Here is a 144,179-nt window from a genome sequence, read left to right on the forward strand (position 1 = left end):
ACTACAGTCCCTGATGAGAAATCAGCAAGCCCTGGTTCTAATTCTGCAGCTGAAAGTGCAACTAAGCCATGCACAGCCAGTGTTTTCCCAGTTGCCATCCTCTGATGATGTGATGTCTGCAAAGACCAGCTGGCAGTAGCACACAGTAAGTGCTCCTGCAGAAAGTTAAAGTGCTGCAAGGACAGGCTACCATTACATCAGACCCCATGCCCCAGAGCAGGGTCTTGAAGAAGTTAAGCTTGCTTCTTTCATAGGAACATGCTACTGTTTGGATTTTACTACTTGAAGCCTAATTTAACCCTTTTCAAAATAAAATAATTGAGATGATTGCTTAAACTAGTTGTCCTATGTAACAGCCCCTGCCTTCCTCTGCTTGTTTACAAGTAGTGTAATAGTCCTGCTCTGGTTTTAGTCTGAAGGAAACAAGTTTTTAATCTCACATTTAAATACATGCTTTTGCCTGGAGCCTGAACTTGTAGCATTTGTGTAATATTCAGAGTGGGGCAAAATACCCTCCCCTTGGAGTGCATTTGGGTAGCACCTAAAGTAGTTCTTGCACTCTACTGAGTTCATGTTAATTTTTAAACAGGTAGAGAACAGAGGCTGTTTGCACTTCAGGAAAAGGTCAGGAGGGATGGAGTTTACATTGCAATAAACCAAATAATGTTAATCAAATGTTCAAAAAAAAAAAAAAAAAGCCCAGCAATCAGAACTGCATTCTGCATTCCCATGTTGAACATCCCAAATGTTAGCTTTGTGTGAGCTGTGCCCACTACCCCATCTGCTGGAGCTGTTCCAGTGAGGAGCCACCCCCAGCTCCTCACTGTGCTGACGTGGTGTAGTCATTGGGGGCATGCAGGAACTAAATGCTTTGCTCTCCGTAGGGCGAGCATTCAGTGCTGTGTGACCTGCACCGACCCAACAGCCAGGCTGCTTCTGAGATCTCAGACTCACACCTGGAAGATGGCACAGCACTCAAGACAGATTTCAAGAAGCACTGGCCAGAGTAGAGAGTAGAGGCTCCCTACAGACAGAGCAGGTATTAAACTCCTGCATCTACAGGTCATTGTGAGAGCTGGGCCCTCACAGGAAAGGCTACCAAGGAAAAGGCTTTCCCTCATCTATGCAAATATGTCTCAACATCAGGATCTGGGTAATTCGAGTAGTGCCTAGAATAAAAATAAAAAGCATCTCATTGCCTTATTAACAGTTTCAGTAGTCCACTCAACAGCCCTCCCCACCCCCAGAAGGAGACTTCCTGCTTAGGGAGAAGAGAGGGTCCCTGGAGCACAGGGAAACATATCCATCCTCACTGCAGCAGGTTTTGGATGAGACTTGCTCAGAAGGGGTCAGCACTGTTGAACACCACTCCCTTTAGACTAGATGCAAGAAGTTTTTAAGCCTTTATTTAGTAGCAATTAAATTATTCAATTAACACTAACCTCCAGACAGCAGTTAAAATATTGTACAAAGAGCAGCTTGTCCTCTAGAAGCTCTGTACACAGTTCAATATAAACAGACTAAGATTGAATGCACCCCACTGAAAAGGGGTAAAGCAGCTGTGCACAGGAGGCCTCACTGAGGTGCTGTACTACCTTTGAAATGCACAAGACTTCCTCCCAGGGAGTTTGCACAGTACAGACACAGTCCTGTCCCCCTGCCGTGTTCCACCAGGTCATTCCTGGACTGATTAGGTTCTTGCAGTGGTGCTGGGCACCAGAACTTCTAGTGCATGAAACAGATTCTTTTAAACCTGTTACTAGTGTGCAGTTCAAATCAAATCCGTAGGTATTTAAATGGCTCTTAATTCCTTAAACCATAAGGTTGGTAGCAAAACAGGAAAGCAAAATTCAAAACACTGCACAAAACATTGAATAAATAACCTCTGAGTAATGTTACCAGCTTAAACAACTGCATTACTGCTCCAGAGATGGGAACGCTTCTGGAATCTCCTGAGCAGAGCTCAGGCTTCAAGGGAATTACTTTAGTAAAAGAGAAGTCACCTTATGAAAAATTACATCTTTACAGAAGTGACACACCCTTTTCTTCATTTAAGAATAGAATATTGCAATTACTTTGTGTGCTTTTTAAACATTCCCATGTCACAATAAATAAAACCAGTTTTACTTGTGCCAATGTTATCTACAAAATAAAGTATTCACAGAACAGCTGAAGGTGTTCTATTCCTCACACACCACAACCTAATATAGGTGTACTCAGGGCAGCTCGAAACCACAGCAACTTTGTCCATGCAGGACCCACCATCAGCCAGAAAAGTTATTCCCCTACCTTTAGGACTGCAGATCATGTACCACCAGATTTATTGCAGAGATGCTTAATATTCTGTTTGATAATATGTCAGTATTTTCAGGAGATAAGTAGAACAAGGGAAAATGTTAAAACAGATTAAGACTTATTTGTATCAGTCAGAGGCTCCTTACTGCATTTTAATAAATATCAGGCAAGTTAAAGTAGTTTCTGTCCCAGTAGTTGCCAGAGTAAAGCCAGTCCTGTGTACCAGTGTGGGGATTGGGGCCTTGGTGGAACCATCTGCAAGGAAACATACAGCATGTTAGTGAGGCTATTGACACACGCAAGTATGAGTTCAGAACTGCTTTGCTGCATCTTCAGCAGTTTATTGCACGAAATTATTATTGTGATTGCAGGAATCCTCTTGGTTTTAAATTCATAAGTGAGTTTAAAGTCATTTTCAGTGACCACATTTCCCCAATTGCTACACTGCTTAAACATCTCTGAGGTGGAATTACCGACGCCAGTGTTTTGCCATTTGAAGCTGCCAAGATGATTGCATAAAAAAGGACAGGTACAGCTTTACTTCAAAGCAGTTGTGAACAACCATTCTGACATGCACAAACAGTAACAGTTTTTGCAAGACATGTAAACACCACAAGCACTGCAGTCCTGGAAACAAAAAGACATTATTTCCCTGGATCTAGATTACCCCTTGTTTTTTAAAGCCTTGCAATGCACTTCCTCATAGAACTGTGGAGTTACCTGGGTTGGAAAGTACCTTAAAAATCATCACCTTCTTTGACCTTTCTTTTCTGGTTAATATGTGTAGGAGCCCTTTGTGTTATTTTTTGCATCCCTTGCCAAGTTCCAGCTTCACCTTGGCCTTCCTTACCCCATCCCTCTACAACTCATCTCTCTACTCTTCACAGGTGACTCATCCTTGGTTCCTGGGCATTTGCTCCCTTCCCTTTAGTTTGACCAGCAGTTAACTCGGAACAAGTGTGCCAGCTATGAAACATCACCCACAGGCTGCAGGAAACGTGGTGGATTATTACAAGTTAACTACATTGTGTTACACTGTTGGCAGCAGGAGACTCATCTGAATGCCCAGAAAGCTGATTCCATCTGCATGGAGCTACTTGCAAGCTTTTACTAAGCTGGTTATTAATACAAACACTGAAGTTGAGCACCTGCTTTCTTTCCTTTCTTCTCCCTTCCTGCCTAATCTGGAGGCACCATATAGCACACAGTGAATGCCACTTTCTGTTTGGCCCAGTTACTCAATCTTCTGCCTCCACAGCACACAGTACCAGACCTCAGGCATTTTAACTTCCTTCTGTATTTTGCCAAGCCACATTTATGGCACAAGCCAGCTTGGTAGAAGCTGCTTCTGTGGTTAATGTGCTCTACAGCTTCCCACCTCCTCAGTGACCACAGAAGCCAGTTGTTTCTTTCTGTGACTCACTGCAGTGACCACACTCAAGTAAATCATCTGTGTGCAAGGCAACCTGTTTAACTCTGCTCTTCCCTTCTCCAGCACCGTAAGGTTTCAGAAGAGAAAAAGCACATTCCAACCAAATATAACTTGATCTCTTTAAAAGGCAGAAGTCTAAAGGCCACCAGTACTGCAGGGTTATGTTACAAAGCAGGGCAGCTCATGGGCAAGTCTTGCTTGCCTGGCTCAAAGGACTCGAGAAAGCTGTGCTGGAAGAAATGCCTTGTGCTGCCTCCATGAGAGTAACTGAACAGGTGAACACTCCAGTGGTTCTCCTGCTGTCCTGGTTAAGTGAACTGAAGTCAACAGAAGTCATTCACCCCTAGTTCTGTAGATAGCTCATTCCTGCTTCTCCTCCCACTGGAGGATTCAGCTATTCCCAAATAAGAGGTGTATGGATGGGCTCAGGCATCCAGTTCACTGGTGACAGCAGCTCATTCCAGAACTGAAGCCAAACATTTGCCATGAGACAGGGCTATAAGCACAGTGACCCCACCTCTCAGATTAAGGAATTCTACCACCCCACAGCTCACTAGTGTGTCCTCAACACTTGTACAGGTCAGGACAGTGTGCCCCTGGCTCCAGTGCCCACCTACTTCAACAGGAAGGGGAAAGGCAATGGGAAGAACTAAGTTTGAGAGACATGTAGGACCTAAACCAGTCAGTGATGGGGAGAAGACAGGACAGCTTTCATCAAAATCAACTGCTGTATTTCAGACCTGAATTAAATATTTTTACTCAAGACTTAACATTACTGGTCAGCATTTAAAATATTAAGTGTTCAACATTAATCACCTCTTGAGAAACACTAAGACCCCACTAGTAAAGGGGATTCCGAATAAATAAGTTTTTTTAAAAATCAGTCAGCACTTTGGAGAATTGTCTTATGAGGGAGGAATTCTACTAGACAAAGGATGAAACCTGTTTTTCTGTGGCAAGGACATGGCAGTAGTTTAGATCTGAGTTCATAATGCACTGCAGAATAAGACCCACAGATGACCGGGGAACAGGTAGGAGAGTTCTTCACAGCAGGCACTTTTTCCCCCATAGCACAACTTTCCCTAACACTTAATGTTCATCCTTTATAGGCAGCCACACCTGGCATTCCTACCAGGAATTTTCTGCCAAAGCTTTAGAAATATCCTGGAAAGCAAAGAGTTCTTAAAGGATATCCCAGACACATGCTGAAGAGGTGTACAGAATCTGCACCACACCAGTTGCAGAACCTTGTGAATGGTGTCTGAACTAATTATATAACCCCAAAACCACAGCTCCATGGAAATTCCCCAACTTCCAATGCCAGCCTTAGGTGCTTTGAGCTGTATTTAAACTACTTCAGGCACCTGGAAGAACACTATGTAACTATCCCAGGCTCTGAAAATGCCTGGTGAGAGCTAGAACCACTCTGAATTCAGGAAATGAAGCGAGAGCTGCAAGGCTGTCCAACAGTTACAAGCTTTACAAAGATGTTATTCCCCAGCAGTCTCTATGCAAACAAACCCAAACACTTCAGGAGAGCAGGCACAGGAAAAAGACAAAGGCAGTAATGTCCAAACCTGGGATTTTGGGATGGTGGGTGACTTCATTTAAAAAAAAAAAAGAAAAATGTGATTTATAGTTACATACATTTTAGAGATATTTAATCCACAGTGTCTGAGTGTATTAATAATAGAGAAGAGAGGAGCCTTGCTTACTTGAAGTTTAGCCCGAGTGATTTTTTTTCCTGAGAACATAATGCCAGTTTGTTACTATGCATTTAAATAGACCTCGTCTGGTCAAACCAGATTCACCTGGTCTGGTTTTCACAGTTGCTTCTTAGCTTGTGTGTAAGAGCACCCAGCTGACTCCTCATAGTTTAAAGAAAACCCCCAAAACATCCCCAGAACATCCTGGCAGGTTCCTTGTATGCTAACTTTTCCCTTAGCTCCTCTTGCTTTTGTAGTTAGGGGCCCCCTCCAACAGAAGGCAGTGTCTTGGATATAGCTGGGTGATAAACTGGGTGAGAACACAGCACTGTCAGCACAGAGCCACTGGGCTGAGAAGTCATGGCTGAGCTCCCAAGGGAGGAGCCTTTCCTCCTCTCTTTGGCCAAGCATGCCAATTTGAGGCAATTATAAATTAACCAGCAGCCACAGTCCTTACAAGCAGCTGCCAGAGGTAACATCTCTGTTGTGTCAGAACCAAGAAGTGCTCACAGAAGACAGCACACTTTGTATTTGCATATGGGTGTGCAAGCAGGGAGGGAAGGAACCGAGAGCAAGGCTGACGCTTCCCTCTGGAAGCGCCACATCCTGCTGGGACCGAGTCTGCAAACACAACAGCGGCACTGCCAGACCTGATACTGTCTGTCTGCTCCTCATGCTGACACAACACTCTCTGCATGTCACCAGTGGAGACTGTCACTTAACCTGAATGCTCAAAGCCTTTACGTAACTACACACACACTGAGGCGAGGGCACCAACCTTGTCTTCCAGTCTTCCTCTGACTTTGAACGATTTTTGCGGGCGGTCCTCTGTTTTTCTTCTAGCCTCTTTTTTTCTTCACTAGCCAGATCTTGAACGAATAAAAATACAGAAGATGTTGAAGCATGATGTATAAGACAGGGATGTTACTTCATCTGCCCCAGAAGATAAATAAGTAGAAGTAAACCAGTAAAAGTTGTCCATTCAAAAAGCCTTCTACATAGCAGTGAAGGTTACTGGTTTACTTTAAGAGCTAAGCCAGGCCAGCTGTGGCACAGGATCAGCCAGTGGCATCCTAGTCTTTAAGACTGCTAAATATATATTTATCCATGGCCTGAGGACCCTGGGAGTGGCTACATGACAGCAAATGTGAGCTAAGGGAGGTGGCATACAAAGAATTTATTTCAGTAGGGTAAGTGAAGATACGGTTAATTTATTTCAGAAGTCTGGCCACCTGCGTCTGGCTGAGTTTTGGGTTAAGTTGCTCCTGGTGCAACTTAGTTCCTCATCACCAGAGTTTTGAAACACTCTTCCAAACCACAAAGAATTGTCTTTCTGCAGCATCCCTTCATTTTTTTTGTTAATGCACTAATGTACTATCCTAAACAAGCAGAACAGTCGCTTCTCTTTGGCAGGAAGGATGATCAGAAGGTCTAAGGAGTAAGTCAGACTCAGAAGCAGATTAGATGAAAGTCAGTCTCATATCTGAATCCTCAAAAAGAATTTCATACACATCTTAAGTCTTCCAAGAATGATTCTCTTAACTACTTTGATCAGCCATTCCCTGTTGGCTACTAACCCATTGTGCATTACTACCTGCTACACAAACTTCATGCCACTAGTATATCATGAAGGAATATGGTCTGCTGCTAACAGCATATTTGCATATTATTTGCACTTTAAATTAAACACACAAATTACTGGGGCTGCTCTGAACCAAATATATCCATCATCCTGGCCACAAAGAGTTGTACAGCCAGGTGAGAGTGGCTGTGGGAATTCAATGATCTGCTTTTTTAAAAGCCTCAAAGACATGGTTAGCAGCTTCTGAGAAAACAGAAACAAAACTGCAAAACTGCACTGTATTATACCATGACACTGGTTTTTATTGCTACATCTCAGACTATTTATCAGAAGTCTCACAGTTGTTGCCCTGTTATACACCTGAAACTGAATCAGGGTTTCATGACTTACCCCAATCAATTAGCAAGCCAGACAAAGCAACAGCCCCCATGCTTAGTCTACAAAGCTGGCCATCCTGCTTTAATATTTTAAAAGCACACTACTTCTACTCACTGGAAGTCTCATTAGGTTATTTCTAATTCACTATTCTAAGACAGCAGAAGTGTTCAACTCCCAGTGAAGTATAATTTTGCATCAAGTGTATTTTTTGGCATTTGCAGCTTCACTTTAATAGTTTTGACTGCATTTCTCAGAACTGGTACATCAAAACACTCCCTCTGCATCAGGCTGATGGAAACAGAAACTGAAAAGTTCACAAATATTTCCTTAACACTGTACAGATATTTTCCTTAACACTGCTTTGGTCACCAATCTGAACCACAGCAGATGTGGGAGACTATGAAGAAGATGAGCTCCATCCCAACCATCCCCTGTACAGGGGGGTGACACCAGGAGCTCAACACAGCCTGCAGAAGGCTGTGTTAAGGAGCTACTGCCTGGCATCATGGAGGAATGCATGGCCAGCTACTTACTCTAGTTGTTCATCTAACAACTTTTTTCCAGTCCCTCAGTTTAAAGAAAAAATAAAACTGCCTTTGCCCATAACTGAAGTTACCTATTTCTCCATTTTCCATAGCTCTGATATCTGGTCGTAGCCGGCAGTCAGTTTTGGGAATGACACTCTCCATTTCTTTGTCCAACTCATTCAAAGCCATAGCAAAGCTTGTAAAATTATACATCTGAAATGCAGAGACAAAGATGAAAGGTGACTTTACAATGCCTCTAGCTGCTGTCTTAGTGCAGAAGAAAAATGCTAAAAACAAATATCCAAGTGCTTTTGTATTATTTAATCACTCAATATAGGATTGCCCAAGATACCAGCAAAAGTGCCCTGTCAGGCAGTGTAGGTGATCCTTGGTGTTTCTGTTTAAGGAGGCCAGCATCCAATTACTCAGTGCACTCTTCCTCCTCTCTTATCTTCTTTTTCCAGCCCTACTGGTATTTTCTCTATCTCTTTAGAGAGATTTCCCCCTTGATTAAGGCAGTGAGGGCATCTTTTCTGTACCAACTCTTTGTCTTCTCAGTTGCACACAATACCTTTGTATTCTGCCTATTGGTCTCCAGCTTCACAGCCCTTCACACACCAACTTGTGCCATGCAGGTCTGTCTTTGGAAGTGTCTGGCCCCTAATGAAGCCCTTCAGTGAGATTTCTTATAAGGCTGGTGCCTCAGTGGGGGAAGCAGGATGGAGAGAAGAAGTGAAGAAAGGCCCCATGCCACTATCTACACAAAGCATTCCATTTTCCAGAGAAATTTCACTAATTCTAGACTGATCTGTGTGGCAGTTATCTTCCAACCCCATGTTAGAAAGTTACAGTTGTGGTGGGGAAATTTGTTGCAATAAACAGGCAAATCCAGACTTGCTAATGACAAAACAAATGGATGTGTTTTGTGTAAACCATACAGAGTAACAGGATAGCACACATTTTCAATAAGAAGCAGCATAGCTGACCTGTGCTGAATTTGGAGGTCTTGGAGTTATCTTCCATAGCAAAACACTTCCAGGAATAACATACACACTCTCAGAGTCTGGCAATGGCATCTCATCTGATTCATCTGTATTGCCCACCTAAAGGCAGCACACAAAGAAAAGAGCAGTTCTTTGAAGTCACAAACCATTTACACCCGATCATTCCAATGCTGGAACTTACAGAAAATTATTTCCTTGTCCAAAGGTGAGTAATTTCAGCAAAGAGACTTTTCTAGATGCTTGTCAAGAAGGATTGAGGCATTAACATAGCACACATACTCCCAATTCCCTCTCAGTGGAACACTACCAACAGTTTCTTGCATCAACATCTTTGTAGATGTAAGCTGGATGTTCAAGTGTTAAGAAATGTCAATTTTTCCACCTCAGAGATGTCCTGTTTCCTCAAGTATAAGTATTTTCATGCCTGATACTTAACTTCATTACTGCTTCACTAAACATGAAGAATAGAAGCCACATTCCTCATCCTTCCACAACAAAGAAATGCTAGCACAAAATGCAGATGCTGTCCAGTTTGTGCACAACAGAAAGCCCTTCTTACTGCTCTGTGCCCAGAGCCTTCCTTTTCATTAATCACTGCACTACTGAAATGGCAAACTGCAAATGTGAAATGAATATCCTAAATTAGCTACATCTTCTGGGAAGGGTATGAAGGCTGACACATATGGCCTGAGGCAGCTGTAGCCACAGGACTGTGAAATGCTTTTCCCAGAAAGGAAAAAACTCCACAGAGGGTTACTGGGGCAGTAGAGAGTAACTGGTGATCACAGTGTAGGTGTGACCTGAACTAGTCCTAAACCATTCCCCGTTTTACACAACAGCTTTCAAGCAGCTGGGCTCTGATGCTGCTGACATTAATTCCACCACAGAAGCGGATGTTGGAATATCAAACTAAAGCCACACTGGACAATGAGTAAGGCTCTCCCAAGAAAACCTGGTGTCACAATCACAGCTAAAAACAGCAGCACGTTTCAGAGATCACTGGAGATTAAAGCCCAACTTAAAGGCAACTAATGCTTTAAATACTTTGGCTGCAGGCCAGCAGCTTTAATCCTGCTGCTAATAAGCTTTGCTCTCCCATGGTTGCATCAGGTAATACTGAAGACATCCAGTACCCAACATGCACTCAGTTGTCCTCTGAGATAATTCATGTGTTCCATTTTCAAGAAAATCAAGACGTTGTAGTAAGGATTTTGCTTCACTGAGGAGACCTTCACTGTGCTTTTAATAATGAACAGTCAGCAGAACAATGCACAGACCAGGTTCAGCTCTCAGGAAGACAAACGGGGCCTTTTAGCTGACTACATCTGAACTGTGCTGGCAACCTGTCATTTTGTTCCTTAAATGATCCCGATCATTCCTTCAGAAATTGGGAATTTGAAGCAGGACACATCAGAAAGATATCCTTGTATCAAAACAAGGACAATTCAATATCAGACTGTCAAACTCCACGCCTTTTATTTAAAGGCTACAGTACACAATGTGATTTCTGCCTTGTTGGATACATGATCTTAAAATAGCATAAGAATTACAAAGAAATAAGTAAAATGTGGATTTTCATATGCTCTTATCACGATGATCCATATTTTATGCTCAGTGCTACTCAACTGTTCAGTATATTGCTGTGAGGATAGTTAACAGACCTGCCAAAGCAAGACCTCTATAAATGAGGTGTCTGTAAATGAGGCACATGTGAGGGCAGTTCTCTTGCCTACATTATTCTCTTCCATGTATTTGCATTGAAAGTTACACACAAAATGCTTCATCTTGATTAAAAAAAGACGTCATTCCAAGCAGAACCATGCATGGATCTACTATAACTCTTTTCATGTTAGTAAAATATCACCTTTGCATACATGAATGCTTGTCTAGTTCCCTGAAAAATTATTTTCCTCTAAGTTTCATTCCTATAAAAATGAAAGGGGTTCAGGCAAAAATCTGGGGTAAGTTGCAAAAGAGCTCTCATTCAAGCAGGTTCCCTCAAGGGAGGCAGAAGCATTTCTTGATTAGTAGCAATGCATCATGAAGTAATAGCCGGAAAACAACTACATAAATCTGAAAATTCTAATAAAAAGTCATGTATTTTTGTGCCTGAATGAATTCTTCAGTACCATGAAGGAAAAACCACATCCAGACATTATATGTGAGACTTGGCTCATCTGAATGCTCCAAAACCATAGGAAATATCAGCTCCTCAGACACAAGGGGCAGTGGGAGTACATATTCAACATAGACTACCTGGTCCATACCTAGCATTACAAAGCCTTCAGTTTTCCACATAGAAAGGGTTCTGTTAATTAAGTAGGAAAAGCATTTTCCTAGAGTCAGAGCAACACTGCAGCTTGAGCTTTATGAAACAGGATGCTCCATTTCAAAGTGAAAAGCAATGATCATCTTGAGCATTGTTGGAAAATGCAAACAGGCAGCTGAACAAAGACACGGAGTGTGTTTTTCTTTGTTCTTCTCCCTAGAGTTCTTCTGGTCAGACTCCCAGAGAAGCAGCAATCCCCAGTGCTTTACCATTCTCCTGAGGACAAGCACTGGAGCAAGCTCAAATACAGCAACAATCTGAACCTGCACAGGCACAATTGCTTTCAGAGTTCTCCATCTCTTTTCTTCATAAGTTTCTGAAGAAACTATCAACACCCAAACGAAAAAAACCTGGCTACAGTCACCAAAGGGGAACAGTCCCTGTCTTAAGCTGCTATGTGAGTGGCTGTTCTTCACCAAGCTGTATGTTGTCACCATCACCATTCATCCTAAACAAGAAGCTTAGTGCTGACCAGAAGTTTGGAAGAATTATGAATGACGTTTTTTCACAAGAGAAAAAAGCAATCAATTGTGAAGAAAAATTAAAAAATACCAGGACTTCTCCAGCTGGGAAAATTTAATAGAAAACAATAAAAAAAAATCCTTGTAATAGCTGGAAAAGATGATCCTCTATCAATTAAGAAACTAATCTGTCCTGCTTCTAAGAATCAAAATCCTCCCACTAGAATATGTTACCATATATGACCAGAAATGGCCCAACTAATGGATATGTTATTTCGTCCATGTAACTTGGGAGGAAGAGGCAGGTAATGAACGAGACAGTATTGAGATCACACCAACTTTTGGGAAGTTTGAATATAAATCCAAGAGAAGAAAGAAAGCAAGCATTTTATCCCTTAATATTGGTACTCATCCAATCTGTTTTGTATCCTACTAGGAAAGAGAAGATAAGTGAAGGAAAACATAATGCTCCTAAATGCTACTAAAATACTTAGCTGTCTTATCATGCTTTTGAGATCCCACCTCTTTATGGGATTAATACCTGTTTACTGCTTTTCTTCTCTTCTGTATTTTTCTTGTCGTTTTTCTTGTAAGCTTCGAATGTAGCTGGGTCAACACTGTACAAACACTCAGTCCACTTCCCATACAATGCACAGAGCTTCTTTTTGCTGTAAAAAAAAAAAGCAGACTAAGTTTACAAAGGAGCTTAAAGAGATTTATTTCCCCATTTCAGACAAAAATATGTGAAAGAAGAACTTTTGAGGGCAACTTTAAAACTCCATTATTGGTATTGCAGAATTCATAACCCTGCTGTTGCAGGTTCGTGCCCTTGACAGACTCTGTTAAAGGCATTCTGTTCTACAGCTCCCCTCAGAAACAAGGGCAGGCATTTGTTTCCCACTTAGAATCAAGCTGTTACCTTTTGTCCTGAATGTAGCCTTCAACTTTGTGCAACTCCTTCCCAAAGAGGCCGCAGGGCTTGAAGCTTAGTACACATTTCTCACCAGTTCTAAAGGCAGAACAAGACAGCACCAATTACTTCCAAATGCTTTTCCTTTTCAAACTTACAGGAAGTGAAAACACTCACACTCTTAACGTACTTATGGTTAGTTATTTCCACGTTTCCATACTGCTCGATCCAAAGTTTGCCCACAATAATGTTATGCACGCAGCACGTAGGATTTGTCCATGTGTAGGCTTCATTGTGCCTAAGGGAAGGGAATAAAAATTAGAACACTGTATTTTTGTACTGGAAGTAAGTCCTTCAATGAGCCATCATCATTCCAAGTCTTGAAATGGGCATGGCAATAAATTAGTAAACCCAGGTAGTTTATCAACCTATTGCTACTGATATTATCAATTCCTTAAAACAGTCACTTTGGTGCAGTCACTGTTAGCATGGAAAGACACAAGGAAAGCCAACAGGACTCAGGCATGCTGCATTTAGCAGAACTGATATCCAGGCACTTGGAGAACATCCAGGCCCAGGTCTCCACTGGTGCTATTAGCAGCATGCAGCATGTATGGGGAAACAATGGCAGTTCCTTTCATCTTCCCATCCCCTCCTCCCCACAAAGTGATCTGCCCTAAGACTTTGGGATGTGGGTGTTGGACACGTCTGTTCCTAAGCCATGAGACTCTAATGCATACTAATCATCAAGGATGAGGCCCTGTGCCCCTTCAATTATTACTGATCCACTTACTCAAGAAGCTCCAAAGTCATTGTGCCTTTTGGTTCCGCTTCCACGCTCTTGCCCCAGAATTTGAGTTTAGGGTAAATTGATCCATGAAACACAAAATCATTATTTAAGCCTTCAGCATAGAAAGCACTGATTGGTGGATGATGGCTCACTTGCTCTGAGAGAAGTCTAAATCCAAGATCATCTCTGTAAAATAAAGATAAGCAGAACTACGTATCAAGTGTAGTGAAGTTGCAGTTGTTTTCCCTGAGGTGAAAGAGGTATTTGGACCCATGCACAGTTGCTGTACTCAGGGCAAGAGTTAGTTAAAAGCCTAGGCTAACTGAAAAGATCAACTAAAACACAGAACCTCCTCATTTTAAATAACTAAGGACTTAATATAAGAAAGAAACTAGAACTACCAGATGTGGTGAGTCTGTATAGCTACTTTTGATACTGATCTCTTTCTTAAAATTTCCACCTAAACACAGGCCAAAATATTAACTGGAAGAAAAATGTGCTTTTGGTGTAGCTAAACATTAGTAGACCCACATTGCTTATTAGGTACTCTGAGCAGTCCCGTATGTCCTCCTTATGTACCACGCACACTTTGCACTCATAACATTTCAGGGAAAAAAACCTCATTTTTGTAGATAAAACTTGCTTTTGAACCTGGCAAATTTCAGTTGCCTGCTCTGAATTGAAAAGTTAAGTAGTTTCTCTTCCCTGAGAGGTGAATCGGTGAACACCAACATGCATTCCATGCACCTGCAGCAGCTGCTAGGAGAATGGCTGGAAGCTTATGAGATGAAGTGCAGTCTGCAAGCCAGCTGACAAATCTCATGAAACATCTCTTACATGGAATACCACCCTCCAGGGCAGGCTCTGTTCATTACCTGATCAATTCATAGGTCTCTCCAAGCAATGGGTTGAAGGGCTTCCCGGTACGTTCCCACTGAGAGGCTACAGCAGACACAGCAAACGCAGCAACACACTGTTCAGAGGGGTAAGAGCACACAGTTCATCAACAGTAGCCATGGTGTTACAGAATACCAGAATATTTTCCTAGACAAGTGTTCTGGTTTCCACTGGGATAGAGGTGATTTTCCCCCCAGTAGCTGGTATAGTGCTGTTTTGGATTTAGAATGAGAATAATGCTGGTAACTCACTGATGTTTTAGTTGTTGCTAAGCGATGTTTAGCAACAAAGCCAAGGACTTTTCAACTTCTTATACCACCCCATCAGGCTGGGGGGAACAAGAAGTTGTGAGAGGACACAGCTGGGAGAGCTGGCACATTGACCAAGGGGATATTCCATGCCATATGACATCATGCTCAGTATATAAACCTAGGGGGAAAAGAAAGCAGGCTGGGGGCTGCTGCTGATTGGAAACTGCCCAGGCATTGGTCTGTAGGCAGTGAGTGACTGCACTGTGCATCTCCTGTTAAGTCTATTCTACTATTATTTCCTTCCCCCCCTGCACAGCTCTATCCCCCATCCCATGGAGGAGGTGAGGGGGATTAGGGTGAGCGAGTGGCTGTCTGGTATTGAAGCTGCCTTGAACCATGACAGTCCTGGTTCTGTACAAACTTCCACCACATGGGTCACATGCACCTGACTTAATGTGCATCTCTGGATAACTGCTTGTCATCCAGGTCATCATAAATCACGCCCAGCAGGCCTACTTCCCTCAGGTACTGATACATTTTCCAAGGTGCTCCACTTGCCTGGGTGACATCTCCCTTGTAGGAATATCTTTCCTTCACACCTCACATGAGTCACCTCCACAGGCTGAGGACGTGCGTCACTTTTCCGATCACTCTGTCACTGCCCCCTTTCCTAGAAAGGGATCCTACCTGCTTGGCTTCCTTACCCTGTAATTCCAGACTACTGGCCCTATTATTACCTCAGCGTTGGAGCAGGCTGGTGACAATGTGTTCACCTGGAGAGCAGCTGAAATCTTTTTGTTTATCTCACAGCTCACTCAGGGATAGGGATTGGGTGGGTACTGCCTCATTCATGAATTCTTCATCTCCTTCCTCCCCAGTCAGCAGCTACCTCTTCCTCCTGGTCTCTCATGACAGCCCTGCTTCAGAGTAGTCTGTCTTGTCTACATCTTTCTCCTGCTCTCTCCTGGAAGAAACTCCTTCCTCCCTTACTACATGAGCTGACTTTTGCTTCCAATACTTCCTCTTGTGTATAGGGGTGACTCACACCAGCACGGGTTGGTTCATTGGTTCAGCAGTGGTGCCAGTCACAGGAGGTGGAGCAGCTCCAGTGCCTTTTGTTTTGTTGTCAGATCCAGGGGCTTTCTCTTCCCTTGAGGGTACTGAATAGTGCTGAACAGAGCTCATTAGGCCTGGGCCAGGCCCCAGCACCTTGCAGTGATTTCTGTCACTCTAGAATTGCCAGTGTGACAGCATACTTTTCCCAAGCATTTTATTAATTTTTCAGGATTCTGTGCTTGCTTAGGAGTGAAATTCCAAAATGTTGGAGATACCCTCTATCCTAGTGCTTGCCTATACTATCCCACACACCCTGCCACTCATATCTACCCAGCCTTGGGGCAGATCTCTGGGTGGTATCCAAAAATAGTTGTTTTACTGTAAACAAGATCTGAAACACAATCAAGAGCTGCAGCAAAGGAACATCCAGATTTGATATCCTGATGATATTTGAAATTCTCAAGAGCTAATTAGCCTGGAGGAGAAGGGATGATGGAAGACGGTATCTATCTCCAACATGGATTTGCTCTCTGACGAGAAAAGGCAAAAGGTGTAACTATGAATAGTTTCCTACAGATGGCTCCCAAAGTGTGGAAATGATGGCAATGCTGAGTACAAATACCAGCTCAGATGCACTACCAGGAATTCTATCATATCATAAGACAGTGTCACAAAGTACAACAAAATGCTAACCTTAACCCAGTCCCCAGAGGTGATAAACAGCACAGCAGGGAACATATACAGCAAGTTAGATGTTGCATAACACAGCTCTGAGAACATTCACAGCAGCTCTGAGAGCAAATAAATCAACATTGTGACCAGAGACTATCAAACTAATATCATAAATGCTTATAATGAATTTCCTTTATTATGCTCTGGTCAGATCTGTTGTTATCTCAACCCTTTATGCTCTGCTGCTTGTGGGGTGCCATAAAGGATTGTTGTGATTTAACCCAGCAGGATAAACACACATCTGCTCACTCACCCCCTCCCCAACCCAAATGAGATGGGGGATAGACTGGGGGGATAAAAAATGTGAAATCGGTGGGTTGAGATAAAGGCAGTTTAATAGGGCAGAAACACAAGGGAAAATAATAATGATAGAAGAATCACAATCATCAAAACAAGTAATGCACAGCACAGTAGCTCACCACCCACTGACTGATGCCCCATCAGTTCCTGAGCAGCAGTCCCCAGACAGCTTTCCCTTGGTTTATGTACTGAGCATGACACTATATGGTATGGAATATCCCTCTGGACAGTTGGGGTCAGCTGTCCCAGCTCTGTTCCCATCCCAGCTTCTTGCGCCACAAGGCACAGAAAGTCTTTAACTTATTGTAAACACAGCTTAGGCACAACTAAAATATCAGTGTGTTACCAACATTATTCTCACTCTAATCCAAAATACAGCACCCTACCAGCTTCTAGGAAGAAAATGAGCTCTATCCCTGTGGAAACCAGGACAATAAACAAAACTGGCCAATGAATAAGAGAACTCAGCAGGCAGCAAATTACAGGAGTTCCTCCTACAATGAGACCATCTATAAGGAAGAAAGACCCCACGACATTCACCAAGAGCTCACAGAAAGTAGCAAAGCCAACGCACCTGCATTCGCTCAGTCGTGCTGGAAAGGGAGCTGGCTTTGTGGATGAGGTACGTGTGCTCCATGTACTCCGTGAGTCGCTGCAGGAAGCTCAGTGGCTCGTTGAATATAACCGGCATTGTGATCTTCGACAACTCCTGATGCACAAATGAAATTCGTGTTAAAAGCTGAATGATTAGATACACTGACCTGCAGTAACCCGAGTGTAATTGGCTTATTACAAAAATAAATGATGCTCTTAGTGCTAATGCAACATGCTCGACCTGGCTCTGCTAATACTGAAAGGACAAAACCCTTATGAGCTCAATAAGCAGAGCTGTGCTGGAATTAAGGCTACTTTTAAAACAAAAAGAAAACCAAACACCAATCTTCCTATCAATAAATGCATTAAGAAGGTGAGATGAAACAATGGAATGAAATATTAAGGACCCTTTTAAAGACTAAGTTATTTACTATTCCATAAATAGATATAGACCATCTAATTACTTAAACGTCTTTTTTTGGAGGCAGGAGGGCAAATATGGGGGGAGGAGAATGAGGAAGGACAGGGAAACATGGCGGTTCAAGAGTAAAACCAGGGATTTTGTATTCTGAAGAAAAAAGAGGACTTGTAACAGGAATAAGAATTTAAAGGAAGGCGTAGAGTTTGGATGCTGTTTGTTCTCTCTTCCCATTTTTAAAAGGCATGCCCTCTGAATGCATAACACACCTGGTTTAACCTACCTGCAGCAGCAAATTGAAGCAGTGTTAAGTGTGACTACTGGCCAAGTGTGTGGCAAACAGCACCATCCTGAGCCAGAACAGCAGCACCTGGCACCAGGAGCCTTGGCAGACGCTTCGGTACAGGCCACTGCAAGTTCTGCTGCCTCCCACAACTACAACCTCTGTGCACCAATGGCTGCAAAGTAGAATTGAGACCCTTTTTCCCTGCACACACCTTATGCAAGGCAGTCTTCCAATCTGTTCTTTGCATTTTATAACACTTTTCCACTAAAGCCACTGTGAGAAGCTTTAGTTTTTCAGACACTTCACATCAACTCGGGAGACTTGGAGCTGCTGATGTAGGCACTCCCCAGCATTTCCACACCTCACTGCTTGGTGCTGCTCCTAACTACACCAAGGAGAGGAGGAGAAAACAACAGCAACTAAAACCACAAACCTTCCCTTCTGTAGACTACTGTTAGAGACTGACAGAAGTTTAGCAGCAACAAGTATTTGCAGCCTATTGTAGGATCTAATGGAGACAAGAACTCTTCTCAATTCACACTTAGCTGGAAGCAGATTAGGTGCCAACCAGCTAACTCTGATCTGGCCACCGTCTGGTCAGTAACACCACGGAAGGGGGAAGACTCAGATGCTAAGGGGAAGGGACAAGAGCAAAATGAAAGTGGTTGTTTTTTCGGTGTTGTTTTGTTTTTTCCACAGTCAAAAAAAAAAAACCAACAAAAAATCCACAAACACAAAACCAAACTGCTACCACAAAGTACTTACAGGGTTAAAGTCAAGAGAAGATGATTTTACTTAAAGAATATTGCTCTGACCAAGTCTTACCTTCTTAAGTTGTGAAAGCGTAAGCAGCAAATTAAAAATAAATCAACTAAAAGAAACAAACCAAACAACCCCATAAACAAACAAACACACACAAAAGACCTCTCCTCCCAAACAAGTTTTCATTTGGGCCTCAAATAAAACAATCACTCCCCATTTTTTATCATAGCTTTCTGATTACTTACCATGCCAATACATTTTCTTAAGATACTCCAGATACTGAAGTCATTTCTGGAAAACATTGGAGATGGCAAGCTTGTTCTGTGGAAAGGAAGAGGGGAAAAAAGCAGAAGAAAAGTTTTCCAATACTAACCATGACAAAGAAATGCAAATGCTCATTTATGAGAGTAACAGTTTCCCAATTTTTAAATTAAAAAGCCAGGGGGAATGACAGTGCTACTTTGAAGCACTTAAATTGTTTTACCTGCACAGAAACATTAATTTCTCCAAAAGCAGAACTATTAATTTTGCATAACACCAGAGGAAGAGAATGTCTACAGCAGTCATCAGAACAGTTTTCACAATAGCACCATTAAGACATTTAATTGTGTCTTTTCTTTGTGAGAAAACTGAAGTTAAATGTGAATAGGCATGTAAGTATGTTCACTATGTCTGAACAGATCTGAGAGTTAAACAGTGGGGTTGTTATGGGGTGTTTTTGCTAGTCACCTTTATACTGACCATGAAGGGCCACAATATTTATGACCTATACTAAAACCAGCCCTGAGGGACAACACAAAAAATCAGCATCATTTAAGAAGAGAAAACAGAGCAGCCTGTTTTACAGGGGGCTGAAATATCCCGAAACAAGTCATAAGCGTACTTCCAAGGACCAACATTTAGGCTGAGAACACAGCATGTATTTCTCAGCCTTATGGGAAATCAAGCACAGAGTCTGTTCAGTTTTCTTACTGCTACTGACCAGCTCAACTGTTAATCCAATTTACTTCTAGAAAGGCATAATTATTAGTCAAAGTCCTTTGTCCATAATACTAAAATTCATTTTTGGATCATGAAGCTATTGCAAATGAGAAAAATTCACAATTTTTCTGTTCATATCAATAGATAAAAATTACCTAGAGCTCACTCAAACTGCATGAACTATTAGTTTCAAAGTTTAATTAACTCTAAATTATCACGTTGCCCTCCTAACCAAGGTTGTTTTGTCTCTGCTCAAGGCAGCTAAAGCAATCTTTTTCAGAGAGTGTGAACAGGCTGTACGTTCCTTCTCCACCTCACTTTTCTAATAAACAGAAACACTGCCAAGAGAAAAAAAATACTCAGGCTAAATTGTTTCAGTAGCTCTGCTTGCTGTGCTACCTCCCCTACTTCTCAGCTGCCACTGAAACACCTTTACCAGGGCTGATGCTTCAGTTTTCAGAAAGAACAAAACCAAAAAAAGTCTCTTAAAATAAAACAAGCCCCATCCCATCAAAAACCCAGTCACATGTCTGAACTCCTCATAGTAGCAAACTATTGTGTTAGCAAGTAGCTACAAGCCCAACACTGACTTGTTCTCCTCAGCTCCCCTGCAGAGGATGAGTGGGTAGGAGGATTTATTTTAACTGACCAATGTACCACCGCTCACTCCCTATTCTGACTTTTCACTGAGAAAAAAAATGTTTCGTCAAACAGATCACCCTGAATAATATGAAATATAAAATACTTCTGTGGATGTTTTGATACAAATGTCCAGGAGAGGACAGTGTCCACCAACTATTCAGTCTTACCTTCACTTGTAATGTTTACTTGTTTTTCCTGTGTATTCTTTAATGCAGGCAGTCAGCAGAGTGAATATTTGTGTTTAAGTAAGCCCTTCTGCATGTTAAACACATTAACCCTTAGTTTGCTGAAGTGTACACAGGAATTGCTTTCCTTACATACCAAAACTTACATTTTCATGCAAGTTAACCTACCCTTTTGTTAAATTTGTTTAATCACTTGAAACTTGGCATTCAGTTTTAGCTACTCATCCATATTTGTTGCCTATATCGGTCAAACCTGCTATGGGAGTCAGTTCTCTCCTCCCTCTACAACACACACATGTACTGAAAAAACAAAGCAGTTTTAAGCCACCAAGGAAGATCCCAGGGACAAGTAAGGACATGTGGAAAAATGACAGGCAGCCAAGACTTGAGGCCTACTAACCTTGACATACTCCCTGTGATTAAACAAAAGGTTTTTGAATGCAGAAACTTCCCTCCAGATGTCAATTTCAAAAACAACTCAGGAAGTTAATTTTAGCTGTAAGTGACAAAAACATCTACTGGAATTTCTGTGCAGTAGAACAGATGAGATGTATTTAGGATCCTTTACTTAAACAAAAACACTTGTCCAAAGCATTAGCTATTACACATCAACTACTACAGGAATCTTGTGGGGAAGGAAACATATGGAGTGAAAAAGGCACTCTTGCTTGCTCTTCATGCCAGCCTGAACAAACAACCTCCAGGCTCCCATGAAGTTAAACACCAGCGTGTTTGCATCCTGAAAGGCCCCCAATGCAGGGACCAAAGGGAAAATTGACTACAAAACTCAGCAATAAGAGGGAAATGGCAGTGGCACGTGGATGTAAAATGTTGGCACTCAATACAGAACATTTTTATGCAACAGAGTTTTTTATTGGTTTGCTTGCTTGCTTGGACTTTTTTGAGGGATGGTTTTTTCTTTTCCTTTTTTTTTTTAAGTTTGACTCAGATTAAAAAATTCTCTTAAAAAGAAGTTATTTGAATGCTTCCAGATTATGTACTGTACTATTCGCTCAAATCCTTTCCCAAGAAGCGTACAAATATTAGGTGCACTCTCAAAACACTCTGTGAACAATCAGTAGGATGCAAACTACATTAAAAAAAAAAAAAAAAACCAGAAAAAACCAGCAGATTATATGTTGTACTGGCTTCATCTATCTATGCATGTACTTCCCAAGATTTTTAATTCCTTGGAACCAACAGATTTATTCCCACATTTCCAAACCCAAAGCATGTATGCTCCCCCTGCCAAGCAAAAACCACCCTCCACTTCTGAGTGGAAAACTCTCAACCACTCAAATAATATTTGAGGTGCAGATTAGAGCTCAGGTTGTCTAGATGAAGACAGGAAATAATCTTATTTAAACTGATGGCTAAACAGTGTTAGGTACTCTCATGTGCAACCTAAAGGCAACCACAAATCCTTTACTCATCGGAAGGTATCAAGATTTTAAGCAAAAGAAATTAATCTGGTCTACTTTCTAAGTGACTTGTTTCCATGTGGTTAATACAAATGGAAGTTAAAAAAAAAAAAGCTATAAGCAAACTCAAGGTTGTAAGGATGGAATTAAGTGATATCAAAACATTCTGAACCCCTCACTTTGCATAGCATCAAGAAGTAATAGTTTTTGCTCTGAAAAGGACACAGGTGCCATCACAGACAGTGCCTATCTGACCACATGCACATAGTTAGAACCAGCCCCCAGACAAAAAGAGGCACAAATTGGAGCCAGCAGCTCCAGGCAGGTAACACAGTTCTGAAGTCACATGAAACAGATGCTGTACCAGGCTAAATATGGCTACTACCAACAGCCTCAGAAAAGAGGCTAAAAATACCACACATCTCCCATCCCCTGAGAAGGTTCTCTTGCAGGTAAAGTTTAAATCACCTGAGCTTCTGGGGAGAAAAAGTTTGCATCAATATATTTGGGGACAAGACCCAGTGTGACACTAAAGTGCCAGGTAAAAAAGCCTAACATGACAGGTCAACCTATAATATATTGTTATAGTCATTTAATTCCATAAAATACAGCCATATATTCTATAGCCACTTAGTCACATAAAATATGGTCATACATTCTGATCTAAATGCAAAACAGATGAAAAAAAAGTTTCCACTTTGCTTTAGCAGCAAATTACTAGCCAATATATGCACTCATTTTACTCTAAAATCCTATGCTCTCTTTATCACTAAAAGGCAGCTCCAAGAAACAAGTGAAGCAGAGGTACTGGTTTGTTACCTCTTTATAAAATCAGGAGATCTGAAATGCTCCTCCAGACACCCGCCCCCTGCAGTTCTGACAGCACAGTGCAGCATTATGAGAACTTGCCCAGTAACTTCTTTTTTTATAGCAAACAGAAGATCAAATCCTCTTAAAACTCCTCAATACAATGCAAGTCAACATGCACCATCATTTTCATGTTGATTATGTTCTGTATCCTTTCTCCTCACTATTTCCAAGGCAGTGAAGGCAACTCAGATGTCCACCTTCACCTACTGCTTCCCCCCCACTCCTGAACTTCCTGCTCTAATTAGGGAAGGCACTTAGCCAAGGCCATAGATACCATCTTGCTAATAGCACAAGAGCAAAGCAACATGCTTAGTCAGCTGCTTTATGTTATCTCCCCAAAACACCCTTTATTCCACCCAAGCCCTCGTTTGCCTTAGTCTTTGCCTAGTATGAGACATCCACAGGTTGACCCTTGAAACATCAGGTCTGATACTACCACGCACTTCAACAGTTACTGCAATTTAACTATTTAAGATACCAAGTAATTAAAAGCTATCTAGCTTCCTTCTGTAAAATTAAATATTATTTTCCTGTTTTTACAGAAATCTGGGGTCCCCATCATCATCCTGTACCTCCAAAACACATCCAGAATAGTCTCTTTGAAACATGCTGAAGTCTGGCTTTATCTGTAGCACAAATGTTATATTGCCCTTTCACTGAAACTGGAGAATAGTGGTGTCTGTTACATCTCATTAACTCCAGACCTATTGTCCTCCTTTATCGGCAAGGAAACAAACAAAAATGGATCATTTGACAACACAAAATAAGCACATAAAACATGGATGAGACTTTTAGAATAAGACTCCCTTTGTTCACATTTGAGTTTCTGATGCCAGGCTAGCAATATTTTTCATTCATTCCTGATACCAACAGAAGGATCAAATGACTCGAAATTAAAGAGGCAATAGGAGGTATAGGTCATCAAAGATACATGAAGGAATTAAAATCCACATAGATTTCAATAAGATCTAATAAAAAACAAGTGTGTCCATTTTTAAACAGCATACGATATTTTGTTTTTCCTTATTTAGATTGGATCATCAAGATGCAAAGGAGCACACCAACCTTGGAAAAACATTCTTAAAAAAATCATAGCACAACCAATTACTTGTCAACCATCCCTAACAAAGTTTTAAAAGTTTTGTTAGCTTTTCAGAGATTCCTGTGGTCTCTCACCATTAATTCATATTATAAAACTTTAAGAATGGACAACATCCTACCTGTGTTTTTTGATTCCGTTTGACAGCGACTCCCCACTGCCACACACCTTTTCTTCAGGCATGCTTGAAGTTATTGTATCTTTTGAATCCATGCTGTCCTCTAGTGAGTAGGCTGCTGTTGTTTCAAACCCACTTAATGATTTTTCAGATTCCGAATCTGCAAAAGAGCAGGTGCATGATAATGAATCTACTGCCTGTGCTAGACTTCAGTCACTGACAGATCTCCCCTCCTCGTACAAAACTGAAACCTAAGTAGCCTACTGTGTCCTGATGACAGCATCCATTTGGTAAGTAACTAGTACTGCCAGAGACTGCTGCAGCCCAGCATCTAGATATAAATAAATTGCACAATAAGCAAGACCACTATACATTAAAAATCCTCTATCGAGCTGAGCCAAAATCTGGCATTTTTAATAAACTGAAGCTACTAGACCTTGCTCAGGACAAGAGCCAGTGCCATAGAGATGCCAGCACCCTCCCGAACAGACAGGTACCTTGAGTAACGACTCCTTCTTCAGATGGCTCTGAGTTCTTAAGACACTCAGGGCTGTTCACCAACCTTCACTTCCTAACTCACTGAACAAGTATCAAAGAACAGGAGGATGTATCATACAGATAACACGAACCACGTAGGTCCCAGAAAAGTCTAGGTGATAAGCTTACCAATCAACAAGATAAGCTTTGTACTGTGGAAGGCAGGTTAATAGTACAATCCACATCACATCTCAAATTAAACCCAACATCAACAAACAACACCTTCCTTCCAACCCGGTCAGGTAGTGTTTGTCCAGTTCTGGAGAAGAGAGAGTCTTGCCCCAAATCAAAAACTACAAATTTCCTGGGAAAGGCTGTATTTTTATGTTAGGTTTTCTTTCAAACCTGGCAAGACTGTCAAAAGATTATCCAATTGCAAGTTCCAGGAAGTGAGGGAACAGCTCAAGATATCAACTTCTATCTCATTTGAAAATTCCTATAGCAGAAACCAGGTACCACATTGAATGCTAAACAGCTTAATGCAAGCCTCACTGCTTCTTGAAAATGTAGACCCAAACTATAGTAGACACTATTTCTGCCATGTACTGCTTCCAGCATATGCTATTGCTCTTGGCTGCAAAACCCCAGAGGAATAATTGCAAAATTAGCCATTCTCTCACACACTCGTTCTCATTCAAACCCAGTAATCAAAACCTGCTGAAGTAGCAGCCCATCCAAAAGAATATCTCACTCACAGCTGTCTACTGCCAGGTGCTTTCTTGTTTTCTCTTTAAAAATCTATGCCAGTAGTTTCTCCAGAACATGTAAATTATATATTGCTTTGCTGGAGGGTGTGTGTGTGTATATATATAGTGATAAGAGGACTTTCTACCACATCCAGATTACATAAGGGTCAGAAACAGGACAAAATCCTGATGAATGGATGAGCTGTGTCACAATGTCTTCATACTTTCTAGAGAGAGATCTAGAAGCATAAAGGAGATCTTTCCTTTCATTTAAAACATCCATGCCTATCCTTGTCAAGACGGTACTGGAATCAAGCCAGTTGCTAGGGAATGAAAAGAACTGCCAGCTGGTGCTAAGGGTATGTTAAAAAAGTGGACTGGCACTCCAGAGAATCTTCTCACAATTTTCCCCAAATTTGTCAGTCTAGTTCTGTGCCAAGTTATGATATAACATATCAAAGCATTGGTTTGGTGGGTACTATATTTAACAAGTAGGGTAAGGAAAACCATTTTTACTTGGGACAAGTCTGTTACATAAAATACAGATTTGCCCAGAGATCCTAAGCACAGGTAGCCAGGAAAACAGTTTTCCTGCATATCCAAATATTGCAGAGGAAGAGACACTCTAGGAGTGTAACACAACTTGGGCCTCAGCTTCCTGACCACATGACAATCTATAAATCCCCTCGAGGTAGGTATTCCACCTCTCTTTTGAAAGAGCTGCTCAACTGTGCCAACAGTTATCATGACAAGAAGAACAAGAAGCCAACCCAGCAATGTAAAGGAAAAGATCTACTCCTGCAGAGTCCTTCTCTTGTACCATCCAGGACTGTGTTGCTTTCAGACAAGAGTCATAACGTGCAAATTCTCTCAATCTGAGTTTCTGAAACAGAGCCAGGACTCCAGAGGCAGAAAGGCAAGAACAGATAAGCTTCACCAGAACTGCCTATCACTCTTCGGTATGCTTCTCAGTGTAACAAGGATTTTTAAATACCACACACATTCAGTTCTCCTCATGCTGGCCTTATAGTGACAAGAGATGATTCTGCTGGACTGAGCTCTGCACCTGCAAACCTCTCCAGAGCTGGAGACACTGACCAGACACCCTTCTCCAGGGCACGTGCCTTACCTAATGCAACAATTCATGCTATACAATAAAGAACAGTAGAAGAATGAAACACAGCTGTAGTAAGAAATTGCTCTCTAAAGAAACCTCACCCATTTTCCTGAGAAATTGGGAAAATCTGTCTACAACAGCTGCTGCCATCAAAGATCTCAGTCTCCAAGCCCTTAACCTCAGCTACCCCCTTTTAACCCAATGAACTCAGCAAGCCTTGAGAGTTTGTTACGGTGTCAGAGTGAACAAGCCTAGTATTGTATTGTGAGCACAGATCAACAGGCAATTCAAACTGAGCTTTTTCCCTGTGCACTTGCAGCGAACTCTTTTCTGAATTAAGATTTGCATACTCCCCCGTCACTGCAAAAAAAGATTTATATTCACAAGTTTCTACAGAGCAGCTGTCAAACAGATGACTAGGAGAAAATGAGGAGTTTTTTTTAATTGAACTTAAGGGGTTGTGGGCTGAGGAGAGGGGAGAAGGAATAGGAGTCCCTGTTCAGAAGCCAAAATTTTAAAGTGATCTCTGAGACAAGACCAGGCTGACTAGGAAGTCCTCCAGCTCATGAAACCTGAAAGAGAAACAGTACCAACACCAGCTACATTTTGCAAGAGTGGGAAAGCAAGGGGAAACAGCAGAAGCAATGACAGAAACTTAACTCAAGGGACCTCATTTCCTATTGCAACAACTGGTAAGTCTTCAGATGCAGATGGAAAAGTTTGGCCAATGTTTTTGATTAATAAACAAACCTGAGAAAGACAGTGTTTAACCATTGGCACTGTTGGGTTTGAATTCTGACCAGGTGTTTCCTACCCCTCTGAGATGCCTGAATTCATTCTTTTAACTCTATTCAAGGCAAGAAGTCACAGGCAGCGGTGGTCTCACAGAGGCTGTGAAGTATTTCTGGTACACATTCAAAAAAAGCCCCTTGACAAACTACTCTAAACATGGAAGGAAAAGCAATAGGTTTCTATGCTTTTTGTGCCATTTTTATTTTTAAGTGATCTGATAACTGGAGACAAACTAGGAAGCAAGCAAAAGCAACGGATGTAGTCTGCTACTTCTTGTACCATTTAGGAACATTATTTATAAACACAGCACCCAGCAGTGGTAGATACCAGCAGAAGCTGTACTATGACAGGTTAGCTTCACTGTATTTAAATATTCCTGTAGCTAAATAGCTGCTTTTATTGCAAGATTCCATCTATGCAAAACCATCAATAACCCTCTCAACGCACACAAAAATCCTGCTTGCAGAAAAACCCCCACCTCTCAGACAAAACCTGTTTAAAAGAGAAAAACGAAGGCAGATCTAAACTATCTAAACTCTTCCCAAACTGGGTGCACAATTTGCATATGACAACAGAACCTTATCTGAAAGGCAAAAATCAAGTACCTTTACCCTTTAATTCTTTACCTGCTCAGCCATTTTTCAGCAATGTGGACAGACTCTGCATTCATACTCCATTTTCATATGCTCATCAGGTCTGTATTAATCCAAGCTAATAACTTCTCCAGCTCTCTAGGAGATGGCATTGGTCTTTTTAATTTTGCTACTTGCTCAGTGCTTCTTCCCCTCCCCAGAGCCCTCCCGTTCCGTCCCACCCTGCTTTAAACATAGAAGAGTTTGACACATGTTAAGCATTCAATCCTGAAAGTGAGAGCTGCAGCACTCTGTGTGGTATTGAGTTTAATTACACATTTCCACCACTCCCATGATGAGCGGATCAGCGCACCGGGAAGCGCTGTTAACTGACCTATGGCTATCAGAGTTCAGATTAATACCACCCTTAACTTTGCTCTTCTTAACACTGGATACCATGCTTTGGTAACAAAACTTTCTTTTTCTGTAGGTTCTTCCTTAAATATCTCTCTTAATGCAGGGATTTAGGAACTACTGCGACTGTCAAAAAGTACTGACAACAGCCTATCACTTAAAAATAAGAGAAGAGACTTTGGGAAATCAACTTCAGTAAGGAATCTTACCACATTGCAAACATTTTCCTTACTCCAGTTTTGGAAAAGAAAGAGGATATTTCTGTAACTCTGGCCACAATTTCTACAAAGAGAACCACATACCCCAGACTTTACAGAGAGCAATTCAATCTATGCCAACACTAGCAGGTAGCATGGCTCGGCTGCAGATTTGCAAGCAGAACAGATGGTGCTGGGGACTTGACAATCGAACCAGATACATGTCTAGTGCTGTTCTCTTCAGATCTGCTCTACTCTACTGCCATGGACTGAGTGTCCAATAGGAACTGGGCTGTATCTTCTGATTCAGCTTCATTCAGGAGCAGTTGGATTGTTCTACAGTGTGAACCAGAGCATGGCAAATGGGGACAAGTAGCTCCTGCAGTGAATACATCCTTTTTGATACACTTCTTCCTCAAAAACCTGCTTGAAAATTGCTCTGAATTGTTCCATTAGTGATACTTCTGTTGAGAGTAAACAAGAAATGTCCTTTATACATGCAAAATTCTTTAAAAAAAAACCAAAACAAAAAGCAGCAGTGGTATCTTCTTCCAACCTGTCACGTCAAAACTAACAATTCTTCAGCTCAAAGTGCAAGCCTACTTATGCAACACTCTCACTTCTAAACTCACTCCTACAGCACGGATTTAAAAATTCATGGAACTGCAAGCAGAAAAAGATGGCATCCTGATAGAAAAAATACTCTAAGTAGTGGCATTTTCCCACTGACAGACATTATAACTTGTTATATCACCCTGTTAAAATATATTGGTGTTTGCTAAATCTCCTATACAACCTAGAAAGATAATTCCTGAATATGGCTATTTGTCCAAAATCAATATAATTTAATGCTATCAGTTTGCAGATCAGATTAAGCAAAAGCTTTGCAGACAGTTGTAGCAATTTAGATTTCCAGAGACAAAAATTTTTAGCTTCTGATGATCAGACCTAGGCACTGCTCTATGAAAACTTTAAGATCACAGCTCCTCTCTCAGAAAGAAGACCCACATTTCCAAACTTTGAGCCAGTATCAAATATCCCCAGATTCTCTGCTCTCACTGTATTCTTGTCATACAGAGACAAGAAGCCTTCTAGTTGAGACTCCCTGGACACAGCAGAAAAGCACGAAGGCTAGAAAGCTTTACCAGGATCCCAGTGATGAGTAAAAAAACCTGCTCCTCAAACCACACCAACAAAAAACTAATTCCTTTTATGCTTAAAGTGAAAGTGATAACATGCATCCAGTAGTCAGGAAAAGATGTCACATTTCCCTTTTTCTCGCCACCTCCCCTTCCCTGCCCCCTTCAGAGACAGAAAGGACCCTAATCTCTGCAAAGCACTAAATGTGAACAACCTAGAGAAGAAAACCTAACACCAGTCTGATTAAATTGACAGACATCCAAGGAACTGAGTCTGTCCCAGAAAATTATTTAAAATGCAATTAAGATAAATTATGTCAAGTAACTTCTCCCAAAGGAGAAAGAAATCACATGTGGTTTTTTTAATGTATGTTTGTATATATATGCACTCAGCAAGTTTCACAGTTTTACACATCCACTTAATGTGATTTGTTTGTAGCTTCCAAGGACAAAACCACCACCTCCGACAACAAGAGAGGTGGCTTTGGACACTTTCATTCAACAGTATTTAGAGATCAGGTCAGTTATGAGATGTATCAACTAGCAGCTCTTTAAAGCTTAATATTCTCTCATATGCACAAAGCAAGCCCAGCTGGAGAGACTGCATTCCAACAGCATCAGATAAAGAACTATTCTCTGCTTTGTTGACAATCAAAAGAGCCTGAGGCCTTTCAGCAGAATTGTTCCTTTGGTTCCAGATGAAGAACCTGTTTTAGTGTTCCTCAGTCTCTTCTCCTCCTTGAAGGCTTGATAAATTTGCTACTGTGCCAAAGAGCAGAGTCTGCTTCACAAAGTTGATTCACTGTGTTCCTGTGCATAGACTTCCTTTGCCTGTTTTTTCACTGCTGAAGTTTCTCACTGCAGAACACCTATCAAGGAGTCTGGGAACACTGCTTTTCTCATCTGCCAGAAGCATCAGACAGTTCAGTTCACAGAAAAAGTAACCCCATACTTGCTAGTGAAATTTGCCATCACAACCTAATTGTCTGCTACAATTAGACTATGTTCACCCTCAAGCTTTTCCAGATGCTTCATAGTTGTAGACAGGTGTGTGCTGCTGAATCACCTGGTTAAAGCGACTACTGAGCTGCACTATGTACAGCCACTCTATACAAATTCATGTTGTAATCATGTCAGGCAGTTCAGAATCTTCCAAAACCACTACTTGCGTGTTCTGCATATGAAATTATGAAAGATACTAAACTGAAGAACAAATAGGAAAAGACATTTAATAAATGCATGCAGGATTTTGATTCATCCTTTTCTTTCACATTTAACACTTCAGGTACACAAAATTGAAATGGAACAAGCCTTTCTTAACATCGTTATCCCTCAAAACTAGGGATTTTTAGTCTGATCTTAACAACGGAACAAAGGAAAAAGCACACGCCATCATGGACAAAGCAAGTCAGAAGGCTACAACATACGGTTACCTCTCCCAAAACAGGAGCCTTATGTTTTGCTATTTAAAAAAAGAGCATAAACACCCAAGCAATGAGACCTTCCGTTACTGCCCTGTGGTTTTGTAACCTTTGGTCATGCTAAGGTGAAGTAATACAATTCTACAGGTGAACTCTGGCAAATTTTTAGAGCCCTGCTCATAAAACACATCACGCATACTCCTAAAATTAGGTCCATGTTAGAAAGGCAGAGATTTCACTTGAATTGAGACTGCTCCCACCTTCTTCCCCCAACCCACCCGCCCCCAATACATTCACCACACACATGCTGTCTACACACTCACATTCTGGACATCATCACTTACCTGAAACAGCATCATAGAATTGCTCTTCACTGAGGATGCTGAGAGGCGGAGATCCCTTAACCAGAGACTGCTCTAGTTCATGGTGTTCGGTAGCAAGTGTCTCTAATGCTTCTGATAAGATCTTGTTTTTCTCCTGCTCATGCTCCAGTTTCAAATTCCTCACCTATAAGTAGATACATGTATGAATAAAATCTAATCTCTCTGAAGAATGCGTAGCTGGAAGCTATTCAGAAAATAGACCCTAATGAATAAATAACTAGCAAACAGCTGGAACTGAAACCACATGGATTAATGAGAGTATTACAGCACTTGTGTGATGACAATAAGGTTGTTAGTCAGCATTTTTAGTAGCTGAAAAATCTGACACATAAGATCTGACAGTATCAATCACAATTCTGTAAGTGAATACAAGCCAGATAACTATTCTTTAAAACTGAGGGGAAATATTTACAGCTCTACTTGGATGACCTTAACTAAGGAGTGTCAGTGATCGGTTTCTACATGCACCAAGCTCCTTCTACTAGTCTGCTCCAATTTAGGCCAAGCAGCATCATCTAAATTGAATTAGAGAGCAAATGTGAATGCCAGCTACAAATAACTGCAACTGAACTATGAGCTGAAAACATTTAACCCTGAAGATTACAGGAGGAGGTTAAAAAAGAGATTCCTCTGGTAACTGACTTAACATCGATATAAACAGGCCTCCCTCCACACTCCCCAGTTTACCAAGGAGCCAGAAGTTAACAAAAAGAGAAGTCCAGCCACCAGATGGTGGATGTTTTTTAAAACCCACACATGCAATGGGCTCCAGAGCAGATGATGTTATCCATGTTTTGAGTTCAGTACCAGTAATGGGAAACCAACATGTCCTTCCTATTTCCTCATTTTTTTTGCTGGTGCTTCCTTGCCTCCTCTGTCTGCCAGCAGAGGGGAGAGGGCTGTAACTGAAGGCTCAGAAATGGTCACTTCTCCCAGCCCAGCAAGGCTTCATTGTGCTACCTCTCCTTCAGTCCCTAAACCATCGAGTCTTTCCCTTTCTCCCTTTTTAAAAGCATCCCCAACCCCTGCCTTGTCCTCCAGTTTACTCTCAAAGGTCAGTTTACAACACTAATTCCCCCTCCACTAAGAACATGCAAGGACATGACAATCTCTTGGAACAGTTACAGGGATAACTTACATATATACCAACATTACCTTTTTGAATCTAATTTAAGAACTGTTTGCATGTCCTATCTGGTTACAGTTTACATTAAAGCTTTACTTTGGAGGCTTCAGCCCCTTCAGTTATAACCACTTCTCAAATAGTGGATTCAGAGGTGGGCACAAAAGAGGCGAGTAAGGAGATATTAAAAGAGATTTGCTACTTCCAGAAAAGAGCTTCTATGCTGGCAGAAACATCTCCTCTAGAGAAAGATTTATAGAAGAAATTTTCACCCCCTCAGTTGTGCCAAATACTAAATCAGCTGGTTTGGCTGCCAGGCTCTGAGTGTAAGCGGGGAATCCAATTAAATGATAATTAAAAGAGTATAAAATTGGGTTGCTAATTGAAAGCAGAAAAACCAGTAAGTCACTTACTGTCTAATAGTTTTATTCTGAACAAAATGAAAAAAATCTGGACTAGTTACTGTCACTTTCATTTAAAGTTCACTCTGACAGTACCAATGAAGCCAATTACTGCAATGTTTCATACAAATCAGACATGCCATGCAAATGATCTGTTATTAGGCAGTTTCTGCTAAATACATTTGGTATGCCATCAAATAGTTAAGGAACCACCCATTTAGAGAAACAGAATCAGTATTTTACTCTTCTGAGACAGGGAGGATAGAAGGCTGAAAATAAAATGGTACTTTTCATTCTTATTAAACACCAAAGTAAAACCAGTTATGAAAACGCTCTTTGCAATAATATTGGTTTTACAGGATTGAATTAGATACCATTGCGCACTAATGCTTTGGTTTGGTAAGTGATTTGAGCAATTTAAATCTTTATCTAAAACTTACAGCAAATAGAAGGAAAATCAAAATAATCTAAAACCCCAGATGGACCTTTTTAGCATCCTTTAGTCACAGTTGTATGACTAAACAAGCAACAACACATACAGGTCTAAGACCACGCCTCCTCCAAAAAAGTATTTTCTTGACTTTAAGGTTCCTCTGTCTTATCATAACATAGAATTCAGAATTGCAGAAGGTGTACTACAAATAAGTTCCTTTTTTGTAAAATAAATTTCCAGCTTTACAGTAAGGTTCACTTTTCTGTGCATTTCCAGACTTCCTAGTTGCCAGACACTTACTAGTACAGGAATTATACACTAGTAGGTAACAAAACCCAAAGCTTTTCATCTCTTCCATAAGGAACACAACGCTAACCAGAAGCTAAGGAAAAAAGAAAACACACTTTTGTTGCTTGCAACCATTGGGATGTTAATTCATAACTGAATAAACTAGTTTTAAAGCAACCTAAATCAATATTTGGGGGCTTGAGATGAAAAGTTATAACATTTTTGTCAACAGTGTGGAGCTTATGGGATGGACACACATTCAGAGAGAGTCCAGAGGTTGCTCTACCAACCTCTACAGCCTGGCACCTCTACACTAGTCATTCCTTGAGGGCTGTTGTCAGTAAACACTGCAACAACACCACATCCTTAAGCACAAAACCATTCCACAGTGTCAACATGAGAATGAAAAAAAAATTTTAAAAATGGTTCTGCTACCTTTATTTGATTGATTTTGCCTGTAGAAAAGCAATGCTGGGAGAGATAAAGCTGATACAACCCTGACGTACTCAACAATACAGGAGAAAGAACCTTGCTTGAAATAAGCAGTTTACTCTTTTTTTTTTTTTAACACAAAGCAGCTTTAAGAGATACCTCAATTTTGTAATAAAAGACAAGGTGATGAGATACACCTCCTAAAAACTCCTTGCAGTAAATTGAATGTAAAGGGAGAATGTTGCTGTTTTGTTTTCTTAGAATCACACATTCTCTTCCCAGCTTAACATGAAGCACTGCAGGCAAATTGGGGCTGCTTCCAAAGCGTAAGTTTATTGAACAATGTAATTGAGTGATAGGTTTTCCCAAAATGTAAGAAGCAGACTGCCATTATGCATGATTTTGCCATGTTTTATTTCTCATTCAAAAGACATGGTCAATGAACAGGATCCAAGCTGAACTTACTACTCCACCACCATTTTTGGAGACGGCATTTCAGCTTTATCCCTTTTGCAAAAGTTGTTTTTTTCCCACTGTGTCTTTCTTCATTGTCCCAACACAAAAACATCTGCAAGATTACAGACGGAACTTCCAGACTAGTTTTAAAAATTGTTATTAACAGAAAAGCTGTAGGATTCATGTAATAGGTAGGAAGACAAGCATAAAACAACAAACTTGAGAAGCTTTTCAGTCTATTAATTTGGATGCAGAGACAGCAGTATTTTTCAGTAAATTATCACCTGATTTTGTGAAGTTGCATTAGCTGAATACTAAATCATTTTATGAACTGACACAAATATTTATGTACTGTAGTAAATATCACAACAAAATGATGCAGACACCTGTGTACACACAGTTCTGGAAATTCAGCCTGAGCATGAGGGATTAATGGAAGAATCATTTTATTGACAGTCTGCATAAGGCACAGCTTGTAATACAGCCATGGTTTCTGTACCTTTCCTGGTGGCGCCCTGAGATGAGAAAGAGACAGATGGCAATTCACATCCTACTGGCTTCAGCTCCTCATCTTCCAGCTACGGAATGGCTGCCACCTTTTTGATCCCTGCCACTGGTGCCCACAATGCCAGTACCACCAGCAGCATTATAAGCTTTCCTCTGAGCTTTACGCAGAAAGTGGCACCAAGTGCTCAAGTGAACCCGGCATGAGACCAGCTGAGTTCCCAACGCTCAACTGGCCAGGCCTCCTACCTTATCCTTGTCAGGAGCTGTTCTGCACAACAGCAGATAGTTATCAATAAAGCTGGCCTTGAGCTCACACTGTTACACAATGACAATTTAGATCAGTCTTGCTTCCAGCTCTAAAGAGAATGGTATTACAGTCAAACTTCAGATTTACTACTTCTGATGGAAACTATCCACCCTTGCCTCAGAGAAGTAAGCAGTCACTCCATCATTATCCTTACAACTATAGACACGGCTATAACCTCATATTGAAGTCTTGGTGGTTCTCTGTCAGTGTATCTAGGTCAGTGCAACAATTGATTTTTAGAAACGTACTCCAGCTGAAGATGTTTGATATCCACGGTCTGGTAACCAGTTTCACTTTTGGTTTTATTGAATGGAAATCTGCTTCCATCAGCTTCCTATAGCATTCTTGTAAATGCTACTGTAATATTTGGTGCTGTGAACACCAAATTGTGAGTTTAAATAGTAGAAGTGAGTTATTTTCGCAATCAAACTTCTCTTTCTTTTGTTAAAGGAAAGTAACAAACTATTTGCAGACACTCCTACTGCCTTTCCATGTTACCTGAAATCCTGCAAAGCACAAGAGCATGGTTTAAAAGTTAGCGTCTTCATTGTGTACTACTGGCAGAAACTTCACATGCCTATTCCAAAATATCAAAAAGCTTATCTGCGTGTAACAAACACCAGTCCCATTCCATTCTGTACCCTCAGTCTTCCTTAGGTAGGTGGGAGACTAGTAACATGCACCAAACCACTCTTTTTTCTCTTTTTTTCCTCCTTTTTTAAAGGCTTAAGTCTTGAACTATATCAGCACAGCCTGTAACCAATGCTTCTCTGTCCATCCTGAAGACATCTTAGTACAATACACAAAATACTTGCTTTGTTTGGTGCTGGATGCTTTTAATTTAAATCAATGCACCGCAACAGTGGCACTTTTGTGGGGTAGGAAAGGATCACACCACTCTATGCCCAGCTAATAAATGGTCATCTCAGCAACATGCTATTGCAGCTGCAAATAAACACTAAATCCAACATATAGCATGCAAGGCATAGAACAAATACAGACACCTCAATAATATGCAGTGCTACATGCTTTCAACATTAGAATTGTAAATTAAAAGACAGCCTTAGATCCTACTTTTCCTGGACTGAGAGAGAGAAAAGACAGACTTCACAACACCGCAGTGTGATTTAGTTGAATTTTATTTTCAAGCACTCAACTCCAGTGTCAGGAACGACTGCCCAAAACACGCAGACTTCAGAGTTGTGCTGAAAGGAAGTACCTCCTCTTTCACAGAGACCACGAGGGGATCTGAAAGCAGACTCTGCTGGAATGTCAGAACACTGCGTACCCACCCTGCTCTGCAGTAAGCTGAGCATGGGAGAGCTGCCTGTGACACCGCCTCACCAACGTCTCGGACAACTCAGAAGGGAGGTTTTGGTTTTCAAAATGAATGGCTTTGTCTAACTGCCACACAGAAACTCCATCCTCCCAAAAGTGTCATTTCTTATGGGGCATTTGCCACAAAGCACACAAACGAGGTGCAAGTTTTCAGTAGGAAGGTAGGGGCTAGTCTAACACCTGGCTGGAAATTATCACATAACCAAGGAATTAGAAAAATTCTGCTATAGTAGAACTGGCATTTTTCTGTGAACATCTCCTGATGCTTTCTGTAATAAAGTAAAGCAAATCAAACCTACCATTTGTTTCACACTACATCTATTCATATGAAACTGATAGTTTCCAGGGTCAGCTACTCCAATCCTGAAAGAACTTACAAAGCACTACATTGTAACACATTACACTACAGAAAACCTGTCACAGAAAGCATTGGGAATCCAAAGCAAGAATTCTGTCCCTTCTTCTGGGATTTTCATACCAAATGACATCTGAGGGTAGCAGTGGAAACACATACCAAAAAATCTGAGGCTAGGAGTGGAAACCACAACCTCAATGCAGAGTTTGATATGTACACAGTTTGTCTGTTCTAACAAGCTCATAGAATTGCAATTTTGCTGTTAGTACAATACAGTCCCTACTGCTAGTGCCTCCTTGCGTAAGCCAGTCCTTTGCAATGTCCAGTTTGAACTAGTGCTGAGTAAACCTCTTATTCTTTTATGTTTAATGTAGAATGAGAACTTTAAAAAGTTTTACAGAGCCAGGCCTGCCTTCATGTCTTGAACAAAGGAAGAAATGTAAAGACTGAGTATTTTCCTCGAGGTACATCTGTTTAGAAATGGAACAGTTCTACATATTTTGTTAGCTAATTTCAAAGCATGCTACTGCAGCACTTGTTCTACAGGACAGACTTCTATGAAAAGAGCAGTTAGACATTCTGCCACCTGGAATAGTTCCGAATAGCTGCTTAAGCTACAACTGAAGTGAAAACTGAAACCAGTTGCTCTCAAAGAGAACTCACTCTGAAAGTTCTCAGTTTTAACCATACTTGAACTTCAACACAGGATGCTTTCCAGAAGGAAAATGGATTTTAGAAAAGGATTGATCTTTTACCTCTACCCATGGGGCTTAACTCCCACTAAGCACATATTAGTATATTATATGAATATGTATAATCCTGCTTTTCTCTTAACTCTCCACCCCCAAAAAGCAGGAACGGTTCTAGTTTCAAAGTGTTTCTTTGCAACTATGCCTCAGGTATTTGAGGCACTAGATAAAGGAATGAGTGATTTATGAATATTCCTATGGCACTTCAAAAAACTGCAAGTGTGACAGCTCACATAAAAGCAACAACAAAGTGGTCCCATACAGATTCCCAAATCGATTTCAGGAACACATCCCCAGATTACTAAAGCATGTAAATATTTTACACAAAGCTTTTGGAGTTCTGATCTGTTTACACATAGGCCCTTCTACAAAGAACCTCTTGCTGACTCACTACTCCCCAGCACCATCAAGCACAAGGGACTTGTGACAAATGTCTGCTATATAAACATATGTTAAAGTCTTGCATCCTAACTCTTCATTTGCTGGAGTAAACTAGCTCCTGTAAACTTCATCTCAGCCGTGGCTCGTCCCAGGGAGCAGAAGACTGATCCAAAATAGGTCATGCTTTACTTCAGCCATTGTTTCTTCCTTAGGTTTTCCCTCTCTCTGTGCCATAAGCTTGTCTGTTACCTGGCTTCAGAGATCTATCAGATCCAAACCCAGCATAGTTAGAAAGTGAAAGTGACTTGAACTACTGCTACTGCAACTACTGAAAAGCAAAACAAGATGTGATCACTTAATCAAGGAGGTAAGCTGAGCTCACTGGTGATAGGCAAAGGGTTATTTACTGTATCACAAGACAGCATCAGTCTTCATCTCCGAAGTCCAGCCAGCTGACTCTACAGCATCAGAGGACCACATCTTACGGAGATCATCATATTCAAAAGAGAAAACACACTTGGAAGGTAAATGTAACAGCTGGCTTTCTTTCAGACCCATATACAGAAAACATCACCAATACAGTTTCCTTTTGTACAAATGCTGAAAGACCCACATACACACAATCAAACCCCATACATACCAATTTGAAGTCCTGGTAATCTCTTCTCTTACATCCCAACCCAAAGTCTATAGAAGAAAGCAAAGACTTTGTAGAACAAGTCATACGACTGCCTCAGTCATTCCCAGATGAACACAAGAGTTCATTGTTAGTATACTATGAACATTCACATCAAAGTTCAAGAGGAGGAGTTTAGCAGGGCTGATTTGGAACAGCTACATTTCATTTTTCTGAGCACAAAGTTGTAGTATTTCCCTATATTTGATTTATTAATATAATCAAATTCTGCTAATGAAGGAAAGGAACAGGTATGATCATAAAACTTAGAAAAATACAGCGGAAGCACTAGTAGAAGCAAGAGCCAAGCTATCATCCACACAGAAGAAACTCATACTTTGGCAGGATCATGTCGACTCAGGCAGACATCTAAGCAGTGAGAGAACTGTTATTCAAGAGAAAAGCTGGAGATGCTGAGAGCACCTTTCTCCCAGCACCATGTCTAATATAAAAATTCATCATTCAAGACTGCCTGGAATAACAGTTTCTGAACTATCCACATGCTAGGGACAGGCCTGTTTGCCTCCCACCTTTCTCTCCTAAGACACTAACACTTCCTCCTCAACACGGACCTTGCTGCCTTCCTTCCCCTCTCCTGTTTCCACATTTGGCTATGTCAAAGTCTGTTTACTGAGAGGCTGCTGAAGCACTGCAGTTTTAACCAGTGGAGAATGTCACAGTTCTCAGCCAGTAACCTAAGAGCACATGAGAAAACTGCAAAGACTCATTTCTGATTGCAGGTTAGAAGGCTGGTTTTAGCTTGAATTCTTGGATTTAAGCTTTTCCGTTAGAGAAACTGCTTTCTTCAAAGTGTTTCTGCACAGTCAAGACTTAAAAAACTCTTCTTGGCTTGTTTCTAAAATGAGACTCAATGGCAATTCCAAATCTTCCTTTCAAAAGTATTTGTTTTTCACATTTTACTTAAACAATTTAACTGTAATCTGATAAATGTCATGAAGTCTGCTTAGGTTTGAGAGCTGCAGAAGTTGCCAGTCTCCAGAGCCCATTCTGTCCCTACTTGTGTTCCAGTACTGTAATACTGATTAGTCAACTATCAGGAGCTCAAAGAAAAAGCCTTCAGATTTTGTCATTTTCTGTGAAGTATTGTTTCTATTCTGAGTAATGCTGAAATTAAATATGGCTGCTATTCACTCTTGCCAACACTAATACCAAAACAAGCTGGGACTCAATGACATCTGCAGTGATGCACATGTTTGGGAAGCGCATTTTGAGTTGCAGAGCTACAAGATTACCAGAGAAAAACCACACCACAAGGGTATTTCACTGCCCCAGTGAGATTAAGCATTTATGTTCTCAGAGCCATATGCCACAAGTAACTCAAACTAAAGGCCTCACTGAAGCTGACCTATTACACTGACGCTAACAGAACCAGACCAACATATTGCTGGATGCTTTCAGATCTGGTAGGGACAATTTTTTGTCTTTTCCCTTTGAGGGACTGGACATCTTTGAAGTTTGCTAGTCTCACAGAGACACCAGACTTTAAGACGTAAGGGTTTTTAAGAATGCATACAGGAAACATTTCCTTTTTATTCTTAAGGACTGTTTTGAAAACAGATCTTGAGGCAGTTTTGATCTAACTACTTCCCTTAAGTATTCTTCCGCATACACCACTGATTACTTTGATCAACCCCTTTGTAATCTCTCCCCCATGCTTCTTCCCAGCTGGATTATGGCAAACGCATGCAATGTTTTCTCTTTTGAAGCAACTGTCATGTTTTTGCCATGTTTTTGTTGGCTCTTACTGGCTTACTAGTGCTGCTGGACTCAGTTGTTGACTCAGAGTGAAAACAGCTTCCTATTAAAAAAAATTAACACTTCTGAAGCTGTCTGCCTGTTCTACAAGCTCCGCACTGGGAATCTTGTTAATTATTCATTATTCATGAAGACTAACTGGCAGGTTTTTTAAAAGCAATTCCAAAACAAACATGCATGCTGTACAGCTGTTCTGCATTTCTGAAAAACTCACGTCTCAATTGCTCGTTTTTATTTCATTTTGGACACTAACCAAATTAAAGTGAAATATGTTACATAGGCCAGAAATCAACAGTGAGTTTTAGAATGCAATGCTGGAGTTCTGATCGCCAAATGAAATCCACCTTGGAAAGCATTCTTTACTGTTTCTGCTAGAGCCCAAAACACCCTCTTCTCACATTTCCAATATTAAAGAATCAGACTTCAAAGACCGATACAAATGCAAAAATCCCACTTCTACTTCAGATTTTAGAAGGACTTGGAGCATTAAGAAGATTGCCCCTTCTTAGGGATGATTGTCCTCTGAGACACTGTTTTTGTCCTTACTCCTAAGCAGGCAACAGCCAGCAGACTTCAGCCAGGCCCTGGGTAGGTTGATAAGACATTTCCTGAAATTAGAGTATGTCACGCAGACATTTGTCCAGCAGTTAGGGCAAACAGACAAATATGCTCTGCAGTACGGAAATTCAATGCAGAACTAGATAATCCCATCCCAATACTCCCATTAAGTGGAACAGATCTTTTCTCCTTATGAATGTTCTCAAATACTTTTGCCCTTCTACAATAGGGACTTTCTATTGTTGTGTTTGTTTGTTGTTTTTTTTTCTTCAAGAACATTGCAGCAAAGCTATTTACTGTTAAGCCTTCTATTTACTCCTCCCCTATATGCAATCTGGTAGCATCTACAGTTCAGAGGAAAAAGAGACCCCAGATTAAATTTCTAAGAAGTTCTTTTACAAACTTCTCCAATAAAACTCACTGGCTGCTAGAAGAAAACTTGTAGATTTGATGAAAGTTCTACGCTCTCCCCACCCCAAGCCGAAACAGAATCCAACAGCCTAGGATGACACATAATTTTTTAGATTCAATAAACTGCATGTGGGAAAAAAGACAATAGTAGAAAAGCACTGACTGTAGATTAACAGCTGATCTTTGGCACATGGTCCCTTGAAATTTTCTAACACTACTGTACTGGACTGCCCCTTAAGTATTATTTGTATGTCTAAGGATTGCTCAAACTAAAGAAGAGAGGGCTCAGGGCAAATTTCATCTACATAAATATCTGAAGGGAAGGTGCAAAGACAACTGGAGCCAGGCTCTTCTCAGTAGTGCCCAGTGGCAGGACAGGAAAGAATGGGCACAAGCTGAAAATCAGGAAATCCCCTCTGATTGTCACTTTTTCACTGTGGTGGTGACAGAGCACTGACACAGGCTGCCCACAGAGGTTATAGTCTTTATCCCTGGAGATACTCAAAAGCCATCTGGACAGGGCCCTGAGCAACCAGCTCCAGGTGGCCCTGACTGAGCAGGAGGGGTGGACCAGAGGACCTCCAGAGGTCCCTTCCAACCTCAACCACTTTCATTTTGCTCTTTTGTGAAATTAGGGTTTAGGCCTTAGCCCAAAATGTTGCTTCAGAGGTAGAGGAGATACAGGTCAGAGGAAGCTGTATTTCTGCTATCCATAGGCACAGATGCCTGCTGTCTAAGGTTTCAAGCTGTCTGAAAGGCTCAGACAGCTCATTTTAACCTCAATTTGATTTGTCTGACCTTGGAGCAAGATGTTTCACTGGAAAAACACACGATCCAATTTGGATGCATAGCACAGGATACATCCACAATTAATAATGTTCTTGGCATTTCCAGAAAGGTATACTACTAATAATACATGGATTACCACATTACCTAGAGGAGGTATACTATTATCTTGACAACTCAAGATTATTCCCTACCACAATGATAAAAACCTTGTTTATGGGTGTCCCATTAGTGCATGTCTATCAGGTCAAACCCACCAAGTTCCTGCAGATGCTTTTCTGCTACTGTAGCACCGCACAAGGCCTGGAGGCTGATGCTCTGACCAATTACACTGAATATTTCCAGACAAGGTAAGAATAGGTTTGTTCTCTCTACCCTTTATCCCACCATAGTTCTTGACTCAAAAAAAGGGATGTGCAATAGTGACACTATTATATTTCAAGATTAACAAGACGCTGTACTTCTATTTAAAGGTCAAACATACTTGAACAAGCTTTTGTTGTGGAAGCAGTTAGCTTTGCAACACAAAACTCTCTGAAGCAGATGAAAAAGTTTACAATCTACTTCTATGTTAAAAAGTACCCCTATGCTATGAATGTACACTGCAGACCCCCTTCAAACAGGCATGCTCTAAAGCCATTCTCAAAGTGACCTAGCATACCTATGGATCCAAGAGTTATTGCATTGATGTCCACGTTTTAACATTAATAATGTAGCACTGACAAGCCTGAGAGGAGGGAAAACATTCCTATTCAAAAACAACTGAGTTCACATTCATCTTACAAATGGCTTAACATGAATCTATGCAAGTAAAGTAAGCACATCACAGGTGTCACTCCCAAAGACAAGATATTCAGATGAGGGCTATGCTAAGAAATCAGATATTCAGATGAGGGCTATGCTGGGCATCTTTTCATACTGGACTCATCAGGATATTCACAACAAATGGATACACTTTATTTGTAAGAGGGCCTCTACCTTACCATTGCTTTGCAGCCACATTCAGTTCACTATAAATGGAGCATAATTTGTTTTGTGTGTGCTAATCAACCAACCTGGACAGCATAGGCCTGTATTTCCCATTTGCACATAACACCGAACACATTTATTGTAAAAGTGCATTATTGCTGCAAGGAGAGTGGTGTTAAGAACAATACAGGCAATATAGAGAAAGAGTTTACTAACATTCCTTTATGAACGGGCATGGCACGTACCTTCAAGAAAAACTACAGCACCAGTGATTTACTTTCAGGGTGTAAATACTTTCTAAACACAGCTCATTTACCAATTCTAGTGATAGTCTCAGTGACTCAGCAGCTAGCATTATGCTAAGGCATTTCATCACTGGACAACAGAGCAAGAAGAGATAACACACTTCTGAATACTAATATTAAAACAGATAAAGCTTTTAAAGTCACTGGTTGTCTGGGGGGCTGGGGAGAGAGAGGCCAACAAGTAAGTACACATTTGGTCACAAGATTAAAAAAATCAGACAAGAGGTCAAATTTCACAGTTGCTTACCTTGACTATAAAAATGGTATCAGCTCAAATGAGTCAGAAAAAAAAGTGCAAAAAGCAGTTTTAGTTGAAATACCATGATTGTGACCTGGTCAAGCTTAGGTTAAAAGCAAAAATCACAATGGACAACAGGCTCTTCCATAAGCACTAATACTGTCTAAACGGGAAATCATCCATTTTGTTCTTCACAGGTAGAAGACCACTATTTCATGGGACCAGAAGTGACTAAAATAAACCAACTAAAAAAAAAAAACCAGAAATAATAGCAGAAAAGTTTAGATTCAGTCAATCTCCTTTATTCAAGAAAAGGCTATACATGGACAGCTTAGTAGCCCGTAAGGCAAAAGACCTGGTATCACTGATGTTTAAGGAAGCCAGCAAAACTAAAATATACTAAAATGCCACCACATGACAAATTTAAGATGATTTGACAACTGTTAAGTGTCACAAAGCTTAAAGTTACTTATGCTGCCCAGAAACACTGCCTTTAAAACAGCTTCGCACAAAATACACACATAATAAAGAGTTAAATATTCTGTCTCCCTCAAAAACATGTGTTAATATCCAGTACTGGATAGGCTACATTAAATTTATATTTCATATGTGTAGAAAATTTTTTTTAATTATTACTCTAAGAAAATAGCTTTTATGAGACTTACACAGGAAAAAAAAGGCCTTATTTTCTTTTATATTAACTTTTCATAAATTAAGTTTCAAGAAAGAGAGGTCAAGAAGAACTGTACATCTCCAGAGAATTAGTAAATGTGCGTGACCACAGTTATCCAGTTCAGTGTTCCGATGTTTTGTGCAGCTGAGACACAAAACCAGACCACTCAGCCAGACGGCGACTGCAGTCAATTATCTTATATACTTGCATGCAAAATCCCAGCAAACAAAGTTAACAGGCATGGTGCTATGCAGAGAGGTTCAGCCTTATATCCTGCTTTTTTGCTGCTTCACTTTTTTCCTGAAGTGCTACCAGTCCTTAGCTGACAATACACTAACTGGCTGGGAGCTAACAAGCTTTAGAACTTTGCTGTTCAACCATTCTTCCAAAACACATCAGGTACAAATTAAGCCAGAACATGGAAAACAAACTGATCAGTTTTACATGCCATGATGACATCACAATGACATCAGAAGAATAAAAGTGTGCACCTTTTCACTCCAGTTTGTTTTTCAAGCATGAGAGGAAAAAAAACAATATTCTCATAGCACTAAGTAGTGAAAACACTTAGAGAAGATATCCATGTTATACATTTCTTTTTCTGTTTGTCTCCATCAGCTTGGAGACAAGAGCATAATTTTGCAAATAAATTCATAGAAAACAGAATTCCTAATTCATATTTGAGAAGTAAGGAATAGTACTCTGTCAAGTACTATTCCATTAAACTTGATTGCTGCTTGGTTTTTTTCTCCCTGCAGCCCCAGCTAAGACTGTTCTCTCAATGTTTTTGCATTAAAAATTAAATACTCAAACAAGTGGTAGACAAGACCTTAGAAGTAAACCTCAGAGCAGGAGCTGCAGAAGCACATTAAGGAGGAGCCTCATTTCAAATCTGTGTGTTTTTTACACTGTGTTTCCCCAGAGGCTCATGAATGGATTCCAAGTTAGTTTACACGAGGCTGCTTAACAACAACTGCCAACAAAACACACATCTACAGGCCAAGCTTTGAATAAGCATTAACCCACTATGGAAAGTGCAAGTACAAGTTAGCAGTGGGCCTCCAGTTGGGCTACACAGTGAGAGGCAGGGAATGCCTTCAGACAAGCTGTCTGACCAGCTTCCACGCAGGCTCTTTAAGCTACAGGTCAGCAAGACTTTCCCCATTGCTAGAAGTCAGTATGTCACTTTCTGTACTTTGAAATTAACCTTTTTACTTGTAGCTGGGGATATGTTGTATCAGCAATCTTGAAGAAAACAAAGAAATAAAAAACCAAAAACCTCACAAAACTACCAAAAAGGTCTCCAGAGTTGGGACCCTGCTGTACTAGAAAGACCAGAAGCACTTGCCTTTTATCCTATAGTAACATCTGCGTGTCCTTCTGTGAGCCAGAACCATCTTTCACCCAGAAGCCTTTCCAATACAGCACTTGACCAAGGATCTTATCAACTGCTTCAAAACCTATCAAGTGCTTCAAAAAAAGCACTCTGTCAACACACATAATACCCTTTCATAAAAGAACAGCAGTAATATTTATTTATCTTTCCCCTGAATGGAAACTCAGTATTTCTTATTTTAAAAAGCTTCTGTCTGGGCTGCTGCTTAGATTCACTGCCCACTCTGGTGACCTATTGAATCTTGGCTGCTCTAGGAAAATCTCAGAAAAAAGAAGTTATGTTCTTTAATTCCCCTACCTCTGAGACACTTTCACTAAGATGCTAAACTCCTTCCTCTACTGGTAAGGACATTGTCTTCAAAGATCTGTAGTTAGCTTGATACCTGCAAGACTTCAGTACACTGGTGGGAAAAAAAAAATGCTTACAGAGGAAAAACATTTTGCCACTCACAAACATCTCATTATTAAATTACTCCAAATTTAATATCTTCACTATAGAGCTTTAGCCTGGATGAAAAACATATACAGCACCCAAAAATTAGTACAGCAAGAATCATCAAGGCATGAGTAGAACTGTCGACATTCTAGCAGGAGAAACAACCTTCCAAATGACTTCCCTGTTGGTAGCTTTGTACTCTTATACACTGTGCCTACACAACATTCCACGACACTTTATATCCTGTGCTCCACTGCAGAAGGGAAAAATACCAGTCTTTATCACGGAGCCCATCTTAGCATAGAGAACCTTCCAATGAACTTGAAAACTTTCAAACAAGACTCAAGTTGCACTAGGTATTTTTAGTACATTTCTACTCATTTGGTGGAGAAGGGAACAAACAGGATCAAGTCAGTTACTGACCCAGAGTAAATAAAGGTTTTCTTGATGCAGGTACACCTTGATACTCTCAACATCAAACAGCTCTTCCTGTGTTTAGTCCAATCATCAACTGTCTGAAAACTGTTCTTCTTTCCACAAGTGTACAACCTGAACAACATTCCAGTTGTTCAGGGCATTGCTGACAGGCCTTGACGCACTGAGGTTTTCTCTTGGTCTCTGCTACTCTCAGCAAGAGCTGAACAGAATGGACAACGTAATTCCTTTGTGCTCCAGTGATTGAAAGGAATAAAAACAAAAATTAAAAAATAGGGCTGTCACTTGTTTCTAAGTACAAAGAGAAAAGATCAGAGAAACAAAGGCACTGGTTTTATCACCTGAGGGACTATGGACTCTGTTGTTCTAGGTCTAGTTCAATAGCCAACCAATACATGATCCCCTTACTAGACCTAACTCAGGAATCTTATCATTAACCTCTTTCTTAGCTTCTCTGATTTCAAGTCCCTCACCCCTCTTCATCTCTCGCTCCCAAGAGGCTCCCAAGACCTTATAGAGGTTAATGTAGCTGATGATATTGCCAGGTGGAAGAAAAAGACTGCTGATGGATGCCAGGACTTCTCTAGCAGATTTGCTCAGGGTGCCTTTATCGGCATTTCTCCCTTGACTGCAGAGTGTCATCACTGCTCTCCTCACCTGCATCCCCACAAAGAAACAGATAACAGAATTTCTCATTAAAGAGTCATCTGGACATAGGCTACAGGTACCTTCTTCATTCACAGTACAGTAAGGTAGAAGAAGGTTTAAGTGGTAACAGCTACACTCATACCTGTCTCCCAGAAGACAAATCAGAAATATATTACAGACAACTATTTGTATGCCAAAGAGCATGCAAGCATTCACTCACAAGAACACACACAGACACATCTAACCTTTAGACATTCAATTGTTTCCAAGAAATCGGAAATAAACTAAGGCAGTACACTGAAATTCCAGAGACTGATTTTTGCCAGTTGAACTGTGTGCACATTTTTTATTTACAGGATGTGCATACAAGAGATAGCACATTACGCCATAGGAAAGATAACTAAGTTCAAGGACTATGACCCACAGTATTTTAATATTAAAAAGTTTCTGTAGAAGTGATAAGCTTAACTGGTTATGACAAATTCTTCATAGCTGAATATACAACTCATTTAATTCAAAAAATGAAGAAACCTTTCCTGAATTCCTTATCTCATCAGCTAAGGTTTTTCACCAGCTTGTAAACAAGTCCTCTTTTTAAGACAAAAACAAACCAGAAAGAAAGACAACACCTGCAAAGCCACAGACAGACTACAAATGAAACCAGCTTACAACTGCTATCCGTTCTACACGCATGCAATACGAGCTCTTAATTTACTGTTACATATAACCCTTGATGGCAAAAGTGAAACTTAAGAGCCAAGATACTCATCTGCACACTTTACCTAGCACTGGTTAGAGAAGAAGCAAGGTAAGAAAAGTAAAAAGCTAATTTCTTTAAATAAATAAATTTTTTTCTATCGATTTCACACAGCTTCAGCACAGGTAGTTCAAGTACCAGAGATGAATTTTAAACTCATTCAGAAAATCTAGCAGAGAGAATAGCATGAAAAGAACCTTAAGTTCAACTGCTTCTACAACTACATAAAATAACTCAGGACACAAAAATTACTAGAATCAAACTGCTTTAGGAATGTAGGTTCTGATATTTGCAAGAAACAGTCCAAGGCAAATCCTGCTTTGAAACACTACTTACTAACCTTGTGCCAAAGTCACTGCAGAAAACGTTTCAAGTTGTGCTGGCCGGCTCCGACATCAACGCCCCAGTAAACACTCAGATTAAAGAAACCAAGTTACATTCCCTTTTGCCCTCACATGTTTTAACTATCTGGCAAAAAGTATCTGTGCTCGTATCTGCTTGACACTGAAGGGTTCATCCCAATGTCAAGAAGGCAGCAGAGCCACAGAACAGCAGCCCCCAGCCCATCACGCACGCTACATACCGCGGGACGATTTCGGGCCGGCACCGTTCCGAGGGAAGCCGCCCGGTTGCAGCAGCGGCGGCGGCAGCACCTGCCGGGCCGGCACACGCCGCGGGCAGCCCCTTCACCTTGCACCACACGCCGCGGGCTCCGCGGCCGCCCCGGCGCGGCGCAGGGCGGGGCGGGGGAGTCGCGGCCGCCCCGCACAGCCGGGGCGCGGCTCCGCTCAACACCGCTCCCGCCGGGTTCCGCCGGGCGCGGGGCGGCGGCACAGGAGGAGGAGGAAACCAGCCCGGAACGGCGGGGCGGCCACGCCGGCTCCCAGCCCGGCTAAAAATGGCCTGACAGACCGAGCGCGCCCGCCCCTGCCGCGCCCCCGCCCCGCCGCCGGGGCAGGGGCGCTGCCCAGCGCTCACCGCCGCGGCTCCCGGGGCGGCCCCGCAGGGTGTGCGGGTTCCCGAGCCCTCCGGGGCCGCCCCGCACGGAGCCCCGCCGCAGTGGGTTATTTTTGGAAGCTCCCCCCACCCCCCGCTCCCGGCTCTGCGGCGTCACAGCCGCTCCCGCCGTGCGGAGCGGGGAGGTCACGCCTTTCCCCGCGCGGGTGGCGGCCGGCGCGGGGCCCCTCCGCCCGGAGCCCCGCCGGAGGCAGCGGCCGCGGCCCCCGCCCGCCGGGCAGGCCCCGGGCCCCGCTCCCCGCGGCCGCTCGGAGCGTCCCCGCCGCCACCGCGCACGCCGAGCCCCGCACGGCGGCACCGCGGGGAAGGAGAAGCGGCGGACAGATGGAGCGATCGGAGATCACGCTCATGCACCATTTCTAGCGCAAGTGGAAGACGGCTGAAGCTGTCTATTTCAGTGCTGCGTTAGCAATTTTATCTGCAGACTGCGCGATTATGCTACAATTTCCAAAGCACAGAGATAAGTAACACTAAATAAAGTTTTCTCTAGAGAGCCAAAAGTGTGTTCACTGTAGTTATCCTTACTGAAATGGGGAGCCTCTCCTCATTAGTCAAGCAGTAGCTTTTGGTATGCTGACAATTTAAATAGAGGGAAAAAGAATTCTCCTTAAAGAGGCAAGATAAAAAAGCACCAGGCTTGAGAAATGTTCATTCTAGAGATAACCAGATTTCATGGGACATGCACAATATGGTTGCAAGGTTATATATATATATATATATATGTATATTGCTTTTGCAATGCCAACAAAGCTACAGTCTAGAAATCAACACTGAACAGCAAAGAACAGGGCCCTGACTTATAAAGGACAACAAAGCCAAACGCTGTGGGTTTAAGAACAGTACTGATCAATGAATGTAGCTTGGAAAGCTGCAAGTCTTAGTAAGAGATTGCAGCTGTAATTTCCCTTATGAATCTTATGGCATCTTTAAAAGCCTGCACTATATTCCCAAACTCAGTAGTTCGAAGTTTAAAAATACCAAGACAAAAAACTCTTCCTGTCATGATCGATGGATTTCACTAGCTATGGTGGAACATCAAGTTCACACCTCGGCCTATCCCTCTGTGCCCAAATCTATGTGCTTCCAGATTAAAATAAGGCCTCTATTACACCTACTGAGACTATTCAAGTTCAAGTAAGGTGAAATTACAAATTCACCATATGTTTTGCCATATTCCACTCTGGAAAGCTATTTTAGTCTGGCTTGAAGCAAGATGCCAGCATTTAAGGAATACTAACTAACACTATACACCCACTGTTGTAACAATTTCCCCCTCATCTGCAAATGAAGCTGGCAACTTTAATATCAGACTTTCTTAAGGAAAAAACTCAGTGTAAGAAAAGCAATGCTTGTTCCACTCTGCTAGAACTTAAGTAAGTCTAAAAGACTCGTGACTGGAGACAAAAGGACTTGGAAAGGAATGAAAAAAAACCAAACCTAGACAATAGAGCCAGTGTTTGTAGCTCACTGTTAAATAACTGGAAGACTAACAGCACCAACACAAACCTCATTTTGAAACACAGCTTACTGATGACAAGAAGAGCCTAACCAAGGGATTATAGTTACTGCAGTACAGGAAGACGAGTTCATTCCATGGTACTAGGGCATTCTCAGGAAGGAAGAAAAATACCAGCTCTCCTACTCCAGGAACTAGTGAATTTGACATATATTCCCAAATTGAAGTGTTTGCATTATGTTTAACACTATACAAGATATTTGTTACTGGGAAAGCCAGAAGTTCAACAAATAGCATTTGCACACCCACTAAGCACATGGTCTGAAAAACAAATTCAGAAGCAATATTGTTCAACACTTCAGTTAGCTAGTAAAAAGAAAAAAAAATCTGAAAACTAATTTTCTCAATATTTTGACCTTCAAATCAGCAAAGCAACAGCTTTATTGAATTCAAGCATTCAGTTTGAACATTGCAAGCAGTAGCTTGTAACCAAAATGTCTCTTCTGAACACCCAAACGCTAAGACATCCTTTTGAAGAGGCATATACCTACTCTTTCTCTAGAAGCATCAAATTTCATCCCATTCAGTATGCAAAAGGACAGCCTACCAACAACATGAATTTGTATGGCTTTGTGTATTTATTTTTGTAACAGGTAAGCAGGGAACTAGCCAAATATGCTAAACTGTTCAACCCTTTACAGACCCACACAGCACAATACATACCCCTTCTTGCTTTGTGAATAGGTTGAGGCACTCAGCCAGAGCCTCACATGTTTCCTGGGATACTTCAGAGACCACATCAACTTTCTGCAGGAGAGGAGAAGATATTCCTGAAAACACAAAAATATTAGTAATGTTAGAGGGACATTGTAAACTACAGGATTCTTTTAATCATATTTTCCTCTAAGTAATACAGACATAACATTCACATTCTACAGGAAGGCTGGTGCATTGGAAGATCTGTGGGAGGTTTTTTTTTTGCATCCTTTCCCTAGTACTGGTATAAGAGGCACATGAATAGATGGAGTTTCTCTTTCAGCATGGTTTAGAAAGCAGAGGCAGTAAGCCATGGCAGCAAGACACTGGAAAAGGGACTAACAACAGTCTTCTTTTAACCACTTTCTAGATTTTAAAGCTCCAGGTGACGGAACTTAAATAAAAAGGATACCGCACTGGTTTAATATAAGTTAAAGTGAAAAATGTAGTGTTTTTTTACCTTCTGTCATGTAATATATAGAAGAAAAAAAGCTTACCACAGTGCTCAGTGCAGCTGTAAATGTAGGTTTGAAAAAAATAGATGGGGTTGTAACTACAAGCACTGAACAATTAAAGGGGAAGATCTTATTTTCATGGACTTGTCTTACGTGTAAGTAGTAAGCTTCTCACCTTCTATCCTGACTTCTGTGGCCATTTATAGAAGGGACTGCATGTCTAGAACCAGCAGGAAATCATGACAACTCAATCAGCTGGTAGAAATTGAGTCAATCTGTGAAGTTTTGTGATGTGCAGCAATTCCTAGGAAATCAAGTAAGCCACTTTCTCAGGAAGCATAGTTGTTGCAATTAAAATAATTGCTACATTTAGTGCCTGCAGACTCCAGGATCAGTTGACACCATTTAGTAATACAGGTGCTTCAAGATGATGTCACGCCACTGAAGATTAAGAGGTCCATCAGTGACAGTTCCTGAATTTATTTTTTAACTTATACTGCTTATGCAGGACAAGATACAGTACATATCCACACACTAACTGTGCTCCAATACCAGAGCTCACCACTGACTCGAGCTGAGTCTTACAGCAGCTATTAAGAACAGCTAGGGCCTCTAGAAGGAGAGGCAGCACACCGAGTGCAGGAGCAGGAGACAACTTTATTTGTCATATACAAGATGCAGAAATCTCAAAAATAACTGGATCCAGAATAGCACGTTGAAACACAGAGAGAATTTTAAGTGTCAGGTGCCAGCATAGCCATTTTTATATTACTTAAACGTTTTTAGGGAAAACTCCATACACACAGAAGGCTAACTCAGAAATTTGCATTCTTCTGGAGCCAGAGGAGTCAAATACTTTAAAGATACCACAACAATGGGAGAACTGGAAGAACTACAGAAGTTGTCTCTGTTGTGACCTATAGAAGTCACGCATGAACTCAGAAACAGTTCACTGACCTAGCAAGTTACAAACATTCATTGGAAGGAAAACAGGAACTTATTACTGCTCTTGGGCAAGACCAGCAGTTTCTAGGAATGAGATAGCATCTGCTTTTGCTTTAGTATGGGTTTTGGTTGTTTAAGTTGTGTATGTCCTTTCTAAACATTTTCTTGTTTAAAAAAGAACTTCACTGTTCTTCAGGTCAGCATGATGGAGTCAGGGAAACTGCCTCTGTATTTACCAAAGGGAATTTATCAACCTTATAATAATTTTCAGACTGGGTTTTTTTTGTGAAAAAATCAGTTTTACTGTAATAATTACAAAAACTTCACACTCATATGTATTATGAAATGTCACTTTCCTTTGTGAAATAAAAATTTGGTAAAAATTCAGTTTATGAAAAAGACAGGGTAACATCAACGAGTAGCTTACCCCAGTAGCATATGGAGAAAAAGCAGTATTTTGGACTACTTTTGGAAAGACACAGGGATGAAAGAAGAACTTTTTTCTCCTCAACACTGGTATTCTACTACAGACTACAGATCTGTACAGACAAACAACTTGTTCTCTAATTTGGGCTTCATAATTTTAGCCACAATATATAACTAGGACTCATGCTCAAAGGACCAACAGTTAGGTGTTCTTACAGAACTCCTGTGTGTTTAATACATGAACACATACATGTTTAAGGCATTTAATAAAATAGGTACAAATCTCTAACATCTTGATGCCTGTGATATTTTTTAGCAGTTATGCTGCAAAAATCCAGGTACGTGTAAAGAATTATAACATTAAGTGAAGCCTGAGAAGTTCAAAGCTGGCATAAAAGTCATGGCAAAATCTGTGGAATATGTGCCATCATACCATGCCTCCAGTTCTCTGTATAGTCTTGTGATTTCACTGCTCTTTGTACCTGTGAGGAGACACTCACGCACTGCAATAAGCTACCAACTACAGATTTTTTTTTAAACCTTGAAGGACGACCCCTGTGTTATACTTTTATGATACTACTCAACGAGGACTATAGCTAGAGGCAGTTTTCACTGCATTTACAGCTGCTAATAACATTTCTTTCAATCAGCATACTTCTTAGTTGTTTCTCCAAATCTGAAATCTTAATTGTTAGCAATTACTATAATGCTACTTTATTTCAATCTTTTTTGATGGAGAAAACAGTCCTTATTTTCAAGCTCCTGAAAATTTCATTTTGGGGAAATAAAAGCATTCTGTTTGAAAGAAAAAATTAGTTGCTTGGTAACAAACTACATTTTAAATGAATAAGCTCTACCTTTTGTAGCATCCAAAGATTTAACCATTGCAACAAAGTCCGAAACCTCTTTACTGAGTCTTTGTTGGCATGCTTGTGCTTTCTGAAAGACAACAAGGATAGCTATGTCAGAAGTGCTTTGTTCTAAGGAAAGCATATGCTTACTCTCTTTACTATAGTGAAATTTTAAAATTTAGACAGCATTAAATCTTAACAAAGATTCCCAGCCCAGAGACTGATAATATTAAAACTGAAACAAATTACTTAAACTACCTTCAAAGACCCACAAGCTAACAAAATATTTATGCACATTTTATCGCTGACCAGATTTTGTTTCATTTATTGTAGTAGATCAACCCCCAAAGCTTTGTTGTATGCACCACTTTTGCTCTTTCCCTCATTCTTTATTGGACAGTTTCAAAATCCAGGAAGAACAAGTGCTTGTTCTTTGAGAAACTTAAGGACAAAATAAGCACATTCATAGGTTAACTGATAAATGGCAAGTACAGTGACATGCAGGAACCAACCCCAAGATCACCTTTCAAGCCTGCATTCAAACCTGGAGACAGTTATCATAGAATGGCTTGGGTTGGAAGGGACCTTAAAGATCATCTAGTTCCAGCCGCCAGCCCTGGGCAAGCACACCTTCCACTAGACCAGGTTGCTCAGAGCCCCATTCAACCTGGCTTTGAACACTTCCAGGGATGGGGCATCCACAGCTTCTCTGGGCAAGATGTTCCAGTGCCTCACCACCCTCTGAGTAAAGAATTTCTTCCCAACACCTAAACTAAATCTCTCCCCTTCCCACTTATCCTATCACTACATCTAGTGTGTAATCACTATTGCCCACCTGGCCTGTGTAAAAAGTCATTCCCCCTCTTTTTTATAAGCCCCCTTTAAAAACTGAAGGCTGCAGTGCGGTCTCCCTGGAGCCTTCGCTTCTCCAGCTCTCTCAGCCTGTCTTCAAAGAGAGGTGTTCATTCATTCCCAGTGATGACCTTTGTGGCCCTCCTCTGGACCTGCTCTAACATGTTCACATCTTTCTTGTGCTGAGGACCCAGAGCTGGATGCAGCACTCCAGGTGGGGTCTCATGAGGGCAGAGTAGAGGGGGAAAATCGCCTTCCACGCCCTGCTGGCCATTCCGCTTTTGACGTGGCCCAGGATGCAGCTGGTCTTCGGGGCTTTGAGTGCACTGTTATCTATTAAATAATACCTAAATAATCCCATCTTCTGTATGTTGCTGGGGACTGCCAGTGCCAGTTATCCTGCCACCGCTGCTCTGCCATGAGCTACTTTAAGTTCTTGTACTAAAAGGAATGGTACAAGCCACTTGGAGTTTAGCCACATGAAGATTTTTGCACTGAAGTATCAACTTTCCCTTAAAATAGAAGGTTTTAGAAGTATACGTAGAGCAAAAAGCAAGAATCACAGGCTGAATGCTAGAATTGCCAAAGACTACTCATTTCCATTGCAGGTATGAGCCGTCACTGCACAATGCATCTAATGTGATCTGAGGTGATAAAAGATCGTTTCTAAAACGCTTCTCGTTTCTAAACGTTTCTAAAAAGCTCGATGTGGGTTAGCTTCGGTGACACAGACTGGAGGATAACAAGTACAGTACGCAAGGCTCCCTCTCCTGGCTGAAACTCTCAACTCAAGCAGCTTTCTATCTTACAGCAATGCTGGCAAAAGCGACATCACAGCCCTGTAGCTATGATAAACATGCCATTTTAGCCACACAGTCTGAGCAGGAAAACACAACAGCAAGCAGTGCAAACACACAAGCAGCATTGATACATCCCTGGGAGGAATCATCACTTTTAGTCAAAGGTACACTGAAGCATTTCAACACAAAATAATACTAATCTGCAACTGCCCAGACACATGAGCCAAATAAGTATTCAGTACATACTTTCAGAGTGTCCTGCAGGTCTGTAACAGATACTGCATCATCATCATCATCACTGCTCAGCTGTTCCTGTGCACAGTAATGAGTGCTATATGCAGAGTGGTCTTCTATTGCTTCCAGCCAACTCTGGAAAGGAAAAAACAGAGTTAATAAACATTTCAAAGGTCATCTGCAAAACACAGCATCATGTATGCAGAACAACAAAGTTTTCTCTTGATAGGAATAAGGCAGTCATTAGTAAAATGAGACGTCTCAATAGGCAAGATATAGATTGTTAGAAAATGTAACATGTATTGCAGATTAAATACTCTGTGGGCAGAGCACCATAGATTTAAGTTATTAACCCTTAAGCACAAATGTAACCCACTCCTCAGTCTATCCAAGGTCACATAAAAAACCCTCTCATTAATTAAAAGACTGTAGCGAATATATTTTGCATCTCTGAGTTTCTGCTCAGACAGCAAGTTCTTATGCATGAAAAACTCTGTGCACAAAACCTCAAGTACTGTCATCATTAAGAGGCAGATTCTTTTCCTGTTCATTGGATCACAGAGTGGCTAGGGGTGGCAGGGACCTCTGAAGGTCATCCAGTCCAAGCCCTCTACTCAAGAAAGTCCACCTAGAGCTGGTTGGCCAGGACATCCAGATGGCTTTTGAAAATCTTCTAGGATGGAGATTCCACAACTGCTCTGGGCACCCTGTGCCAGTGCATGGTCACCCTCACATTTTTTTCTTATATCTAGAGAGAAATCCCTGTGCTTCAGCTTGTTCCCATTGCCTCTGGTCCTGTTACCAGGCACCACTGGAATGAGCCTTGCTCTGTCCCTTTTTGCACTTCTCCTCAGGCATTTACATATGCAGCCAAGTTTCCCTGAGCCTCCCCTTCTCCAGACTGAGCAGCCCCAGCTCTCTCAGCTTTTCCTAGTAAAAGTGATGCTCTGATCCCTTCAATCACCTTAATGGCCCTTTGTAAGGTTCTCTTCAGTATGTTCATATCTCTCTTGCTGTGAGAAGCCCAGAATTGGACACAGCACTCCTGCTGCCTCCAACTCCCCCAACTCCATCTCTAGTTACTACACCTGTAGAAGTACAACAGTGAATATACTACAAATAGCTCTAAAAACCAGATATCTCTTGTTTCAGACCCACCTTTCAAGAAAATATAATTTATTAGGTCATCTGGGAATATGGTTAAGAGTAGAATGTACCATTAAAGATTCTTTTGTTTGGAATAATGATCTATGAAAGTGCAAAAGAAGGAGGTTGCAATAGAAGTTTATCACATGGAGAAGTTAATGAAAAACAGGAAGTTAGATAACAGGGCATCATAGAGGCACAGAGCTGGAAAATAAGCACTTATTCTAAAGAAGAGATAATTACAACGGGTCCATTTTTTGCTGTTTAATCTATAACCCTGCTAAAAAATTTAATATCTGCACTTATGCTACCAAGTCCTGATGATCAAGGTATGAAACATGCTGCTAATAATGCATCCATAGCAAATAGTATGCAAATTATTCATTACAGAAGTTACTGTATTTTAATGCCTTTGATAAAGGGTCATTATTACCTCTCTAGTTTGAGAAGGAAGGCTATTTTTAGGAATCTTGAAACGATGAACAGTGTCATCAAAACATCTGACAGAAAAGAAGCAACGGTCTGTAGATTTTATCTAGAGCAATGTGGAGAAAACACAAAATTAGTATAATGAATCAGTCAGAAAAAAAATGAAGAGTAAGCTAAGTAAAAAATTATGCTTAACTCAGAAGTTTTTGCCTCAGTCTTGATCCAAGTAATTGTAATTTACAAAAACCTTGGTCGGAACAGTTTCCCAAAGTGTGTCATTACATCATGAATAGTAATATAGAGGTTCTTTATGTCTAAATATTGTATTTGTATTTATTTGCACCCCTTGATTCAGACAAAACCTCAGCAATGGTTCAAAATCACCAATATTAAGGAATTTGTAGATATTGAAAAGCAAGAGTCACTTTTCCATACAATATGAGTGTATATATATAAGTGCAGTTAACAGAATTTGTGGTGCCAAACTAGGATGGCACAGTTATAGAAATGTCAAAATTATCCTAAATGCATGATCCTTAAACACTTCATCTTCCTGTGCATTATGACACCTGGCCTTTTTTTCTCTGTTTAGCCCTTCCAAAATGGATTCCCACAAGAATAATGGAAATTAGGGAAGTTTTCCAAAAGTCACCTTCAAAATTGACTAGTCCTTCAGCTGAGATCAGCTTAAGTTATGCAATCAGTCACAAGTAGCCAGGGACAGCTAAGGAGGAATAGGAGCTTTGGCTATTCCAGATCACATGTTTCAAACTGACCCGGTCTGCTTTCAGGATGCCTTGTGTGTCTAAATCTTCAAGACTTTAGAAAGCAGTGAGGGAGCTTTACAGCCACTTTACATAAAAGAATACTTTGCTTAACAAGAACAAGCGTTTCTTTCAACAGCACAAGCTTTCTCCCTATTTTATAACAAAGATCAGGTTACCAATCCAGCGGAAGTATTCATTAACCAGGAATGGAATACAATGGAACATAAAAAACCAGCTCAGTAGTTACAACACACTTCACTTCCTACCGTGCAGACAGCTTGTGTTAGATGCTTGCATCCCTGACGATGATCATTATTCACTGCATCAGCTCTTTGAAAGAAGAAGAGATTTAGTAAAGTGAAGACAGGATTTATTTAAATCACTTTTCAGAAATTTAAACACAGAAATCACTTACTGTCTCCGATACCAGGAAAGGACTCCATGTTCCAGAACTATCCAGTAGAGTCTCCAACCAAAAAATCGTGAGCTCTAAGAATTTAGTGAGAGAGGGGAGAAAAAAAAAAAAGCCAGGTACACATTTGGTGCAGACAGCTCAGTGGGCAGATGCAGTGTGAGCTGCAGATTGAGCTCTGGGTGGTAGGAGCCCGAGGTGAGAAACCATGAACTGGCACTGACCCTCTGCTTAACCAAGGGCACAGCGACTTGTGGCGTCAAGAGCTGAGGACTCAGCAGGAAGACCCCAGACTTTCACAAACTCAGACTGCAGGGGCAGAAAAACCCAGAGTTCCTTTGTTTGGGTCCCTCCTCAGAGGCACCAGCTCAAGATGCTATTTTGTTATTGCACCACGATTAAGGTAAGGATCCAGACATCTGAGACTCAGCTACGGGAAACCAAGGGTCAACCTTGTCTGACTGAGTGTGATGAGTTTAGGGAGCCAAGCTGGGCACCCCTCAACTCACTGGAGCCATCAACTGCAAAGGGGCTTCAGTTCCAGCAGTTAAAAGTCTCTGGTGGAAGAAGTGTGATAGACAGAGTGACTCCTGCATGGTCAGGCAGAGAAGCTTCCTTAACACTTAAATTAAACACAGTAAACATTACAAAAACCTTTTAGGTTCTGCATATCCTGATGACCACAGCAACCTGAGAATATTTTACAATTGCAGCACTGCTCTTGTTTTTGGAACCACCTGAAGATAAAAGTTGAGCCTGCTACTCAGTAAGAACTGAAATATTAAAATGTTCCATTTTTTTAATATTACAGGAATTGTTGGTCACCACCCAATTCTATTTTATAAAATCAAATGAGAAACAAAACATGTTGAGATATCCAACTAAAACATTTTATCTTTCTCAAGCTCTAGTACACAGTTCTCGTTTAAGAACAGTTCCTTATATTACAATTGTGATATAGGAAAATTTACACTGAAGAAAACTTTGAAGATTTCATTAAGCAACATAATTAAGCATTCACATAGACTTTCTTTTAAGAAGGGAAAATAGATTCACTTGTGCAACACAGAAAAACAACTTTTAAACTCTTTGAATGCCACCTTCACATTAAGTTTTAAAATTTTCTGAAGATGATGGCAAAATATTAGTCACAGCTTCTTAAAGACAATGCATCAGTCATAGATTATCAAAGTAATCTATCAAGGAAAGAAAAAACAATAAGCATTTTGCCCATGACACAGACAAGGAAAAAAGCCTTATCACGGTGAAGTTTTGCCACAAAAATTACCAAGAAACAGAAATTTTAGGGACTGAGGCTAAGATCAGGGTGCCATGAATCTAGTAGCCACTCCACCCAGCCAGCCCATCTATATATATTAGACTAAATCAAGCCATTTAGCAAATGTATTATAGAAAAATGCCTTCATTCATCAGTTATAACTGAAATATAGAAAAAGGACATACTGACATACTTTGAAATCTTACAAGCTATTTTAGAAAAGGAAATAAGACATACCTTCCATAGGAGACCCTCATATCGTCTCAAAGGTTTGTTGATAACCTGCACAGAAGTTAAAGCTCATATAATAATAGCTTCAACTAGACAGCCTTGGCATTTTAAATTGATACAAAAGTTCCTACCTTTCCAGTTTTACCTGCCAGTATCAGTTTCATTTCTGCACCCTGGGCTAGATCAAGGGGTGTCTGATCTGTTTAGTAACAAGACAAGGCATGAAAATTTGACACAAATAAACTTAGATGTACTTAAAAATAATTTGACACTCTTTACTCATCAGTCTGGCCTCCAAGCATCTACAATTACTTGGAATTGGGGAACATAAACTCCCCAGGAGCAGAAGACTAAAAAGGGTTTTGAACTTTAAGGCCCTGAACTGCCTGTCAGAGTTCTACTAACTACAGAGCCCTTTGCCCTTACTGATTTAAGTTTGTTTTTAGCTTCCAGCTATAAAAAACATTTTAGAACATTCACAAATACCAAGACACAGGCATCTTTAAGCAGAGGACAAGAACACAGTTTGCATAACATTTGCATCAAGTTTTCATCCTTTTGGTTTCATCAGAAGCCTTCTTCTGAGGAGTCACTTTCTCTGGGCCACATTTTCAATCTTGTTTTTTGTTGTAATCTGTGTTCAGTGTTTAGCATCAAGAAAACAAAAGCCAGGCACATTTCATTGTTAAGAAAGTAATTAAATTTTCTAGAAATGGGTAAGTTTGGAAAATAAAAGCACATACAGTAAGTATTTTGCTGCAGTTCTTCAGCCTCTTGCAATTTAGTCACTGTTGGCCTTCCTTTACTAGTGATACAAAGCTTGTAAAGCACCATAAGACTTTCCCTGATAACTCCACAGTAGGTAACATAGCTTACAGAAGACACTGAATTTGTGTCTCAACATTTAATATGCTTTTCTTTTGATACTCACCATTTTTGTTTCGTATTTTAGGATCTGCTCCATTTTTCAGAAGTTTCAATGCACAGTGCTTATGAGCACGGTATGCTGCACAGTGCAATGGTGTGTTCCCCATCTGATCTGTACAGTTGATATCAGGTGGTTTGTGCTTGTTTAACTGGAAAAAAACAAAGTTCTTCTTACTTATCAATCTTCCCCCTCATCCCAGATGCCATATTGTCTCTTCTAAAAATCAGTTGTTCCTAACTAGGATGCTTCAGTGTAGATCTGGCAACAAAGAGGGCATTTAACAAGTGTTATGACAAGGGCAAGGACTGCAACAATCAAACAAGACATTCAGCTAGAGCGAGGAACTTCTGTGTTTTGCTTACTATACTCCTTCCACCCCTGCTGCACAATATGGACACATTTTTCCTGCTCAACTGCATGGTGCCAGGGAAAGTTGCCCAGTATAGCAGTTCAGTCATTTATACACCAGAATGGCCCTGCCCAGTTCTACTACCAAAAACCTACTGTTCTTCACAGAAGACTGCCAGGCACAGTGTAGGAGTTAACACAGGCCAGTGCTAAATGCAGAAAAAGATTGTGCAGCCACCAGTTTCAGAGAGTAAGAACTCTGTACTGAAGGGTGGCAGACCTGCCAGTCTCAGTGACAGATATCCTAGGCCATTTAGAGCTCCTTGAATAGGCAATCTGTAACACAAACAGCTTTGCTGCATTCTGAAGTCTAACTATTAAGGTAAGAGCAGCTATGTAACCAAGGGAAAAAAAGCCCCAACCCAAATTGAGTTTTACTTGCACACAATATAAATGTTTTGAAAAACTGACCCCATCAAAGAGAAGGGCCATTAAGCATGACACTGCTAACTACCCCAAAAGACCACTACACTTCTGCTCAAATATGTGGCTACTGGAGTTGGACTGCATGATCTGTAGAGGTCCCTTCCAGCCCAAACCATTTCATGCAATATCAGCTACTTAAACTCACAAGCCAAAAGGGAGTGCCTTAATAGAAAGGCTAAATTACTGATAAGCAGCCTTAGGAGACCAGAGTCACAAGTACGTGACAACAACTTTAGAGAAACTCATTTTAAGTATTCTCGTTAGCCATATGCTACTTTTGAAAAATTACTCCATAATAACAGAATTCCCATGGCCACAATCTAAGTTAGCATCAACAGCAACCACATTATATGTGCTTCAGAAATAGTTCTATAAAGGATGAACTACTGTTCTATAAAGAAACAACTACTGTTGTTTACAGATCAACTGAGAAGAGAACAAAAGTCAAAAAGAGGGAGCTTGTGGAAGTATAACCTCATTAACATGGTAGTCAAATGCTTGCATTCCTGAGGAGTCCTTAACTTTAGATCTTTCCAACCAGCTGTTTTACATTTACTTTGTCTCCTGACTTCTTGCCTCCATACCTTTTAAGCCACATGCCTGTGCTTTCAGCAGCTTATGCCATTTTACAAGGGAACACTTGGAAGAAAGTTTCATGCATCAACTCATTGTGATAAAAATCTCTCCAGTCACTTCAGGAACTGTACAGTACATTTTTTGAGAACTCACAGGAAGAACACACTGGCTTTGCCTCAAGTAGACTAAAGAGCTGGGGTTAACATACAGCTGCTGAAGATCTAACTTCTAGTAAATGACATGTTCTGGTGTTCGGTGTCACAGTAAAAGTAAATGTAAACAGCTAGTGTTTTATGAGCATAATAGTCTGCTAAAAAAAATGTACAGTAGGAGCAGAAAGGCCTGAACAGGCAAAGCAGGCAAAGTATGAGGAATTCTGGAGCTAAAGGGCAGTTCTGAAGAGCTACACAAATGACTGACAGATGTATTAAGGGTGGGAAAGTCAGAGATTTATACCATAGACCTGTAAGTGTATTCCAAGGAACACCTGGTAAGAATTGACTTAAAAACTGACTCAGGGTCAAAAATATGGTAAGTACTTTGAAAAGGTTTAGGAGTCAACATACAGCTGTCCTCACATGTACAGAGCTCAAAGATACCAAATATAAAAAAAAAGAAAATCACTTAGAAATTAAAATGTTCACAGGGAGAGTTACATGCTCACACGTAGTTACATGCCACATGAGAGAAAGCAGAGTCTTTAATGACAGATTTCTATAAGGAGTCACCTTTTTTCTGATTTTTTTTGTCACATCAGCTTAAGAGTTAGTCAGCAGACGTGTAACAAGTGTTAAAATTATCAGAATCAAGGACAGATAACTTACGTCAGTGTATTAATTACAATTAGTACAATTGTGCAGTGTATTAATGCACTATTCTTCCACATCTTAAGGGCTGTGTACAGTTCTAGTTCTGTCTCCATTTCAAAGAGGACAGCGCAAAAACTCAAAATAAGAATTACAAGAATGACCAAAGATTTAACAAGAGTTTCCATGCAAGGAGTTAGAAAGACAAGGGCTCTTTGGACTACAAGAAAAAAATTTAGAGGGGGGAAGTAAATTCTGAAGAGGTGTTCACTCTGGCTTCTAGGCAGAAAAATAAACAACATCAAGTATCTCGATATACAAATGTCACATTTGTGGATTTTGATGCCTGAAAAGGTATTACTAAAGGTGCTAAGTAGGTAGAAAATGTTCCATACTGCATGTCTTCCTTCCAAGGACACTCTTCAGGACTCTCAAAAGCTTGAGTTCAAGCACTGGGACTCTGCTTCAAAACCCAACTGGATTTCATCCTGAGCAATCTGCTCTAGTTCATTCTGCTCTGCAAACAGGATCTGGACTAGATCATGTCCAGAAGCACCCTCCAGTCTTTCTGTGATCTGCTTCTCCCACAGCCTTACTATGGCACCACATTGTTCATCTGGGATTACTATGAGTGTGCACACACACACATATACAGTTTTCAATTTCTGCTCAGCATGAAACGGTGTTGTGCAGACGACTGTCCAATAAAACCTACAACAGATGCTAATGACAAAGAGCTTACTTTCAAGAATAAGACAGGCCACATTGTGGTGAAAACCTAGGCACCCATGACATTAAGGTATCCACAATAACATAATAAGCTTATCTCAGCAGACCACGAACCTTCACACTGCTGTTTCCAGCTAACTAGCTAATTCTTTCTAAAGGATTTAAAACCATGAAAGAAGTTGAAAACCATTGGTTTTGCAACCTCCAACAAAAAGGCTGGAAAATCCTTGAAGGCTCAGCACCTTACCAATATAAAATGGTGCACAGCACTAATATTTCAACGTCACAGCCCTTTGAAATGCAAGGCACGATGTCATATTTTGTTACATTAGCATTATAGCTTGAATCACTTGACTTGAATTCTTACCAAGGCAGTCAGTTTTCCTGTTTCCCCTTCTCTTGCTGCTCCTAAGAGAAGTTCTTCCAGCTTCCTTTCTTGTGTCCTTTCCACAGCTATTAAAAACAATAAATAAAGGTAAGATCAGTCTCAGTAAAGTATGTATAAAGTACAGCATTCAAAAAACTATAGCAAAACAAGCCTAGCAAAGCAAGAGCTTCCATTATTATTTATTTGGGACAGGTATTAATAGAATATTTACTCAGAAAAGTCTGTGTCAGAGCAAAAATATGTTCAAAGCACATAAAATTTGACAAGATGTGCAAGTTTTTATAAACATATATATTATTTTTCCAACACTTAAAACCAAGACCACTCCCTGCAGAAGGGAAAATGGTAACTATGCAATACTCTCATCTCAGATCTTCCCTATGGTTTTTTCAGCTTCTCTTTTACTCTTCTTGTCATCCTACCAAAATTTTATTCTTCTCTAATGATTCAGCAGATGAGCAGTGGAAATGAGTTATCTGTGCATTTGCATGTAGAATCAGAACATTCTTATATGCAGTCTGGGGTAGTGGACACAGCGTTCCAGCAGTATTTAAGAGTATCACATAGTAATACCAGGAAGCAACACAGTTTTTGAACTTTCCAAAACTATAATCAGTGAACTAGGCTAGTATTTAGACACAATCTGCCTCACCTCTGACACGTGTGAGGCCACGAAGGAAACAAGGGGAAGGGTTTCTATTTTTTATGCCTTTTGACACGTCTAAGACTGCAATAGCAAATCCTAAACCTGATCCATAACTGGGTCACCTTCTCAAACTCTTCAGAATTTTGCTCTCTTAATGACTCAGTTGACACAAAGTCACTTACTGTTCTTGACTTGACTTTTGTCTCTTCCAGTGAGCCAATGCTTTGACTACTCATGTACCAAAGCTGTAGCAAGGACTATCCCAGCTGGACTGAAATAAATACCTGAATAATGCTATTTGTATTCATGATACTTAACTCTCAAGTCACACAAAAACACCACATATCAGTACTGCAGACAAGAACCAAAAACTATGACTTTTTTCTTTCTAATTACCAAATTTAAATAGAAAATTCAACTGAGCTTCTGTAACTTGCAAGAAAAAAAGCACCTTTTAGAATGCACACGTTAAAAAAACCCCAAAACAGACTATGACCTATTAAAGATACCTTCCAACATATTCCTTATGTCTTTGTCATGAGTAACTTCTTTTGCAGTCTCTCCACTCCCATTAACAATAGAAGCATCAGCATTATGCTGCAAGAGTAACATCACCACCTCCTGAAAAACAATTTGAAAAACACTGCTTAACTGCCTGTGCAACTGCAAGGCCACAGTCAGGCTTCCCAGCTATGGGCATCCTGTAAGATGAGCTTTGTAACCAACGGCTTCTCACCACTGCTGGTTTCTTATGAAAACAGGAAGGGATGTTTTAGAGAGATTTAAGAGCGAGACCGACTGCAACCTTTCTCTCCCATCAGTCAGGCTGAAGGAACCAACAGGAGTTACAGATGAACAGACTGACCCTGAAAAGCTGGTGTACCTGGTGTGAATGCTTAATTTAATAGAAAAAATAGTATAATTGGCTCTTTTGATGAGACAGTAAGTAGCCACTCCTTCTGAAGGGCCAAGATGTTATCCATAGAGGTAGTACTAGTTTTGGAACGATGGTGGCATATGGGAAAAAAATCAAACTAGTGTCACATTACAAAGGCCTATAAAAAGCTCTTTAGTTCTAATTAACTATGAAGAAACAGCACTTCCAGACACCAAATGGGCCTGTGTGTCCTAATTTAAGAGATTTCTTTCCTCTCCAGAAGCTACTAAGATTAAAACAATGTGGTTTCTCTCTGTGGTTTTTTTTTTAGACAGAGTTATACAAGCTAGGCAATGTGCCTAATCCTTCTGAACACACTGTACCAAAACAGACAATAAGTCATTTTTAGACACTGTAAAAGCATCTTTTTGAAGTGATCTTACTGCTAGCACTTTCTTAATAATTCTATGAGTGAGGCCCAAAAAAAGCCAGCGTACTTTACCTTACGCCCTGTGAAAGCTGCACGATGGAGTGGAGTGTCCCCCATGTCATTCAGCACATTCACATCTGCACCAGCCTAAACAGCAAGACCAAAAGACATCTGAATGTCCTTGCAACAAGAACTACACAGCTATTCCCTCTGACTGGGGGGGAAGGGGAGAAAGGACACTAATGTAGGCCTCGTGGCAAAGCAGATCAAAACTGTAATACAGTTATCTTGGAAACAAAGATAAAATACTTATCTAAGATTCATAGCCAACATTCTCTAAATTGCTTCAAAAAGGAAAAGCCCCTGCATTTTTTCCAGACATCTCTCCCACTTTGAAGAAAAGGGTATATGGAAAATGAGTTTAATACAAGGGGTGGGGGCTGTTGTTGTCTTGGTTTTTGTTTGGCTTGGGTTGTTTGGGGTTCTGTAAGTCTTTGTGCTGAATCTCCCTTCGTCACACACTTTCTCCATCCTATACCTTTTATCTGAAAGGAAGAGTGTTTGCCACACTGCAGAGGCACTGTTCCAAGAAACCAAGGAATCCTATCCTCCTTTCATTAAGCATTTCTTCTACACCACTCTACCTAACCTCTCAAAGGGTGAAAAAGAGGGCAGGGCATACTAAACTTCATCACGTATTTTTAGATCATGTGATTTAGCCAGGTCATTGCTGCCTGCCTAAAGTTAACTGATGAACCTGACTAGATCCAGAGCTCTGTACCTGGTAATGCCTCCTTCACTTGCTCTTTGAGCACAAAATCTAGGCACAAGTACACAGACACACTTATACATGCCTAGCTTTCAGAAGTGCACAGCCTCACTTATTTCTCACCTTATTCTTCAAATAATACCCTTTCAAGAGCCCTATCAAAGGAACAAAAAGTACAAAGTTACATATACTCCTCCTACTCTTGACATTGGATGCTTGATAAATGCATTAAGTGATAAAACTTTACCTTTTGCTTTAAATAGCCTGCTTGAATTGAAAATGGCATTATTTACTGAGCAAGTGTGTAGGCTAGAGAAGAATTTCTCAAAGAAATCTCAAACTTGTTTCCTCTTTTAAAGTCTGGATTATGGCTGGCAGCTTTTATTCTTAATGAAATTCAAGTTTAGATTAGCTTTGCACTTGAGGCTGTTTATCACACTCCTGCCATCTACAGCAAAATCTTTCAAATATTAAAGAGGGTCTAATATAATTAAGGTTGGTTGAAGCTACCCTGAGAGCCAAAAAAAAAAAAAAAAAAAAGTCAGAAGCTACATAATCACTGCATTTGCAGTTGTTATGAAAATACAAACACATCAGTTTTGATGACAGAAGTCCATTGTTTCAAAATTCATCACACAGGTCATTATTTCAAAGATATTAGAAAGAAATAATGAGTCAAACTGTTAGCCTGTGCCTGAAAGAAATACATACAAGCTACTTTGCACAAAATTCTGTGCATACTTCTATGCACAACATGGAATTAGATAATGCAGTTTTTCTGCATTTGAGACACTTCAGCCTTTTCTAAAGCTCCATAACTGAAATTGCCTAAACTGAAGTACTTTATGTACTACAGTAAACTAATCAAACTGTTGAAGTAATTGCATTACTAGTATCACATGCTGGCTTACTATACACAGATACCCACTAAGCTTCAAAAAATTTGAGCTTTCACAAGTGCATACTATATATTACATGTCCTCAGTTCCTACATGCAGGTAGTTACACTCCAAGAGAAAACCAGCTAAGTATCAATAATTGTAAAAACTGCTCAGAGTAAGGGCTGTATACTACTGTATATACTTCCACTGTCACTATTTTGGGTCCTTCCAAACCAGGCCTATCTTAATGTCACAACAGTCAGTTATCTCTGTTACATGTAGATAAACTGTAGGAGTGGCTCTGCCTCTCTGCAAAGCCTCCTTTCTTCTATCACAAAAACCTGAATAAACACCAACTGCTTCTAGCCTTACACACAGAGGAAAATAGAAATATACCTTCAGCAAATCCTCTACCACAACAGCATGTCCAAAGTAGCAAGCAAGGTGAAGAGGTGTCCAACCCATATTAGATTTACTTCTGCCTAAAAGACAAAACAGGTAAATTAAGTTTTGATCACACAGCACAAAAGAGATGTTGTCATGTGCTTGGAGGTTGTAATGGATGACCACTCTTCACAGTAGCAGAGGAGCAAGGAAGCATCAATACTATTCATATTATTTAAATTACTAAATCAGGAGGCAGTTTGAGAATGCTGGATTCAAATCTTAAACAAAAAACAAACACACACAAAAAAACCCAAAAAAACCCCAAAAACCAAAAAGCCCAAACAAAAGAACCCCACAACTTTCTGAAAGGGGAAAGTCATGTAGCCCAACAGGGCAACTTTTATCCCATGTAACACCTTTCAACACTAGCAAGAAGCTTCAGCTACTTTCATTCTTCATTCACTATGAAAATGGCACATGCAAGTACATTTTTCTCTTGTTTATCAAAAAACTCTGGTTTACACAATTTTATTTTCTTCACACAAATGAGAGGTAAGACAACCCATCCTTCAAATAAAGGATTCAAAATAAAACAGGTGGAACGACCTAATGTTGAAGCTTTTTGTCAGCAGTTTTTTTGTTGTCTTGTGCTTTACTCGGTTTTAATAAAGACAGCCTAAGTCACGAACTTCTTTGAAATCTTTATGTGCAGTAGAACTCATGTATCATCTACAGCTCTAAGCTGCAGAGTGACAAATCACAGACAGGAAGCAGGCACAAGAAAATACGATTTATGCTTTAAAGAGCATTTAAAACATGACCTGGAGGACTGGCTGTATGAAATTCAACAACTCTCCTATAATCACTTCTTTAAAAGCAAGATATTAAAGCATTAGAGATTACTAAGGTTAACAACCCACTTTACTTTCCAACTGCAACACTCAACTGTATTAAGCAAAGGCAACTTGTGCTTTGTTTTTACAAAGCAACAGACCCACAGCATTACAGTGTCAGCTGAAAGCTATCATTTTGTACATGGAAGAAAAATTAAAATAAGGCAGTAGAAATTGTTTTGAAATTACTGCCACCATTAAGTTTTCCCCTGTCATATAACCTCAGGTACTGAGGCATGGAACACACACAACATAAGTTTGCCCTGAGGAAACAAGCCACAAGCACAAAGAAAACAAACTGTTCATCTTGAAAGTTCATCATCTTTTCTGCTCTCATATTAAAAATTAACATTAGAATGCGGTTCAGAGCTGAAATATTTTCCCATTTCTTATAACTGTTTCCAGCTAACATTCCTGCCCTTTATTGACAATTTCTTTTGTAATTTGATTCTCTTTCTTCTCAACTCCTGTTGTTTCCAACCCCAGATTTACATTTCTCCCTCATTACAATCTGGCCTAAAACGGAGCTCCTACTCTCTGTCACTGATAGGCCAAAGTATCACAGAAGGTAAATATTGTGTGGATCACTAACTCTGGGGCTATTTATGTTGGATAACACACTAAAGGGACATCACTTGTGCCTCAGTCCAGTAGGGAATAAGATTCATTCAAAGAATACAAAAGAGATTTGAGTTGCACTGAATTCATACAATTAGCCAGAACAGTCATTAGTTAACAGCCCTGACAAGATGGTGTTGCTGCCGAGGAATCCAGTCATGAAAAGAAATAACCAGGAACCTGTCCAGATTTGGAGTTCTTACTGAATAAAGTAAGAACAGACCCTTGTTCTGCATCCACTCTGAATGTTTGCATTTCTGATGTTAGCTGACCTTTTTTTTTTTTGAGGTGTTACTTCTCTTCAAGTGACCACAAGTGTTTGTACCTTTTTTGTTATTATTTTAAATCATGACACCATTACGCAGGGGAGAATGAAAGGATAGGAAAGGAGAAAAAAAATGTAATTCCATTAAAAAAATAATTCCTCTCTCCCTTACACCCAGCTCTTTGCTTTAATGTCAGTTAACTCTAAGTCTCAAGTGTCACCATTTGTTTAGAGAATGGAGACAAGGTAGGCAGTAATTTTCCAGCTGTGGGCTGCTAGGCCATTGTGCAGTCATTCAAATGTGTATTTTGCCATAGCATGCTACTGACTGTTAACCTTACCTTCCAGATTTTTTTACTTTGCAAATTCCTAGATATGCTATTTTCTTGTACTTAATGAGAATGAGCCAACAATAGATGGCCTTAGAAAACACGATTATTTTGGATGAAACCTGGGTTTGGTACTGTTTTAATGCAGATACCCTCTTTCCAAAGCAGTGAACTGAGGAACCCAAAAACAGAAGTTCAGATAATTTGGCAGGATTTTCCTCAAGCAAATCCTGCTTATCTGTGAGCACTGACAGGGTAGAATACAGTCACAACAGAGCAAGTGCAGGAAGCCTGAATTTATTTTCTCTTCCTTCACTTTGGCTGAAATTGTGATGTTTAGGATCACTGTTGTCAGACTTGACTTATGAATATACAGCACACCCAGCCTCAGATACAGCTCCACTCTGAAAAGACAAGGAGAAGATGTCAAAGACAGGCTTTGTCACCCAGGTGCATTAACTTGTCAGACCTACAGCTACCAAGGCACACCCTGCAGGAAGTTTACACGACCTCTAGTACAGCCTTCCACCTGCTCCAGAAGCACTTTATTCCAAGCCACGTGGCATTGCCATATCAGATGCAAATCCTGAAGCTCTGAAGACATTCCCCATGCCCTGACTTTCTAGGGACATCTATTATCCAAGGTAATGACAGAAGCACAAGAAGCTGTCAGGAAGAGAAGGAAGATTGAGGGCTGCAAAAAGACAGTCTATAGTGTGTACTTTAGTTAATCATCAGGTTGTTATGCAATTAATACCTGGTAGTACCCAACAGATCATAACTTGTAGCAAAACAGTATTGCTGTCAGAAAGCCGGGGTGTACAACCCGGTGTGCCATGACCTTCTGAGAGAGAGTGTCCTGCAAGGAACAACTCTTCCAGGACGATGGCAGGCCTCCCTGGGCAGCAGGGGATTTCAGCAAGTGTAGCGATTTCTCACTGACAAGTGAGTCCAGCTCTTGTCATTCAGCTCTTTGTGAAATCACCCAAGGCCAACTCGGGGATAGAGAGACAGGAGCCTTGTATGGCAATTCCACAGAGGTAGCTTTTATGGTCCAGCAGCCCCTGTGAAGGGGAGGCCAGGGACAAAGGCTCCCTGCCAAGGGGCAGAAACAAGGAGCTTTTTATGGGAAAGGCAGGGGGTGGGGTAGAAACCAACTAGCCAACTGGGTACAGGCTATTACCATATAGAAACAAGGCACGCTGGGGGTGGTTCACGTTGTCACCATGACCCAGAGGAAGGTTGCTTATCTCTGGGGAAAGTATTTTTGCCCTCAAGCCTTTCTCCTCTAAGGAAGTGCAGAGGGCTCTCGTGCCAAGGGCTCACAGCCCTCTACAGCTCCCCCTTCTTTTACCAAGAACACCTCCCCAACGGCCTTTTTAAAGCAGCATAAAAAACATGAGAACATAACCAATACAATAAGAATTACAATGAAAATCTACACAGCACCCTTAACTAAAGAAAGTCCCCACCCTTGGAGTCCCCATTGTCCAAGAAAGTTGTTGACATTGTCTGTGATTTTTTCTTCTGTCTTGATTTGGTGGACTTGATCTTTTAGCAGCTGGATGTTCTGTGAGATGGAGTCACTACGTGATGTTAAATCGAAACAGCACATGCCTTCAAAATCTTGACAGCCATGTCCATGGGCTAGGAGCAGGAAGTCGATGGCTGCCCGGTTTTGCAGTGTCGTGTGTCTGGTGGTTTCTTCATCTCGGAGGAGGTCGCTAAGGGCAACAGATGTGGCACTGGCCTGCCTGCTAAACCAGCACCCAAGGTAATTTAGTTCACCAAGGGCTTTAGCAGTGGCTGCCTAAGGTCGAAGCAGGGAGACTGCTACCCTTTTTTCTTTACTCCAGTCAATAACTTGAGAATCACAATTTTTGTCATATTCCATATACGATTGTTTTTGGCGTGCCAGTTTGTGTGCCGAATTATTCTTTAAACCTTGGAGTTTCGTGATGTTTGGGGTGACGGTAATAAGCTGGCCAAAGCTACAAGTACCCCCTTGAAGGCATGAGGGGATCCCGGCTCATGCCCTGTCTCCACAAATAAGAAACACTCCCCAGGGCAACCCTTTGGGATGGAGTGAGGATGAAGAAAGTGTATGACTGATGTAATTGCACCAATTTGGAGGATTATAAACTTTGTTATTTGGTGATACACTTTTTATGGGTAGACCTAATAAGGTCAAGATGGTTCAAATGTTGCCCAGATAGTTTATAACAAAATTGCACATAGTAATGAGCTTTGGAGGACCTCAGTAAGTCCAATTCCTGGGGTTTCTCTGGTGCTTGTGGAAGAATCTTGGTCCACTCATCCCAAATGTCTACCGGACTGGGTTTCTTACCTGTATATGGGTATTCATGTGCTGCTAGAGGAATCCCTACCAGGCATGTCGACAATGGGCTGTCTAGGTTGCCTATGGACAGGCACAAGTTATCTTGTTTTAATGTCCTTGCTAGGGTCACCCAGATATTATGGCTGGGCTGTGGGACAACCAAGCTGAGGGCCTGTGGCGTTGTGAGGAGCGTCCAGGCAGCAGTGAGGGCAGCACCAAGGTAGATGGGTCTCATCTTTGGACAGGGATGGGGGCTTCTGATAGGGAATATAAACGAAAATTTGTTAGCTTTGAGGTGAAGGGGAAGGGTTGTCTTCACTTTTTCTCCCTCCTCCCTTTCCAAGACAGAGTAGCTTGGCTAGTGAGGAGGCAGAATGGCAGGGGTAGTTATACAGCAGCTACTGTTTGGCCTGAATTTTTCTTAGACTGTTTCCAATGGAATACTCTGAGAGCAGAGTAAAACAAGTCAGCCTCTGAAAAGAGACTGCAGAAGAACAGAGATTTAACTCTGAAGTTTCACACTAGAGCAGTTCCCCCAGAAAACACTAACTAGACTTCTATGTCCTCTAACATTTAGAAGAATTGAAACTTCAAAAGCAGAGATTTCACTGTAAACAAAATCCATATTTGGAACTAGTTTAGGTTAAATACAATATCATGAGCACATTCCTTCTAGCTTCCTAGAGCCCCCATTAGCAAGCAAGTATTAACTAGCTGGTATGTATTGTTAAACTAGAAAAACAGCTAAGCACTATTTTTCACTTCATTACCAGAGTCTCTTCTATGCTGCAGACCTTCTGACCAGAGACCCATTTGCTTGATATAATAGATGGCAGATTATGCTATTTCATTATGCTTTTTTGACTTCAGATTATGTGCAAGAACACATCAGAGACACTTTGAAATCTCTTCTAAGCACAAGAGACTTCAAGAATTTATTTATGGGCACTGTTGCATGAATCTTAAGGTACTTTTATTCCAACTGTTTAGGCACTATGCATCTTGAATATTTACCAAGGACATACTTCTGAAGGTGGAGGACTTCAGCTTCATCAAGGTCTGTTTGGTTGCCCTTTAAATTATGAACTAGCTCCACAAAGATGAAGTAGCAAGAGCTTGTGTTTCACAACTTGTTTTTCTGAGGCGAGTACATTAACCATTGAAAAAATCAAAACATGGCTGAGTAGTCAAACAAAAGGATAAGTAAGCTCATGATTAAGAATGAGACTTGGGAAAGGGATAGAGCTTGTTCAGATAACAGGAATCCCTGCCCTTTAGGGCAAGGGTTTCCCTTCTGTTATGGCTGAGAGGAAGCACAGTTGATTTCTCCCTCTGTAGCCCTTTCTTCTCAGTGCTGCTAATCAGTTAAATGCCAAACAATGGAATATCAGCCTGGGGAGAAAGAATGGGATACACATCCACTTTTTGGAAGCAACTAGAAACATAATCATGTAAATAAAGAGAAATGTAAAGCTGCTAAAATAATAAAGAAGTAAGGTAGTCTGCAATTGCTAGCAAGCTTGCAAATCCAGTACCAGTTTGAAGTTTTAACGCACAGCAAGCAAGTTGCTGAGCCACAACTGTGTTAGCTACACATGAGCAAAACTTCAGTGTTGGACAAAGACCCAGACACAGATGAAGACCAGTTTTAGTTTCTTCTCCCAAGTAACACAGTATTCTGCTAATAGTAAAAAATATACATTTGTCCCAAACATTTTTGCCAGTGGCAAAAACTGTAGCACTTCTACTGTGTGATAACAAAACACAGGACTAAAAACAATATAAAAATAAAACAAACTCACACCGAGCAGAACAAATGACTGACCTGATCTAATCTTCTCTGCAGCCCTGCTGCAGGCTATTTACCTCCCTAAACCATCCCCGGGCACCACAGTCTGTTTTGTTTAGTATTCTAAAGCTTCCAAGTTGGCATAAGCACAAACACAGGCAAAAAGAGGCACTGATTCCTTGTCTTGTTGACACTTCTAGTGTCTGTGAATTACATTGAAGTTTTCTGTATGCTGCAACTATCCATACTCTTATTATCTCTCCCCTATGCAAGTATGTCCTCAAGTCACAGCGTAAAAGCTGTTTAAGTGGGTTTTTTATTACTCTACTGAGCACTCCAAAGAAAGCAAGATTATACTATCACTATCAGTTTCACTACATGTGACTTCAACTGCGAGATTACAAACATTTGAGGAAGGCTACTAACCTTTACAGTTGATATCAAAGCTTATTTCTCCTTTGTCCAAGGTATCCAACAGCCGTTTAACTTCTTCAGCATTTCCATTTCTAGCATCATGGAGAAGCTGCTGTTCTGCTTCTGTAGTCATCTCTAATAAAAGATACGAAAGAACAGATTTTGCAATCTCTTATACTGCTGTAAGTTACTGCTTAAAATTACATCACTTTTCCCTGTTATTTAATACTAACCCTGTTATGAGAAAGGTGGAACACATTTAATGCGCAAGCTGTTGCAACAGTCCAGCACTCAGGCTACTAAGAAGCATTAAAATTCCTCATACAAAGCAGTTAAATAACCAAATACCCATGTTTTCTTGCTTCTCTGTTTTCTAGATTCTAAGGGTGGCTTGGGAGCTGAAGATCTATGCCACAAACAAGGCAAGCTTTGCTACAAGCATAACCAGTAAGCATTTGCTTTTTCGTTACAAGGCTTTCACCCTTATCCCTCAAGGTTTCCAAAGACAACAGGAAAGGAAAAGAAAGGTAACTTATGTACATTCATTAGCCCAAGTATTACTTAAGAATTAATTGACAGGTATTTTGGCTGCTGACCCTGGGGAACAGAATGTCTTTGCATGAAGGTGTCAGATAACCATCAGTGATTAGTACTATCATCTCTTGAGCCTGAGTATCTGAGGCCCTGCAACCTCGACTTCAAGGGGAATCAGGGACTCAGACAACTTTGTAGATTTGACCTTATCTTTAAGAAACACAATAATACAATATAAGTTAACACACAAATGTAAAAGATCACTAATTAATTCTAATCCTACCATTGCTCTTGAACTACAAAGGAAAAAATGGTATTAATGTCTTTCAAAGAAGGGAGAAAACAAAATCTTTTAACATAACTATGTTACAGCTCCCGACTAGACTGGGAGCCTTAGACCTTTAGGCAAGCGATACTGGTACCTACCAGGTCTGTTGATGAATACTGTTACTAAGGGATATCTTAACCAATTTTTTTCCCACACTGAAATCACAATCTGAAGTTGGTTTGCCTTTTTTTTTTTTTTAAATGCTATTACAAAAACTACCAACTGTATGAAGTTTAACAAGTGCAAGTGCTGGACTGCATCTGGGACAGGGCAACCCGGGATGTGTGTATAGACTGTGGAATGAGATGCTGGAGAGTAGAAGTGCAGAAAGGCACCTGGGGGTCCTGCTCAATGGCAAGTTGAACACGAGTCAGCAGTGCCCTGGCAGCCAGGAAGGCCAAGCATGTCCTGGGGGGCATCAGGCACAGCATCACCAGCCGGGCAAGGGAGGGGATTGTCCCACTCTGCTCTGCACTGGAGCGGCCTCACCTCCAGTGCTGTGTGCAGTTTCGGGCACCACAATATAAAAATGACATTAAGATAATACAGGATGTCCAAAGGAGGGCACTGAAGATGATGGAATATCTGGAGGGGAAGCTTTATGAAGGAAGGCTGAGGTCATTTGGTTTGTTCAGCCTGGAGAAGAGAAGACTGCTGGGAGAACTCATTGCAGCCTTCTACATTCTCATGGGGAAAAGCAGAGGGGCAGGTACTCTTCACTCTTGTGACCAGTGACAGGACTTGAGAAAAAAGCATGAAGCATGAAGCTGAGTCAGGGGAGGTTCAGGCTGGGTATCATGAAAGAGTTTTTCACCCAGAGGGTGGTTGAGCACTGAACAGGCTCCCCAGAGAAGCAGACAGCACCAAACCCGAGAGAATTCAAGAAGTGTTTAGATAATGCTCTCAGGCACATGGTGCGACTCTTGGGGCATCCTGCATAGTGCCAGGACCTGGACTCGATGATCCTGATGGGTCCCTTCTGACTCAGCTTATTCTATGGTTCAACTAGACCTAGATACAGCAATGCCCTATTTAAACACACTGCTTTTAAGATGTGCCAAGAAACTATTTTAAAAACAGCTTCAAAAGACTGTGCTCCTACAGATAATTTATTGCTGTTGATACAATAGGAAAACAAGAAGCTCTGTCCAAATTTAGTGTCTCCAGTTTAGTATGTTCACTAGGTTTACCAGATCCTGCAGTCAGTTAATGATTACTGGCCTCACACAGTTAGCTTTCCTATACTAGCAGAGGTTTTGATTGGTCCCACAAACTGTTTACACTCTGCTGTTCTGGACAGGCAGCTTGATTGCACCACGCACACTCGCAGCTTAAATAGATGCAGGGAGCTCTTCAACTTTTCTTGCTGAGTGGCTTCGATAAGAAGCCACTCAGCAAGAAAAGAGACAGTGAGAACACTGGGTAAGGAACAAAAAGCCTGTAACAGATCCTGTAATATTCAAGACTGAGGCAGAAATCTAGAACAGGACAGACTGCCAAGGAGCTAATAACACAGCAAAGACAGGTTTCCCTACCTTTTCCTCAATCAGCAAAGGGGGAGAGAGAATCCGTTTTCAAAGAATTTAACAAAGACTAAGCAAGCCCTTTCTAGCACATTTCAGAAGAACAGACTGGATCAGTCACCTGCAATCTACCACAGACAAAGGATACAAATGCCTTCTCCAGAAGTGATTAGTCAGCACTTTTGTTCATGCATGCTTTTCAGTTCTACCAGAAAATGAAACAAAACAGTACTAGTTCTTCTAGCAGTCCTTCAAGCCCTGAAGCTACTTTTTCCTTTAAAACATTTGTGGAGGCAACACAGCAGAGTTTATTGCTACTGGGGCAGGTATAATTTTCCTCAGTGAATCAGTTCTAGCAGTGTCTGGAGAATGATCAAAATCATGTATGTTAATGTATTATCAGCCTGTAATACCATCTCTGAAGCTGACTGACACAGTTTCAGTGGGACACAGAATGCAGCAGCGAGAACCACACAAATCAAAGCTAAGAGGATAGTCAGACCTATTTTTCTGGCTTAGCCATTATGGAGAGGGGGGGAAAGAAAAAAAAAGCTAAGCTCATCCTTCATTTTCACCCCTTCCCACACAGTATTGCTTTAGCCATCTCTCAGACAAGAAACACACTCCTATTATTACCCTGTATCACTTGTCAACATCCCACATACTTAGCAGGTACGAATAGCAGTGCACTTTCAACGCATTAAGAACCTGCTGTTTCCATTTGATATTGATGAGAAGGAAGAAAAGATTGCTTGGGAAAGAAACCAAGACGCTGATTCAAATAAACAACTCTTGTATGCAGCAAGGCCTGTTACGTACATGACCAGAATCTTAAACAGCTCAAGATATTCAGAAAGTTCAATCACTATATAAAAGTACTTGCATAGTTTTTCTACCACCAAATACTCATAAGGTTAAAATCACTGATTTGTTTGTACTCTTACAGCAAACATTAGCAATAGAGTAACATGCATAGTAACATGGTCTGTCTGCTTTACAGGTTTAGTCCCCAAAGACCTTGCTGTTTAGGCCAAGCCTCCAATTTCAAACACACACTGTAAGCCTGAAGCGTGCAATGATGCAGAAGAGCGACTGTCTGGCTATTAATCATAGTTAGACGGATCACTCACGTGAAAGTGTTTCTACAATTGGGGCTGGAAAGTGAATCTGCATGCAGTTACCCATCAGACAAGTGGTAAAGAACAAAGTTTCAGCTAACGAGCTAAATGACATGCTAAATGAAGCTGGCAGCAAAGAGACTCTTAACAGAACCTTTTATACTCTTGTAAATACTGTTTTAAGCAATAGGATTTGCTCTCTAACAGAGATGAGAAACCACCAACACAAGTCTGAGTGACAAGTTTAGAGTATGGAAACAAATCAGTACACAGGCACTTGCAAGCGGCGTGCACTTGCAGTGTACTTTGTACACCTATACTCCCATGCAGACAGTTCATTTGGTCCCATGACCCACCATGAAGAGACTTCCAAAATCCCCACCACAGTTTTGAGGCACCAAGCCAGGCCATCAGCACTGAGGGAGAAACTTAATTGTTTGGTTTGGAGTTACTAGCCTTAAGACACTACCAGCAGGTTAATCTATATGAATTGTGCTGCCTCTATGCAAATCTACTAGCCACTTAAGGGAGAACACATCTTTCAGTCAGTTGTGCTGCCATTATTAGCTTATTCCATTAATCAGCTGATACAGGTTAAATTGCCCTTCACAACCCCTGTTTATGCCTTGTGTCCTTGAAAGGCTTGCAGGGCAGTGTCCACAGTCACTGGTACATCATGACACAACACCACAAAACACTATTTAGCATCTTCTCTGCAGCTGAGATGTGACTGCAAGGCACTTCTGTTGAACTCATTAGGACTACCAGGGCAGTACTTGACTGCTAATTGAATCTTATCCTTTAAGAAGGTATAAAAAATAGCACTGAGATGCTCTGCTTTTATCTTCTTCTACGAGACCTATGCCAGAGTGATCCTGTCACACTATTACAGGGTCTGTCTTCACACAGCGGTTGTTTCCTACACAGAGAGCACAGGTTACCATTCTGCCTGCACACCTACTTAAGGGAGTTTTGCAGAATACTTCAAGACAAAATGCCACTTAACTACCGATATACAAACTACCAACTTTACCCCACTGCTAGGATAAAGTCCAAGCAAAAAAAAAGCTCCTTTTCTCAAAGTGATCTACAAAGATCTAAAGTACCATCCCTGACTACGAGGCAGCACTATTCATAAGACTCACCTGCTTTTGCTTTGATTTCTTCTCCTGCTGAATCCTCCAGCCATGTACACAGCCCAGAACAATGACAATATACACTAATTAGAATGAGTGGGTTTCACTCATATACAGCTAGAAAAGTAGGAGAAGCAGTACTAGCACTAGCCAACTTAACATTAAGGCTCTGAGGCAACAGCCACTGTTGCATATGAAGCTTTCTCTCGTCATGACAAACAGTAAGATTGGCAAAAAGCATAACATTGTCTAGTGTTTCAATAGATCTCCCTCTAGCAATGAAAATTAGATTCCTGTAGGAAAGGATGATACCCGCTCAGGAAGATTTTTTTACATGTCCCAGCACGCACGCACTATGATGTGATGCTTGCAAAGAAGGCAGACAAAACGCACCAAACCGCACAAACAGACAGAACCTGTCTACAAACCCACACAACACACTGTACTGGCAGGAGCTGCTCCAAGAAGAAAGACTGGCTCACTAGAAGCATGAGTGATGTTATCTAAAAGTAGTTGTTTCAGTCTTCGGGTAAAGGGTTGTAGAAGTTGGTCATGCTTCTATGACACAGTCTTCCTGTGAACGCAGCACCTCTCTAAAATCAATACACTGTTTGTTTAATAGCAATTAACACATCTATTCAATACCACTCCCAAGGAAACACTGCTTAAACTAATCCTCGTTCTTGGCCATCTCCTGGCTGTTTTCCGCACGTATTTTAGTCCGGTTACATCAAAGACTTTTTCTCAGCACAGGCACTCCGAGTAACTTACCCACAGCTCGTGCGAAATCTTACTCGGATCAGCAGACAGGCACAGTCCCAAGCAGCCAGAACTTCAGCAGAACCGCCTGGAACGGAGCGGCTCGATCCGGTCCCGGTAATGAAACACTTTTTAAGACGAGTCAGGCTCACGTGTCGCAGCAGCTGCGCTCCTCGCCTGCGGGGAAAGGTGCGCTCAGACCTGAGGGCACTGGCCAGCGCCGCGCCTGTTCCAGGAACAGCGGGAACAGGAGGAGGAGGAGGAGGAGGAGGAAGGGGCACCCACGCACAGCAGCAAGCGACGACACCGCTTCCCAAGGACCAGAGACCACCCCGGCCCCCGCCTCTAAGGCCGCCTCTGCTTCGTGCCTCGAGCCGAGCCCGGCTTTGGGCCGTCCCCACAGCCCGCACAACAGACTCCTGAGGGGGGAACCTGTGACACCCCCACCCCCGAACACGCTCCGGGCGGCTGCGGGGGAGAGGCGGCCACGGCAGCAACAAAGCCAGCGCCGCCACGGGAGGGCGGCGCATCCCCCGCCGGCCCCGCCACGGAAGGAAACCCGCTCCGGGCGGGCGGGCTGACCCGCCGCCGGCCTCGCCTCGCCTCGCGAGCTGCCGCCGCCGCCCCGCGCTGCGCTACGCGCACCGGGCGCGCTTACATGTGACCGGCGGCGGCACCGCGGCAGCTCCCCCCGCCGCGCAGGGCGGGCGGGGCGGGACGGACAGGGCTCCGCCCGCCTGGCCGCCGCACTGCCCCCGTGACCGAGACCGGCACCGGGACAGGGAGCGGCCAGGCGGGTGCCCCGTAAGGGCAGGCTCTGGGGGTCCATATCTCGCCGCAGCCGGCCCGGAAAGCCGGGAGGAGTGAAGCAAGGCCTCGCCGAGGGCGCTGCGTCCGCCCTCTGAGAGGAACGGACCCGCACCGGGCGCAGCCGGCGGCGGCCGCCCTGCCCTGGGACGGACAGTGACTCCCCTGCGACCCGGGGCTGCCCCGCAGGTACTGCCCTGTGCCCGCTGCGGTTTGGTGTCGCACTCGTTTCAGTCGTGCCCAGCGACAGGATGAGGAGCAATGGCCATAAACTAAAACACACGAAGTTGCACCTCAACATGAGGAAGAACTTCACGTTGAGGGTGTCAGAGCACTGGAACAGGTGCCCAAGGAGGTCATGGAGTCTCCCTCTCTGGAGACATTCCAAACTCACCAGGACGCGTTCCTGTGTCACCTGCGCTGGGTGACCCAGCCTTGGCAGGGGGTTGGACCAGATGATCTCCAGAGGTCCCTTCCAACGCATGTGAGTGCCCGGGCTGCGGGTGCACGGCCTTGGCTCCGCTCTGCCCGGGGAGCTCCCGCGGCAGGGGCGGGACGCAAAGACACCGACAGGCGTTCAGAGAGATGAGGGGTCAAACCGGCCTCAAAGAGGACTGTAACACTACGGGAATGGCGCATCGCCGGAGAGGGGAAAAGGAAATCGCTTTGGTGGCATATACAACCGTGTGGAGGTGAAAGAAAATTGTGAATACACACACTGCTTCTAAGAACAGCACAGCAACCTAAAAGAGAAATTGGGTGCTACCAGGCACAAAAAGTGAAGTACTCACTTTTTTCAAGGCCTTTTGGTCCACCACTCCTTCCCCTCTGTTTGTCCTACCTTTTTTTATTCACTACACCTTTCACCTGAAGCCAAGAGCTAGCGCCTTTTTATTCTGCCTTTAGCATGTGAGAGGGGTTGTGTTTTGAAAACTCCTACAGTGCCTTTGAAATCCTGCAAGAATTTATTAAGGGAGCAGGAAAGCTTTGCAGTGTTGTGGCATGACCAAGTCTGTGTCATATGCAGAAGGAGCACTGAAAAGGCAGGGCAGGAGCCACAGGTGCCATGACAAACCACCACAAAAGATTAGGATGAAACTTCTGTTCCACAAGTGAGCAAGTTTAAACCTGAGCAATTCTTGTGAAACTCTTCAGGCATAGATAATGAGGCAAGCTTCATTTTTCTGCATTGTCTATAGTGAGATATATTTTTAATATTTGAAGAATGACATACCAAAAAGAAGAAAAGGAACACTTCCACACTTGCAGAGATAACACAAATGTATCATGTTTGGGCTTCTGCTGCCTTTTGTTACTTTTAATTGGTTTATCTTAAGAGATCTGCTTCCAGCAATGCTTTAGTAAAAATTATATAACATCTGAGAGGCTTCAGGGAAGGATCACATTGGCTTTCTTTTCTTAGGAGCAGGACTTCAAGTTGCTGCCCTTATCTTCAAAGCACTAGCTGCGTCACCCCCACATACCTTTTCCTTTATTTCTTCCTCTTGCTTCTGACTTTGAGCCATCTTTCCCAATGCCATAAATCCTTTAAGCAGCCTCACAATAAAACCTTTTCCTGTTTTGTATTTATTTTGCGTACATGAATACAAAATTAAAAGATGCATATTATCACCTTGTATTTCTTACAAATTTTATAATGAAATAGAGGTATTGCCACCTGCCTACTCTATAACCCATTGCAATGCAATGGGTTCAGTTTCACCTTTTGGCCAGTCAATGCAGGGTTTTTCTCTGAATCTGGGTAAGAAAGGCCTGAAAACAAATAACCTAATAAATTTAATGTTTTAAAAAGACAGAGTAAAGACCAACAGAGATAGCAAATAAATCAGAAGCCATGATTTCCACATTCCTGCAGCATTGGATTGACCCTGGATGGACTTCTCTCAAAGCAGGCTGTACATATCCCAGCTCTGGAGAAAGGCTCCTCTTTGGTTGCAGTATTTTCGTTTTCTTACAAGAAAACAGCCATTCATAAAGGATGTTCATGAGATAGGTTCACTCCTTGCTATGCTTCTAGATAAAGGCAAGGCCATGCACATGGTGTAATTGCCTGCACTCTGCACCAAGGAGCTGGTGGAGTTAATCCTGCTTCCAAGGGTTTTGTGCACCACAACCCAGGCCTGAAGGCAGTGCAGCGCAGCACACACCTGGGCCTGCTCCAGTAACTGTACTGTGAATCACCAACCCCTGGATGTACAGTCCTCTCCTGGCCAGGATCACTACACTCCCCCTGCTTCCACTGTCTTTAAATAGTGTCTATTTTTCACCCGTGTCTTGCCTCCTTGCACATCCCAGAGTAATAATGAGCCAGTGCATTTGGACTTTGAAGTGTGGAAATGAGAAAAAGAGTGTTGCTGATATCAAGGTTTTGTTCTAAGTGTCTTTCCCCTGGTTTGTTTCTTTTTTTCATGTCTTTCCTTTTTCAGATAACCTGCTGAAATTAGTGATTCAGAAAGCATGAAAGGTGTCCCATCTTAGGGCTGAGCACACTGGCAAACAGCCTTGCACAGAACTCGCTGAACTGTTTTGTCTGGGATTTTCACAGAATAGTATTTTTTTATATCCTTTCAGATTCTGTGATGGGGCAGCCCTTATGGCACTGAGACTTTGTGTCCTTCCTCTTCAGACTACAGCATACTGGTCAAATTTGAGATATATGACTGGGCAAGGGAGTGCACACAGGGAAATGAGAAGTGAAAGTAATAAATGATACATGATGGGTTGTATGTTTGTTTTCACGCAGTAACATGTAAATGACTGTGTGTTTGTTAGCTCATGAGCAGTCCTAAAAATCTGCTCCTTAGCAGCTTTCATGCAGCCCTGGTGCACTTCTTGAGGAAACTGCTCCTCAACTCTGAAAAGCACAGGTCCTTGCCATATTTCCATACTGATTTTATTTATTTGTGGATCTCTCTGTATTACCATGGGCAACTGCCAGTGAGTGATAGAAGTAAATGTTCATGTTGTTCTGAACTGCCTGCAATAGGAATTCTTGCAGATGTGAGTCTGTTGCTGAGTTTCTTTCATACTTTCCAGGAAATAACCATAAAATGTGAATTTGTGGATGGTGTGAGTTGGATTGCCTCCTGAGCTGCGAAATGCTTTTTGCTGCTCAAAGCAGCACTGAAGCAAGCTCAGGTAGTTTCTGAGGTATCCTCTAGCAGGGAAAAAAATACTGTAAGAGAGAAGAGTTCCTTTTAACATGCCCATTTTTTATCAGAATGCAAGTATGGCAGGAGAAAATGTGAGAATTCACTGCTGGTCCTCTTCTCTCAGGAGGCTCCTAAAGTCTGCTAGTAGTTATACTTCATAGAAAAGCTTTTGGATTTCTGTAGCTCTGTAGAAGGCAACTGTACCCTGCTATAGCCAGCACAAAAACAGGGTTGTGGCTATATGAGAAGAAACATTTCTAACCAAGGTGTTAAGTCCCCTTGTACACGTGCTTCTCCTCAGTCTTACCAGACATGTAGTTTTAGACCAAGAATCAGGTTTGTTTAACGCACTTTCTTGTTCTTGTCACTGAATCAGTTTGGTTTGGTTTTAGCTCCAAAATAATAAATCAGCTGTATATGGAGAGTTGAACCTTATAGCTAATTTATTGTGGTCAGTTTAGACCACAGTCTAGCTAAATGCATCATTGTGGAACTGAAATCAGCTGAATTACTTTGTCCTTAAATGGATAAATGCTCATTATGGGATGACCCAATTAAGATTTCTATTCTAGAATGAGATTTCTTTTGAATGTAGAGTAGAATTGGAGCATTAAAGAGAATTTAGTATTTTGTTGATAAGAAACTATAGCAAAATTCTCTCCTTGAACTATTCTTAAGATGCTACTGGAAGAGTCTCAGTAGAAGAAAATCCTGCCCAAAACCAGAGTACAGAACTGAGGGCATTAATCAGTAGTACACGACATGACATGACATGACCTTGTCCTTATTTGTTCTCAATCTCCCTCTTTCTTTTATTGTAAAGGAGAAGTTGAAAATGCATCATGTTGTTTGAACTGTTGAATGCAAAATAAAGCAGGGCTATGGATATTTTACTCAAACCTTAATTCTTCTGTATTTCTTAGTTCTGTGTTTTTCACTTATTTGTGATTCAGTCCTGCCCGAATGAATATTATTTATATCTTGCTTAAGCTTTTTGTGCTCCAGTATTAGATTCTAGTTGCAGAAGGGAATGAGTAATTACCCAGTGTATTATCTTGCCCTGACAAAACAGAATAAAGAATTTGAATTCAAGGTAGTGATTTGGGCTGCTTCCTGACCTCAGGGTTTTCTTGGCTTAATTGATTTGACTTGAGCTTTAAATGTTTTTCTTTGCTATCTGTGGTTCACAAAGACTGAACTGATGGACCAAAGGTTAGACTTTGTAACCGTTTTAAATATCAAAGTTCAAGGATAGCTGTGAAGAGTATCCTTTTGGGAGATGCCTCACCATGAGGAACAGTAAGGTCCAGTTATGTACTAAAAAAATACCCCAAATAGTTTAGTAAAATCTACTGTGCTGATATCCTTCATTTGAAAGCTGTGGATGTGTATTTCATATCTGCTTTAATAGAATGTTTCAGACAGACAAAGACATTAATTTTCTGGTAAATACTCCTGTGCACCATATCAGTTCAGCTACTCTGTTATTGATTTAGTATCTATAAACATGCTAGAGATTCATTAGCCACATTTATCTCCATTTCTATTTAATAAGACTTGTGACAAATAAAAATGACAATGAAAGGAAATTAGCGAGTCCTCTGAAATCTGTTAGGTCTACAGTCCATACAGCTTTTGTGATTTATTCTCTGTGCCCCCTTATCTGGAGCAGTTTTCTTCCTGGCCTGATAGTAGATTGCTGAAGTCTTTCATATCAATGCTTTTATGACTTATAGACAAGTCATAAAAAATGGCAATAACATTTTTGAGTTATTTAATAACAAAAAATGTGTATAGTAATGTAACACTTGTTCAGCTAAGTCAAAACTAGCAATTTACAAAGCAGAAGAACTATAGAGAGATTGCTGTTAGAAAGTTTAAGTCCTGTCATAGCTGTCTCTTTAGATTTATAAGGCAGTTTAGTATTAGGATGAACAGATGGAGCACCATCTTTTCTAGGTCCTTATGGAGTAAAGCTTTCAGTTATGTTTTGGTCAGAAGGCAATTGTTTAAACAATACACTCAGTCTGTCTATGTCTCTCTCTCTCTCTTTTAAAATTAACTGGAATACGTGACTGTCTGATAAAATGTGCATTTTTGTCATGTTCTAAGACTGGGTATATTCTTTTTATTATAATTTCAAAAATAATTAAACCAACTCTGTCTGTGACACTGAAAGCAGACTTCTATTCACTCTAACTCTGAAATAATTTCTGTAGAACCACTGTGCAACCAGTTCTCCATCCAGGATACACGTAGTTGATATCACAGTGCTAGTTTTCTCCCTACTCAGCTGCATCCTGGGTGTTTTCAATGTTGTTGTTGTTGTGGGTTGTTAGTTTGTTTTGGGTTTTTTTTTTTTTTGTCTGTAGAACGCCTGCCCTGATTGTCACAATCATTCTGAACTCTAATCCCGTTCTCCGGAACGGGCGCAAATTCTCTAAGCTTTCGAGGAGGGCAAAACGAAGTTTACCTTGAATTCTTCCCAACTGTGTCAGTATAAAATCACATTGGAAGAAAACATAAACTACAAAACCTGCAAAAACGGTGAAACCCATGCTGTGCGTGCAATGAGATCTTTACTGATCAGTGCTGTCTCTAAAGATGCCATAAACTTGCCCAAGTTAAATGAAAGAAATGGATTTCGAGAAATGACATGAAATGTAATTAATGTAATGAAAACTGCTTGGAACACCTGTTACTCTTTAAAATAATTTTTAAAGGAAATTGTGTAGTTATGTCAATCGTTCATTCCGAGTGCCACAAATGCAAGGTGAAAACGGCTGTATCACTAAAATCCTCACTGAAACAGAACGGCTTACACACTTCAGTTTAAAAATCGGATGTAAGAAACGAGGGAAAACTATTTAGGAGGGATAGAATGAAGGTTGTGTAGCAACCCGAGACACGACTACAGCACCCGCTCCCTTCGTCCCTCCGGCGGAAGGAAGGGCCCTCGGCGTCACCGCCACGGCTGCGCACACGGCCCGGCGCCGGGCTGCTCCCTGGGCTTTTCCCTCTTTCTCCTTCCCCTTCCCTTCCTCCTCCTCCGTCCCTCGGGTCCCGATGGCGGCGAGTGACACGGAAAGGGCTCAGCAGCAGGTGAGCTGCGGAGGGGGCGAAGGGGCTGCGGGGAAATCGGTGACTTCGGGAGCTCCTGGTGAGCCCGGCCCCCTGAGCGGCTCCGTGCCCGCTGTGGCTCTGCACCGCCGAGCCAATTCAGGTGTTTCATTTCTAGGTGGAAGGCGCTTCTCCGGTTTTTCGTTATGGAATTTGCTGAATATCCGTCCTTCCTTAGGAAGGGCTTAGTGCCAAACCCTCGGGGTCTTTCTCCTGCGGAGATCCCACCTAGCCAGGAGCAGCACCGATTGGGAGCTGCAGGGAACGTGTTGGCATCTGCTCCCTGTCATTTTGCTCACCTGGTCACTGCTGAGAATGACAGGATTGTCCTCAGAAATTCAAAAACGTGTGTGTGTGAGAACTGAGCGAAGGTTACTTACAAAATCACAGAGTCAATTATGTTGGAAAATACCTCTGAGATCATCGAGTCCACCCTGTGGCCGAACACCACCCCAAGTCAACTAGACCACGGCACTAAGCGCAGCGTCCAGTCTTCCCTTAAACACCTGCGGGCACTCCACCACCCCCTAGGGCAGTCCATTCCTCTATCTAATCACCCCTTCTGTGAAGAAACTCTTCCTAATGTCCAACCTAAACCTCCCCTAGTGCACCTTAAGTCCTGTGAGTCAGGACTGGATCCCCAATACTTGTGGCCTTCCAGTGCAGTAAATCTGGTCACATCTGTTGATAACTTGTAGAAGAGCAAGACTTTAAAAAGATGAAAAGATGATTGGCACACAAAGTTGTGTGGGCTTTATGGAGGGGGTTATTTACTTTTGCTTTTTTTTGTTTTTTTCTTAGATTGATGAAATTGAAGCCCTTTCATCAATCTATGGTGATGATTGGTGTGTTGTTGATGAAGATGAAAAAATCTATTGCATTAAGATTAGTGACTGTCTGGATCAACCAAAATGGACCCTCTGTTTGCAGGTATAGTGGTGGGAAGAAGTTTAACATAAGTTTTACAGTTGGGCTGATACAGGTGAAACGCTTTAAATATGGTTTATTATCAACTTACATGCATTAAGAAGCTTTTGGATTGGAGTCTGTTATAAGATTTTTCAGTGATTGTTCCTGTAAAACATTGGTATGCTTGTGATATATTCAGTAGTTGAATATCCTAATTCCACACCTGAGCAAAGCATTTCAGTGTATTTCACCAAAGACTGATTTCTGAAATATCTTTTACATTGACTTTATGCCTCAGTGAATCTGCTGCAGTTGCTTCTAGGTTTGCTTTCTGGAAAGTGTTGAGACAAAACGAAATTTGGATTAACTTAATTGATCCAACTCCTTACTTTATGGTTTCAGAACTGAAAGCAATAAGTTTACGTAGTATAAGAAACATTGAAATGTCTGCTTAGGGAAGTCCAGGGCCACTTATTTAAGTCCAGTAATCATGTGTGCTGCAGCGTCTTTCAATTTTTTTCTGTACTTTATTTTGCATCCGTATAAATTGCCCCATGAAACATTTTTGTATGCATTACCATTATTGGAATGTAAAATGCAAATATTCGGTTGTTGTTATTCTGTGACAACATACTCAAGTGTTTTCTTCATTTGTAACATGAATTGTAGTCCTAGTGCCTGACATCAGAGTCCTTCAGTAAAGCTCAGCTAGCTGAGGGTAGTCCAATGAATACATATCCTGAATTTCTTTCAGGTGATTTTGCCTCCAGGATATCCAACTACAGAGCCACCTATTTATCAACTAAAGTAGGTGAAGTTTTCTGCAAACATTTGTGTTTTCTGAATTGACACTGTTAATTGTTTACCTGTAAGTGGAAATTTAGTTAAAATAGTCCTTGAATTAAAGTACACTGGGAATGGGGGATGTTTCCAGCAAGGATATTCTATTCTTTGTCTTGATTTTTCCAAGATTTTTAGAGCAGGAATCTTGATGGTTGGCAAAGTTATATTTTCAAGGTGTTCACCACATTTACTTGGGAATGTTGGAAGCAGCATATAGCACAATTTTCATTGCATTTCTTTTCATTCTAGTGCCCCTTGGCTTCGAGGACAGGATTATACAGAACTAGCAAATAGCTTGGAAGAAATATATGTGTAAGTCCAAGACTGTGGAATGTAGTAAAAGGAGACAATGTATTTTCAGTTTCTATCTATTCTGCACTTGAATGTTGAAACACAGAATGTGAAAACATTTTGTTGTGTCCATGAGCATGTGGCATACCAGTTTTTCTTAAAAGCTAAGGGATAAGTAGGTTTTAAAATAAACACATGCAGAATCTATTAACTGGAATCTGGAGCATCATGGACTGTTTATTATCACAGTGTGCAGCTAACAACAAGGCATAATGAATGCATAACAGCATTTAGAAATAGTCAAATTACATGATTTTGAATCGCTGTGAAAGTGGGATAGAAAATATAGTAATTTTATATGGTTTATTTATTTCTTTCAGATCCCAAAGATAATATAAAATAAATTGGGGGGGGGGAAGTACAGTCTTGCCCCAGATACTGAAATCTGAGCATCTTGCATAAGAGATGTTTTTTTAATGCCATAAGGAAGAGAGCACTTAGCTTGCATAACGGTTTTTTACTTTGATTAACTGGGTTTCTTAGCTAATTAAGCAACAGCTCATTTAAGCAAGGAAAATTTAATTTGAAGTGTTAAAAATGCACAAGGATTTTAAGTGAAAAGTTCTGTGTGATCACATTCACTACAGTTGTTCAGTGGAGCAAAAAGGACAGAGGTTGTCCTTAAGGCTGTCCAGATTCAAAGGATTTGATGGAGTCTCTACCACAGGTAGAGCTGCTGTAGGTGGTTATTTAAAGACCTGAGCATCCAGCACAAGTTGGCATGTGAGGACTCTGAGCATGGTTCTTTTTTTGTTCTCCCCTCTGCAGTCCCGTAGGCTGTCGAATTGTACTCGTTCAGTCCCTTGCAGCTCCCTTCCGTCTGTATCAGCTGCTGTTCAGAGCCCTCGCTGGTCTGCTCTCACTTTTGTTAGTTCCTCAGGAAGTGAATGTATTTGTACTTTGGGCCTTATATGTCATTTTAGATTGTTTAAAAACCTGGAGTAATCACTGATGTGCCCAGTATTTGTGAAAGCCTTTTATCTATTCAGTGTCTGAATGGTTGTCAGATGAACAGAGATGCTCTGCATCGTTCACATTGTATTTGACCAGGTTTCTAGTCCCTAGGGATCTAAGTTGTGAAGGTTTGCAGTCTAAACCAATGTGAACTATACTGTCAATTGCTATGGAAAAAGTGGATCACTATAGATCACAAGTCTGTTTTGGGAGACATGAAGTGTAATTTACAACTCTTCAGAAACCGTAATTGGGTGATGGCTGGACAAATTGCTATTTACTTTCGTATAGCAGGAAAATTTTATTCCTTTTATAATCTTTTTCATTCCATCACTAAAAAAAAAGTCTTCAGGTATTAAAGCAGTGCTTCAATACGATAAGCAGTTTGAAATCATGGTGTTGATTTGTTCTGGAGTCTGTCTGGATTTTGCAGTCAGAGCTACAAGTTCATGAAATCCTTATTTTTGAATATTTTTCTTAAAATATGTATGTTTATTTGAATTTGATTGTTTCCACAGCAGTGCTGTATATGTTAAGCAAAGTTTAAAGATGTAATTTTGTTACTTACCTGGTGCCCAGATGGTGGCAGTAAGAATAAAATTAATGAGAAACCATGAGATATCTACAGCCCTAAATCTTTAGTTTTGTTTCTCAGACAAACAGGCTCAGTTTATAACCGTTACAACCATTTGAAATGTGTTTTGAGTTGTTTGGGTCCTGCTGCACAAAAAGGAAGCATTCCTTAACCCCTAACATGCATATTTAAAACGTGCTCATCCCATCCTCCCCTAGTACCCTAATACACACCTGTGCCCCCTGAGGGAAGCCTACTAGACCTAAATCTTTATCTCCCTGTGCTATAGCACTGCCTGTTACCCAAACTGTAGTGTTTCATCCCAGTGCTCCACTGACCTGCCATCACAGTCCGTCCATACGTGTTTCACCCAGTGAGCTACTGAGACAGAACTCTACACAAGCCTGCCTAAGCTCTTTATCTCTCTAGCTTATGTTATATTTCTCTGTGTCTGAAATCTGTATGTTATTTGATGTACTTTCCAAGTGAAATCTGTAGAAATGATTCTTCATTTACCATGAGTTTTTACTTCCAGACAGAACCTTGGTGAAAGTATATTGTATTTATGGGTGGAGAAGATACGAGAAGTTCTGATACAAAAGGCACAGTCTTCAGATCCAGGTACTTCAGAAAATACTTGGGGTTTTCATTTTCCTTCTTGTTCCACTGCAAAGTAAGATTTCATACAAGTTAGCTTATGCCCACTTTTGAATTGGATCTAAATATCAGGAAACAGTCTCCAGTGTCATGGCTTACTGTTTTACAGTGGTAGTGTCCCTTTTAAAAAAGCAGTAGGGAAAAGAAGGTGTAGGTGGCCTGTGAACTGGAACAAAGTCCTCAGTTTTCTCAGGAATGCAGTTACTTGTATGAAAGGACAGTGCTGCCCACAGGTGCATTATGCATTGTCCTCCATTCTGCAAATGAATAATTCATACCAGTAATTAACTTCTGGTGTTGAGTGCACTGTTGGAGGATTGGGATTCAAGAGAAGATAAACTTCAGTGGAATATGCAGACAAATGACCAAGTATTCCATCATTTTACTTTTTCATCCTTCCATTCGTTCTACTGTATTGGGATGAGAAGTACATCATCAGTAGAGCTGCAGTGATTCTTCTGCTGTTATTCTTACACAGTTTCTGTAAATTCACAGTTGTTCTTTCAAAAAATGGTGGGGGGGTGGTTTGTATATTAACATGCTAAATTGCTATGAAATGTGTCAGTGACATGCATGCATGCACATATGGCAAAAGGAAACAGAACTATTTTCTCTGTTGGGTTTTATCTTAGTCCTGTGAGAAATAGAAGTCTGAAGAGAAAAAAAAATTCATTTTCAATGTTTTCAGTGTTGTTCTATGGTAAGGTCCAGTGTTAACCTTTCAATAAACTGTGCATTTTGTTGCTACATCACGGACACTGGAGAAGTCATTTTTCACTAATGTGACAAAAGGAGTGGACACTGAGAAGTGAAAATTTTACTGACAGTATTGGAAGTTTGGGTATTTTGACCACAACCTTATGGCTTCCATTTTTGAACGTGCTTTATCACCCCTCTGTTTTTTTTATGGAAAATACATATAAGCACATCATAGGCCCTCTAAATAGGAATCAAACTGTGGTATATTAATTTGGCTCTAAATCCAGATGTCAGAATCGTGTATATTTCCTCCTTTGTTATTGACTATTACTTTTTGGATGTTCTATGCATGAAGGAAAACAGGATTTTGGGAATCCCAGAGTACTTGAAGCATGTTGAGAGAGATGTTTCAAATCTAATGATTTTATAACCTCATGAAGTAGCATTGAGCAACAGCTCTACATTTTTCCCCAGATAACCATTAAATGACTGTAGTTTTTTTGAAGCAGCAGCTTAATTTGATTGCTAAATTCAGATAAAAGGCAGCATCTTGACTGTTTAATGGAAATAGTAAACATTATTGTTCTTTTTTTTTCTTAGAAATACTGTTAGTATTGAAACAGAAGATCTTATGGAAGGATCCCATAGTATGAGTATTTTATTTTTAATTCTCAGGAAGTTTTAAGTTAATACTGGGCTGAGTACTTTGGGTTTTGTTGTAATCAATGTTACTATTCTCCATTTAAAAATTCTTGATGTCAAACTGTTTTTAACTGAAAAGCCAGAGACTTTTGAGAAAAAGTGTTTGAAATTTTGTTTTGCTTGTCTTGCAAAAAATGTGTAATAAATTCTACTACTTGTATCTTAATAGAACCAGATATTAAGAAAACCACTGAAGAAGTTGATGAAGATGATGGAGATGATTTTCTCTTAGACTATCAGCCGGTTCAGGAAGATCAAAGTAAAACGTTAAATTACATGACATCTGAAAGTCAGGAAGGTAAAAAATATGCTCTTATTAGTTCTGTTGAAATTATTTAAAAGAGGCCTGAAGATTCTGCTTTTCTACTCAGCTTTAAACTAGTGACAATAGAATTATAATAAAGTTTAATAACAGTGATTAAAAAACCTAACATGCTTTTGGTGGGTTTGTATGTTATTCTCTGTACTTCACTTTACCAAGTCCTTTTTTTTAAAGTTGAGACATTTTTTACTTTTATAGCCACTTGCATGGTTTCTGTACTCTTAAAAGAAAAGAAACACTCCCTTGTTTGTGACCCACAGATGAAGAACTGCCACCCATACATCATGGAAACCCAATCACAGATCGAAGGAGCACTTTCCAGGCACATCTGGCTCCAGTGGTGACAACCAGACAAGTTAGTAGAGATCAGTTCTTCTCCTTTTGCCTTTACTTTGAGCGTGACAAAATATTACTGAAATACTTTGAATTTGCCAAAAATGTTGGTCTGTCTGTTCTGTGCATCTTTCTGTGCTAATGTTTTCTGAGTAGTTATCAGTGTCTTGCTTTCACTGTCAGCTGAATAATTCTAGATAACAGCTCTGCAGTGCTTCCTGCTATTCTTTACCACTATGTGCATTAGATGAAAGAGAATAAGAACACTGTTATTTGACTTCAGGATGTTGGCAGGTTTATCATAACATACTTGGAAGTTTCTGAGTCTATCATGTGTTAGCTGGAAAAGGAACTAAAATGGGTTTATAAATGTTTTCCCTCCTTCAGAAAGGAATTCTGTTGAAAAACACACTTGGATCGTGCATAAGTAAATCTTTATCATGACCTAATTGAGAGGGGTTTGGAGCTTCTTTTGTACATCACTTTCCATCTGTTACCTTCAGCCTCCTTTGGTCATCCCTGTTTAGTGGGAAAACTACTGTTCTTTTTTTTCATTAACTCAAGAGTTAAACCTTGAGAGGATTTTTCTCTTTCTTTTTGTGCAATTTTAGGTTTTGTTTTAAGAATTTTTGATAAGGGATATTGTCAAGTGCTTCTTGAAGTTCCAGGTAAGCTAGGTCTACTACATGCTCAGTAACTGAAAAAACATTGACATATTGACAGGGTTTTTAGGCTGATTTCTCTGTAAAAAAGCTGTAATGTTTGAAGCTGTTGGTGGTTTTTTTTGTTTTGTTTTTTTCTTCCCCCTCAATAGTTTGCTTAGTATGGACATAAGAATTGGTCTCTGAATCCTAGCATCCCTTCTGGAGCACTTTGACCTTTCAAGTTCACATAGACTGTACATTTGTTTGGGTTTTTGTGTATGTAGGAACAATCTTGCTCACAAATCATGATAAGAGGGTGAGAGCATTTTGAAATGAAAAAGATATGTTAAGCCAATGATTGGCATTTCTTCCCTTTCTAAAGCAACAGAGGTCATTTATATATATTAAAGAATCACTTAAAGAAGGTACAGCTGTAGCACAAAAATGAATCTTGAAAGTATGTTTTTAGGAATCTGGTAGCTGGCAAATAGGTAGTGTCAAAGGTGATGATCGTTTCATATGACTTGTGTTTTAAGTCCATGTATTGAAACTTACTGTTTCAACTTACTGTCCATGTATATGAAAGTGTATTAAGAAATACAAGTTGTCTTCCTTCAGCATTCAAAGTAAGGAGAAGACAGATGTCTGAAGCAATATTCTCCATTAATAACAGGATTTTTTTCATTGAGATATCTTTTATTTGAGGTGATTTTTGTCGGTTGAATTTCTTCAAGAAGAATTGAAAATAGCACAGTATAGCTAGGGCAGATATTTAATATATCTATTGATTACTCCTCTGAGACATTGGTTTTTGCAGGGAAGGTAATTTACTTGCCAGGCATGTTTTCCCAGACTTTCGCAACTTCAGTAATGTTTTATATTCTGTACAAAAATGATGTCTTAATCAAAAGCTCTTTTTTTTGCTAGACCCTTGGAAAGGGTTGAACAATTGCTAGCTTGTTTACTTAGAAACATATGATGAACTGATATTGGTAAATGTTTTGAATTTGGTACTTCTTAAGAGCAAAGAGACAGGCATGGGAATATCTGTTTTCTGGTAACTACTGACACTTTCAGGACATTTTCTGGTTTTACTGTTCTTTCTGTGAAGTGGAAGCTGTGAAAAAAAGCATGTTTGAGGGAAAAGGAAAAACTTGAAATGTAGTAGGGCTTTCTAAACATAATGTTTTTGTGAAATAACTAAAAGCAGTGTGTAGTGGGAGTATGTATGTCGTGTTCTATTCCAGCTTGACTTACTGTTAGAAGGGTAGGCAGGTGCAATTGATACTTAATACTGACTAAAAATATTTTCCAGATCTGTCCCTTGTTTAATAAAGCAATTTGACCCTTCTACATCTTGAGCAATAGTATGAATGTACACAATGTAGAAATTCAAGGGACAGGCTGTTTTCAGTATCCCAGAAAAATTGTTTAAAGCAAGTATGAGAGTACTGAGAAGCTGCTTCTTGAGTTATCATACTTAGCATTTTCATGTCACACCATGAAATTGTTTCATGGTAGTGCTAGGGAAATGGTTTTTTAGCAGTGGTATTGAGAGGGGTGTATGAAATCACTGGTATAAAAGGAGTTTTTTTTCTGTTGTTTTCTATAGGTAAAAAGAGTTCTTGAAAAACTATATGAGAACAAGAAAATTGCAAGCGCTACCCACAACATATATGCATACAGGTGAGATACAAACAGTGATGTTTATTTTTTTTTAGTGTTTGACAGATGAGTGCAGGACATGATAAAGAAATTCCTTCCTACTAAATTTCCTTGCTGTTAAAAGAAATTCCTTGCTTTAGAGAGTAGGTTTCTTACTTGTATGGTAAATGTTGCAGGTGTTATTTTGAATTTGAGATCAAGAAAGTAGAACATACAGTAGGAAAGAAGAATGTGAAGCAGCATTAGGAATAGAAAAAAAAAGTGGATTTGAACATGTGTTGGTATACTTTGTGTAGTATGTCTGAGCATGGAAATGTTACATCATCCTGAACTAAATGTGTTTTCACTTGGGTGAAGTAACTTCTTTTTCCCCCCCCCCAACCTTATATTTAGAAATAGCTGAAAATGTTCAATTGAAATAAGAGTCGAATCAGAAAGCCTGATGCAGACATCTGGCATACGAAGTTTCAGCTGAAATACAAGAAACTTCAGGGATTATGAGAAACAGGTAAAATTGAGTTTGGCAGTCATCTGCTTCTGGCAACTTTTGTGAACATAGCTTATGTGAAATGAATTGGTCACAGTCCAGATAGCAGTGTAGGTTTTCTGGGGAATGTAAGTGACAGTAGAAGGGAGCCCTTTGATTACTGAAGGAACCAGTCATCTGAAAAAGCACATACAGGTGCTGATCATTCATGCCCATCCTGGTGTGATCCTAATGAAACATGAAATGAGAGCAAGTGAAAGCTTATTTTACCAAAAAGTAAAAGCTTCTACCTAAGTTAGAAGTTTTGGTAAAGAGGGCATTTCTGTTCTTACAGATGATGATCTGGCTTCTTTCACTCTTATTATCCAAATCCACTTGGAAAAAATAAAAAGGAACAAGCACATACTTACTGCTTCCTCTTTGTCATCTAATATTAGAAGCCTCTTTCTCATTGTGTCACCTGTAACTAAGTTCAGAAGTTAGGAAGTAAGTTGGTAACAAGCCAACTTATTGCTCAGTAGACCTCTGAGCATTACTTCTGGAAGATTAGACCTGGGCAGCTGACCTTTTTTATGAAACAATACACCCAAAAGTTTACTGCAGTGCCTCCTGAGGAAGGAGATGACATGGAGAATCCAAAGGCAAATTTCAGTAATAGTTTCATGTTGCTGATGAAATACAGACCTAATTAATTATTCATAATGTTTTTGTCCAAGTTCTTCCAGCGTCTAGGTTTATACCATAATTTGAATCTGTATCTGATAGAGTTGGTTTCAGCTAGATGTAATAATTAGGCTGAAAGCTTGGGTATTTTTCTGTTTAGGGACTTTAAACTGGAGTTTACCTGAAGTAGCTAAAGTCTGTGTAAAAGCTTCTCAAAACTCATTCTACAGTACAGATAAACATTTGTGGTTTACCCTATGCCTCATCCTGTTTTCATGTAAATATGGTAGAGAATTAGAATTGATACACATGTGTATAAAAGATCTGAGACTTTATTAATCGTGTAGAAATGTTAGTTGATTGACATTTTAAAATCCATTTTATGTTTTTTTTTCTTGTATAGAATATACTGTGAAGATAAGCAGACATTCCTACAGGATTGTGAAGATGATGGAGAGACAGCAGCAGGTGGCCGTCTTCTCCATCTTATGCAGGTTGTAGAAATTAATCTTTGACTTCTGGAAATCTTGAATTGAAATTGATTTTAAAAATCACTACAATGTAAATAAGCTTGTAGAAGATTTTTTAAACTTTTGTTCTGCTAATAGCCAGCCAGATGATTGCTTTCTCAAGGTGAAAGGAGAAACACAGACTGTAGCACTTACAAGTCTCAGAGCACAGAAATGAGTAATGTTTCATAGGTGGCAGGGATAGTTTGAATGGGTTAAAAGAGAACTAAGTTTTAATTCCTATGCTTCCTGTGTGGTGTAAGGTACACAGAAAACGAAGACTGGGAGGAGCTGACTGTCAGACTATAACAGCTGACCTGTGCACAACCTTCATGTGGTTTCCTTGAGTAGGCGTAATAAAAAGACACCGATATATGAACTTGCAGAGTAGAACTTCAAATACAAAAGGAGTGAAAGAGTTGTTTTGATCATTTAGTCTGTTTTGTTGTGCTATTTCCTGTTCTGGGTCCTTAGCCCTCATACTCACATATATTTTAGTCTTCAGGGGTTGAAATAATACTTGGCTATTAAATGTGAGTTGAGATTGATAAATTCTGGTTTGAGCTGCAAGCCCTCGTAAAACCATAATTAAAGTAGCACAGCTACAGGGGACAGCTGGGTACATCTTAATGCTGTGCCTCAGGTCACTTAGCTGTGTAAGGAGACAATATATTTATTTTTATTTTAGATTGATGTCCTCTTCATAACAGGAACTTTATTTTCCTGTCCATTTCTTGTTTGAATGTTCTTTTACTTAGTATGTTGTACTCTTATTCCTGGAGCCTCTCCCCCACCCACCAAGCTTCCTTTTTTTTTTTTCTGAAAAAAATATAATTGATGGAAACATTCTGACATTTTTAATTTTGAACTTTTTCAAACTTCCTAAATAACTCAAACCAGACTTGGGAAGGTTGAATAAATAAACAAGCTTAGGTTATGCAATATATGCTAGTATATATGCTAAGTGTGAAAACATTATTGCTCTGAAAATAATGCAAAGAAATAATTTGGCAGTTACTGTACTTCAGTTTGTTCTGAGCTTATCAGCTTTTCCTCAGTATGTTAATATGTGCTTTTGTCTAGGCACTTATTATTCCATAAAAATCCTGTTTAGAAAGTGACATGAACAATCCCCTTTCAAATGTGAATGTGTGATAGAGATCAGAAGAGTTCAATTTTCAGCCATAGGAAAAGATTAAAATAGTTTATAGGCTGATTTCTAAATGTTCATAAATCTTGCAGTTTTTTTGTTTTGAGCTCTTATGACATATGGATATGAAAATAAGGTGATTTAAAACATTTATTGTTGCTGAACTTATCGGGTTTTTTTGGGTTTTTTTTTGCAATAGAAATTAATCTGGTTTCAGATAAGAGCATTTCAAGACAGCACTTTCTAGTTGCAAGAAACTATATTTTAGATTAGTACCATCCTGTTTACTGTCAGCAGTTGTTACATACAGGCCTTTTGGCAAATACATAAATGTAGAGTAGAAAATGCCTGTCACAGAACATGCTCCCAGTCCTTTTCATTTTAAAATTCTAAGAATATTTCTGTTTTCACAAACAACGATTAACTCTCCTAATAGTATTGCTCAAATTAGTCAGACACCTGTTTTGTTCTCCTTAACAGAGATGATTAATGGTTGCTGACATGCACATGTTAACAGTACTAGCTTATGGCATTTTATTTATCCATATGTACAATGCCTGTGGCCTGGCCTAGCCTTATCCATCAACACTTCCAAAAATGTAAATAGACAATCAGCTTCGTGACAGAGTAATAATTGATCATACCAAAGAATGAGAAATGTAACTCAGTAATTTTTTTGAATACAAGATAGTAGACCTTTTTTACGTTTCAAATTGGTGTCAGCAGTAAACCAGGTTCAACTAAAAGATAACAGCTTTTATTGCTTTCTTTTATTCACAGATTTTGAATGTCCACAACGTGTTGGTTGTGGTGTCGCGCTGGTATGGAGGTATTCTCTTGGGACCGGATCGTTTCAAACATATAAACAATTGTGCAAGAAATGTCCTTGTGGAATACGACTATGTACCATCAGTGGTATGTTCTGCCCTTAGAATGAAGGCATTTCCATGTGAACTTCTGTGATTTTCCACCTTTAGATGAAGGCAGAAGAAAAGTAATACAACCTGTGTGGATGGATAAAAATTATACAAGTCAAAATTTTCATAAATACCAATGACCTATGAATACTATTCATATTAAAAATAATTCTCATGGGTGACCTTGGGAGAATACTTGTGGTTTACAAGAATATTGTTTCAATTTTGAAATGCTTTTCATTTCAGGAAGAGTCATCTAGACAAGCCGGAAAGAGCAAAAAGATAAGGAAGGACAACAAGAAGAGAACAGAACACTAATTTATTTTTTAAAAAATTCACAAGATTGTTTTGCACATATTTATATGAAAAGAAAACCTGGACCCTATTGCCTTATCTGATAGAATGGACATGTTGTATACAGAAGAGAGTTCAGTAAAGCCATAGATACATTTTCATCTCGTTTTGTGAATCTTTTGTTGTACTGAGGTAGAGCTTAGACACAAGCTTTCTGTTTCTTACACATTTGAGCTCCTTGTTATGAGGACAGTGCAGCATCTGGAACCGTTGCTCCATCCCACCCCTTCCCACCAAACAACAGTTGACTAATTGAAAATGTGAATTTCTCATCTTCTCCATTCCTGGATTCAAATACCTGTCTTGTATTAGTAACTGAATTCGCCAGTTTGTTGTATTGAGAGTGGGACTAGAGTCATTCATACACCAGGTCACTTAAAAAGTTTTAGATGCTCTTGTGAAAGGAAAGAATGGGGTCGAGTGCTATGTTTGGAGTGCCTGGTCCTGCTCTGGATCAGATGTTAGGTAGGACCTGCTTGGTGGCATAAGACTGAACATGGGCAGTGAACTGAGAAATGTGATGGAACCACTACAAAATTTCTTTGATAATTGTTCTGTGACAACTGACACTGTAAGAGCCTGTTGAAAAGATGAGAATTTCGTGTTGCATAATTAAAGGAACCAGTGAAATAGACCATACAGTCAGTGAGCAAAATGAATCCTCTGTCCTTTAAAATGTCTGAAAGCGGACCATCAAAGTGGAAATGCATTTTTATTTTCGCACAATTTCTTTCCGAGAGAGCATGAGGTGCTGTGTAACTGTCTTGTGGACACTTTTGGTTAGAGAAGTTACAGTCTCTTCCTATTTTTGTTTGCAAGCATTTCCTAAGTTTAAACTTCCTTTATTCTAAGAAGAAGAAGATACAACAAGGGAAAGAGATTAAAAAAATGTCTGAAAACAACTCCTTTTTAATTCTGCTGGGTCATTAATTTTAATGTTGAACTGAAGCAGCAGTTTTAACCATTTTTGTTATCAGATACTATAAGGTTTTTAAGACATACTGCCCACTTGTGGAAGAGTTACAAATTTCATTATCTGGCAAAAGAAAAAAGGAAAAGAAGCATTATAGAATTAATTTATACCCAGAGTACAGTTGTCTGTAATAGAAATATGTCAGTGAAGAATCAAACATTACCAGGAAAAGGTGAATAATGGCTTTGTCTTTCTGGCCACTCCATTGTCATATCTTTTTATTTGACTGTTTTTGCTTTGTTACTCTGAAAATCAGTCAGGAGTACAGCTGAAAACAAGTTAGCTATTACAGCATTAGAGTTTCCTACAAGGTAGAATCAGAATGATTTTTTTGGTTTTTGTGTTTCAAATGACCAGACCAAGAGTTTATATCTGCTCTCTGATTGGGGTACTTCGTTAGCTGAGTACCTTCTGAAGAGCTGCTTGGTGGTTTCACTATCAAATACTTCCTCCAGATGTCCGACATGCATCTGGAAATCTTCCAGATGATTGAAATAATAAAAGTTACATTTTTAAAAGCCTAACTTTTAAAAGTGAAGATAATTGTCTTTCTTATATCAGCATACCAATTCTGGATTGTTAGTAATTTCTTCATATTGTTTGTAGTTCAGGGTGGTGTTTCTACTGTTTAGTATGTGTTCTTCCTTAATGTGGGGGAAAGAAGGAAAGGAGAGAAAGATGGGACATTTACTTATGAATCCTTGCTGTGCATTTATTGCCTAGCATGTCTGTTTCAATAAAAAATGAAGGCAGTCTAGTAGCTACTGTAATATTTTTCTAGCTAGACGTGTTCTAGACTGGTTTAATCATAGTCAGCCACGCACAAAAAAATTCTGCTAAAAGCTCATGAAGTGGGTCTCGTATCGAACTTCGTATGTGTGACATACTAAGATGTTTTGTGACACACAGGCTTTTGAAGCTTGGTGTGGAAGAGTTGGATATTTAAGATGCCAAGAAATCAAGTTAGATTTAAGATCCAATAAAAATTTTTGAGGGGGGGAGAGGGAGTACAATTAGGCAGCTATGTACTCCTGGAAAGCAGGAGTGTGTCAAGGTCCGCTGGCTCTCATGAAGAAAAGTGAAACTGCTGAACTTCATCTTGAGGCTTCAGTATGGCTGCCAGAAGAAAGGCTACTGGTATTACTTAGTAATTGTGCCATAGTGCTTTTTCTGCAGTACCTGGACATGAAATAAAGCTTAAACCAGTGATGGACATACATGCTGTGAAGATATTTGCATGGATAATAAAGTTTTGCATTTTTGTACTACTGCCATTCAAACATTCAGTAAAAGCACTTGGCAAACGCTAATGAATTTTTCCCACAACAGAGGCAAATACACGACAGCCAACGTTTTCCAGATTTAAGTATCTAAAATTAGACACCAAAGTGTTTTTAGAACCCATAATAAAAATGATTGAATTTTTACAACTGTCAAATACTCACAGCTCACTGCAAGTGGCTTCATTACTCATACAAAATACAAGCATTTGTGGAAGACACGATTTTTCCCACCAGTGTGGAAAGAAAAGCCTCATCCTGTTAAAGTTAATTGCCAAGCTCTCATTCTCATTCAGGGAGTCTGTATTTAGTTCCTTGATTCTGGGGCAACAGCAGCTGTATCACTGAGGCTGCTGCTAAGATTTTAAAAACTGATTCCAGTGAGAGTTTTGAACTGATCTCTGAGGGTTGGGCCATTACAGGTTAACGGCTCTGGTAAGTAATTGTATGTATGCTTATTTACATCATATCAGTTTTCAGCCCCATAGTCTGCAAAAAGGAGAGCAATAGCAACAACAAAGTTGACCATGCCTTTTGTCAGCAAAAAATATATTACAGTAGAGAGGGACCAAAGGCTTGCTGAATTGCAACAATGTCAGATAAACAAGGATGAAATTTAAAAGTAGTTTATATTCTCATTAAGATATGTACACAGGATTAAGAAACAAAATTTTGAAAAAGTTGTATATGATGCTAGCAAGCAAAACACATCAGGAAGGGAGGGAGGAAAGCAAGAGCGAACCTCAAATCAGCCCTCTTGACCTCCACAGATAAGAATCGTGTTGCTTAAAGAAGAACTTGCATTTTAAAATACGAGCTTGAAAAAACTGCATATTTCTTAACCAGAACTCTGCTAGAGCTATGCATGCTTTAACAAATCTTAAGAAAACTAGATTGATCTAGCATCAAAAGTTTTTAATTTTTTCCCATCCTGAGACAATTTTTTTTTGGATGCTTACTGGATGTTTCACCCATCCTGTTTCAACTCTTTACGAATCTCAGCCTTTTGGATAACTTTGCCAGATAGAACTTCCTTCCCAGACTGACCTGACCTGGATACCCACCATGCACAACAGCACGGCCGAAACTCTGCACGCGGCTGCAACGCGTAACGAGACGTGGCCCAGCCAGTCGCCGAGCTCCGAGTTCTCACTGGGCGTGCTGGTGCTGCTGGCTTTCCTCATGGTGCTGCTGTCGCTGGTGACCATCCTTGGGAACATCCTGGTGATCCTTGCTTTCATTATGGACAGGAACCTCAGGCATCGGAGTAACTATTTCTTTCTGAATCTTGCTGTTTCTGACTTTGCAGTGGGTAAGTCACAGGTGTGGAGCCACGTGGTAATTGTGTTGTAGGACTCTTAGGAGCAGCAATGGTGCTTATTTTCTGTGTGTTTTCTTCTGAGAGAACTATTTTGCAGCTGTGTCTGGGGGAAGGATCAGGAGTGGTGAAAGCTGCATGAAGTATTTCAGCAGCCTATGATTTTTCAGAAAAAAAGGATGCTTTGTTAGTTAAGCAAGTAGTGTTTAATGCTTCAGGATAAAATACAACTGTGGGAATTTTATGGAATAACAAAGAATGGGAGTTGTTTTAAGAGTTTTGGCTGAAATCTAGATAGTCAAATCAAATACAGCCTATATTGTCTGACAGATCTTGCATACATGGCCAATATCTTCTATTTCAGTCTGCTGCCACACAATACAGATCATCATCTGACATTTGTGACTAAATAATGATGAATAGTACTTTTAGACATTTTGCTGTACATGCTCTATCTAGGGTAATATCTTAGGAATATGTGTTTGTATAGGTAAATAAAAATTACAAATCAAGCAATTTCTAAGAAGTTTGATGCTACATGTGTATTTATACATAGGGACATAGTTTGGAAACTTGTACTGAGAAGAAGTATGATTGAAACATGAGTGTGATACTCAGTTGGAGACTGATGTATTGCAATATTCTGTGAAGTGTTGGCTGTCTGCTAAAAGCTTTGGTTAAATTATTGAGTGTGTAAAAGGATGGTTTTAAATAGTTGTGGCTATTTAATGAAATCTGTATTCTGACTTATATCACAATTTTTATTTTTTTTTATGTACACATTTAAGAAGTAAACTGAAAGAACAAAAGAAGCTTTTCTTTTAATTTATTGCCAGTGCCAGAAATTCTGTCGGGGCACAACTTCTAATAATCCTATCCTTGTGATGTCCAGATCTCCTTGTATAATGTTTTGATATCTTCCTCTGTATGTTCGATGTCTTCTTCCAGCTTATTTCTGCCTTGTTGTGCTGCAGAGCTCTTGCTGCCTGCTCTCCTTTTACAGTGCACTGGAAAAAAACAGAGCAGTGAGCAGAAAACCAGTGGACAAACTGGTGTTCTCTCATTGACTCACAATCTAGTGTCATACTGAACAAATACCAGCATCTAGCTGAGAAGTACGAGGTAAATAACATTCTCTGTCAAAGAAGGAAGTACAGCTTGCTTGTCATTACCTACTTTCCATGATTTTTTGTTTTGTGGTATTATGTTTATCTGAATGTCTAGTTTTTATTCATAAATTTGGTTAAAAGCTTTGCCTTTGCCTTAGTTTGACTTTAGAGTCAAACTGATTTGTATTTTTGTAGCTATATAATTTAGATTTGGGGTATGCCTAAATTATCCTTACTTTCTTCTTCATCTAAATTGCTAAAAGCTTGCAAGTCATTTGCTTATTCTTTTAACATATCTAATCTATCTGATTTGACATTCAGCAACCTTTGCTTTGTCTCTGTGCTTCTGGACCTATAGCTGCGTTTGAATAGAGATCTCTTGATTTGTAGTAGAGGGAGAGCAACAGGAACTGTAAGATTTTTATGGAAATGCAAACTCTCAAGATACTCAGTTACAGTAGTACACACACTTTTATGTAGTAAATCTAAAGTTGAAACCACAGTTTTTTTCCTGATGTGAATGTTAAAATCTATAATGTTTTGCCCAAAAGACCAAGTGGCAATTGCTCTGTAAATGCAGTGATTCCATTTTGTTGCAGTGTCGATGCTGCTCACTGCATTTCTGCATCCCAGCTGACTGCACCGTTAGCTCTTCAGCCTCCCAAGGCTGCACTGGGGCTCGGTAGGGTGATCACCTCAAAATCCATTAAAATGAGGTCATGTTGGCACTTTCACAACATTTGGATTTAGCAGCCTATATTTAGGTAGCCATGGGTGTGGCTGGGTCACTCGTGTGTTCTCACAGTCTGGTGAGTTCCCATAGATAGTATCCTATCAGCTTGCCACTGAAAAGTGATTATCAAGGTTTATGATGAGAAGTGTTAGGCTGGGTGTATTTAACTGTGCTGTTCTTGTCAGCCTTTTGATCATACAGTTTTAAAAATTAGTCTGGAACTCATATTTCTGTCAGAAGTTACTTCTGGAACACTTTCAGACACATATGCTTCTAAGAGGATAAAAGCATGGCAACTGGATAATTTATTGTAGAAAACAGTGAATTATATTGAGGGAAAGATGTTTTTGTTTGTTTTAATTTTGGCAGATAACACAGAATAGTGTTTACTGCAGTAGGTAAAGAAGTCAACTGCTCCTTCCTTTGGCAGGTGGTGTTAATTGGAGAAATAACAATGATACATAATAAACACGATACACCTTCCAGAGAGGTATTAATTTTAAGAACATTACTAGTACCTAGTTTTTAGTAAAGATTATTTGGTTGCAGAACAGTACAAATCCTTCCATGTGGGAATTCCAGTCAATATTAATCATGCTTTGATCAGATACTGCAGAAATGTTTCTCTGCTCTCATGTGGTGCAGTGCTGGCTGACGTGTGTGTTCGGTTTCTTTTCACAGGTGCATTCTGCATGCCCTTGTACATCCCTTATGCCCTGACAGGGACATGGCACTTGGGAAGAAGCCTGTGCAAGCTCTGGCTGGTTATGGACTATCTTCTGTGCACAGCTTCAGTGTTTAACATTGTCCTTATCAGCTACGACCGTTTCCTGTCAGTTACAAAAGCTGTAAGAATAACATTTCTATTTATTGCTTTATATATATTGAGATTTCTATAAAACTCAAGAGTGTTTCACAGTTAGCACTTTAACCTAAATGGTGCTTTGTTGTTGGTACCATTCTTTAATGGAGAAATGGTGATGGTTCAATGTTGCATTGGGACTTAGAGATAGGACATTGCCTTGCCTATGACCTCAATGTTACCCTCGTGCCACCTGCACTAGAAATTATTGAATTACACTACACAGGAGATGGGAAGGTCAAGGTGGGAAAGGGACAGCTGGCATGTGGAGCACTTGGGCTTTGGCCATTAGAAGTGGTGGCAGTGATGAAAACTAGGTTGAGTCAAGGATGTGCTTAGGCTTGGATAAATTTTCTAAGAAGAGGGTATGGAGAGACATGTGAGATGGACTGAGTGAAGATCAGATGAGGATCTGAATTACCACAGAGGGGTGATTGACATGTGCTGACAATGAGCAGTTGAGTGGCAACTGAGGCCTTGAAGCAAAAAGAAGAATGAATCCAAATATGTGGAGAGGTAAGAGATGTTTCTTGAGTGTTGTCATTCTTCTGTTTCAGAGGATATCCAAGGACTCAAGTAATAAATGCGATCCTTCACCATTTCTAAGCTCTAATTGGTGTTTGGTCATAGAATTGTAGAATGGTTTGGATTGGAGGAGACCTTAAAGATTATCTGGTTCCAAACCCCTGCCATGGGCAGGGACACCTTCCATTAGACCAAGTTACTCAGCGCTCCATCCAGCCTGGCTTTGAACACATTCAGGGATGGGGGCACCCACAGCTTCTCTGGGCAACATGTTCCAGTGCCTCACCACCCTCACAATAAAGAATTTCTTCCTAATACCTGATCTAAACCTACTCTCTTTTGGTTTAAAACCATTGCCCCTTGTCCAATCTCTACTTGCCCTTCAGGTCCTGGAAGGCTGCAGTCAGGTCACCGCAAAGCCTTCTCTTCTTTCAGGGTCTGTTTGCTTGAATGACATGTTTCATGTTAGATTGGTAGGTTCTCATTTGGGAAGTGCTGATACGATGCCTAATCACTTTCTCTTCTTCCCCAGTGGTGTGGTTTTACAATTGGATTTTTCTGGTTTGTTGTTTTTCTTTGTTTGTTTTTTTTTTTTTTAAAGCTGAACAGTAAGTTCAGTAAAGTATAAAAGTCCCTACATCTAAGACATTAATGAAGCTGCAGAGCTTAGAATGTGAAAAATGTAAATTGAAAGGGCTCCTGTAACCCAGCTGAGATCCATGTTCTTATGCAATTGCTGATGGTCTTCATTAACATGATCCCATTCTCATTTTCTTCTTTAGGTTATTAGGATGGAGTGAGTCCAGGAATGTGTAACAGGGCTGTTGTCCAAAGAAAAGACACCATGCTTCCTCATAGACTTGGGATCAACCTCTGCCTCTGCTGCAAACCTAGCCTGTGGCCAGGGTCCAGTCACTCCAGACAGAACAATTTGTGAAGCTGTGCCCAGCTTCCTGTTTTCTGCCTCTAAACTGAGCTACCTGTGGTCTTGCACAGGGTGGCAAATTCATTACTGCAGACCTGGAGCTGTGCACAGAGCTAGTATGATGCTTTAAGATGTAGAGGAGTCTGAATCTTCAGGCTACAGATATTTAAAACAGAGAATCCAAACCAATGTGTATAACCCTGCACTACTGCTCTGATACTTGCTGGTGAAATAGGGACAATGTCCTTTGTGTGGTGTGTGGCTGTGAAGGTGCCATTCATTACTCTCTGTGTAGCATGCAGGTGCTCTGCTAACAGGAATAGGAAGCTGACGAGGAAGGCAGCAGTTCTGAGGAAAGCCTGAGATGCCAAATGTTGAACAGTACAGAGGAAATAAAAATGTCCAGCTTTTCATCCACTTCTTGTGCTATGAAAGATGCAGGGGAACAAGAGTATGGCTGGGCTGTTACAGGGTGGGCTTAGCTCTTGTATTTCCTAACTTTGGATGATTTTATTTTAATTCAAATATCCTGTCTGGGTAGACATGAAAGTATCAAGATTTTCAGTAATGGAACGAACTGTTGTAAACACTTCATTCTATTACTTAAAATTTTTAAATTTAATATTAAAATAGAGTGATTCAAAAAGGCAGGGGATGTTATAGTCTACGTCTGGGATAGATTTTTCTGCTATGGCAAGAGGAAACAGTATGAAAAATTATATTGTCTGGTGTTTGCAGTCTCACATGGCAACCTGTCTAATATAGAAGGCTTCTACTTTGCTGGGCATGTAGGAACTCCCACAGCTGCTTTCGCTCTCTGCTGAGCCTGGGCTGATGTATCATAAACCTATTCCTTACCAATTCCTTATTGCTACTTTACTGTGTGGTGGAAACAAGCTATCTCCTTTCATACCGTGAAGCCAAATGATAGTTTAGCCATCATAATTTCTGCTCCTCTCCTATCCCCAATATTAAAATAAATCACAGAGCTACAGTGTGTGGAGAACAAGACTAGCAGTTTTTCAGAACCTTACATAGTGAAGATGTCCTAGGTGTCTGGGGAGATACAGAACAAATATTACATTTGGCTTGATTATGTATGGGTTTTTTTGACATAATTTTTCCAAAATGTTATCTGAATATGTGACACATCCTTTTCCTTTGCAGGTATCCTACAGAGCCCAGCAGGGAATAACATCCAGCCCTGCCATCAAGATGGTGGCCATCTGGGTCTTTGCCTTCCTGCTCTACTGCCCAGCCATCCTGCTTTGGGAGCACGTGGCCGGACGCAGCGTGGTAGCGGCGGATCAGTGCTACGCCGAGTTCTTTGACAACTGGTACTTCCTCCTGTGTGCATCCACGCTGGAGTTCTTTGTGCCGCTGCTCTTGGTGACCTACTTCAACATGCACATCTTCCACAACATCCAGAGGCGCCAGCGGCGTGGCAGCGTGCAGGACTGTGAGCCTCCAAGGAGCAGCAGCTTATCCTGGAGGTTTTGTGGCTTGCCGAGGCCAGGGGCTTCATCTTCGTCAGAAGCAGAGGACAGCGTTTCATCACTAACGAGGTCATGGAGACCAGCAGTGGTGGCTAATGGTCCATCTCGAACAGAAACCAGTTCTACAGCTCTCAAAAGGAACTTTTCTGCTTCTTTCTGTTCAAGGAGTGGATCAAAACTGCAGCGGGACAAGAAAATAGCAAAGTCTCTTGCCATAATTGTATGTGTATTTGCCATTTGCTGGGCCCCATACTCTTTATTAATGATTATCCGTGGGGCCTGCCAAGGAAAGTGCATCCATAGCTCCCTGTATGAAGCAACTTTTTGGCTTTTGTGGATCAATTCCTCTTTGAACCCATTTCTTTACCCTGTCTGTCATTTGAGGTTTCGAATGGCTTTTCTGAAAATATTATGTCCCAAAAAGTTTGCAACATTGAGATCTGGTAACACACCTTCTTTTTAGAGAGGTGAAATAAATGTCTTACAGATAAGGTTCCTCTGTTATTTAGTGGTACCTTTTCGTATGTATCACCAGCATACACAGAGAAAAAACCCATTTGTTTACTAATGACATTGGTTAAGAGTGCAGCAGAGTTATGCAGTTGCCCTGATATTGCTAATTTTCAGGATCTCATTTTTGATGTTGCTGGTATGATGCCAGATTAATTACCATCTAGTACATTGAAATGAATAACAAACTTAGCTGGATGTCCTCTTGGTTTGTGGGTGTGTGTATATTTTTTCCTTCTTTTTTTTTTCCTTTGTTTAATATATAGAGCTGGCACTGTGAAAGAGCTCTTCTATTGCTATCTCCATAGAGTCACTGGAGGGAGATACCTGCTCATGTATGTGTTGAAGTAAAATTTATGTCCTATTTGTGAACCTAAAGCTATCAGTGAAGAAGCAATTCTGCTACATTTTTAAAAGGTTGTAAAAGTACTCATAGAAGCAGTATATTTTCATTTAATAAACTATTATGAGGACAAGAGAGTGCCCTCTCCTTCTTATAATCCCCACAGTGAGCAAAATGCAAGTGAATAGACTGCCTAACCTGCCATATCTGTCCTTTTCAAATTTTAATGTAGTTCCTACCTGGTGTTGCAGGACACAGTATGTGCAAGTTAGTAATTCTGAATGATTTTCAGAGAATGAAATTTTCCTTGGTAAGAGAATTTTGAGATTGGTTATCCAATTAGTCACAGACATAAATGGTTGTTAGTCTTTTCACCCATACTGTTTTTTCACCTGACAGTGGCTGCCTCTTTGGTCACACTTAAATGACATTTAGTGCCAGATCTGTGCACTATGTGATTGCCTAAAAGATAGGCCAGGCTTGGGCACATGATCACATTCCTGTTGAATTAGCAGAGCAAGCAATGCTAACTTCATACTGGATTTATGATTTTGGCTGGCTGTGCAAGAATAGACAATAGCCTCTCCAGTGTAAAGCTTTGCAAGTGCAAAGATATTCTATCAAAATGTCTGGAACAAATTTGATTTGACAGAGTGATTTTTATACTAGATCAGTTCTTTGTGTCCTGTTGCTGTGACATTATACAGATTTTCTCTTCCTCAGAACAAGTATCAAAATGGATTTTTTCTATTGGGGAGCAAGGGCCATATTCACTGCTTGAGAATGGGGTTTACAGAGGTCTGGAAGCTGACACAGAGATGTCTTAAGCAGCTCTTAACAAACAAAGCAGTTGAATGCCCAGTGCTGAAAGGAGTGAGTAGGTGTGTTGGAGAAAGCAGTGGAGCTTGATTGCACCCCATCCCATTTGCCAAATTTCTTACCATGTATTATTGCAACTCACCCAGAAGGCTTTCATGGATGGGTAAGTGAGAGTCACTGGCTACATTTTTTTCTCTCCTTTTTTGTAATTTTATTCCTCTTTGTTTATAAATATGAAAATGTATAAAATGTGGAAAGAGAAATCTGATGCATGGAACAATGAAGAGCAGTAGTTAATTTAAATAGTTTTTGATCTAATTTGAAATTGGCTGTAGAAGTGTTGCCATAACAGAGTACTCCTTTGCAAACACAATTCAAATGCATGGAAGCAGCTTAATTATAGCACAAAATTTGATGGCTTTGAAGAGCTAGAATGTCTTTCTGTTCAGAGGTCTGGAACTGAAGACTCCTCTTCAGCTGGTCAGTTTATGAGTCAGCTTCTTTCTCTTCAGGCTATGGGTCAGTTTTCACACTGGAAGATTATCTTCCACTGTTCATTCTCTATGCTGTGCTTCCTTGCCTCACATGGTTAGTGTTACGGATTGTGAGCCTGATTGGTAAGAGAGATGCAGCTTCAGGAGGAGGTCATTGATTCAGCACAGCTGTTTTTGCTGTCATGAGCTGTGGTGCTGGCAGAGACTTTGTGAGGGTTTTTTTTCCATGATGCTTAAAAAATCTAAACACACAGAGTTAAAACATTTATAGAATAGCTGTACTAAATGTCTGTTAAACAGAGAAACTGAAGGTAGGCCCGAGATAGAAATGTATTTGAGTCATCTGCTTTTCTATCCCTATGCTTGTAGTATAAAAATTCAGTTTGCATTTTGTGCTTAAAGATGTGTTGTTTATTTTGGAAAAATAACCTACAAAATAATTGACTAGATAACCTCAGTCCACTTTTTGCAGTGCTGGAAAACTAGTTTGTCAGGGAATTTGCCAGGCAGCACAATCTGCAGCGAATTTGAAACAACATACCATGATGAAGCTACTAGAGATCAGTGTTTTTTAGAGTTTGTTTTACACACACAGTGTTCAAACTGTTTCCTCACACCACTCCTGTGTATTAGAAAAAATTGTTGTATTTTTCTAATTGTTGAAAATTTTGCTTAGTGCTCCCAGGTTAGGTCAAGCACTGGGTTACTGTGCCCACAGCTTTAAAACGGTCTTGGTCAAGGTGGCATCATAAATATTCTCCCTTGTAAATCATAAATCAGACATTTTTCAGGCTTATGGTAAGATATTTATTCAGCTTTTGTTCTTATGCCCTGACTCAAATGGATGTTTCTTGCCAAAGGGTTTTCTCACCCAGGTCTCTCTATCCAGTCACTCATCCATTTCGCCAATTCATGTCCTTGAATTTTCTTCTGTCTTTGCAGATGTTCAACAGGCCTTGTAAATACATGGTGACAGTAGCTATATGACTTTGTGAGCTTCAACTCCTGCCACACCAGTTTTTTCTAATTTGAATCTCTCAGATTTAAAAAAAAAAAGCCCTCAACAAATAAAAAAATATATGTTGGAAGAAATTGTGTTATCTTTAGTTTGTTTATTTCTGGAACAAATATTGAACCCTAATGATTCTCCTAATGTCCATGTCATTTATTTTCCAAAGGAGGTACCACATAGATTTCCCCCTCAGTGCCACACAGGACTATGATTAAAACTTCAACATTTGATTTATTCCCTAATTTTAAAAGCAAATGACTATATTCCCTTTTCCACTAATCTAGTAATTTTATTGAAGACAACCAACTTGCTCAGGCATGGTAAGTCCATGCTGACTGTTCCCAGTCATCTTCTCCTCCCCCAGGTCCTCAGAAATACCTTCCAAGAGGACTCACTCCATTATTTTCCTAAGGATTAGAGACAATCTGGCATTTTGTCCTTGTGGCAGCATTTGAAGATCGTTGCAACATTTGCCTTTCTTCAGTTGGGAATCTCCCTTCATCTCCACAACCATTCTAAGAGGAGAGAAAGTGGCCTTGCAAAGGTGGTAGCTGGTTCTCTTGATAGCCCAATGGGTTCCATGGACTTTTATGGGTCAAGTCCCCTCAAGTAATCCTGCTTTATTCTCACCTGCTCGTGGCAGGTCTCATCCTTGAACTCGTTCACTAAGCGTGAAGGAAAGGGAGACCTAGTTAGTGAGGAATGAAGCTAAGGAAGCACTGGGTACCTCAGCCTTATCTGCACCTGCTGTCACTGGATAACAGCTCCCATCCAGCAAAGCACCTATATTTTTATTTTTCACCATTTTGCTGTTAATGGGGTGGCTGAAGTTCTTCATGTTGTCTTTGATGTCCTTTACAAGCATCAGCTCTAGGTGAGCTTTTGTTTTCCGAACATCATTCTTATGTGGCCAGGAAACATTTCTAAATATCTCCTTCCTATCCTGTCCCTCCTTCAAACTCCTTCATGCTGCCGTGTTACATTGTAGTCCCTGGGGTTTGCCACTGTCATGATACATCTGCTTGTTTCCTGGAGAACTCGGATGGACCATTCTTGTGCATGGAGGTTGCTGTCCTTAGAGGCCTTCAGCTTCCCTGGGCTCCTTGTCTTTTGGATCTGCCTCCTATGGGATCCCACTACCACTTTCCTAAATGGAAGTCTGCTCACCTGAAGCCCATGATCTGCACCACTGCTGTCCTTCCTCATCCCCTTTAGGATCTTGAGTTCCACTACCTCATCATCACTACAGCCAAGTCTGCACTGATAACGTCCCTAAACAGCCCTTTTTTACCACTGAGCAGCTGACCCAGCTGTGTGTCACCGCCATTGGCCCACGCAGGACTTGTATCTGCAAGTTCCCCCTGACAGCCTCCAGGAATCCTGTTCACTGCTTGGACCTGCTGTGTTGCAGTCCATCTGTTCCAGCAGATGCCATGAACTCTAAAGTCCTGCACGAGAAGCAGATCCTGTGGTCCAGAAGCTTCCTTGGGCTGCTTAAAGAAAACTTCATCACCTCCCTCACCCTGAGCTCTGCAACATGCTCTCACCACAAGGCCACCCATGTCAAGTGTGGCTTGGTGACTGCACAGGAAGCTCCAGTGCCTCCTCTGTGCTTCCCGGGCTGCAGACATGCACCTAAGGCAGCTGTGTCTCCTTGCCACATTTTGCCATTCCTGAGGTCTGTTTCTGTTGTCCAACACTTTTTGCTTTAATGACTCTTTACAACATAATTCCCTTTGTTCCTCAGCAGGGAACAGTAGCAGAGCAGTACATCTTTCCTCCCCACATCTTTCCTACCCTCTCTTTCCCTGTTTCTTGCCCTACATCTTCCCAAGCACCTGGCATTATGGCTGCAGTTTGAAATGCTGGTCACACAGTGTGCCATGGTGCTACAGAGTTGGTGAGCGTCAGCCACAGCCATAGCCTGCCAAATTCTGTGCACACCTACCAAAATAAATGGAATTGTGGTGAGGAAGAGTTATCTTTTTTTCACACATGCGAAGGGCTAAAGGCTTAGCACTTCATGGAGTAATATCTTATCTAGGATTACTTGGGAGGTCCAGGATTAGATGGGCCACACTATAAAGACCCCCAAAATCCAAATATTTGGTTTGTTCTTCCCAGAGCTTCTGATTAGGATGAGCTGAAGAGGTATTGGTTATGCTTCTGCTGCATGTAACTGCATTATAAATGCTCTGTAACCAGCAACACTAAGAAATATCTCTCTGTTATTAACTGTAAAATTTAAAAAGTGTTATAGCAGCAAGTGCAAAAGTGTCTACATTTTACTATAAGAGAAATAGAATTGTAATAATATTAATCCCGTTCACCACTGTGGAAGTGAAAATGAGATATGGTTTTAGCTTCAGCACAATTAGGTATGTAAAACCACTTACACATTGCTAATATACAAACTGCTTGACTGTGAAGAGAGTTATTTTCTGACAAGCTTTTTTGACATCAGTAGATAAGGATCTGTGTCCAGAAAAGACACTGCTTATGAAGTGTCTTTCTTTAGGCCAATAGGTGCATTCAGATCAAGAAATCTTAGCGAGTCCAGGTCTTGGAGCCTTGTGTTCGATTTTTTTGATACTGTGAATCTTTTTTTTTTTTTAATGTGTCAGTATTCAGCCCAGCCTGTTAATAGACTTGTCTCAACCTTTTGGATAACTTTGCCAGATAGAACTTCCTTCCCAGACTGACCTGACCTGGATACCCACCATGCACAACAGCACGGCCGAAACTCTGCACGCGGCTGCAACACGTAACGAGACGTGGCCCAGCCAGTCGCCGAGCTCCGAGTTCTCACTGGGCGTGCTGGTGCTGCTGGCTTTCCTCATGGTGCTGCTGTCGCTGGTGACCATCCTTGGGAACATCCTGGTGATCCTTGCTTTCATTATGGACAGGAACCTCAGGCATCGGAGTAACTATTTCTTTCTGAATCTTGCTGTTTCTGACTTTGCAGTGGGTAAGTGACAGGTGTGGAGCCACGTGGTAATTGTGTTGTAGGACTCTTAGGAGCAGCAATGGTGCTTATTTTCTGTGTGTTTTCTTCTGAGAGAACTATTTTGCAGCTGTGTCTGGGGGAAGGATCAGGAGTGGTGGAAGCTGCATGAAGTATTTTAATAGCCCAGTATGTCTCAAAATATGTTGTAATAGAAATGCATCCTTTCTCATATAAATACTTTTAATGTTGCTTCAAGAAAAAGGAGAAACTATTATGTGTGAATACTAATTGAAGAGGTTGTTTGCTACAGTTTATGATTTACCTTTGCCTCTCCTGTAAGAGTGTTCATCACACACTTCAGAACATCCTTATAGTTGACAACTATGTGTGATACATCCAGGTAAATGAATTACTTCTCTACATAGTACTAATGGTTTATGAATGTATTACACTACAGCAAGACACTTTATCACCAGGTCTTTTTATTGGCTTCAGCTTAACAGAGGATATTGATCCAATGGGTTGTTCAATACCAGTAACACCCTGCTGGCATCTCTTGTCTACATTCCTTATTGGTCCCCTCTTCCCATAGTGTCACTGCAGAACTTTGGGAGAGTTGGTTGCTGGAGCTGCTGTGGATCCAGTCCTGGCTGGTGATGCTAAGTGAGGCAGTGGTGGTGTGAATGCCTAGTGCAGTACTCCTCCATGGCTGGAGCCAGGGAAACAGCCACTGCAGCAGAGAAAACCTGACAAAACCACGGTCCCATGGCAGATGTGCCACCAAACATCTTGGCCTGAGGCTGGCAAGGAGTTACTGCTTCACACAAAGGCTTTCTCTTCAGGATGGTCACAGAGACCAGTATTCACAGAATCGTGAGAAAGGAAATCGCGGCCGCAGAGCTACTGCACTTCTGACAATACCATCCCACCAAATGCTGTTCCTTTGTCAATGCTGTGTAGTGAAGTGTATTCGTTTAGCCTTTAAGGTTTTCCTTCATTTATGCCATTTATAGTATGTATTGCCTTATTCTGGGGCTTGTCCCATGGGGCACAAACCAAACAATGCATATGATGAAGCCTCTGCTTTCCTGTTAAGGCAGACAATTTGCTGGAGCTGCTGTTTCATTGCTCAGTTCTTCTGCAAAAGTCTGTTTCTCCTCATACCTCATAGTTTAGTCAAGAGAGTTAAATATCTACCTTCCACATCAGTTCTTTGTGGCTGGTGCCTCATGCATTCTTAAATCAGCCAAGAGGAAATGATTACCATCAGATTGCCATCAGCCTACTGTGCAAATCTAAGATTTTGCTTCTGATATTGATCAGCAAATACTTCATTTTCTGAAATTGTTGTGGGGTTGTTTTTCTTAAAATTTATTAAAAGCCTGGAACCTTTCCAGGGATGTGACTCATGTCTTTTGCATCCACTAATTAGTAAAAATAAGAATAGCTTCAAATATAAATGCTTAAAACCTGGAGTTTGCCTCTATATGTACAGCTAAAAGCAGTCATTACTTTTTGACATGGTGCCAAACATTGATCCCATTGAAGTTCATGAGAACAGGAGCTGTCATCAGCAACTATGAAAAATTTGTATTTAGTACCAAAGTGATGCTGCTTGTATTTAAGGTATATGTTAAAACAAGCCATCGGTACTGAAAGCCCTGTGAGCGTTTCCCTGTTGAGAACAGTCTGCCAGCTCATTGCCCAGGTTTTATTGTCAGTGGACCACATCACCCTGGATATGTTTAGTAACTTCTAAGATCTTGCTGGATATGTCAAGAAAAGAATAATCTGGAGAGTTTAAAATGGATCTTGAAGCTGCATAGAATTTTCTGTTTGCCTCTGGTAGATCAGCATTTTCAGGAATGTAGTATGAGCTATTGCACCACACTTTTGAAAGAATATTAGCGCTAAAATGAAGAAGTTGCTGGCTTAAAAATAAAACACAAACGATTTTTTCTTCATGAAGTACTTCAGTGGAAGGTCTTTTGGACAAAACACAAATTTAACAAGCCAAAAAGTAGTTCTGGAGTCATTCTCAGGTGGAGAACAAGCATGAAATTAAAACATTCCTTGAAAATGGGAGATTTGTACTTCTGCTGTGTCTGCTCTATCTCTGGTAAAAGAAATTTCCAAACACCACACAGACTGCCCAATATATTGTCTCTAGCTTACAAATGCTAACCAATCTTACAGTAATAACTGCCATTGGCAGCACCTTTAGATGTGTTTGGGGAAAAATTAAAACACAGATAAAAGAATAGAGGAAATACAATGATGAGGTTACATGTCAGAATGCAACCACAGTGCATATATGCTGCAGCACTATTATATACCGTTAGAGAGTCTAAGTTGGTTAGACTTAGGTTTTCTTCTTCAGTAAATCCTTCTTTGCTGATTTGCTTTGAGCTGATTCCCAACAATCAGCATAAATCACACTAAGATCGAAGACATAGAAAGTCACCATAAGATTTCATGAGAATTTGAGAATTTCTGTGTGTAAATTACACATTCACCTTAATAGATTTGTTGATTTTTTTACCCAAATACCAGCATAGGGTGTCTCTCTGCTTCCAGGAGTTTGCAATCCCCTATGAACCACATGGTGTCGTTGTGGTTGCTTTCCACAGGTATGTTCTGCATGCCCCTCTACATCCCTTACAGCCTGACAGGGAAATGGCACTTGGGAAGAGGCATCTGCAAGCTCTGGCTGGTTATGGACCATCTCCTCTGCACAGCATCAGTGTTTAACATTGTTCTTATCAGCTACGACCGTTTCCTGTCAGTTACTAAAGCTGTAAGTACCCTGTTTATAGCTTCTCTGATTTTTTTCCTTGGAGGATTATATTCACCAACCTTTGCCATACTGATGAGCATAAGCCCAAATTTAGTCAAGATAATCCCCCTCAAAAATATACCGGCGTGTGGAGATTAGTAGATATTTGTTGCTAGATGGGGTGAATATTCCATTGAGCATGCTTCAGTGCAGAGCTGGTCAACCAGGACCTTTGTCACCATTTCTGCTGCAAGTTGCTGTTGTGTTACTGCCTGAGGAAAAGCAGGCTAGGGGGTTAAAAGGGTAAGGCAGCAGACTGGTAAAAAAGGAGCAGGGAAAGAGGAAATTCAGAGTATTTGATTTGGGTTTGGACCTAAAATCAGGTATGAAAGGAAAAGATAGTAAAGCTAGGGCAGTGAAATAAAGGACACCAGGGAGGGTGTCTAGACCTGAGATGTGGTCACAAATGATTCTGGATAAGACTGGGAGCAAGAGCAAACAGACAGAGAGTGGAACAAGGGGCAGACTGCAGTCATTGCCTGTAGATATGCAGCAATAAAATCCTCTTGGTGTCTGGAGCAGAACCTCAAACTTCAGACACATTCTGTCTGCTTTCTGTGGAGAATCCTACATACCTGGTGTGTGCTTTATGTCTTGGGCCCTGCTAGGGGTGGAGGCCAGCGTTTCTCACCAGCCACATTGTTAGCTCAAGTGGCAGGGAATGTCACAGAGAACTAAAGGTTCCAGTTCTTTCGTGATGTATGATCATGTGATAGAATTTCAGTCTTATTTTTGTTAATGATAACTAATTTAACTTACTAGAATTACATTTTTACTAAATTTTATTATTTTACTTTATTTTAATTAAAGAAAAAATCTGGGAAATCAACCACCAAAACTTTTGTTGTGTAAGAAACCTCACGCTGGAGAGCCAAAGACTCAGAATTTACAAAATGCAAAATTCAGAGCTCCTATACGAATGCAATTAATACCTATGGGCATTTGTATGATAGTTCTAGTGACATTAAGTCAAACTTTTGTTATCAATTGGATGTCTAAGCTCTCAGAATTACACATTCATGCTGTGAAAGGGATGGAGCAGGATGGGAACCACAATATAACTATCTGTTCTGCAACATATAGTGGAAAATAGGTACTGGCCCTGGAGTGGGTGGAGAAGGAAGGAAATGGGTCATTTTTTAGTTTCATCAGCTAAGGGCTGTGGTGCAGGAGTGGTATCTATTCCTTCATCCTCATGAAGTGCCAGTAAGTAATTTTCTTATAGGTTAAATCTATGTGCCTCATTTTCTGTTGAGCACCATGGTGCATACCATTATTTGTTTGTAAAATAATGTAAAAAGCAGTGCAGTTGCCAGTGAGTGGGAGTCATGCTCCAAACAACTATAAAGTGCTAATTCCTCTGCTAGTTCAGACAATAGGTGTCTCAAACAGGGCATGCCAAATTACTAGGTACAGATGGATGATCATGTTTCATCCCCTGGACCCTCGTACAGTGATATTAACCTGTAAGAGAGACAACCCTATGCTCTGTCAGCATCAATGAACTAAACAGACTTGGTTGAGCTTCAGCTGATCAGCACAGCTACAGCTCTGTATCACCAAGCATCTCTTGAGTTCCTCGCCTGTTACTATTCTTACTTCCAAAATGAGTCTCTACAAGTCTGAACTTGTTACAGTGGGGATTCTGTAACACGCTGTATCAGACAATGAGGCCCGTGGGAAAGAAATACATATGGACGGATTCTTGGTAGATGTTTCAGAGATGTTTATTTCTCCATCCACATGGCCGGGGCTCTGCTGAGGAACTGCTCAGTCACGGACCCGAGGGTCCTTGCCCACGCAGGGGAACACAAAACACCCAATGGGGAACGAGACTGACCAGGGGCAGGGAAACCCCGTGTCTCCCCTCCCAGGGCCCCTCTCCCAGGGCTACATGGTGCGGGGGGGGGGCAGGGAAGGGACCCCGACATGAACACTTTATGTTTATTTCCCTTGCAGGTATCTTACAGAGCCCAGCAGGGAATAACATCCAGCCCTGCCATCAAGATGGTGGCCATCTGGGTCTTTGCCTTCCTGCTCTACTGCCCAGCCATCCTGCTTTGGGAGCACGTGGCCGGACACAGCGTGGTAGCGGCGGATCAGTGCTACGCCGAGTTCTTTGACAACTGGTACTTCCTCCTGTGTGCATCCACGCTGGAGTTCTTTGTGCCGCTGCTCTTGGTGACCTACTTCAACATGCACATCTTCCACAACATCCAGAGGCGCCAGCGGCGTGGCAGCGTGCAGGACTGTGAGCCTCCAAGGAGCAGCAGCTTATCCTGGAGGTTTTGTGGCTTGCCGAGGCCAGGGGCTTCATCTTCGTCGGAAGCAGAGGACAGCGTTTCTTCTTCCATGAGACAAAAGAAAGAGTCTTTGGTAACTGACTGCTCATCTCCATCCAGAGGCTATTCTATAACCCCAGAAAATTACTTTCCTGTTTCCTTCTGTGCAAAGACCAGACCAAAACTGCAGCAGGACAAGAAGAGAGTGAAGACCCTTGCCATAATTGTATGTGTGTTTGCCATTTGCTGGGCCCCATACTCTTTATTAATGATTATCCGTGGGGCCTGCCAAGGAAAGTGCATCCATAGCTCCCTGTATGAAGCAACTTTTTGGCTTTTGTGGATCAATTCCTCTTTGAACCCATTTCTTTATCCTCTCTGTCACATTAAATTTCGAATGGCTTTTCTGAAAATATTATGTCCCAAAAAGTTTGCAACATTGAGATCAGGTTCTTTTTAGAAGGAAAAAGAAAAAGCAGGTCCAAGAGGAGCTGGACGAGGGATGTAAGTAGCCACTGTTTGAAATTAGAGTTAGTCTGTTTTAGGAGATTAAACTAGTTGGAAAGTCTAAATAAAACTTCCATGAAATGTCTTCCTGCAGACAAATGGGCATGCCCAAGGTTTGTGTACTTTTCCCAGCTATTTTAATTGACCAGTTAAAGGCTATTGCCTCTGTCTGACTTTGCCTAGTAGTCTGCCTACATTATCTTAATTCTGATTGCTGAAGATGCTCTCTTCAATTGCAGTACAGCTTATATTTTTGTTCACAGATGATATTAGTTAAAAATACAATAAATTGTGGATCAATTTAAGATCAATAGGATAAATTGTATTCTAAATTTTCTATCTTCTCTGTTCTATTTCTTTTGAACAATTTTCACCGCATTCAGGACCTGATTTTTGCCTATATGAAACATCCAGTGAAGTTATGACTTTTGTTGTCAGGCACATAGCAGGATTACTTCCTTTCACTAAAGGTTTTTGGCCAACAGAAGCAAATAGGGACTACTTTCAAAAACTTGGATGTATGTGGTCTCTGCAGAAGGCCATCACTAGCTATATTTGCTCAGATACAGCAGTAGAGAATTCAGGTGTGTAAAGCACTGACGTGGATGCCCAGCTATTCTGCAAGAAACCAGACTTCTTCAGATGTAGTTTTGAGAGATCACAGGGAAGAGTAGTATTTTTCTCACTCCTTGAGGGGAAAAATCCAATTCTGTTTCTGTTACAAGCTCTTAGCTGGAGGTTGTGATTAATGGGTATATTCCTTATGCACTGTATAAGGCTGTGTTTGTTCTTCTGCATGAGCCAGGAAAATGGCTGACCTTGATGTCTGCCTGTAGTATGTGTGGTGAGAGCTGAGACAGCTTGGTGGTGATCTTCTTTCAATACACACTTTCCATACTGTTAAGGGCTATTAAGTTGCATGGCTCTGGAATTACCAGGTACTAACTTCCTTACTAAATAAACAGGTGTAACTTTAAAGTGTAAATAATTTATTTTCATCACATGGTCAGTAAGTATAAGGCTGGGAAATAAATGGAAGAATGAAAACTAAAAAATGTGAGAGGTTATTTGGTGTCCATTTTATTTTGTTGTATATTCATATAGTATATTACTATATTTTACCTAGCAGTCTTCTGAATATTCTTCTAGGCTGAATTAGCATTTAATCACAGTTACATATTTTGCTATACTATATGATAATTTATACTCTTCTACTTATACAAATTACACATGTATTCAGCAATGTAAGAAGTATTATCTCTCAAATATGTGATGAGAACTCTGATATTCAATAGAAACTACTTTGAAGACCCATGTGCTGCATCTGTTATAAGATTTTGGCCAGAGAGTTGAGCTTGTAATTACTGCCAAAAGTCAGTGTAAATATCTATATCTATATCTATATATATCTATCTCCAAAGCATGTCAGAACACAAAACACAAGAGCCACTACACCCACCTGTTTTTTTAAGCGCAGCATGTACCAGTCTTTCATCTGCAAAGTTTTTGTCATTCTTTTAAAATGCCACTTGTAAAGTCAGTAGCGTTGGACACGTGCAAACAGATCCGTCTGTGTCAGCTTTCAGAGAAAATCCTCCTTAAAGTTTATAAGACATGCTTTTGTCTGTGTCAGCAATACAGAGTTAAAGATTTCATTCTAGTTAGCTTATCAAAAAGATATCTTTGAAATGTAGCTCTTGCCACGTGTAGACAAGGACACATAATCTTATATCTATGATGTGTTACATTTTTTTCTGTTCTTCCTCTTTCTTGTTCACATCTTTTGCTTTCTTCTCATACCACCTCGGTCTCTGCTGCAACTCTTTGGTGCAGGCCAGAAGAGCTGAGTGCTGGTATCAACAGAGGCTTATTTATAAGCTGACTGAGGCCTTGTGAATTCTGCAGCAGTGCCCTGTGCAAAGCCAAGGAAAAGCGAGTTGAGGTTAGTTGATACAAAATATGGAGGACAGGCTTAGGTGCTCTGAGGGGCAGTGAAACATTTAATGCTGCCTCCATTTGGGCTGACTTGACATGTTAGGAGTGATCAGAATAAACACTGACTGGACAGGGCTTCTTGGTGCAAACTTGCTTTTAGAGGCGTGAGCAGACATTTCAATAATACCTCGGGCTTATTTTTGTCAGCCTTTGCAACTGTACTGGGAAAAAATTTGGAAATCTATTTGGTCTTATCTCCCTCTCTTTTCCTTACCTATTGTTAGTAGGATAGAGGAGTCAGAAAGAAACTGGTGGGAAAGCAGAATGGGTTTGTTTAGGTGAGGGGCTAGATTAGTCTCTTTATTCTTCTGATGTAGAAATTATTTCCAGCAGAGAAAGGCACAGAATCACAGCATTGATGCTATGGTTTGGATCGGAAGGGACCTTTAAGATCACTTGTACCTGGGCAGGGACAGGTACAAACCTTTGACCAGGTTGCCCAAAGCCCCATTCAACCTGGCCTTGAACACTTCCAGGGACTGGGCATCCACAGCTTCTCTGGAAAACCTGTGTCAGTGCCTCATCATCCTTGAATTTCTTCTTAATATCTAATCTAAACCTGCCCTCTTTCAGTTTAAAGCCATTGCCCCTTGTTCTGTCACTACCTGCCCTTATAAAAAGTCCCTCTCCAGCTCTCTTGTAGCCCTCCTTTAGGTACTGGAAGGCTGTTTCCCAGGAGCTGAACAACCTTCTCCAGGCTGAACAGCTCCAACTCTCTCAGCCTGTCTTCATAGGAAAGGTCTTCCAGTCCTCTGATCAACTTTGTATCCCTCCTCTGGACCTGCTTCTACCGGTCAATACCCTTCTTATGTGGGGGACCCCTGAGCTGGATGCTGAACTGCAGCTGGGGTCTCACAAGATCTCTGTATACTGTACTCCTTACCTTTCAGCCAGGCTGTGGAAACCCTTGGAACAGTCGGGGGAGGGTTTAGACTAAGGAGACTCTTGTAGGCTGTGAGTCCTTGTGGAAGTTGCACAAGTAAGCTGCATTACTGACCTAAGTAATGCTTTGTCTCGGTTTGAAAGACAGGTGTCTGCTAAGGAAGGCAGAAGCCCCCCTTGAAGTGGCAGATGTAACCCCTTTCCCTCTGAGTTATTATGATTTTGGAATCAAGGGTCTTTAGGCAAAGATGTGGGAAATAGGAATAACAGTTCTTTACTAGATAGATAGATAGATAGATAGATAACCAGTCGAACAAAACAACAACAACTATGACAATAACAGCAAACACAAACCCAGTCCCAGCCTTCTCGGCTGTCAGGCCCTTTCCCCTCGGGTGCAGTTCCGCTCGCAGCCGGCAGGGGCGCTGGCGGCTCCCGGTGAGCAGGGCAGGTGCGATGGTTCCCCCGCGGCTGCAGGGGGCGCTCCGGAGCGAGCTCGGGGAACACGCGGCAATGGGGCCCTGGGATCCCGGGGAAGGGTGGAACAAAAAAACTTCACAAATCCCGGCTGGTCAGCCGGTCCTGGACTCCCGGAACCGCAGGCTGGAATGACAGGCTGGAGCGGCAGGCACAAACACAAATCCCGGGTGGCAGACGAGATGTATCCAAAAGGGGAACCCCCCGGGGCTCCAGGCAGGCAGGGTGAGCACGGCTACAGCGTAGCGAAGGCTCGAAACAGCAGCGGGGCAGGGCGGCCGCAACCCCAGCCTCCAGCAGGGCAGGGAAAGCAGCCTTGGGATCCCGGTGTTGTTTCCAACAGAAAGGAAAGACGCCGAAAACGGGAACCAGCAGCTCTTCTCTCCGCGGCTTCTCTCTCCAGACGCTGAGAGCGAACTCCCCACACGCCCAGGTGAAACAAAGAGTAGCCAGGCCCACCCCACCCCCCAAAACGGGCTGCTCTGCTGCTTTTGTCCTTCTTAAGTATAGTCATTTGTCCCCTAGCAACATGCATATGGGAGAAAATTCCTCTAACAGAAAAAAAACTAGGACAAAACTAAAACCCCAACATGCTTTCATGCTGATGGCATGAAATTCTTCCCATACGTGCTCTGAACTCATGGTCAGTGCAGATCCTGCAAACCATGGCCTGTGATCCATGCTGATGAAAGGCATCAGTAAGGCTGATGGTTAGAGGGAAAATCTGATACTACTGTCAGATGCAGATTTCACTTCTCCCTTGGACTGGTGGAACCATAAAACAAACCAAAATTCAGATGTGCATCTAAGACCAAAATCTAAAGTTGAATAAAAGACAGTGTCATGCTTTTTAGGAAGAATTTGTCTGGACCTTGAAGAGGTGGCTTTTTAGTTTCATTACCAAACAACAGCTTAGTCCTTCATAAAAAATCATCTTTGGGCTCTAAAAAAAAGAACTGATGCAGGACGTGTTGCTGAGAAACCTTAGTCAAGAAAAATTAAGTCTTACTGCTATTTGTGTGAGGGCCTTGTGGGCCCAATAGGACTTAATTGCCATGACTTGACCTCCCCTGGACCTCCAGTCCTGACATCAGTCTGGGCCTAGGAGCACTGTTTTACTGGGGTGGTCCTCTCCTGAGATACATGAGGGCCTGTAGGCTGCTCTGAGCTCAAACTTCTGCATTTTTTTGAGGCTTTAATTGGACTTCTGAGATTGACCTTGGACACAGCTTGTCACCTCATGTTCTGTCATGTTCTGCCCCAGCCATACTGGGGGAACCGAAGTCATCCACAGCAGCATAGTCTGTGATATCACTCATCTCTCAGAAAGAAGTCACACCAGTGGGTCAAATCCAATCTGACCAAGGACTCCCCAGGAGTTTCTCAGTTCTGCCTGCAAAGGATCTCTTGCCTTCTTCCCCCCAAAAAATTCCAGATCCCACTCTTTACCGTTTTTTACCAGTGCTATCCTAATACTTTATCATTATATCAATCTTCCTGTCACTTATATCCTTCAATGATGCATTTTTTTCCTTTCAGAGTCACCACATTTCTTGAACTCTTGTATTACCAGGTTTCCCGTTTTGCATCAGGTAGTTCATGTTCCTCCACACTCTTGCAGTGTCTATAATTCTGCTGTGGCACATATTTCTCTGTGTCTTGCCCAACAGTTCCCCAGTCATATTTGTACGGCTGTTTCACTAGGTATAAAAAAAAATTTAAGACAAAAAACACTACAAATGAATCCTGAGCAGAAAAACCAAATTTTCCTTTGTTTTCTACCTGCATGTGTTTATTTTAAATACAATGTTTTAGCAGCAGTGTTAATGATGTGCATTAGAAACAGCATTCCTAGTGTAAATAGGGTAAACTGGTATAAAGCGGAGTGGCTGGATTCTTGTGTGGCAGAAGTGGAACAGCATCATGTAATGAGAGAAGATAAAGGTGAAGTTCAGTTTTTTACCATGCAAAAGGGGAGGTGGAAAAAGCAGACTGTTTCTTATATCACTGGTAATCACTAGGTATTGTCCTCAAGACTTTTCCTCTTTTTTTTCAGGATCTGGCTACTGTATGGCAAGCTGGATCAAACTTTCTTGCCTTTAAGTGTTGGCACAGTGCTCTGATTTTCACCTGTGTGTATACTTGTTCATTTACTTTCTCTTCTTGCTAAACAACTCTGCCCAAAATTTTTTTCTTAAATATGCCAGGGAGTCAGGCACTGAGTACATCTCCTGGCTTTTCTTACAATAGCGTCTCACAGAAGCCTCATTTTGGCTTTTTTTTCCTCTCACTGTTCCAACCAGCATGTTCCTGCAGATGTCACTGGTGCTACACGGTATTTTTAAACCCTGCAGATCCGTGGGTTTTTCAAAAGGTGCCATTTATATGTACAATCCTACATGATATGACACCAGCACCTTTCTGCTAAAACTGCCACCAGATCTGCTGTATTACATCTAATATTTACTCTGCTGCACAAAAGATTAGGGGAAGGGCTTATTACCTTGGCAAAGAAAGGAAGACTTTAGTCACACAGATAATCATAAGTCAGCACAGAACTTCTTCCTAAGTTGCTCTGCATAGAAATCATCCTGTGCTCAGAATTTAAAACATAGCCTTTTGTCACCAATGGAAAAAGAGAGAGGGTCACAGCAAGCTGAGAGCAGGTCCTCAGCACTGGCTTGTCGGAAAAAAGTGCCCTCTCTTCTGATATAAAAGGTTTTTTTTCTCATTAAGCTATTTAAGCTAGTCTGCTTGTGGGCTGGAGAAGTCCATCTCTCCTGCCCTTCTTGCTGCCCTTTGTCAGCAGCTTACTTTTGGGTTATCTTCAACTACCAATGAAACTGCAGCTTTGGATATGAGTACTTGAATATGTTTCTCAGTCAATTCCTATGGATCAGAGCTTTAGCTTTGCTAAAGTCATTGGAGATTTACCGAGACAGCCAAGTTGTGCCATACAACAATGGAGTAGGCCTTTGCCTGATCTGTACAGTGGACAACTTCAAGGGGGTCTGCTCAGCAGGGTTTTTGGGGATGAAGAACTTCCCCAGTAAGACAGATCTTGGTTCTAATGCTTTCCCTGGCATTCTAAAGGTCTGAGCAACTTTAACTCTGTCTTGAACTGCTTGTACATGGGAAACTGTAACTGTTAAAATATGTGGAGTTGCTTTTTGGGACATTTACGTTCAACTGGTTCTGCTGCTTTTGACAAATGACTGCAAGTAGAGTCAATCCTCAAGTGTGTATAAAGAGTGTGTCAGTACAAATGCCTTCTTTACAGGATGTGAGCCATATTAGTTTCTGCAAAAAAGCCAAGGAAGTTAATGTGTATGGCCTCTGAAGTTTAAGGGTTTATACTACTTGTATTCTATTTCTGTAATAAATTCCAGTGTATGCAGATCAATCAGTTTTCAGCTTGTTCTACTAATGCCATCTCATGTTAACTCACCACCTGACTTTTGTGCTGTTATACTGACACACTGTCTTTTTCTGTTCTCTCTTGTTGGGTTGTGCACACTAGTTAATGTCACAATATAATTTTTTCATTATTATACATCAGGTATAATGAGAGCAAATTGCACTGGCCTCTGACTCACCTCTTCTTACAGCCTTGCACCTGGTGTTGTATCCCTCCTCTTTACCGTGCTGGAGGTACTGAAATTAGAGTGCTTTGAGAACCTGGGTGTAAAGGCCTGTACATTTTTTTTCTTGATAAGGAATGGCAGTATTATATTTTTCAATATTCTTCCCATCTAGCATGCAGATTTATGTCTTCCTTGCTACTTGAATCTGTGCTTATAAGAGACTGAAGAAAGAAGAGGTTAAATCAAAACTGAAGCAAAGGGGGGATTTCTTATCTTTCTGAGATTCTTCCCAGGTCCAGAGCTTAGGCCCTAGCCCTTGTGCAAGTTATTTCTTGTGAAGTCAGAGACTTGTTGCTCCTTGGTAACGTGGGATGGCATATCTGCACAGGTGGGAAACCTGAACCAAATGAGGGATGTGAGGAGGAGTAGTTACTTGCCTACTAAAACAGCAAACAGGCAAAATACACCTCTGGTTCTGGTAAAGACCTTGAGCCATATTTGAGTGTCTCATCTCACACAGTTTCTTAGATGTTAGAAGGGATCTGAGTGAATCAATTACCATAGAGAGATGTAGCAGATTTCTTTGGATGTATTTTTCATGAGGAAGGGAACCAGCAGAAGGACAAGTGCGATTCAGTGCTGTGCTATATCCAGTTCTGGGCTGGAAAAGCTCTGAGAGTTTAAATAGAGTATTTCTTTTTTTTCTTTTCCCCTCCAAATTTTTTAGATCCTTTAAAAAAGGATGCTAGTAACATGGGTGCAGTTTACTAGGTTGCCCATTAAAAATGGGCACTTTTTTCCTCATTTATGACATGTCAGCTTTGCACAGAGGTAAAAGTGTGAACTGAACTTTTGCACTGCTGATAATATTACAGATTCTGGCGAGGTCGGGGAGGGGGGACTACCTCACCCTCAGTGGAGCAACTCGAAGTGTTGCTGTAGTGATTAGTATTCCTGGAGTGTGTTTGTTTATTTCTTGGACTTGAAGCAGTTGTCTCCTTCCTTCCCCTGATCCTCCCAAAGCAAAAATAACCATTCTAAGAGTTCTTGTGGGTGCTTTCTGACGGACCTTGCTGTTAAGATCTTTTCATCTTGGATTGTCTTTCTCTCTTGCTTCAGGCCATTAGCCTTTGCCTTGTCCCCTTTGACTGCCCTGGATAATTCCTGCCTCTCCACGGCTCTTCCCGGTTCAGATTTATTAATTGAAGGGGAAGCTGCTGCTGTGGCACCTGAAGGGCTTCTGGCTGAGCCTGAGGTGGGGCAGCAGACTGCAAAGAGAAGTGGCTGCCTGGTGGCTCTTGCCATCAGCTGTGCTTTGCTGTCAGTCAGGGCACTTGGCCTCCAATTTAGCTTTTCTAAGAGGCAAAAAGCTCCACAGCTCCACAGCTGTGAGGAGAATTTGAAAGCCGTGCCCTGCCCTGGAGAGAGGAGGGCAGAGGTGTGAGGTGGGCAACAGAGAATCAAAGGAAGCACCTTTCCAGAGCTGAGTACCCTGAGCACAGGCACCTGGATGGCCCAGCCTGCAGGGTCTCCAATTCTGAATTATCTTTGCATATAATGACAAACATCCAGGGCACACACTTCGGCTGGGTCCTTAGGCTGCCCCATCACCCCTACACTTTTGGGCTATATGAAGGTGCTGCAGCCCATTTTCTCTGCTGAGCCATTAATTCCCTCTCCATTGTAATGTTCAAGGCTCCAGTAACAGGAGCTGCTAGTCCTTTAAAGCCTCTTTTCTTTCCTTATTTTATTACTCTCATCTTTAACTGCTCTGGACATCTCCTCAGTGCTGAGGAAAGCAAAGTTCTCTTTCCATCTTTGTGGTTTTGTTAGGGGAACAGAAAGAAAAAGCAAAACTACCCTTTATTTACAACAAAGAATGTAATAGAGGGAAGTAAGAGACTACTTAACACTGAATAGGGAAAGTTAAGTTTCTCTGGAAATGAGGGAAGAGAAAAAGAGGCTGAGGGGAGACCTTATTGCTCTTACAACTACCTGAAAGGAGGCAGTGGCAAGGTGGGTGTTGGCCTCTTCTTCCAGGCAGCTAAGGATGGAACGAGGGGAAATGGCCTCAATTTGCACCAGGGGAGGCTCCCGCTGGATATTACGAAAAAACTTCTTCACTGAAAGAGTGGTTAAGCATGGTAAGAGGCTCACCAGGGAAGTGGTGGAGTCACCATCCCTGGAAGTGTTCAAAAAAATGGGTAGATGTGGCACTTTGTGGTATGCTTTAGCTGACATGATTGTGTTTGGTCAAAGGTTGGACTTAATGATCTTGGAGGTCCGTTCCAACCTTAATGATTCTACAAGATCTGAAAATTAAATCAAAAGACTAGCTGCAAGCCTGTTTATATTTCACAATATTTGTGATTATTGTGCAATATGCGACTGAAACCCTGCTGAAGGACAACAAAATGATGGAGCGCACTTATCCATACAAATATTGTGGGATGCATTCCTTAGTCATACAGACAAAATTGGTGTGGTATAATTTGATTATTCCTTATTATAGTGGCTCCCTACCTCATAAATGATAAAGAGGGGTCCCCAAATTGAAGGGATGTGTGCAATACAGAGAATAAACTATCTCTGAAGCGTGAAAGTTCACATGAATGCAGACTGCCTTTGAAAAGTCGGCTGAGAGCCACATTTCGTCATGACAGTTCTAAAACCTCACAACTTTTTAATAATATAAAGTTTAGACTTTTATCTGCATAAGTTTAGTAAATATTGATCAGATTAATGTTTGATACAGTGACACAGGGAGCTTATGTTCTTCTATTTTAAGATCTTAGATGAGCTAAGAGTTTAAGGTGATTTAAGGATTTTAGATCAGTAGAAAATAATAAATGGTCTTTAAACCTTTAACGCAGCTTAGCTGCAGATTTGTAGGCCCTCAGACATTTAAAAAAAATTAAGCCTTCCTCATGCAGCAGAGTTTGTGAAATCCAGCAGGTTTCAAAGCTGACTCGGTTACATATTATGTCCCTCTCAAAGTGTTCAATGCCACTGAAATTACTGTCACCCAAAGTTTAATTTTTTCCCCTCAAACATTCATGAGTTTGGTGATGCTGTGAGCAATTTTCTTACAGCTTGGTCTTGCAGTGTCACCCTTGTAGGTAGACTGTACCTGGCACTGAGCAGAGCCTTTCTGCTCCACACTGTTTCCAGCTTCCGTGAGAGGGGTCAGCTGGGAGAAGAGGTTGACAAGTCCTGTAGCACCACTTCATGTAACTGCAGAATAATTTTGCTTGGAGGTGACCTGTGAAGATCATTCAGTTCTAGAGAACACTTTAAATGTGTAAACAAGTTAACAGGTTTTACTTTTTTTTCAGAAATTTCTTTCCGTGTGTCAGTTTTGATTCTCTGAGGAAGTGAAAGCAGAGGAAGTAGAGTGCTACAATCCACAATTGTTTTCCTGTGTGAAAGACTTCCAAAGCAAGACAGATTTTAAAAGGAGGAGAATGTTTCTGAGGCAGTAAAATGGGGTCCACCACAGTGTGGCACTTACCTCCCCCTCACACCCTGTCCCATCAGAACGAGACAAGGGTTTCCAGTGGCCAAGGGGATCCTGTCAGCAGCCAGCAGCAACTCCTGCCACCAGCAAAATTAATAGCAATGCTAGTTTTGTGCTAGTTTCTTAACATGAACTAATTTGAATAATTTGATTTGAAAGTTGGTTCAGAGCATGTGTTTTATGTAAAATCATAGCAATTATCTGAAAATCATTGAGTGGGAACTGAGGAAATCTTCACTGAGAGTCTTCAAAGTGACATTCTGGTCCCTTTGTTGGGCCATCCTTTCTCACATACCTGCATCTCAGCCTGAGTTGTAGCTAGCTTTCTGTGCCACAACTCTTGTTGGAAACCTTTGCTTGGGCTGCAAAGCTTTTGCAGCTCATTTTGCTTCCAGCCTGAATTTACTTTTGACCACTTTGTATGTATAGGTTCCGTGCCAGTGCTTTTTATTTTAGCTGGGTCTCTTTTCCCCAGGCTGCTTCTCGCAGACATATCCCCAGTCAGCCAGCCTTTGTTAGGCTGAGCTGCCAGGCATCTCACATCCATTTTCCTAACCTTCCCACTGACCTCTCTGTGCCTCTTCCAGCTGGAAGGTATCTCCCTGAAACATGGGTGACCAGGATTGTAGCAGTTTTCCATATGGTATCACCTGGGCCTCGTACAAAGACATGAATGCTTCCCTATTTTTACTAGAAATACCTCCCCTGCTGCCCTCATAGTTCCCTTTTCAAAAAAGGAAATTAAGTGAATCTGGCAAGGTCTACCTTTAGTAAACCCATGTTGCATTTTATCCCATATTGCTTTTACCTCTGCATCATTAATTAGACTCCCCACAGAATGCTATTTTAAAGCCTAGCAAGCTATTCAAGTGACTCTAATAGACCTGTAAATATGGGTCAATTTTTTCACCTTCTTAATTGGAGGTCATACCCTTGTTCCCCAGTCCTACAGCACTGTCTACAACCTTATTACTTTATCAAAGAGAGTTGCTAACAGACTTGAAAAATCTTGTGGCAAAGCTTTTCTAATTTAAGGCAAGATATTATCTCATCCTTCCTATTCTAGCATGCTGGTCATCTTTGTCCTAGGGAAGCTGAACATTTTCTTTACATTCAATATTTAGTTTGGCTGACTTACCTGCACTTTTGTTCTTTCAAATTAATGACTTTACTTATGAAACTTTCTTTTTGCTGTGTTTCACATTTAATTTAAGCTGAGTCAGTTTGTAATAACTCCTTAAAAGATATTTTCTTTAATCATCTGTTTTTTATAGTGCCTCAGATACGAACCAAATCAAGTCCAGGCTGTGATCTTCTGAATGAAGATTGCTGAGGATGAGGATACTTGTTGGTCCTCTCAGTTAATGATATTGTCAGACCATATTACCATTAGAAGCATTTGTTTGCTAACCCACATGTAGGCTGTCACAGTTTGCCATAATGAAATTTTTGACAGCACTTAGCTCATGAACAATCTCAGTGAGATTGTTGGGCATAATCAAATCTGGTGGTGAAATTTAGTGTCTGATCATTGGAAAATTATTTTGCCTCCCAAAAATGTTGTTATTTCTTTTTTTTCCTCAAGTTCTTCTTGTACATTGGTGCCATCATTTTTTATTATTATAGCTTTCTTTCTTCTCGTATTACTGCTTCATAAAGTCCAGGGTATATTTTAGATTTCATGGTGAGATTTGGTGGTCTCAAGTACAAAAAGAAAAAGCACAAACTGTATTCATCTCAGAAATAATATTGCACTCTTTAAAATATGCCCTTGCTGTGGATTTTGGAATAATCAGTGATGCCCAGTGTATTGTATAAACTTAGTTAGGAGTGTTCTCAGTTGTCAAAGTGGATTTCTTTTATTTATGGCTTCGATTAGCTATTTTTCAGTTCGGGGACATAGGGAAAATTTGGGAAGAGTGCAAGCCCATAATGAATGGCCAGGAGAACACATTTTTCTAAAACAAAAAAGCCTCTAACCAGACTATTCTATAAGCAAATGTGCCCAATGGAGATAGTCCAGACAACTGCACCTGGACACCACCTGGATATAATTAAGGTCCCAGAATGGAAGATGTGTTAAAATAGATGCCAGGAAATTTAACACTCTCCCTTCCTTATTCATCTGCTGCAAAGGGATGGCATAGATAGTACAGTACAATGGACCCATAGGACTCTGGATATCTCTGAGGGAGACGTTTTTTCTTCTTTTAGGTTCTGCCAATGTCTGCATGCATTGGATTTTCACTACTTCTTGACCCTACAAGGTGCAACCACACACCAAGGGTATTTCTATGGCTTACATTGGCTGTGCAAGAAGGAATTACTTTGGGTCTCTCCCATGCTCATATTCACAGGCCACACTCAGCCCCTGTGGACTTCCTATTCTTCTTGAAAGTGTTAATTCTTCTCAAAATAGCACTCCTCGTGTCATTTCTTTCTCTCACCCACCACTGACCATATTTTTTTTCCATTGTGTTGTTCAGCACTAAACTTCAGAAACACAGCTTTCATGTGCTGCTTTATTATCCCTAGATGAAGAAAATGCAAGCAAGTTTGCAGATATTTAAATCTGGTCTATTCAGAGACCAACTTGGTTGAAATGAAATGTAATGCTTCGCCTGAAAAAAAGTGAAGGGGAAAAATAAGGTTCAGCTATGCAGAATACTACAATCAGTTGGTTAAAATCTAACATAATGCCTTCATTAAATGTTAAAAATCTCTGTTGAAACAGTATTAGCACAGCAGGGTTGTGAAGAGCCAGAGATAAATAATGACTCAGGGCAAATAGGCCTCAGCAGGAGAAAAGAGGTGTTTCACCTTATTGTGATCAGAAACTGTCCTTATATATGTTCTAAATTACCCCTAATCCCATTATTATTATCATTACATGTGACCTTGCTAAGTTTCTATTGTAAGAATAAATGGATCAGAAGGAAGTCTGAGTGAAGACTTTCTACATATTATCATGTTATATTAATTCTGTAGAGGAACTTGGGACAGGGGTCTGTTGCAAAAGACAATGCACGGGGTGACTTGGTCCCTGACTGACTTTCTCATACTGGAAGCCCCAAGGGAGGGACAAATGGAGAGGCACGCAATCAGATATTATCATGCTTTGCATAACTGGAGGCTGACAGACAAGCTGGACTGAGATTTAGCTGTGCTAGGTGCTTTATAATTACAGAATGATTTGGTCCTTGCCTGAACAGTGGTTACCAGCCTTGAGGGGCAACAGAATGAAATGAAATTAGTGCAGCAAAAGCATCTCAGCCATCTGCAACTCCTTATCAGCCTTCAGGGATTCTGGAAGAAGTGAATCTTGAAGAGGGGTCTAGGATGGTAGATCACACCTATCTTGTCTGCCTGTTGTTAGACTCAGTATTGTTCCTTGTTAACAGAATTTATGGTAATAAATAATTATGTGGTGATATATAGATAAGGGCAAAAGCAACGCTAAAATCCCTCTCAGCATGCAGGGCCTTCTAGAACTTTGCTCACCTTTGCAGCTTGAATCTCCATGATGCCATGATTTTGGTGGTTCCTCTTCGCTGGAGGAGCTGGGCACAGCTTGGGGACACAGTGAGTGACCAGTGTGGTGGTGGGGAGAGTGTGCTCCACGAGGGGGGATCAGCACAGAAGAAGGTGTGAAAAGGACAGAAGTAGGTTTATCTGTCTTTTTGGCTTGAATAGGAAGTAAAACAGAGAGAGGGGCAGGGACCTTAGGGAAATGAGAGCAGGCAGAAGGGGTCTGCACTTTGGGTGGCCTGGCCCTGCCAGAGCAAAGGACTGTAAGGCAGGAGGTGAATTTGAAATGGAGAATCAGTGTGAGGGAAAAGGTAGACAGCTAGAAAGGTGTCATGAAATCTGCTTTGAATACACACTAGAAGTAATGTGTATCTTGGATTTTATCTCAGAGAAAAACTACTGTAATTTATGTAAATGATGATGAATTCACTCACATGGAGTTGTTTGTGCTTTAAAATAAAGTTGGAGTGACTTTAGAAATAGACAATGACTGTAGGACAGGAAAGAGGGCGGTGGTGGTTCCCATCATAGAGGGTAAATGCTGAGCATCTTCACACATAAGATGCCTGTGTAAAAAAGGGAACCCATCTTCTTTCTTTGTGTGGAAGTATGGCTCTATTCCCAGCCAAACGTGCATGGTACAAGTGAAGTTAGAATAAAAGAATATCAAATCAACTACAGAAAAAGAACACAGGCAAAAATAAGTCTTGAAATGTATATATTTGGGCAGAGTATGAATGTTTAAAGGATATTAATATACCCTCTGAGAGATGAGGAAAGGTTCTGCCATCTCCTATTATCTGGCTTAGTAGGCTGAATAAGTGAATAATTCAGAGAGCAAAGTTTCTCCAATGAATGAGTCACCTAGACTCCGAATTATTAGCATGCAGCCAAGGCACATTGAAAAAGCAGAGTTCATCCACACTGGTTTTAGTAACTGCTCCACTCAGTGGGGAAATAAATCAGTTTTTCCTCAGTTAACACAAGATCTGAATAACCATCAATTCCCTTCACAGTATCTGCAGCACAAATGGTATCACAGATGCTTGATTGTAGGTATAAATTAGCATATTATGCCCATAGGGGGAGGCTGGATGATGATGGCTTAGTAGCTGAAGCCTGCTGGCCTCTGGGAAAGTGCAAATGTAATGTCAGATGACTCAGTCCGCCAGGTGAGCAAGAGAAGCTGTGCCTCCACAAAACAAAAAGGTGAAAAATGAAGACAAATTGTAGAGCAGTGTCTGTGGTCATAGACACAGTGCTACCCGACATCCATGCTTACTGACATTTAGAGGCAAGGAAAAGCACCTTTGGAACTTACACTGATACAAAGGAAGGATTGAGAAGTACCTGAGCAAAATATCACTGCATGGGTCTTTCCTCTTAGCTACTGGCCCTTCCTGGAGGAAGGGAAATGACAACTAGGAAATCTTATGAGTTAAAAGGAATTGTAGGAACTATCTGTGCAAATTCAGACCTCCATCTGAAGGCAGTATCCATTACTGAAAGTCTTGACATAGTTTAAAAGCAAAAGAGGGGACCAGACTCACTACACCAGTCTGGTTGGGCCACTGACTTCTTTCCTGTAAGTTTATTCCTCTTGTATTTCCTCACAGCAGGTTTTCCTCCCTGTCTTTGTTTTTGCTATTCTCATCCTTTTTGTTCTTGCCACCCACATTTTTTCTCTTTTACAAAGAAGAATTTGATTCCTATAAATCTTCCAACGCTCAACACCTCTCTCCCGGTGGCCTGTTGTTCATGAGGCAGCATCTGCACAGTGCCAGGTGGGATCCTTTGTCAGCAATTGACAGGAGATGCTGCTGGTAGCTATTACGCACATGAAAAGGAAGACGATTCCGAAATGAGGTTGTTAGAGAACCATGCAGCTCTTTCCTCATGTTGGGAGGACAAGTATAGAGATTTCTCCCTCACTGCTGCCTGCCAGCATGTAGCTGTCAATTACTGCCTGTGCTTTGACATCTGAGCAGCAGCCTGGCCTCTTCCTCCTCAGCCATCCCTGCCTCCTCTGCTGCACAGAGCTGCCTCTCCAGGTTAATGAGGTGCTGGTGTAATTTTGGCACCCACCTCTTGTGCTGACAGCTGTACCCCGGCTCCAGGACTCCTGGCGTGTTACCACCACTGTCACTGACCTGGGCCCCTTGCTGGAGCTGCTGCACATCTAACAGCAGCTGGTTTCCCAGGGGTTTTTCCCTGTCAGGCTTGGGGATGGAAGACAGCAGCAGTAGCCAACACTGTTAAACAAGCAACTTGTGTGAGAAAGTTTTTCTCACAGACTGGGTCGGTCCACCTTTTACTGCAGCTGCTAAGTGAGGGTGGAAAAGTGGAGTCCATTCTCCTTCTCCTTAGCCTCCACACATGGGACAGTTGTGAATGCTCTGCAATGGGAGAAGCTCCCTGATGAGGTCAGGGGCACATCCCTCTGCCTGCCTGCGAGGGCAGCCAGCAATGGTAACTATGACTGTGGCAGTGGTAAAAAGTCATTTTATAGTTATGAGATCAGTGGCATGTACTCCACGAAAGGAGAGTTGCACCCGTAGGTGTGCCTCTGGAAGAGGCACCTCTGAAGGCTGTCCTGGTGCTGTCTCATCCAGGATAGGTCCAGCTCTGCCCACGTGCCCATGGCATCCTCAAAACATTCACTGCTAGTGAGGAAACCACTTCCAGTATTTCTAGAAAGTGATTCTTAGGAGGCACGAGCAGGGCTGGAACAAGGCTGGAGCAAGGAGGGTGTCCCAGGCACTCACAGAGCTCTGGGTAATTTATATTGTCTATTTCCAGGCACTGTTGTGAGGGGTTCTAGCAGGAGACTTGCAGGGTTTCTATCCTCCCTCAGATCTACCATGTGGGATGTGGAAGTGGTCATACTAAAATCCTTGTCAATGTCTTAAACCAGACTGAGGGACTGAAATTTTACAAGAAGAGGGTTCCTCTTCTGTGGCTTGAGGTTGCAGGGGATGACCTGTAACAGCAAATGTTTACTTCTCAATTAGTTATTGATTTTTTTTCCAATTCACTGACAGTCCTGAATGTCCCTGGAGCAACTGGGAAAGCTAGAAATAAAGCTACTATTTACCTTAATTAGTAATCTGGGGTTTTTTCCTCTCAGGGGCCAAGAAATCACTTCTCAACATTTGTGGGTCATGGGTCATCCTCTCTCAGCATCCATGTAACTTATTTAAATGTTAGAGCTATGATATCTACTGTGCAGCCAAGGATAATGAAATTGGGAAGTGGCTTCCCATGTAGTTACTCCAGTCCTTCATCTTTAATGCACAAGGAATGACTCAGGTGCACAGAGCCTTTCTCCCTCCTCTATGATGGAATTTTTCCACCTACTGAGTATTTTTTACTATTGTAGATCTTACGAGAGGAAAGACTGGTGTGGGAGTCGTGGCAAATTACCTTGCAGCACTTGTAACTAGTACTATTGCCAGTAAAAGCGTATTCTTGGAAGTACTGGGCTGTTGCTGTGTAAGGGATCTTACAGGCCAGGGTGATGATGAAGGGTCTCTGTAGCAGGAGGGCTGAGCCAGCGCAGCCGCAGAGCCCAGCAGCGCAGCCACAGCTCAAGGGCTGTGCTTCAGAGGGAGGAGGGTCAGGAGGAAAGGCCACTGAGGCTGAGCTAGGGCTGCCCCAGGCACTGCTAGTGAGAGGAGACTACTGCCTGTTAACTCGCCTGCCATCACTCCTTCACAGGAACTTTTTCTAGTACAGCTAATCCTGCTCTAGGGATTTACCAGGAATAAAAAACAGGAATAAAAATGTCACTGCTTAAACCAATGTGGTTCCACAGGCAGAGGTTTCCGGTGCAGACTTAGCCTCAGGTCAGTTTTTTAAGGGTAGCTCTTGTCATCATTTACACTAAAGCTGGACTGTTGGGGGAAAAAAGTCAGAGAGGTTGCAGCATCACTGACCCTTTGATTTTGCCCGTTTCCCTGTACTCACTATTTTGGAGCCAAGGTTCCAGTGATGGGCAGATATCAGGAGAATCACAGCGTTTGCCATTTTTTTTTTTTTCAGTCCCTTGACTGCAGCTGAAAGATTTACAGGCACAATTATGAGGTTTGAAACAAGGAGATGGAAAAACACCACCAGGATAATTTCACACATGTGAGGCTACTCCCCATCTCTTTTGTGGTTTTGGGAGGCTAGTGGCCAGAGGCTTAGAAATGACCTTCCACTTCAGAAATACTGTCTCCCCCTCACAAAAATGTTTCTGCCCGCGTTCTTTGGGCAGTTCCTGCTTTCCCCTGACTGACCCGCGACTCCCCAGCTGCCTTCCGGAGCGCACAGGTTTGCTGCTGGAAGGCGAGCCCCCATGTCCCTTAGGGTGCGCTCTCACCAGCCCGGCAGCTCTCTGCGCGCCGGCTTTTTTTTCCGTAATGAAGGCAGAGCATCTGTAATGCTCCCGAGTCGTGCCTGCAGCAGGAATCCCACCGGGTGGATGCGGCCACTGGATGTCACTGTTGTTCCGCGGAAACCCTCCGAAAGCCACGCGAGGAGAAGCGATGGTAGTATGGAGTGGCAGAACACGGGATTTTCACACCCACTGCGGGATCTGCTGCTTTGAGTGGCTCCGAGCAGCCCCGACATCCGTATCGATTCTGGGAGGGTGAGGTATGGATGCTGTGGGTGTCGGTGCTGTGCATTCTTTGTTATAGCTACTTATTGATGGTGGAAGGAAACAGTGATGAAATTAGCAGGATCCCCCAGCAGTAGCTTTAGAGTGTCTTTGACATTTCCTGTGGCTGCTCGCTTCATGGACTCATAGAATCATGGAATGGTGGTTGGAAGGATCTTAAAGATCTTCCAGTTCCAACCCCCCTGCCACAGGCAGGGACACCCTCCACTAGACCAGGTTGCTCAACGCCCCATCCAACATCGTCTTCAACTCTCCCAGGGAAGGAGCATCCACAGCTTTCCTGGGCAATCTCTTCCAGTGCCTCACTCCCCCTCACAATAAAGAGTTAATCTCTTCTCTGCATGCAAAGGTCTGAGGGCAGTGGGAGTCCAGCCGGGATGAGAAGGCTGCATCTCATGGATGCATCAGGGCTGAGCTGCAGGACGCCAGGAAGGGAGCCAGGAAAAGCACATCATCCCCAGCCTGCACTCACTTCCTGGGGCAGGCAGGGCGTGTGGGAAGCAGCATGTCACTGGTCTTGCCCAGATGAGCGGCTGTGGTGCAACTGGGCTGCCCAGTAAGGGAGCTGGGAAGTGTCCTCAGGTGCTCCCGATGCAGACAACATTTGACAAACACCAGTGAGCCCAGAGCAGTGGGTCTGTCCGGAGAGGATGATTGTGGACAGTACAATGTTAGGCAAACCTTTGAATACTTCTGCTTTGTGCATTTAGGCCACAGAAGACTGTAGGGCTGGGCAAGCAAAGAGACAAAGGCAAAGTAATTTTTCTTCTCTTTTCCTTCTCTCCAATACTTGTGTTGAACAGAAGCTCCTCACGGATGAAGACTGATTCCTAGATCTGAGAGTCCAAAAGAGAGCTGTTGAGAATTTGTGTTTTAGGGAAGGTTTTTTTCTCCCAGTTGCCAGTCTGGCTTTAGATTAGCTCTGTAGGGATGTCAAAATTTGTCTTCTGTGAAATGTCCTACCTTTCTTAAGATATAAAGTGGGCACCTGTTGTTTTCCTACTAAATCTTCATTGATTAAAATTCCAAAAGGGTTTCTAGCAAAAGAATTTAGTTAAATGGTAAGAAAGTACATCTGTACAATTAATTACTAAAATAAAACTTCAGGAAGTCATAGGCTTTCCCAGAAAAAATGTTCTGGTAAACAAGGTAAAAAGTTGCAAATCAACATTGTTCCTTAGGAGATATTAATTTTTATTACATTCCCTTTCACTGAAACCTTGACTCAATAAGATATCTGCATATGTGACTAAGTCATTTGGCTCTAATTCCCTTGGGTATCTGCAAACAAAGAACAGTCCCAGAAGTGACACTCTGAAGTGACCTTGATTGTACTTTAATAGTAGCAGTATTAAAAGAAGTGAGGTTGTGCCAAGGAAAAAAAAGGAGACAAAATTTAGGATTCAAAATTGAAGCTGGCTACAAGAAAATGAATGGAAACACCCAGCACCTAGCAGGTGACCTAATATATTTGGTTAAGTGGTCATCTAGGGACTGTGCAGGCATCCCCCAGTTAGTGTCAATCCCCCAGAGAAGCTCCTATGGCATAATAAGGCAGTCAGGGTATCCCAGCTGAGGTCCAGAAACAGCAGAGCCATCCCTCAGTGTGTGCCCCAAATGCCTTTGGAGGAACAGTGACCTTCATGGATCCCATGTCTCTGTGCTCAGGCAAAGCCCTGGCTGTGAGGGGCCCCAAAGCTTGTGCTAGTGCTGCACTGCCCACAGGCCTTGCTGAGAATCTTGGAAATAATTGGTACTAATCTTGCTACTTGGCCTGTGGGTGAGGTCTGACTCTCTTCTAGATAGCTGTGAGAAAAGTGAGTCCTGCATGTGTGGATTTGCCCTACAGATGCTCTCTCTCACCTGGGAGCCTCTGTCCCCAGAGAAACATGCTTTGCCCCATAATTTTTGTTACCCAGGAGACTGCTTGAATCATGATGGGCCACTCTAATAGGAGGAAATACCCAGATTAGTGACTTCTTAAGCTTCTTTCTCCTTTGATCTTTTCTTCCTAGAGGCATTTATTTGATCTTGGAAGGACCTTAGGGCTACAGTCTGCCCTAGCAAAGATATGACAGAGAGCAGAGGAAAGATTTTGAGTCTTTTCTTCTGACTATTCCCCTACATAACACAGGCAAAATATTGACATGTTTCTCCCAGGAGCATTGGGGCAAGATGTAGCAAATCAGACTGGAGATAAACTAAGTGAAATTTCCAGGATAAAAACAATAGGAAAAGGTTATGGCTCTGAGAGGTAGGATACTCTTCTCGGAAGTACTGTATGGGTCTCAGGAGGCTTGGATCTGGGACACCTGACAGCCGGTGTGAAACTATGTAAAGGCCAACAGGTTGCTTTATTTCTCAGTCTCCACCTGTGAAATATCCCCTGCCCCTTCTCTGTTTAGCCTTAGTGAGACTGTGGCTTTTCCAGGTAATAAAGCAATGGAGCGAAGGGCTCTCACTTTCTGTTGGAGCCACTAGATGGGACCAGAGTAAAACAATGAAAATAATTTCGACATACAGGCCAATAAAGACATGTTATCTTTGACCTTTAAATCTAGTCTCAGGATTCAATCCAAATGCCAGTTTAGGCTTCCAGAGTTCCCTGCTAAAAATTAATCATCTTCTCTGCTTCTTCTTTTTTCCTCCTTTGAAGTAAGCTTCATCTACATAGCTGGCATTTGCATTGCCTTGTTATAGGAGCCAAATGGTGTCCATCTGTAGACATGAAATATGGAGGGGCCATTTGGGCTGCTGAAGTGCTTCTCTTCCCTCACCACACTCATTCCTGAAAGCACTGAGAGGAGCGTTAAATACCAGAGGGAGATGAGATGCAGACACAAATGGAGAAAAGCTGAGGAAAGTGAAATGAAGCACATTTTCATGTTTCCCTCCCTGCGAGCCGCGGCTGGGGAAATGAAGCAAAACCAGGACTCCAAAATCCAACAACTGAAAGAAAGGCAGGAATGATGTTTGCAGTCTTTCCCATTACTTTGCCCATCCCAGCACTCCATTCCTCCCTGCCCACCTCTTTGCCATAGGCAGTGAGGGGGTCAGGCTGGACAGGGTCCCTTTCCCCGACCCTCTGAGGAGGGAAGGGCACTGGCAGTGCTGCGGGTGTAACAGCACCTCCTAATTCACATCGCTGACAATCAGTCAGAAACTGAAAGTAAACAAGCTATTCACACGTATTTTAAACACAGCTCGGTGCCCGGCAGCCCGGTTATTTTGAGGGAGAGGTTAAAGCAGACACTGTAAGGCAAGGACCTTACATACCAAGCTCCAGCCCTTGGTGCATTAATATGGCTGAATGGAGATACTAACATAACCTTACCTGTAATGGCATGAACACACCACTGTAATAATTCATTTAGAATGATGACACCTGAGACCTAATTTAAAACTCCTAGATGAATACTGTTCTCACATTCAAACCCCAAGGCTGCTGCAAACATACCTAAGAAATCCTAAGAACTATAGTGAGCCTAATTGAATTGGACTTAAATGGACCATTGAGGTGGCCTCACAGAGCTCTGGGGAATTTATATTGTCTATACTGTATCAGAATCACAGCTTGAACTGAATAACGGGTTACATCCAATCATGTTACTGTAACTCATGCTTGAGGAAAGGGGGAAACCTTTTGCTATCAGCAAGGCTGTATGGAAAACAATTTCAAATCACTTTAAACCCGGTTGGCAACTACTTTGCCAATTATGGAGTCCTTTGGGAAAGGTGTGTGCTAGGGCTCGGGACTAAATGATTTATGTCAAGCGCCCCAGTCCCCGGAGGCACATACAGGAGGCTGGAGAGGAGGTGCTTGTGGCTAATTATTTCTCCTAAGAATACTTTAGCAAGGTAATTTGCGCTTGCAGATGAGTCACTCTGCGCGCTGAATATAACACAGGGAAAGCAGAGACTTCAGCGCTACAGCACACAGACAGATAAAAGCGAAATGAACAGGATGTTCAGTCCTTAATCTCATACGCAAAACCCCAGCCCCCCGGCCCCCTGCCTGCCCCCTCTCCCCCAAGAGCCCCTCACCAGTGATGCTCAAGGGGAACCACAGAGGAAGGCCAAGCAGAGCCTCATCCCCACACCTAATTACAGAAAGGAGCGCAGCGCTTAAAAGGCTGATAAAAGTGTGCACTCTCTGTGACTCTTGGTGGTGCAAATCTGCTGGCGGCTGGGCATGCAGGAGGGAAAAGCTCGGGCAAGCTGAAGCAGGTAGCAGCCAAATGCCTTCCCAGCGTTCCCGCCT

At 41.2% G+C, this 144,179-nt stretch overlaps 4 protein-coding genes across 7 annotated transcripts; 3 read left to right on the top strand and 1 right to left on the bottom strand.

The window, feature by feature from the left end:
* Positions 1-1,384: 1,384 nt before the first annotated feature.
* OSBPL1A (oxysterol binding protein like 1A) lies at positions 1,385-81,091 on the bottom strand. Of its 4 annotated transcripts, XM_069004619.1 has the most exons (29): positions 80,758-81,091; positions 80,481-80,645; positions 75,083-75,205; positions 68,434-68,519; positions 66,460-66,534; positions 65,590-65,701; positions 64,414-64,499; positions 61,105-61,249; positions 60,305-60,372; positions 60,180-60,224; positions 58,667-58,740; positions 58,518-58,581; positions 57,489-57,590; positions 55,922-56,044; positions 54,030-54,111; positions 51,314-51,420; positions 31,246-31,408; positions 24,030-24,186; positions 18,956-19,031; positions 17,225-17,359; positions 14,290-14,387; positions 13,418-13,600; positions 12,815-12,922; positions 12,634-12,723; positions 12,256-12,382; positions 8,907-9,023; positions 8,010-8,133; positions 6,212-6,302; positions 1,385-2,550 (listed from the first exon to the last, which is right to left on the bottom strand). In XM_069004619.1, the coding sequence occupies exons 3-29, from the start codon at positions 75,201-75,203 to the stop codon at positions 2,448-2,450; spliced, it is 2,862 nt and encodes a 953-aa protein (XP_068860720.1). In that variant the 5' UTR covers positions 75,204-75,205; positions 80,481-80,645; positions 80,758-81,091; the 3' UTR covers positions 1,385-2,447. The 4 variants fall into 4 exon arrangements, with proteins under 4 accessions (XP_068860720.1, XP_068860722.1, XP_068860721.1 ...); XM_069004621.1 differs by lacking the exons at positions 51,314-51,420; positions 54,030-54,111; positions 55,922-56,044; ... (11 more) ...; positions 80,481-80,645; positions 80,758-81,091 and adding an exon at positions 48,701-48,972; XM_069004620.1 differs by lacking the exons at positions 31,246-31,408; positions 51,314-51,420; positions 54,030-54,111; ... (12 more) ...; positions 80,481-80,645; positions 80,758-81,091 and adding an exon at positions 48,701-48,984.
* Positions 81,092-87,427: 6,336 nt separating this feature from the next.
* Positions 87,428-102,044, top strand: IMPACT (impact RWD domain protein). The gene is made up of 11 exons (XM_069004625.1): positions 87,428-87,550; positions 88,370-88,498; positions 89,232-89,284; positions 89,570-89,632; positions 91,735-91,820; positions 93,427-93,555; positions 93,840-93,934; positions 96,169-96,242; positions 97,775-97,865; positions 99,811-99,945; positions 100,194-102,044. Exons 1-11 carry the CDS (start codon positions 87,515-87,517, stop codon positions 100,263-100,265), a joined length of 963 nt encoding a protein of 320 aa, XP_068860726.1. The 5' UTR covers positions 87,428-87,514; the 3' UTR covers positions 100,266-102,044.
* A 1,087-nt stretch (positions 102,045-103,131) lies between these two features.
* On the top strand, positions 103,132-110,465 carry LOC138105890 (histamine H3 receptor-like). Its single transcript, XM_069005942.1, has 3 exons — positions 103,132-103,866; positions 106,396-106,562; positions 109,194-110,465. Exons 1-3 carry the CDS (start codon positions 103,620-103,622, stop codon positions 109,983-109,985), a joined length of 1,206 nt encoding a protein of 401 aa, XP_068862043.1. The 5' UTR covers positions 103,132-103,619; the 3' UTR covers positions 109,986-110,465.
* A 4,956-nt stretch (positions 110,466-115,421) lies between these two features.
* On the top strand, positions 115,422-121,225 carry LOC138105891 (histamine H3 receptor-like). Its single transcript, XM_069005943.1, has 3 exons — positions 115,422-115,668; positions 118,278-118,444; positions 120,443-121,225. Exons 1-3 carry the CDS (start codon positions 115,422-115,424, stop codon positions 121,223-121,225), a joined length of 1,197 nt encoding a protein of 398 aa, XP_068862044.1.
* Positions 121,226-144,179: the final 22,954 nt, after the last annotated feature.

The sequence above is a fragment of the Aphelocoma coerulescens genome, chromosome 2, assembly GCF_041296385.1.
Source record: "Aphelocoma coerulescens isolate FSJ_1873_10779 chromosome 2, UR_Acoe_1.0, whole genome shotgun sequence".
NCBI classification, from domain to species: Eukaryota; Metazoa; Chordata; class Aves; order Passeriformes; family Corvidae; genus Aphelocoma; species Aphelocoma coerulescens.

Excerpts from the sequence above, each read along its gene's own strand:
- IMPACT (XM_069004625.1), top strand. The coding sequence starts at position 87,515 with ATGGCGGCGAGTGACACGGAAAGGGCTCAGCAGCAG. Across the intron at positions 89,285-89,569 it reads CCACCTATTTATCAACTAAA|TGCCCCTTGGCTTCGAGGAC; the intron begins GTAGGTGAAGTT and ends TTTTCATTCTAG. Across the intron at positions 97,866-99,810 it reads GTCTTCTCCATCTTATGCAG|ATTTTGAATGTCCACAACGT; the intron begins GTTGTAGAAATT and ends TTTTATTCACAG.
- LOC138105890 (XM_069005942.1), top strand. The coding sequence starts at position 103,620 with ATGCACAACAGCACGGCCGAAACTCTGCACGCGGCTGCAACGCGTAAC. Across the intron at positions 103,867-106,395 it reads TGTTTCTGACTTTGCAGTGG|GTGCATTCTGCATGCCCTTG; the intron begins GTAAGTCACAGG and ends TTCTTTTCACAG. Across the intron at positions 106,563-109,193 it reads TCCTGTCAGTTACAAAAGCT|GTATCCTACAGAGCCCAGCA; the intron begins GTAAGAATAACA and ends TTTCCTTTGCAG.
- LOC138105891 (XM_069005943.1), top strand. The coding sequence starts at position 115,422 with ATGCACAACAGCACGGCCGAAACTCTGCACGCGGCTGCAACACGTAAC. Across the intron at positions 115,669-118,277 it reads TGTTTCTGACTTTGCAGTGG|GTATGTTCTGCATGCCCCTC; the intron begins GTAAGTGACAGG and ends TGCTTTCCACAG. Across the intron at positions 118,445-120,442 it reads TCCTGTCAGTTACTAAAGCT|GTATCTTACAGAGCCCAGCA; the intron begins GTAAGTACCCTG and ends TTTCCCTTGCAG.
- OSBPL1A (XM_069004619.1), bottom strand. The coding sequence starts at position 75,203 with ATGACTACAGAAGCAGAACAGCAGCTTCTCCATGATGCTAGAAATGGA. Across the intron at positions 64,500-65,589 it reads CATAAGGAATATGTTGGAAG|CTGTGGAAAGGACACAAGAA; the intron begins GTATCTTTAATA and ends TGTTTTTAATAG. Across the intron at positions 2,551-6,211 it reads GAGGAAGACTGGAAGACAAG|ATGGTTCCACCAAGGCCCCA; the intron begins GTTGGTGCCCTC and ends GTTTCCTTGCAG.